This window comes from Anabas testudineus, chromosome 1, assembly GCF_900324465.2.
Source record: "Anabas testudineus chromosome 1, fAnaTes1.2, whole genome shotgun sequence".
Classification (NCBI taxonomy): Eukaryota; Metazoa; Chordata; class Actinopteri; order Anabantiformes; family Anabantidae; genus Anabas; species Anabas testudineus.
Window position 1 is genome coordinate 18,135,792 of NC_046610.1, and position 144,179 is coordinate 18,279,970.

General features: G+C 40.8%; 3 protein-coding genes across 7 annotated transcripts; 2 read left to right on the forward strand and 1 right to left on the reverse strand.

The window, feature by feature from the left end:
• Positions 1 to 5,381: 5,381 nt before the first annotated feature.
• Positions 5,382 to 81,474, reverse strand: add3a (adducin 3 (gamma) a). 5 transcript variants are annotated; one of them, XM_026359174.1, is made up of 16 exons: positions 81,385 to 81,474; positions 68,622 to 68,659; positions 31,278 to 31,522; positions 21,889 to 22,027; positions 21,093 to 21,244; positions 20,826 to 20,906; positions 17,425 to 17,574; positions 16,905 to 17,048; positions 16,152 to 16,250; positions 15,448 to 15,624; positions 14,070 to 14,327; positions 13,336 to 13,440; positions 13,083 to 13,169; positions 11,395 to 11,518; positions 9,602 to 9,694; positions 5,382 to 8,317 (listed from the first exon to the last, which is right to left on the reverse strand). In XM_026359174.1, the coding sequence occupies exons 3-16, from the start codon at positions 31,470 to 31,472 to the stop codon at positions 8,067 to 8,069; spliced, it is 2,055 nt and encodes a 684-aa protein (XP_026214959.1). In that variant the 5' UTR covers positions 31,473 to 31,522; positions 68,622 to 68,659; positions 81,385 to 81,474; the 3' UTR covers positions 5,382 to 8,066. The 5 variants fall into 5 exon arrangements, with proteins under 5 accessions (XP_026214959.1, XP_026214957.1, XP_026214958.1 ...); XM_026359172.1 differs by lacking the exon at positions 81,385 to 81,474 and adding an exon at positions 75,349 to 75,476; XM_026359173.1 differs by lacking the exons at positions 68,622 to 68,659; positions 81,385 to 81,474 and adding an exon at positions 59,234 to 59,362.
• A 3,649-nt stretch (positions 81,475 to 85,123) lies between these two features.
• On the forward strand, positions 85,124 to 94,370 carry cusr (Copper-only SOD repeat protein). The gene is made up of 10 exons (XM_026360856.1): positions 85,124 to 85,364; positions 86,833 to 88,909; positions 89,271 to 89,370; positions 90,466 to 90,543; positions 90,816 to 90,920; positions 91,095 to 91,227; positions 91,398 to 91,512; positions 91,755 to 91,879; positions 92,813 to 92,893; positions 93,941 to 94,370. Exons 1-10 carry the CDS (start codon positions 85,325 to 85,327, stop codon positions 94,030 to 94,032), a joined length of 2,946 nt encoding a protein of 981 aa, XP_026216641.1. The 5' UTR covers positions 85,124 to 85,324; the 3' UTR covers positions 94,033 to 94,370.
• A 535-nt stretch (positions 94,371 to 94,905) lies between these two features.
• Positions 94,906 to 103,651, forward strand: xpnpep1 (X-prolyl aminopeptidase (aminopeptidase P) 1, soluble). Its single transcript, XM_026360800.1, has 20 exons — positions 94,906 to 95,031; positions 96,249 to 96,373; positions 96,656 to 96,719; positions 97,339 to 97,443; positions 97,612 to 97,704; positions 97,840 to 97,983; positions 98,266 to 98,361; positions 98,980 to 99,061; positions 99,508 to 99,718; positions 100,048 to 100,137; positions 100,238 to 100,288; positions 100,540 to 100,598; positions 100,931 to 101,008; positions 101,092 to 101,163; positions 101,335 to 101,395; positions 101,601 to 101,670; positions 102,028 to 102,201; positions 102,760 to 102,836; positions 103,096 to 103,194; positions 103,378 to 103,651. Exons 2-20 carry the CDS (start codon positions 96,257 to 96,259, stop codon positions 103,495 to 103,497), a joined length of 1,863 nt encoding a protein of 620 aa, XP_026216585.1. The 5' UTR covers positions 94,906 to 95,031; positions 96,249 to 96,256; the 3' UTR covers positions 103,498 to 103,651.
• Positions 103,652 to 144,179: the final 40,528 nt, after the last annotated feature.

Consider the following 144,179-nt stretch of genomic DNA (forward strand, 5'->3'; position numbering starts at 1 on the left):
CACATGATCCTGCAGTATCCCTCAGCCCTACTGTTCTACTTTTTATCCTCTTTTAGTTCATTGTTTTGGTTTTTCTGGTCCACTACATCATTTCATCAACCTGGTTTACAGTGGCAGCTGTTTAGAAGGAGCTCAGATAAGCACTCTCTAACTTCCCAGAACCAGATGACAAAATTAACACTTTCCAGTGAACGTTTGCAGTGACTGATGGCAAAAAAAGGAAACTCTTTACTAATGTAATTGACATAACAATCAAAAAAGGCAAAATGTCAATGGTGTTTGGACTTTAATTTCATAAAGATATGCATTAAGGATATTGTAAAAAATATTTGAAACACAAATTGCACTAATAAATGTTTTTATACTGTTAGTGTTACTTCATTGTCTCACCAGTACATGAAACAACACCCCACTATAACCACAAACAGTCTCTCATCACCTGACTCTACACTTTGACTCAGCTTTATTTACTTTACAATACCATAATGAATAAAATCATTGTTTATGAGTATAACAGCCCACAACTGTTACTAATCAATCTGTTAACGGCAGGCAACTCTATTCAGCAGAATAACATTGAAAAACTCACAGCAGACCAACAAAGTTGGATATTCCCCTCAAACTAAAAGAAGCCTGCATTTTGAGCTGCATAAATGACGAATCTTGCTCAAACAAGCTTGCTAAGCTTGACGCAAGCACTGCACTTGACAGGGATTTTATTCAACTTCCCAAAAGTCAGAAGTTTTTTCATAGTAGATAAGATGGACCCGTGCTTATATGGGAAAGAAGGCTCTGCCTCCATTCTCACTCATTAATCAGTGTCACTTAGGGTAATCTAAGCCTCACATTAGTGTTCCATTGTAAAGATAGTGGCTGACACACAAAAAAAGGAGGATCAGCCCACATGACACAACTCACAGTAGCCTGGTTGTACCTTATTGACCGCCTTTATGGCAGGCGTCTAAGTTACTCTCCTTCTCCTCCCCCAAGCCCCTTTGTTTCAGTGGGCTGTGGCAGATAGGCAGATAGAGAAAGGAAGGAAGAATGGGAGGATGGGAAAGCAGGGAGAAAAATACAGTGTCTCCCTTTTGGCATTGTCAGCAAACATGTACATCAATCTCTTTTAGGATGCCCTTATGACCCTGGTATTTAATGCGCTTGTGACATATATGTACACAACACACACCAAGCAGACACCACATGAGTGCATTTCTTTACCAGGAGGAGTTAGAAGATGATGATGTTCCTGATGGTCAGGAAAAAAGGGATGTTTAACTCAAATCAGTCTAAAACACGTCAGCAACAGAAGACAAAATCCAGTTAATCTCAGTAAACACTGCGGGCTGCAGTGATGACGGACGTGTCCACCTCAAACTTTCAGCTTCTCTTATTTTCTCCCCTTACGTTACATGTTTCTTCAGAAGTTTAAGACATTTCCAGGGTGTGTCTACATCTAGTTCAAGTGACTTACTGTTACTCTGTGCATCAAGCTGTACTGTAGCCACTGCATGCTGTTTTCCATGCATTGAAGCATTTGAACTACCTAGAGCTATACAGATACATTTACAATTCCATGTGATAATTTTATGTTATGTGAAATAAACCTAAGTGATACTAATGAGAAAGATGACACGTGGCTCAAAGATGCAACTTAAAAGTACCTCTGCTACTATTTGGTGTCTTCAGTGCTGTTCGTCTTACAAGTGTGGGTCAATACTAAAGGACTCGCCAGGATTCTGCAGAACGATGGGAATGGACAAGTTTCCCATTTCTGCCATATTTTACAGATACACAGATTTGTTCTCCAACCATTGTCCACTATTGTTGACGCCTTTGCTGTGTTACCCTGTTGTTGAATGTTGATTGTTAAAAAATGACACTGGACTGCTGGTTGGGTTTATGGGTGAACAATGATAAAACTCAGCAGATTTACTTGTTTCCCCAAATAACATCTATTATCTCAGGTCCATCAGCATTCAGTGACTTAATGCTGCTGTGGTGATATGTGAGATTCTGTCTGCCTCACAGAACAAAATGAGTGTTATACATCTTCGAGGATTTGACAGAACAGTTGATCAATAACAGTGACTCCACAAAGTAATCGCTTGCAATGCACACACACACACACACACATACACACACACACGCCGTAATGAGGATATGGTGACAAGTGATGTACAGCATGTACAGTATGGTGATTATGACACTGTTAAACTTTTTAATAGTGAAAAGTATAATGGTGACTTCAGACACAAACTTAAAACAGAACAATAATTATTCTCTAACTTCAACCTAAATTATTGTTTAGGTTGAAGTTTAATTTAAAGATTATGTTACACTACAAAAAATACTCTGTACTTTGGTAATTTAGTGCTGTGATGTGGTTACATGGTTAAACAAAGAGAATATCAGTAGTAATATGAAGAAATCTATTTATTTATTTAAATCAATAGTTAGAAGCTCCAGATGACACCAATCTATTATCAGTAATATTGACACTTTGCTTAGTGTAAAAACTGGAAACAGTGTCCTCTGTGTCCTCTAGTGTACACATTGTATTGTGTGTTTTATGTCTTTACTTTCTTCTCTGCTCATCATGTGCTTTCACACAGGAGCTATCGTGGACGAACAAAATGTACCACCAGCTTGTTATGCCTGTGTGTGCCTGTGTGTGGGTGGTCCCATGGGGTATGCATTTGGGCTCAGAACTAACTGACACCTTATGTTGTTTATCAGTCCCTAATTCATCCCAGTGGCATCTGCACTGCAGTCTCTCTTAGCTGTGAAGCCCACAGTGGTGGGGTGTCTAGCCGGGTCTGCTGGGGTGGGGTAGGAGTGCTTGTGTGTTGCGAGGGGTGTGGGGGTTGCCCTGAAAAAAAAAAAAAAGAAGGCCTATCATGGTTTCTACACTCTCTTAGCAGAGCATCCATCTGCATGCAAGTGTGTTCATTGTTTTGACAATCACAGCGTGGTGCTGTCTGGGGAAAAGAAACTCCTCCTCACCCCCTTAATTGAGCTGAACATGCAATTGGGCAGATCTTTGTGTAATGTACGATTTTTGTGTATCTATGTTGGTTTGTGTCTACGCAAAAAATGTAGTAATCTGATTAAATAGACTGAAAAGGAATTGGAAGCATAACTACCCTTCATAACATGCCCATAACAAATACAACAATAAATCTACCTGGAGGTTTTAATGTTGAGGTGGTCAGAGGTCAGCATGGGAAAACTTTAAACCTCACCATGACTGACAGATGTTAGAGCACACAGTGCTCCATTTGTTGTGTGTGGGGCTAAATAGCTGCTAACACATCAGAGTGCCTGTGCTGACCCGTGCCACTGACAATACTGTGGCTGATTTGTGTATTTCCCACTTTCCTTGTGTCCTTCTTGTGTGCTATATGTGGATAAATAATTTAAAGAGATTAAGCTTTATTGATCCTTCCTTTCCACTTCCACAAGGGGATCAATAGTTTTATATCCTCTATTGTTATTTGTCCTTCCATATACCAGTTTAAGAATAAACAACAAACAAATCAAATAACTTCAGAATCAGCATTTCAACTCATCTGTAGCTAACGAACATCCCAGCGACTTGTTGTGGAGCCGGTAAGAGCTTTCATCGCTCCACAGTCACGAGAAGCACGAAATGCACTGAGTCACAGGATTGCTCATACTCTTTTATTGTTCATATCAGGAACACTGCCAAATAAAGTGCTGTGCGGATATCACATTCACTGACGACAGGATTACAGGGTAGTAAATGCTATAAATGCTTTATACAGGAACTACTACACCTAGCAATGTGTAAAAGACAGAGACAGATAAAGACAGAGGAAGTGGTGGGAAAAAAAAAGAGTTCAGTTTCTCTCATTTCATTAATTCCAGATCCTACTGATGTGTCTCTTAACAAGCTTCAGGGAAGACGAAGAAGAACCAGTCAGACAGAACTAGATAATTCTGTGTTAATCTGCTTGAAATACTACATAGATGTCAGAATACTGTAGCTCACTGGAATTAGATAAAAAATAACTTTATGTAACCTTTCTACAACCATTTAGGTATGAATTCAATTGTCAAGCTCTATTATCTGGTGCCTAGTGTCTTAAAAAATACACTTTTGACCATAAAGCTGAAGTTGAATTGTTTTTGTTTTACCCAGCAGAGAAACTCAGCACCGTGTAGAAACAGCTGAGAAAATTCATTTTGTTTAAATGTAGCTTCGAGGTCACTGCGAAAGGCCAGGAAGGTGTCAAATAAGAATAAAAACTCTATGTTCTATGTAAATATTCAGTCAAATGAGAGACATCTTACAGGGAAGTAGCACACACTATCATGATGGAGAATTTGCATATTTAGTTTTTCATGCGAGTGTGTGCAGTGTGTATTCAGTCAAGGCACATTGGCTGCTCATATGCACACAAAGTCCCCCAGTTGTCGAGATTCTCCTCTGGACAATCCGCGCTCGCTGTGCAAGGCAGACGCCATGTTTTGTCAAGCTGTGACTGGTTACCAACAACATGAGACAGATGCACGTGTTGTGGCGACAAACAGTCCAGCTGATTTGGATATCTGGACGCTCTCACTCTCTACTCGGTGTATGTAGAGAGAGTGAAACATGCAACATGTGAAACACAACCATTGTTTACATCAGTGGTTTCCAACAGTTTTTTGCTTACTGTGAGGATTTGCATGTTTGTTTTTGACCTCTTAAAGGGGAAATACACTGGTTAAAGTCTTTTTAAGGATTGTGGGAAAAAAATGTTGTATAGAGCTTTTATCTTGTGGCCAATTCCCTCAAGTGATGTCACAAAGACATACAGCATTTATAGAGGCTGATACGGGTCATTTCTGGTTTATGTGTATTCCGAATGTATATGTGGTCCATACAAACATCTTCTCTCTTTGTTTTCTATAGAAATAAAATAGCCCAGTCATAGCCATAGGTACAATTTGCATAATTTGTCAGTGTGCTCACTCTTCACCTGACATGACAATGTTGTCAAGTGTGTCAATGTTTCCTATGCCTGTTATTGTCACATTGCATATGAATGTACTTTATCATTGCCATAAGTGTGTCATCACTTCCTGATTGAAGTATTCACACGTACAACATATTCATTCTCATTTACCATCATAAATCAATATAAAAAAGGCACACAGTAGTACTGGATTTTAGCATAGGTCCTTCTACACGTAGCTTTTCTCCCATACTGTGGAAGTAACATGAAAAATGCAGCATTAAGCCTGTGAATATGTACACACTGTACATATTGATGCTGGATTCATGATGACGGTATGAAGTGAAATGACTGTGTATGGATTACGCTGAACTTAAGATTATGGCGCCAAAACATGAAAAATGAGCTTCTCTTTCTTAAAATACAGTTTTATTTGTGAATTTACACTGATTAGCAATACATCTAAAAGCAACTCCATTAGATAACCATTTATATAGGATTTTCACAGGTCACAAAGTAGCTTGGCTCATCCTGGCATGCCAAAGCAAAACTTTTTTTTTTTTTTTTTAAACAGAAAAAAAGTGGATAGAGAGGCATTAGTAAAGCAAGGTGCAAACAAAAAAACAGAAGAGGAGAAAATAGAAAGGATGCAATGCACATTCAATTCATTTGGGAGCAATTTCTGCTCTTAATATTGTTATATTGAAAAAAAAAAAAAGCCTAGTGCTCTTTGCAAACTAAAAAAAAAAAATAAAAAAAGTGTACTGCAATACAAATGGGGGATGAAAGAAAGAAGAGGTTTCCAGGAGGAGAGATGGTATGAAAGAAAGAAAAAAACCAGTTTTGTGTGATAAAAACATGGTGAGTTAGTGCCAAGTTGTCTTTACCCTCTGCTCCGTCTCTACTGCACACACATACACACTTCCATTTCCACCATCTCTCAGTTGCGTGACCTCAGTTGTTGCTTGGAGCCAAAAGCTATCGTTTAACAGCTAAAGATGTGTCCCTAAACCCTCCCTCCCTCCAAATCCAATACTTCACATTGCTAGCTGGGATATTGGTACATCTGGTTAAACTGCAGGGGGGCAGGGGTATGTAGCAACCCATCACACTTTGGCTTTGCAGAGTTCAACTGCGGGTCACTTACTAGAGAAATTACAAGAGGGCAAACCTTTAGAAACTGAAATGACGACCGAGTTCAAAGAGAGAGAGAGAGAGAGGAAACCGTCCAGTTCCATGACGATATAAATGGCAAATCAAAGCATAGAGGTGCAGCTGATGTGAGCGCAGCTACTGGTTAGACAACGTTTTTGGGAGCCTGAGGGGTGTGGCTGCAGTCATCGGGGGGATTTAACAGAAGTCTTGATAGCATCCTTGACGCCCGAGCGGGCAGGCGAGAATCGCAACCCTTGTCTCATTATTAACAAAACAAGAAATTACAATATGGCTTTAAAACACACACACACACACACATACATACACACACACATACACAGCCGTCACTGCTCCACACTCCACGGCCCATGATTCTCAACTCAGCTGGCGACAGCAGATAGCTTAACAAAGTATTTCAGCACTACACTTGTGTTTTGTTGGGTTTTTTTTTTTGCTTGTTTTGTTTGTTTTTTGTGTGTGTGTGTTTTTGTTGACTTGAGAAACCAAGCTCTTTTCATGTGTGATACCAACGAAAGCGATTTCATCACCAATGAAAACTTTTCTTTCCATCTTCACACGACTCACTTTCCGGGTCCTGAACTTGCTCCATGCCTTGCTTGCTACTTGCACAACTTTTACCAAATACTTCACAATCTCCTTCACTGGTGAAACCACCTGCAACTGAAATTTGTTATATACCACAAGAAAAGTGCAGCACATAAAAATAAAAAATATATCGTTAAAAATCTATAGCCATCAAATCCAGTTTTCATATATTTGTTATAAAGTAAATTTGTGTACTCTGAAGATTAGAATATAATTTGAGAAACCAGGCATCACTACAGAACACAGTCAGCCATATAAATTCAGTTCTCGCAAGAAGAGAAAACATGCGTAACATCTGTGTTCTCTGTAGAAGCTTACAAATGAGTACAAAACAGAGGTGACTAATCCCAAATGTGTGCTCAATAAAAAACTCTAATTTCATGAGATGATAAACTAGACGCAACAGTGACGCTTTCCTAAAATGAGATGTTTTTTTTTTCATTCTTTCATTTAGGTTTGGCAAAAAACAAAGAAAAAAATTAAAAACAAAAACAGTGAGATGAAGAGGAGAAGATACGAAAATGCTACATAATAATTCAGAGTGGGTCAGTATCAACTTAACTGCGACTTCCAGTCTTCATCCTCGCTGTCTAGTTCGCTGCAGTAACCCTTTAATTCATCTGCAGCTCAGCCACACAAAGCTGAAATGAAGGTTTGCATCAGAAGCCTGCATTTAAAAAAAAAAAAAAAGAAGCTTGAAGAGTATGAGAGAGTGAGGTGGAGAGCAAACCTCTCTCTCGGTAAATAATATCAACTAGTTTTCTGAGACCAATTTTCCAGTGTGATTTCAAATTTCATGTGGCCTCTCTGTTCCCTACGCAGAGTCACCTAAAAAGAACGGGGAGCAAAAAAACCAAAAGACAAAGGAAGGTTCTGTTTGACTTGTGCCGTTTTACATCATTTCAGAAAATGATTTCGATGCAGCAAGTGTGCGATGGGGTTACGAGTTCTGGTTCAGATGACACTCGGAGCCCTGATGGAGAACTGATCTGGTGTGGAGACACTCAACACCTGCCTTTAGTCGCCCTACATCTGCTGCAGTTTTAATTTGCGGACTCACATAACCACCCTCCAAAACATTCATGTCTTTTTTTTTTGCAGGATATACTTTTTTCCTCTTTTGTTACCAACCAATTCATGGAATTTCTGGAACACTCTTCTTCTTCTACCTTTTTCACATAAAACTTTTTGTTAAAAAAAAAAAATTAAAACAAAAAAACAAACATTGAAAACAGAGGCAAAATAAAAACATGGACATTAAACAGAAGAGGTGGCTGCCGCCCCTCTTTCTTCTTCTACACAGACAGTCTTCCTGCCTGCCACCCCCCGGACGCCTGCTCGTTCTCAGGCCTCTGTCTTCTCTTTCTTTTTGTTCTTCTTCAGGAACGACGGGGTGCGGAACTTCTTCTTCTTTTTAGTGTTGGGGGACTTGGAGGGTGAGCTCTCTGGGGACAGCGCCTCCTCGATCTTTTCGCCAGAGCGCACTGTGATCTCCATGCTCTCCACGCTGGTGGTCAGCTGGCTGACGCGCTTGGACAGCTCCTCGTCCACGTCGCCGTGGTTCTCTTTGCCGTTCATCAGGCCCGTGTGGTTCTCTGAGGGAGGAAGGGATGGAGGCAGGGAGGAGAAGTGAGGGACAAATCTAATTCTGCAATGCGCATCTTTTTAATAGAGAACACCCACAACTTAGGAGCAACCATTTGACTTATCGTTCTCATTGATAGTTAGAATTACAGAGTGCTGATTTGTTACTTATGTGGAGTGAATCATTAGCAAAACGACCATTTCCAGGTTTTCCTGCTATTTTGTCCTCCCCCTGAACGTCTCTCTGTCTCCTAAATAAAATATAAATATAAAACGCCAGCCTCTGCCGTCCCTGCTCTGCCACACAAACTAACTGCATTTGAACTGAGTGTTGAACTTCCGCTCACACAGACTCTCTCTCTGTCCCCGTGCTCTACATATTTCATAATATCTCTGCGTAAAACCCCGGTGACCCAATAGCCCAGAGAGCCTGTCCTCCTTTAAGGAGCTTTGAACAGTGCACTACGCCCACTCCGTTAATAACTGTTCACATAACGGGCCTGCTGGTGTCACATCCTTTTCTCCGGGGTTGCAAATGCAGGTTAAGGAATGCAGGGCGCCAGTATCCCGTTACTGTGCTAAAGCAAGAACACAGTGACGACTTGCTGGGCCAACACAAACACACTCACACAGAGCAACATTCAGAAGAAGCCTGCACAACAACTGACTGGATTTCAACACGCCAACTCACTGACCTCACAGAGGTGGTGTCAGAAAAAAAAAAGCCACTGTCCTGTGGTGGGTAAAATGCTGTTGCTCACTGTGTTTGTTCAGGAGGGAAGGTGGCAGGAAGTCAATTCCACAGTGTCATTATTTACAACTTGTAAAGAGGCCTCTATGAGCTCTCTCTGTATAGGAGGTACACCAAAATATGTGTACACATGTGAACAGACAGTTTAGCAGTAACTCGCTGGTTCAGCTACATTCATATTGGCAGTGACTCAAACAGCTGCATTTTTCAACTATTCTTATTCTTTCATTAAACTGCTAACAAGGATGTGAATGTTTTGTCGAGGACAGGTTTAAAAAAGAACAAACATCTGGCTATCACTAAATGTTAATACATAAGGTGTCAGTTATTCATAAATACTGATTATTGAGGTGGACGTTCATTATTATTGCAGATGCAACGCTCATTGTTCAAAGCTGCAGCACAAATCATTAGTTTTGGCATAGCATTCTGAGCTTTTAGTTAATTCACTCCAGATAAGCACTCTCATGCACACACATCTTATCTTAAAGACACATAAAAAAGCAAAGTGTGAAAAGTGCTGCCGTCTCACAGTCAGTGATACCTTCTTTAGCTGGAGTGCTTTGTGGGGACTGGGTGAGAGACAGAGACTGAGAGAGAGTGGAGCCGTCGTCGGAGGTTAGCTCGTGCTCTCCATCTGCAGGGAGGATGGAGTGGGGTGGGGGTGAGGGACGAGAGGATTGCAGGGTGGTGTAGGAGATTGAAGTAGTGGGATGACAGCAGGATGAGAGGCAGGTGGGGGTGGGGTGAGGGATTTGCGATGAAGGGTCAGATGGGGGTGAGGGAGAGGGGAGAGATTAGTGGTAACACACACATGTTAGAATCGGGCCATGCACAGCTGCATTTTCACATCATTTCCAAAATCCTTGTCTGCTGATCGTCAGGCTGCCCAAGTGGCATCCCACACTTGTAGTGTTTCATTTGTGATTCTCATGGCAGCACTACCTATACTCGCTATGAAATGATGAAATAAGGATGATTTAACCTTTCCCCATATGAGGAGTTTTAATGTCCATGAGCACATTTAGGTTTCTTGATCTTGTACTTAGCTTTGTTATCTGTAGCCTGATAAAAACATCTTCTTTTAAAACAACTTGTCTAAGAACAGTAAATATCATAGTTCCAGCTCAGCATTAGTAGCTTCATTAGTTTTGAACACAGATTAGCGTGAAGAAATGACATTCTCTTATCTCTTCAGCACATTCAGGGTTACACATTCAGTCGGCTGAGGCGTCACAGACATTTACAACTCCTTCACTCGCAGCAGTGACAGTGTTCACATGTTCTCTATGTGTGGTATGCAGATTTTTAAAAAAGCTTATGTGGAGAATCTTCTGCGAGAGCTGCGTCTTTTTGAAAGCAGCTCAAACACATAAATGTGCACCTTAACATCGTATGCGCTTTGACTGGCATCAGTTTAGACATTAAAAAAAATAGAGAAAGTGGACTGGACTCTAATCACAGGTCAGAGCTACAAGAGTGTGTGTGTGTGTGTGTGTGTGTGTGTGCATTTGTGTATGTGTGTGTGCAGAGTTCAGGCTTGAATCAGGCCGTTCCAGACGGTCTCCAGCTTGCATCCAGATTGGTCACCGGGGATTCATGGGGCTATGGGGGCAACAGTGTCATAGTAACGGGCTCTGCTCATGTGGCAGGCGTGAAGACCTGCTGTCTGTTCAGTCTGCCATCTTAGTCACACTGGCCTCTCCCATCGCGCCCATAAGAACATTTGGACCTTTCCATAAACATGTACGGACACATAAGCGAATACACACATTTGTGTGGCCCAGCGGGTCAGGAGCTCTGCACAACCCCCATTTACTATCTGTTCACTATTGATTTTTTCCCCTGCCTCTCTGAAAGGCAGCGGGGCCGAGGGCTAATATGATTTACACTGACCATTCTGTGTGGGTGTGTGTGTGCAAACACAAGGTAATGCAAATAAAGGCATCAATAGTGTCCAGGGGGACAAGCCCTCCTGTTAAAAGCTATATGGCTGTGCACGTGTGTGATACCCAAGGCAGTGTGTTCGAATATTGGAGTGTCCGGTGGGACTGCTGCTACCAAAACAGGGCTACATATACACGTTGGGTGGATAAGTCCCCATAGGGACTTCAGACTGGATTGTTGGCTGACAAGTCTTTCACTGTGTGTGTGTGTGTGTGTGTGTGTGTGTGTGTGTGTGTGTGTAGTCCATATGTCTCTCAGTGTGACTGGGCTCTTGCCGTGTTTGCAAGTCGAGCGTCTGCAAGTCTGAACACCTACGAACATTGGTGAATTCATAGACTGGCGTGTGTGAGCCTGCGTGTTTGTTTAAGTGTGTGTATTTGTGTGTCGTACCACTGAGGCCCAGTTGCCGCCTCTCCACGTTTTTGCGATACTCCTCCAATTCCTTCTCTGACAGCTCACTGAAAGGGTTGGGAGGCAGCGGAGCCATCTGCTCCTCCTCTGTGGGCACGTATGGCTGGGCAGGACACAGAGAGAAGGGTGAGCATGGGAGCACATACACACACACACATTTTTGTATGGCAGTCAGTGTGAGGACACTCATTGACATAATGCATTACCTAACCCCCTACTGTTGCGTAGGCCATGCTAATCTAGTCTGTTTCAATTTTTTATTTATTTCATGTACTGCGTTACCCTAACCATCACAACCAAGGGCCTCAGCCTAAGCTTTACCCCTAACCCTAAAACCTAGCCTCAATCCCAAAATTGCTCTTTAAACACCCCTTTTATTGTGAGGTAAAAATGTCCTCACTTTAAAGGTTAAAAATTCATGCTGGTTAAAAATTCATTCACAATGAACCATGCCATACAAACACACACACAGCCGCTGTGTCTGAGTTGGACGTTCATTACCGAATGACTAAGCGTGCTCATATAAAGTTAAACTTAAAAAAAAAGAAGTGTCGACCACATCACACAGAACTCATCTAATCACCGACTCTAATCACTGAATTTCGTATCCAATTAGTCAGCGCACCCTGACAACTTTATAGCAGACTGGAGAAAATAATCACAGCAAATGCATGACACACAGCCTAATTACACACACAGCACGAGCACCATCATACCCACAAAACAAGTCACACACATGCAAGGGAAACACACATCTCCTAAAGACTGTCTGCCTAGGTTTGTGCCCCGAGGACTGTCATGCCCCAACACACGACTCACACATGGGAACAGATGAGTGCAAATAGATGTTTGAAGTAGAAACAACACTTCATAAATTCAGTACCAATCTTACAACACAGCTCTGATGAACACATGCAGTGTCAAACAAAACTCAAATGAAAAGACCACTGCAAACAGGAACAGTATGAAAAGCACTTATTTACCAGGACTTTTATCTGCACCAGATCCTTCAAAACAAGACACCAACCACAAAACAGTCAGTATCAAAACTTTTGAACTTGGGTCCTTCATGTGTTGGTTGTATCTGTTTCATCATTTGTCTGTCCTGTATCTGCACAACGTGCTCATTTACCTCCACCTAGTGGTCTACAGCTGCAATTATCTGGCTGAACACAGTGACGGTGAACACTGACACTAAGATTTCTTCTCATCAGCTTAACTGACATGTCGTTGGCTCTCTTCCTCGCTTTGTTGCACCGGGGAAATCTTAAAGCTGAATCGGGCACCATCAGTTCAGGGAGTTCAGTACAAATTGAGCAGATGTTTAATCAGCCGGCGTAGCTGAAAACACCTTTGAGTTATTGCTCAATAAACAAGTAATGAGGGAAATCCGTGTTTGATTGCTCTTCCTTCCCTTAGAGGAGTAGAGCAGGAACTGCTAACGTTGTGAAATCAAACTATAAAGGTAATGTCTTTAACTGCTGAAAACAAAATAAAACCAACTAATAAGCATTTGATGTTGTGGTTTTATTTTATTTAAATTTTGTGACTCTCCAGCTGCTCTCTAACCGGTTCCTCCTATATCACCAGTTATTCCTTAATAATGCAAAACCTTGTGCATTTCTCCTTTTACTGTTTGTGTCTGATCGAGTGCAGCACATCCTCACCCGTCGTGGTTCGTCCACAGGGATTCCTGCAAGGTGCTGAGAGCGTGGCCCTGACGTCATCACGTCAAACCGGTTCTGCTCTCTGATCTGTAATAGGACAAAACACACACAGCGTCACCAGGTGGCAGTAGCTAATTATCTTCTGGTGTAAGCGTTTGTTAATCACCACTAATTGTACAGTGGAGGTGACACAGAGAACTTGTTTACATGTAACAATCATTTACACTGACTGTGAGAAACATGTCAGACTCACTTTGTTCCTCTTCTCCAGCACCTCTGTGGGGTCTGTGTTGAGAGGGACGAACTGATTGGGGTCCTCGATCCGGATCGGGGTTCCTGTCTCCTCTGCCTTCATCCACTTTAAAACAAAGAAGGTGAGGACAAGTTAGATCAAATCTGTTTGCACACTTTAAAAAAGAAGACTGAGACACAAAACCTTAACTAATGAGGTCAGTTTTCACCAACTCCTCGTCTCTGTCGTCATTAGATGCGTGTTATTGGTCACTTGGTGTCCCTTCAATATTATTTTGTCATCATGTGTCTGTTTTTGAACTGTGTGGTTGCTTTACACCCTTGTGGTCATTACCAGAGTTCTTTGACTTTTAAACAAGTAATATGAACAGTCACTTCACACAGAGACTCAGGTACGGGGCCCGCTGGTCTGTGTTGTGCCTCGAGCCTGCATCTGAATGGTAAATTTGGTTATCCTTTGATCAGCCAGTAGATGGCGATCTAGTATCAAGTTTAAAACGAGCAGCTGACTCCAGTCTAAACATGTCAGTGCTGATGGAGAATAAACTGAATGACAAGTCAGATCATGACACATGCTGTGTCACTGTTTACATTTATGATAGTCATCTTAAGTCACATTTACATATGTGCAGTCTGTTAGGAAGCAACACTGAAATCTGTTGTGCCACTTGTCAGTTTTTTAAATATGCAAAGCTGATCTTAAATTCCCACTTTGTGTTCACACACACTGCTCACCGTGGTCGTCCGGCTGCTGTAGCGCTCCTCTCCGCCCTCCACGCTGACCTTGGTGTAGCTGTTGGGCGAGTTGAGCCAGCGCGTCTTCTCCCTCTGCTGTCGCTGCTGCAGGAACTTGAATGGCAGCCGTGTGGCCACACCGTCTCCATCCTCCTCGAATGTAAATGCCGTGACAGTGGCAGGAATCTCCACGTCGCTCTTGTGCCTTGGCTTCTCGCGGACAATGGGGTGCCTGTAGGCGTAACCCGTCCTGTAGCCCTGCAGCAGGAAATAAGATCACACTTAGTTTGCTTTCTTTAATGTGAAATGATTTGGTTTGTTTAGGTTTACAATGACGAGCACACAAACCGTGTTGTCTCACACGAAGCTTATTTATAAATCTGTTCTTGCTGCAGCATGTTTAAGTATCTAATGCTTTTCATTAAAAGGTCTTAGATAACAGCTTAGACCGTGGTTATAATTGTACATATGTGAAAGCTGCTAATCCAGTTTTTTTTTGTTTTTTTGTTTTTACCCCCACAGAGACTGAGTTTGAAGAAGAAATGAGCATTTATTCCTGTAATGTTGGCTGAGCTGCTGGTTTCACAGTTAGTCAAATGGAAAGGAAAAATAGAAACAGAGCTGTGACCGCAGGGATTCTGGCAGCACAGAGGACAGAGTCAGAGTTGTTTCCTGTCTGACCCGCTCTCTCTCTCTCGCCCCTCTGCTCTTTATCCCCGTCTCTCCTTCTCTCTTCACCCTCCCTCTGTCGCTGTCCTCTCACATGCTTTGATTATTTTTCAGACATTTTTCCACACACAGCCTGACAGTCAAGTTCCGGCCTTTTGTGTGTTTCTTCTTCTTCTTTTTTTTTTTCCTATTCAACTCATCCTATCCAGAAACAGCAAACTGCCTTGGCATGCTCCCTTTCCTGCAACATCAACATTTATATTCAGACATTTCTGCTCATTTATAGCCGGAAGCTTGATGCATTTTTATCCTGGTTGTTAAAGGAAACAGCGTGAAACTACATTTTCGCCCTGCTCATTCTTGTCACCATGGCTCGTCTTGTGCGTAAACCGAGAGCTTAACTGATGCAAATGCTGTGTTGAAAAGGCGTGAGAGAAAGAGCGATGGTCGGAAAGTAGAGGAGTCTCAATACGCGGAGAGGAAGTGGTGCATCAAGGAGGAAAGAGCAGAAGAATAGAGATGAACCTGGCAGAAACAGGAGGAAAGCCCTACAGAGATTGACACAGCTGCTTTTTCCGATGATGCAAAATGATTATTTATTAATTATCACTACTTGACCCAACTCTCAATGCGTGTTGCAATGTGTGTTTTCTCTGTCAATATATTTGTGTCAAATGTGCAAATCTCCCTTCAACGTATGTGGACTCACCAGATTATCCAGCATCCTCATCAGAGATTCAAACTCCAGCTCCCCAATTTTCCACTTATGCTGTCCACCCATGTTCACATCGCCCGCAGTGGCCACATCGAAAACGCGGGTTTTGTATTTCTCCTGGTCCAGCACAATCAGGTTGTCCACGCCACCAGCGCACGAGATGGCGTTCACCTAAATCCACACAGCGAGGACAGAGACACAAGATTTGTGGCATTAGATGATCCACGTAAAATCAGAACACGCAACTAATTTCTTATCAATTATCAATATACAAGAAAGATGCCAAAACCAAAATGAGACACTCCTCAATCTAAAGCTCCCACATCACCAAGGAATATACAGTACAGGGCATTCAACCAACATGGTTGGGGGATTTGTTTATTAAAAAAAAATAAGCTGGGCTTTGCAGGATGGATTAATGTTTTCTTTTGCTTGACTAGGGAGAGTCAATAAGGAGATTTTGTATGCCTGTTACACAGGGGACACAGCAACATCACTAAAATCCACCATATTTACAAGTGAACACAAAGACGGGCAAGGATTCAACTGCAAAACATCAGTGACAGCTGCAAGCTACACGTGAGTGTTACTGCCTTTATCAACCATGTTCATGTGAATTGATTGTAAACGGGATGCTACTTCACTATGTGTGTGTGTGTGTGTGTGTGTGTGTGTGTGTGTGTGTGTGTGTGTTCTACCTGAATTTCGCAGGCATACTGGGCATTATAGATGTAGTGAAAGGCCTCTTCGATGGTCTCCCCGAGAGCGACCACGCCGTGATTCCTCAGCACCAAAACCTGCAACACACACACACAGAAATAGTGTTTAGTGGTTCAGTTTCTATGTAACTGTAAAAGTATACGACAGGTCCTTTATTTAATAAGTAATACAAAACATTTCTGATTGCTTATGTCAACAAGGGTTGGGCGGCTGTATGATGACAGCAGGACCTGGCGAGCGGCTAGTGGAGGAAAATCCCAGATTTCTTTTGGCAATTTCAATTCTGTTAAATTGTGAGTTATTATTTTAAGCCAATTGCAAGACAATCACAGGGTGAAACATGTGCAGGGACACAAATGAGGAGGTGCACGAGGCAACCTGAGCAAAGCACAAATTTCAACAGGATGTTCTGGTTTGATTGTCTTGCTACTGTTTACTATTTGAAAAAACACCACACCCTGATAATAGGTCATTTTCTTTTTCTTCGCTGCAAGGGCAAGATATAAAAACATCCTTTGCTTGATTATAAAAAAAAAAAAACTGCTTCATGTGAGACTCCAGTTGAAATATTTCTTAAATGTTAACCTCTGTTGATATTTATTATATTATTATTAATTTACCCTGCTGTACAGGGTCTGGATCAAAGACAGTATGTAGTATAACGTATTACCCAAAATGTGAAAAGAAAGAGACCTTGCTCAGTGCTTAGTTTTCTTATTTCCCTCTCCTACCTTTGCTGTGGGGCCCAGGGCCTTCTGCAGCTCTCTGCGCTCCTCCTGATCATCCAAGCTGCCCTGGTAGCTGTAGTAGGCAATGTCACCCAGGATCAGTGCCTCTTGAGAAATGGGCAGAATGCCGCACTTCATAGACGACACCTGAAGCAGAAGAAAGCAGCAAAGACATATGAGGTAAAAAGCTTTGACAGATAGATCACAGTCGTTCCATTGTTTATCTGCAGCTGATCTTTCTCTCAGCTACTTTTCATGTGATGAATAAAATGAAACTCTGTACTTCTGTGATGTCTCCTTATTGTTGCTGCACTGCAGAACGCACATTACAATATCTACAATATCTATTTCTAGAAAATTACTCGGATTTAGTTGTGGTGTCAAGGTCTGTTTCAGTGATATAATTACAACCTTAGCTGAGAGAACTCATCTCAACATGTAGTATCTGACTATATTACCTGATAAAGGCTGCTTGCAGGACAGGTTTAACTGTTTAACTGCACTGTCTGTGAAGTAAACTTACAGCGGCAGTGGCAGGAGTGTGCACATGTATGACACAGCGGATGTCTGGACGCATGGAGTAGATGGCAGCGTGGGGGCTGAAACCTACAGCGTCGATCCTTAGGTTGGTGGAGCCCTGTTCGATCACGTCCCCAATGATGTTGACCTTCACCTGAGGACGACAGCAGAGGAATGTGGATGCTCTGGATGTGGAGCGGGTGGATGTGAAACTAGGAGTGAAAGTGACTGTGTTTACATGCACTTAGGTAACCAGTTTACTCACATCAAGCAAGCAATCTGGGAATAAAGAAATGTATGTATGCAACATTAGACATTTGGAAACTTGTAAAGACAATCTCAAACATAGTCTGTACAAACTTGAAAACACCATCATTTTGATGGCTATCCTGAGGGAGGAGGAGAGCGGAGGGAAACATATCTGCCCTGCAGAGATCAGTGTAATCAAATCTACTCAGGCACTAAAACACATCAGAGACTGACACAAAACCAGATCCATCCTTTACATTCAACCATAGTCATGATCCTCCAACAATGACTACGGAGATAAAGACACAGGTCAAAATCAATGAGCGTGATGACAGGAATCAAATTATCAACGATTGCCCCTCTCTGTCCGCTCCAGGAAATAAACTGGAGCCATACCCAGAAACATAATACAGTTGGGGAATGGACATGATGTCCATTGTTATGACAACTTCATTACCAGCTAGTTAGCAGTTATTAGATTACATGACTGCGGAGAAGAGCGATGGAGGGTAAACAAACACAGAGACCTGGGGGGAAGAGAGTCAGATAACTGGAGAAAAAAGGCAGAATAAAGGCAGAGACAGGAAGTCCATACGTCAGTTCATACATTCAAACTAAAAACTTCGCCCGTGGACCTTGTGTAAAATTGCCCTCATAATAACCACATGTTGTGCTGTAATACTAACCAGAGCCTAAAAGCTCAAGTCCAACTGTGTGAAACAGCATCCATCATATATTGTGACACTAATGGTTCAGCTAGAGCATACTAAATATGTTGTGGGCTTCTTTTTTACCTGCCGAATTTCTGCTGTACTTTACTCCCTGGGAGAAATTGTGCTCCAGGAGTTACATATTACACAGAGGATATTATAGAAATGGCTGTGCGCAACCAATCTCCCTCACCTGCCCCCTTACCGCAAAACTATTGCAACAGGAAATCACACAATGTAAAACATGGAGAAAAGGCATTTCCAAAATGAAAAGGCTGTCTACTGTGGGGCATATTCAGACCTAGAACCTCCACAAGTCTGAGGACCAGCTTTCTACATGTTGGTTTAATTCATTTTTAACTCTACACAGGATTATTATGATGAGCAAATAAATCAGGTTTCTTATTAAATCAGGTTTTTAATTAAATCAGTTTTTTAATTAAATCAGGTTTCTTATTAATTTAGGTTTCTTATCAGCTTATTAAAACACCCGGCTGGAGCTCATAGGTTGCTCGTGATCTTTGGGCCAACTCAAATTGAAAATCCTTGGACATGTCCTGAGAGGAGCTCCGGCTTTTAACAGCCATTTGCATGTTTGGATTTCTGCCTCTCTATTGATCTTTAACCCAACAGATGAAAGTGAATGGCACCAGCCGAGCGTAACTAACCACCGACACCTTTGTGTACACACACTCTCACAGTCGCCGCCAGCTGTCAGATGATTGAACATTGATCGGGTTACATTACGAGTCTAGTACAGTGTCAGCTTGCCCTGTCATGTCCTTGTGTCCAGCAGCCTGTCACACAGCCCTACAGCTGAGAGAGCCACCTGATGAATGTAACGCTTGTAATGATAAAAAGATGCTAAAGGACGTCACGGAAAGCAGAATCACAGAAGTGTGATCGCGTTGGATGATGAGTAGGTGATGAAAATGTGACTCGCTATAGTCCATGTGACTTCTGAACTTCTGACACAAAGTCAATCTCAGTGATTACTCAGATTAGAGCCATGAAATCTAAACTAAACTGCACTCCAGCCTCTCTCTGGTGCTTCAGCCTCTATCCAGCTGACCTCAGCATGGCCTCCAACACGTTATTCTGGATGACTTCCTCTTAATAAATCTGTTCACCTTTGTAAACAGTCAAACTCAACCATCTAACTATGGAAATCACTGGTCTAAAACAGGCTGGGAGAGAAGAAGAGGAGAAGGAGGTTAGAAAGGAACAGCAGCAACAGGCTGGTCTCAAAACACAAATCTGTAAGAGGCTACAGACTACATCAGTCATTTCCATCTCCCGACAGCTGCAGCATTGTGGTCATCAGTGTCACACAGACAACCACAGAAGAGAAGATGTGGTCTAGACGCACAAACTAAAAATACTCTGTTTTAAATTATGTTATATTATGTTTCTAAACCTGAGTCTACATTTACCCTACTGTCTTTTATTATGTCCCTACAGTAAGTAGCTGCTAGCAGAACGTTTCATTGTGAGTTACAAACCTTTTACTATGCTTGACTATGTTTTATTCTAGCTCAGGAAGATTTCCACCAACATGTGGATCATGTTTTTGGTTTTTCAAGTGGTACAAGGTGAATCATTGTTACAGTCACTATAACTCCTTGAGGATTTCACTATACTAAACTATATTAAGGCCAAGACCTTACAAAATCATACAGAAGACCCAGGGCGTGGCACTTACAAAATTCATAAAGAACGTAAATCTGTCTTTAACAGAGATACAATCAATTAGGACTGCTACTAAGGCGAATAAGAAACAAACAAATAAAAGCCCAGAGAAGAATAAGGGAGTATTAAGCCTAAGTCAACAATGAATTTAGTCATTGCAAGGCTTAACTTCAGCAGCAGAGTGAGCTGAACAGTGAAATCTGCCATGTGTGACTACACCCAGCTGTAAACCCACACCTACAGCTGCATCACACAGGTGTTTGTGTGTGTGTTAGCACAGGTGTTTGAGATAAAGTAGGAGAAACTCCAACTAAGCAGAGAGAACAGAGGTCACAAAAAACAGAAGCTGTTAGTCAAGCGCCATCCAAATAAAGAAATATGAGCATGGAAATTTTCTAAAACACTAATGGCGGCTGAAAAACTTTTTTTTTTTATTTTGGACATGTTTCTTTTTCTTGTGAGCACTAGAAAGTATTTCATGCTGAGTGCATCTTTTCACAAAACTTTTTTTTAACTTGATTAAATTGAAAGACGGATTGACATTTATAGCCTTAGTGAGAAATCCCTGCTGTGGGAATATATATATATATATATATATATATATATATATATATATATATATATATATATACATACAGTTTCTTTGTGCTTGGAACATAACAAAAATTTGATTTATCTGTCTATAAATTAAATTAAATTAAATTAAATTTCCTTCATTTGCAAAGTGAATTTGCTTTACTGTGTTAATCTTTCTTACCAGATTTGATGCAGACGCCTCAGCAAATGACAACCCTCTGGGAATAATAAGGATGTGGTCTTGCTCTTTACTGACTCGGCCCTATGAAAAATAAAAAGTGAATTAAGAAGCTGAACAGATTCAGGGATAATGGCAACTGATGTGTTTACAGGCAGCTTATGAAGTGCCATTATTTGAACAAATCAGGTAGGAAGACACAGTGATTAGCTAAAAGACCTTCTCATCATCATCAGTTCTCATTAAACTCTTCTTTCTGTGGCGACTTACTGTGATGTAGGAGTTGGCAAAGTGTGCCCAGCTGAACAGGTCCACCAGTCTGTAAAGACTGGCCAGTTTACAGCGCGTCAGCTTCTCACCCTTCACCATCGTGGTGGATTCTACTCCGTACATGTCGTTGATGGGAGTCACCATCCCCAGACCTAAACACCAGAAGGAACAGAGGTAAACAAAGGGAATAAGGAGAAAACACAATTTAAAAATGATATTTGCAGATAAAGTAGTAGTAGTAGTAATTATATTCTCTTGTTTGAATTCATGTCTACAAAAACAAAATCACTTGATCCGCTTTTATCCTCCAGTCTAAACAACTCTCTATAACCTCTAATCTAATGGTGTATCTAACACATCTGCTTCAATCTCAGACACAGTACAAATGTATGAGTTTGTGGATATTATCCCGACGCTTCCTTGAACTTGGTATGAGTATATTTTAAGACATCTACAACTAGACTAGGCTGTTATTTGGCCATTTCATTCCTTCCCTATGATTGGAAGCAGACTTCACATATGGACTCCTGAACAGAACTCACAAAGGATCAAAACCCAGAAAAATATGCAGAGCTCTTCCGGTGTCTAGGGTTGGGTCATTTTAGGGTATTTTTGCCCTTAAGCACATAAAGCTTTGTTTAAATACAGAGCTCCTCTTCTTCAGTCTTCAAATACTGATGCTGTGTTTTTTGGTACAGTTTAAAGTGGTTGCACATGAAGGCGGGAGCAGCATGTCCTGCTAAATGCTAGAGTCTGGTTTCCCGGACCTGTGGGCCACAGCACTGTGAGTACTCACTGAGAGGGGACGTGTTGAAACCAGCCACTGAACTGGCCATGAAGAAGTCAGCGATCTGTCTGAGGGCCAGCAGGCCGGTGGGATTGTTCCCCTTCCGCTGCTGCTCCTGAATCAGACACTCCAACTCCTCCTTGAAGGCCTGAAAGAGAGAATGGGTGACAAATCAGGAGAGAGTTAAGAGAGGAAATCATCTGACACTGAAATGAGGCGTTGAACTAAAACACACACAAATGTAACCAACATGATTTACATAAATCTGGGGAGATGAGAAGCTAATTTGTCAATAGGAGAAGATTTTGACAACTTAACTGTGGGTATTATGCAGCTTAAAAAGCTGAATTAAAAAAATATATATTTCAAAGATAGAGCTTCAGGTGAAAGAGGTGGAGATGATGGTAGGCAGAGAGAGAGAGAGAGCAGTGGATAAAAGGTAACAGATAAAGTTAAATTGTGAATGAACATTTAGAGACGATTGAGGTGAGCTGTGTTAAACACAGATTAGACATGATCATCGAGTGTATTTAAATTATCCTCAAAGTGGAGGAGGCTGGATCGCGACAGACCGGCAATGCAACAAGGTGAGCTAAGATTGGCTGTCTGGCTGGACAGCTCACACACTGTGTTATGGTTGGTGTCACTGGGAGAGAGTGTGTGTGGCTAATCCTTATGACCACACTGCAGTCACAGGCTGAATCCAAAGAAACAATACAGTAAATGCTAACAGACCAGATAAACACACAGCTGGCTGCGTGGCATATGGATTTAATAAGTACTATCCTTAAAACAAATGTGATATTTATTATGAAACAGCTCATAAATCAAATGTTCAAGCCCTCACACAACTTCACTGTATACACGTAGATCATAACAGATGACAGTCATGCAGTCAAACCCAGGCAGCAGCAGGTACAGCAGACGAGCTTTTACTGGTTGTATGGTTGTAAGGCCGCTGACCTCTCACTTACCTACCAGCTAAAGTAGCTGGTAGGGACCATCAGGGGATTTCCAAGACGTAGACATGCAACACAAACTTTATACTATTTACAATGCTTGTGCAGAAATAAGCTTAATCCAATTGTTTGGAAGTTTGAGACATGTCCATTTGAACTAAATTTAAATCCATTTTTAACCCACATACAGCTTAAAAACATTTTTTATTATGAATTGATACTTTATTAATTCCCCCTTGACAAAATACTTTTTGGACAGGGACCTGCATTTAGGTGCCAAGGGGTTCGGTTTCAGACACTGAACACCAACGACACAAACGACATTTGTTACATGTGCTTCATTAATGACTGGTGATAGATAATGTCATGATAAAAGAAAACTACAGTAAATAATGTACAAAAATGCCAAACTGCCTCCTCTTGTGTTTACCGGATGTGTAAAACATTTGCTTTAAGTCCTAAAGTTTGCAAGGCCAGTTTAATACCAGGCTCAGTCTGTTTATCAGTAACGCTGCAGTAATGGTTAATTTTGGTCCTACAGTGATTAAATGGTGATTCATTTAAGAGGAGAGAGTTTATGTAAAACCACATATCAAATATTTCTCAGATGGACACCTTGACATTTTTAAGAGAAGTCACTGAACTCAACTACAGCCTGGTCCTCAGTTGCCGTAACATTGGTTGTGTTTTCCTGAACATTATAAATATGCTTTCAGCACCTGGTTCACCTTTTAATCTTCCATCATGCAATGCAAACATTTAAGGAAGTACACCAGTATAAAGAGTCCTGAAATGCCACTGTTGTACGGCTCCTGCAGGTCGGTCTAATTTATATCTAACACACACTCTATTACACTGCTTTGTATTTCACATCTAACAGACAGACATCTAACTGTTTGTTTAAGTTTTGCCCTTTTGACCTGGGTTTGGCTCTAAATCAGCTGACAATGAGTCTAGTTTAACTTCCTGGTGAAAATTTAAAACCAGTTATGTAAATTTGTGGCAAATTCAACAAAGCGTGGCAGCGATACCAGGTCACGACCCCCGCGGAGGGGCAACATCCAATCTTCGTGCCTTTTTTTCATCTCAGCGGTTATGTAAGAGTCAACAAACTCCCAGCAGAGCTGTGTTTGTGCACAAAAACCTCTCTGACACTTAACTTCCCCTTGTCTCTGCACCCTTTAAGGTCACCCCAGTGACAGTCCGTTGCAGCAGTGTCATGTGAATGGAGTAAGGCCCCTTGGCTCTACGCCCATGTGTGGGGGTGTTTTGTTAAAACTGGAGCACCCCCACCCCACCCCAATGTCAGGAGGCATACAGTACATGCTGGTTCTGAACCCTGGCCAGACATTCCTCTGTCCCTAGCGGCGAGGTCGCTGTGGCAACGGGTCTGTTGCGGATGTCTGTCAGAGGTAGGTCAGGGAAGACTCTTTTGTTTTTTAGTTGTTGTTGTTGTTCTGGGTATTTGGGCTTAAGAGACCGCTGTGCCATCACACTGACATCGGAGCCATAATGCTAAAGGCAAAGTTTACAGGAACCAGATCGCAGACACTATACGCTCAGGCAGTTTCTGTGCGCCTCTGCTGGAAAGACTTTTTTGTTTTGAGTCTGCGCTGGAGGATTGAAGGAGCTCAACAATGTCAGACTATTAGAGGTTGTTTCCCTGTAAACAGCTGGCAGCTGCTGAAAATATAAGAGTCATGAGAGTGGTGAGAATAAACCAAAACAGTAAAGTGATGGGCTTTAAAACCAAAAACAATCAGCTGAGTGAGCACAAGTACAACACGAGAAGCCATGTTGTTCGTTGTTTTGAAAGTGTGGTCCAGTTACGCCTTTGCCACTCTGGACATGTAACGCATTAAAGAGCACATGGGTGTTCAAACACACACATCAAGAAAAAACATACACTAGCAGGCATCTGCTTCACAATGTGTGCGTGTGTTTCCAAGAAGATTATGACAGCAGGGATTTGATTCCCATCATCTAAACAGATTAATCCTGGGGCCTAAAGTGGATCGTATCATTATTACTTCACCATAACCCTCCACATCTGCAGCAGTAAAAATAACACCACGCACCAAGTGGCTGCGCTACGTCCACTCCAGTTCAAATACAGGAGGACAGGTGAAACGAAGAGATGGCATTACACCATTCCACCTGTGGAGCCAACACTAATGTCCAGCTTGTAACCTGCCAGATTAAAATCCTTCACAACCGGGCTAGACAAGTTTCTCCACTTACTGGAGGTAAAACGGGATCCAATGAGAAACACGATGAGGTGTTTCCGTGACTGCCACAAAATGGCAACGGCTGATCTGTCAGAAAGGAACTGCAGCGGTCTTGAGAGTATTAAGCCGACACGCAGGTTGGAGCTTGGCCAATGTGTCAGTAGAGAAATCAAAAGCCTGAGAGTGGAGAGAGGAGTAAAATATGGCCACTTAGGCAAAGTCACAAAAGGTTCATTTGTGAACGCAAACACTGGTTCATGTGAGGTACAACAACGTCAGAAAGTGTTTTAGGGATTCTAACTTTATTGGTTCGTCCAGGGGGACGCCTGGTGATGTGCATCTCCACGGTCTGGACTCCTGCTTTTCTCAAGGAAATGACATCAGGACAGATGCTTCCTTAAAGGGCACTTTATCAGCTGTTTCACTGTTTGGAAGACAGTGAACAAAAATATACTTTCCCATGCTTATTTCAGATCATCACGTTGTCCGAGGGACAACAGAAACCTCTCTTTGAACTTTTAATATCACGGGAGGTTTCTAGTCTTCCTAAAGCTTTTGTATTTCGACTTTCAGAGAAGTTTCCTGTTGTTGCGATTCCCTCGTCTCTGCTGCAGTTATTGTAGCAGATTCGGGTCAGATTTAAACTGTTGTACGTCATCCTGTGGGAAACGAAGACAGGACTTTATGGCTTGGAGCGGGACAGATGCCGCATGTCTGTTCTTGTGGCTTGATCGAAGCAATGCACGTTACTCTTGTTTTCAGCATAGCCTCATGTGTCACATGAAACTATTATGGTTTGACTCACTGCAGCAAAGTTTAATTAGGATAATTTAGAACAATCTGGTTACTGTTTAGGGTCACACATTAAACTTGAAAACAAGTTGATTGAATTAGAAAGACCTACATGAGGCTTTAGCAGCTCAATATTAAATGTTAGCCACATTCTGTCATGATCTACCTGGAAGAACACAACGACCTACAACGTTTGGTATCATTCTGATGAACTACACCGGCCAAATAAATGAAAACCAAAGGAATAACCACACCATGGTTTTAACATACTAAGCATAAAGACAGCTCAGACTTAAAAGACAAGCACACACACTCACACATTACCCTAAAAGACAAATATGCACCAGGACCAGGTGAGGCCTGTAATTTCAGCCACAGTTTCCCCAGTAATGTCAGCACAATGCTGTTCTTTCAAGCAGCCCGTGACTGTGCTAGAAAAGTACAAGAGTGCCTGTCTGCAAGCTTGCCAATGCTATTGATTTACCCCCATCTTATCACAGAGTGCGCGTCAGTGAAATTGGTCCCCGTCTCCAGATGCCTTCTCTCCCTACTCTGCATAAACTCACTGCCCTTTTTTTTTTTTTTTTTTTGAGCAATGCACTTGCTCACCCTAAAAGAAGTGCAACAAAAACGTATCTATACTGACCACATTCATAAAAAAACATTTTATATGTGGATTCATACTGTGTTCCTATTAGAGAGTGTCCATAATACTAGTACCAAATATACCTGTAAGTTTAAAGCATGATGGGTGACCCCGTAGAATTATTTTTAGGTACTAAATCTTGTACCCCACATGTAAGTGCCGATGGGCTTCCCACGACTTTTGACCTTTCCTTTACAGGTCATTTGAGCTGAGGTGGATTTAGTAACATTTCAGTTGTTACTCTCCAATGCTGAGAGCTTCACTGCTGGAGGTTTTTCTAAGTTCGGCACCCATGAGATGTATGTAAATGCCAAAGTGACACAGCTGCTGAAACATGGCTCTGAGGGGAAAGGCAGTGCTTTTAAAAAGAGTCACTGGAGAGAGCTGAACCACTAATGCTCTATCAAATGAAACCATCAGCACTTTAAGAAAAGGGAAAACATAACAGCAGCCGTGACATTTACCTCACATAAAGGGGGGTTCTCCACTGAACCTGCATGAAGCACCATAAATTATCCACTTGTGTTTTCTGGTAAGTGGGGGGAGGGTGGTGGAGTTGGAAAATATCTGCTTCCTATAAAAAAAAACACAGGACTAGTGCAAATGAGGCTAAGCAAATTTACCACTTGGCATGAGTAAATCATTTCAATGGTTGAGGATCAAACTGTGCCACAAGCTGGAGAAGGAAAAGGAGAAACGCAGGAGAAGAGAGGAAAACCTAATAGCAGGGAAGAGAGCGAGATGAGCGGAGACGCAGAAAATAGAAGCGGCATGTGGACGTTCAACTCGAACTTAATTTCATCTGATTTAATGACTGTTTGGGTCACAGGAACACGGAGAGAGGGGGGCTTAACCACAGCATTTAACACTAACAAATTATTGTCGTGACTTATCGACCATGACGCCGCGAGACTTGGTTCTGCAGCCAAAAGCTGCATCCAAGCTGTTTCTTCATCTTGCGCAGGAAATGCAACAGAAAACCACTTCAGACTACAATCCAGCTCTCAATCCAACTTAAGAACTCAACACAAGTTTTAATCCTCACAATTCATACAAAACACTCTTTTATTTTAGTAGAGATAGGGATCAAAAGGTCTATAAAGGTCTATTCCTTCTTAGCTCCTTGCTTGTCTGAATTTAAATCCCATTTGCTTTCAGCCTGATAATGTGATCAATATATAAGCGTCACTCCTATGAGTGCAAAGAACTATGCATAAAATGTATTTACATCTTACAATCTGACCATAACAGTGCATTCATGACTTTTCTCCCTCCCTTTGGACTCTCCCCAGTTGTTGCCTCACTTTGTCTGTATACTGAAAAGGGTCCAAAGTTCAGCTTTAGCCTTTGACTCCTAAAGGTAATAACAACTGCATGAATGAAGTTGGTGGATGAAGTCAGCGCAGTTGATTCCCACCTGATCTAAATCGGTCCGACTTTAAGTACAACCTGTCAACTGTGCACTAGAAACATATAATCTTGAGACGCCACTAGTCCCATAACACTTGAATCGTAACAAACAGGGAGAGAAGAGAATAAAGGGAGAGGAAAGGCACATGTGTAGACACCCGGCTGGTGACGCACCTGCTGTTGCTGAGTGTGAGGGAACAGCAGACTAAGAAAAACAGAAAGAAATGGAGATGATAGGGTGAGAGACACGTGTCCAGATCCAACTGGTGACACACAGTTGTTATTGTTGTTGTTCATGTACAGTATATGAGTAAACCAACACTGAGGGGCCAACTGTACTGACGCGAGGGCTGCAAACGCTCTGCAGCCCACAGGGAGCCACCTGTTACTGATATCTGAGGGCTGGTTGGCACATGTTCAAAACCGCATCAAGGGGGAATAATACGCTGCATGACCGCAAGTCTAACACAGGCAAAGCAAAAGGCAGGCGACTCACAGTGTGATGTAGTGGTAAATGACGGCAGTGGGGGGAACATGTGATGGTGAAATAACAGTTATTACAGGCAACAACAAACAGTGTTTACAAGTTGACATCAAAGGTATTTAGCTTACAGAAAATACACCTCAAGCAGCTTTAATAGATTTCTGACTACTGTGTAAAGCACAACAATGACATATTATCACACTATAAAAGTTGTGTGGATAGAGTTAGCAACATGTCCAACAGAGGAGGAACACATTGAAATATATTTTAAGTCTTAATGCTGTTCATCTGAAGAATGTCACAATGACAATGACAATATTATCTTTAAATATGTGTAGAGCAGTAGAGCATTTAGCTGCTAACTGTGTGGTGCCGGACAGGAAAAATAGGTTTTCCTGTAGTAGTGGTCCTTTGTGAGTCTCTCAGCTCCACCTTCAGAGTAGCATTTAGCATCTAATTATATTCTTCAAATGAACCAAAAAAAGAAATTGTAATCGTGTTATACACAAAGCATGACAGCTTTGCTCGAGTCCATGTTGCATAAATGTGTCTTTTCCAGAGGATCTGAGGAAAATAACCTGACGGCTGATCTCATAAACAAAATGAGAACAAAACTTCACAACACTTTGTCCCCAGCTCTCCCGTTAAATATAGACACTGAGGTGGAGCTGCTTCACCTTTGTCACCTCTTGTGGTAATAGTGGAATCAACAGTGTACCGCTCATGTCAGTGTGGTGCCTTTTATACACATCGGCAAGGTGGCGTGTTATTGCAGTAATTCAGTCTTGAATGTGCAGTGTAGAAGAGACTACTGATTCTCCAACTCTCAGCCTCCCTGGAATAGATAGTTGATGTTTAACATCTTGAACATTTACAAAGTGATTGTGTCTCAAACCGGCACAGACGCAACTACAGCCACTGATGGAATAATGCAGCGTGAACAGTGGACCCCCACTCTGACCTTTAATAAAGCACGACAGCCAAACTGCACCATAGTCTTTCTTCAAACAGGCCTCTTCAAGCTGTATCTGCCCAATGGCTGCAGGTAAGAACAAACTGGAGTCAGCTGTGCCAGACACTCCACCAATATACCAGTGATGATCAGGCACAGTCACTACTCTGCAATCAACTGTTTAGTGCAGGCCCACTCAATGTACTCACCCATAACTGTAGTAATCTCTCTCACACACATAGACTTAGATGGACACAACATATCAAGTAGGAACTTGCATCAGCAGCACCATGTTGCTGTCCTCCCAGACATCTGGCACAAAACCCAGCATGCCAAGAAAACCACACCGGGCATGTGCAGAATGTGAATCGCATTTAAAGCTAAAAACAGAACGGTCCAAACCACTGAGCAGCCACTGCCCAATATCAGTCACACACACTTCCAGGCATGTCTTACTCTACTTGTGAGGAAAACTCATTCACAACATCTGTTGCCTCAGCTACATCTGACTTCACCATAGATCTGTCCCTGCAGACTTTAAGTGTATTTGTTATATGTATAAACTAAAACAACTTCCTTCCCACTGGAAACAATGAGGAACACTTCAGTCAGAGAACAGCCTTGAGTCAATATTGTAGAGTAAATATTCATAACACCATGTAAGCCGAACTCAAAGGCACAGGGCTGTTGTAAACTTTTTACATAAGATGACACAACTGTTCAAAGGGCACAATACAAAAAGGAATCCAGGGCAACACCGTGTCGCTTTGACAAGGACTATTGTTACTAGTGCCTGACAGGGTTGCAAATGCATTTAGGGTCAAAAAGGAGACAAACTGATCCAGAAGAATGGAAAATATTCAGTAAATCTGTGGCCTGTGGCGTTTCTCTGTGAGCTCTGCACGCTGCTGCAGCCTGTGAGCTCTTTGAGCTGCTCTCTGTTATAACAATCTGTGCACTGCATTCTGGACCTAGCACAAGTTATGGCCAACTACAAACCAATGGCAGACAAATAGTGATTTGTCTTTACATAAAGCAAATACCTACAAACCCACATTTAGAGCATGCCTTCCCTTTACCTGCTGCACTGCAGTCAAGTGTGTCTAGAAGAACAATATTTATCCAGAATTCAAACCTCCGAGGAAACAAAATCAAACAAAACATTAGTCGTATTGCTCAAATTTCCCCCATGCTCAAATAGTTGTTTACTTCAGCAAAACCTGACCCAGCGAGAGAGCCGCTGGCCTGAAGGGCACTTGGAGAGCTCCCGCATTAAGCCTGAGCGAGGGTGTGGTAGCTGGTGGTTATATTAGGGTTTTAGCGGGAGGCTGACTACAGGGATTGTGTGGCCAGTGTCACAACATCAACACAAGTCTAAACACAGAAGTGCATGTTGTGGCTTTTTTAGAAATCGCTTGATTGGGGAATAATAACCGACAGAAAGAGAAAATAGGAACTTATTGCCCAACTATTAGTGAGTGGGGAACACCCTGGACAGGTTGCCAGAAACAGAGACGTTTACTCTTGTGGTGAACAGGAAGGCCTGAACCATTCGTGCAGCAAGTAGTCACTGTGCAACCTGTAACTTTCTCTCCCACAAAGCTCACCTGCGAACAACACGCTCTGTGGAGCACCTTCCCCAGTCTGTCCCATCACTCTCTGAGGACTGCTTAAGCTATATGCAATGTGTATGGATATTTACCCATCAACACCCTGAACTATACGTGTACTAAACATACAACAGGAAACTGTGTATGTGTCCTGTTTTGCCCTCCATCTGTAAAGTGCTTCTCGGTGATGTCCACTATCAACATTAGAAGAAAACCAAAATGTGCCACATCGTTTTACTGGTTTTCAGCTTTTTGTATGAGATTTGATAGACAACTGTTCTCTTGACAGGACAAACTCTTTGCTTCTTGTGACTTACGGGACTCTGTAGTATCTGGGTGACACGTTTCTTCTGCTCCAGAACGTTGAAGTCCTGCCGGAGGTCGGGCGACATGTTTCGGGCCCTGATGTACTCCGGATCATTGACATTGACCCGGTCAAAGTAACGCTCCTTGGTCCCTCCACCGGGTAGGGGAGGGGTGGTCACCACCGCCTGATGGCTGTCCACACTCATGCCTGCTTCACCTCACTCACTTGCTCTATGGCTGCCGCAGTGACTGTCACCTGTGAGGAGGAAAATCAGAGAGGTGGATTGCTTTAAAAGGTAGGTGGAAAAGGTTTGACATTTAAAGCTATGATGCAGTGATTGTTGTCATTCTTTTAACAGCATTAACTTTCAAACTAATGTCAATTCAATTTACTGACAAATATGATTATTCATCGTCGGTCATCAGCAGATGTCAAACAGCGTGACATCCAACAGGAAATGGGCAATGACGGGACAGGCTTTGGTCTTTAGTAGACACTCATATGAACACAGCTGCACGTAGACCTTAGCCAGGTCATGGTGACACATGACCCTACAGAGTGTATGACGACATAAGCAGGTTTGTTTGAACTTGCAGGCCTTGAATGGCGAGGCGGTTTACTCCCACTGTTCATTCTAAGGTCAGCTGGCACGACAACAAAACCTTTTTCAAGCTACAGGAATTGTTAGAGTAAAATCAACAAGTGCACCAGCCCCTCAGAGTCTTGTTGTCACGCCAAGGAACATATTCAATATAAGCAAAAGGAAAATTATCAGAAAACATTGTTCAAAGTGACTTAATAGAAACTACATTTTAGAAGAACCTGACAATAAATCACAGTGCAATACAAGCTTTTAGGACGTAAGCTGGCTGGAGCATGATACTCGAAATCAGTCCACCCAGGGTGTCAGATATTGACGCTGTGTCAAAACTGTCGTGGTCAAAACCTGTGGTGTCTCATAGGCAGTCGTTGGTGTTAATATGTGCCGCACAGGGTTTGATCTGACCTCGTGCAGAAACCTTTAGAGGAGAATATCTCTGCAGTCACAGGAGGCTTTTACAGAACCTAGATAAGTCATGAAGCATATCTCTACTAGAGAATATGAATTTTATTAACAAGATTAACAGGCAAACAGACACATGAACTCAAATGAATAACCTCCTTTAAGGCAAGACATCACAAGGAAGAGGCAGAGAGGCCAAAGACGGTACATATAAAACTTTCCTTACGGCATATAGCAGCTGATAAGCTGGTGGTGTGTGAGGGTGGGGCCTATAGGCTCCCTACCAGATGGTGCGTTGGCTTGAGGAGCAGAAGAAAGGCAGCAAAAAAAAAAAGAGTTTAAGAAAGGGACCTGGTGCTTTTTATCTTCAAAGTCCCAGTGGTCACCTGGGACATCGTCAAAATGTGTTTTCTGCTACAACTGTAGCTTGTAGTCTTTCCTGCTGTAACGTTGGTATAGAGTGAAATGGGTAGGAGGGATGATTTAGTCTGACACATGCCGCTAAGCTAATGCCACTTAAAAAGATGGTAGTGATTAGCGGAGAGACACACGGTTCATTGTACAGGAGGAGACACACTCAGAACAAACAGAGAGTTAAAGGAAACTCTTCAGCTTGGATGAACTCTATATGACATGACATGTATCACATGAAAATTATCCACCTGCTACTTCAAAAAGCTCCATCTTTAAAAAAACTGCAGGTAGAGCTTTGTGATGTAGATCCAACAGAGCCACAAACATAAGTCGCTTTCCTAGATTGGCGTAGTTGGTAGTAGAAAACAACAAGAGACTGTCCGCATCAGATGTACTCTACTACTGGAAACATCATCCAGAACCTAAATATTAACCTAATTATTCTTATTTGTAGATGTTTGTATTCCTCCTTTGGTGCCAGTTGCATGATACGAACATCATCAACTTGCTCACTCAGTCACTGTAAATTCTTCTGATAACGTGCTCCGCTATTCACAAACGGGCTCAATCGGACATGACATGAACTTTGTAACCTGGAGTCAGCAAAATGGATGCATTTACTGTGCAGCTTAAAAAAGTTACTTACAATATTTTGTTTGCGTCGCTTTGAACATTTTTAAGTACCAATCTTTAAATCCGACAAATCTGTTGGGAACACAGGAAACCTCTCATTCTCCACCTGAAACCCACAACTAAAGCTGTGATTTCTACTATGGAAACAAATAAAAGCTGCACAAAAACAAAAAAATCCTCCTTAATTGAAGGCAGCTGGGCAGCGCGCACTTATGTAACCTGATATTGAATTCATCCTCCTGCTGGTTTGCACTCTTCTGCTTACTAGTATTATACAGTACAGGCTGAGAGGATCCCAAATGTGACAGAAAAGTGACACGAAGCAGTGTAAATCTCAGGTTCAGGTTGAATGGACAACTAAAAGAGGGCCGTGTCACTACCAGTCTTATTTGTTCTTCAGTCGGAGCTCATGCTGCGCCTGTTTTTTGCTGAATCAGAGGAATTCTACTGGGACGAATGCAACAGCTGTAGCCTCACCAAAACAAAATGACACTCTCCCCTGTGCTCTCCATGCTCTTCTTCTACACACACACACACACACACACTGCAGTCCCCAGCATGAGTTTTCCCTTCCTACCCCCATTCCTCTGTCTCTGTCAATAGATCGCTGTCCCCAGATCTGAACCCTCTCTGTATGGTCACATACGGAGGAATTGACGGCTGGGAGCATGAGTGTGTGTACCTGTGTGTGCATGTAAGAGAGAGTGACCAACTAATCTGAGTAAGAATGAAATCTGATCCTCTGCATTACAGCATCACTGTTTATCATTTAAATTTCATGCTTCATGGCAGAGGCATCTAAACACTTCCTGAATGTGACACATTCAAGTCCCATAACAACAGCAGAGGTTAGATTTGAGTTCAGTGACCGACTGGAAATTTGAGACCCAGCTGCCCTTTAAAGTTATGGCACAGTGGTGTATTGTCATTGATTTAAGCTCCAATAATACGCGGCAGATAGACAATGCAGGATGTGTTTACTGAAGGGCACTAGACTGTGATCGCAGCCTGAGGCAAGGTGACTACAGCCTCTCACCCCATGACCTTTAGTGGTGAGAACCCCCCCCACACACACACACACACACACATTCAGTAGCTCTGCAGACACAAGCTGTCTTAATCTGAGGGGGAGTTGTCCATGACTTTATTATCCACAAACAGTTTTTTAAGAAGTACCATTAACATGCTCACTGATATAAACTAGACTGCCTAATGTGTCGTTGGTTACTCGGAGCTGCTGACGAATGGTGTGAGTCAGGGACCTGTAAGCTACGTCTCGTTTGGCCTTAACCTAAGCAACAATAGGTTACTACTGCATGATGATCAAGCATGATGCACAATTCAGCAGTCTTTTAGCTGAGAGGTTAGGCAAACCACAAGTTCCTAAAACTTTCACTGTTGACCTAAGAATTCATTTGGAATTAATCAATTTGTGGTTTGGTCAAAAGTGTGTGTATAATAACAAAAAAATGTTTATTTTAGGGGTAATGTTTGGCATTTGTGCTTTAAAAGTCGCATTGATGTCTACCAGTATTTTTTATATGTGTTGGATAGAATTAGTTTCCCACCTTCTTCTCTGTTATGGGAGCTACAGCCCTAAAGACAAAGCGCTCACTCATAATATCATAGTAGTCCTCTGACATTTGGCTGACAGCGAGCTACTCTGGAAAACCACATCTCTACCCATGTATCTCTCCCTCTTTTCTTCAATCTTTATATTCTGTGCTAACAAAACAAGATGCACGTGAACTTTACAAATAAAAAAAACGAATCACGATCATTTTCAAAATTCTCAATAACACAAAGTAGGCACCAACATACACACTCACCCACCCGCTCATGCACTCACGCACACCTCTTATCTATATCTCGCCTGGGGGAAGCTTCAAAGGGTAGCTGCTTGTGCCTTTACGAGTACCACCCCTAAAAATAGACAAGCACCCTTTTGGGTTGTGTTACAATTCCAACTGCAACAATACCAGGAAAGAATCTGTACTTTGGCTAATAATAGCCACACACACACTGTAAATGGCAGAGTGAGCGTGCACGCACAATTCTGTACACTGTGACCTGCAATGTAAACCCAGTAAAAACGACTCAGGCGCACACAAACAGAGGAGTAGGTGTGTTCCCTGTCTAAACACGCCTGCATGACAGATCTAGCAGTGAAACTGGAGCCAAATGCTTAGCAGCTTTCAGGTCCTCAACCGGCTTTACTACGAGACGAGGAAAACTTTTCCTCTGTATCCACCAACGTGCCAAAATTCAGTGTTTCGTATGTAATTGACACATGACAGCATCTGGTTGTAGTTTTTGGTGTTTGTACATTGTGCAACCTTGCATGGGTGCAGTAGTAACTAGCTCTTGTGCGCACTGCAACACACACACACACACACACACACACACACACTCACAAAAATCTTGTTTGGATGGGTTTTGCAGGGATTCCTTCTAATTAAAGACTGAAGGCGAAGTCTCACGCTGCAGTCATCCTAAAACACTGAGTTGTGCCTTCTTCACATACAGCCTCCGCTGTCGGACACATTAGAGATAAAAGCCTGGGCTAATCTTCTCTTGTGCTCACACTCGCTGATCTGTTACTGCCAAGTGTGTTTATAGTGCAGGAGTGTTTCTCTGCATGTGTGTGTGTGTGTGCCCACACAGTCCTAGTAACACGGAATTCCCCTGAAACTACAGATTGGTGAAAGGAAGTCTTACAGGTGATGGAAACACAAAAAACTGAGAACAAGCCAGTTTATTAACAACAGTACATTAATAATACAACTGCAGGGAACTGGGGGTCCTACAAAATATATATAATAAACTGTAATATATATATAGATATAGATATATTGCAGTTTTGTAGGTTCTCAAAGATAAAAATTCCAACATGTGATAAAAGTAGAAACCAGTGCATAAACAAATGAGCCAAGCCCAACCAACCTTGAATTTCCTCTTTGGTCAGTGAATGGGAGAGAACAAGCAGCAGAAGTAGTCAGCTGAGGCACCACACATGTCTCTACGTCGCTCAAAGCTCCAACACTGAGTCCCACAGAGAGAAGCCAGGAGAGACGAGAGAGGCAGAGAGAAAGAGCGGGATAAGAGCGACAGAAAGTGAGGCGGCGATCAGAAAACCAGTCGCTCCACTTGTCTGTCCAGATTTTCCATATAGATGCTTTTCGGTCAAGCTCCCGGCAGATTCTCCCAGATTCCTGCGGGCTCTGCTCCTGTGCTGCCTCGGCGTTTATCAGAGACAGAGAAGTATCAACAGCTGTGAGTAAGAGGATATATGTGTGTGTGTGTGTGTGTGTGTGTGTGTGTGTGCCCTCTGCAAATGAGGGAATGTGTTTGTGTAGAAAAGAAGCTAAAGGGACCACGTGATGCAGCTTAATCCCCCACCCACTGGCTAGAAGCACATACACACAGATTCACGCACACAAACACAAACACACACACACTGGCTGCTGGACCAATCAGAGCTCAGGCTCACACAGACTAATCACTCCTCCTCCCTGCCTGCTCTCCCTCTCTCTCTCTCTCTCTCTCCCTCTCGATCTCTCTCTCTCTCTGTGTCTAGTCGTTTTTTCCTTTCTGTCTTTTTTCTTTGATCCATTCACTTTCTGGTCTTTCTCCCACATTCCACAGTCCTCTCTCTGTCTCTCTCTCTCTCTCTCTCTTTATGTCTCACATTCACACCCTCTGCTATTTCACCCCCCACCCCCCACCCCTCTGACTGATTGTACTAAAGGTCAGCATTTATGAGTTTCATTGGCAGCGAGGTAAATGCTGCCACACAGCCCGCCGCAGAGTAAACTGCGCGGCCTTTGCTGCCGCTTTACTCTCACAAATTCGGTGTCATCTGGCTCTGTGGCGAACTGAAACAAGTCAGGCGATGCTGTCAAAACAAGATTAAAAAAAAGGAAACATCGCTATGATAGTGGGTCATGTCCCAGGTCGGAGGTCAGGTTCAGTCAAGTAACAGCTGTTTGTCATTCCGTGTTTTGCCTGAAGCTAAAGCCACATTTTAAAGCCGGCTCCATTTTCCCGTTCATTTCCCTGTTGATATTTGTTCTGTTGACAGTATCTCAGCAAAGCTGCTACGACTGACCAACTTATCTTGCTCTGCTACATTCCCCAAAACGATGCTGCAGAAGTGTCTTCATTCACTCTCCAGCACTGTCTAATGTGTCAGTGAACTTATAAAGTCCTCTCATACACTTTAGTCACATTCAGTTTTCTCTGGACGGGCCGTAATGAGTCAGATCTCTTATGTTAAAGCGCTGGAGCGGATTTCAATTTCCATAACTTCCTCAAACTGATGTTCACACCCACTTTGCACCGCGATTGGCCGGCTGTGCAGAGGCGAGCCATGGTTTGAACTTCTCATAAAAAAATCATGTGCAACACCGTCTTGCAGGAGAAACTGCCTGAATATGTTCACAGATCTAAACAATAAGCCGCCTCGTATATCATATATCAAGCTTTTCATTTAAATGTGATCATTAGAATTATGAAGGACTTTTTCTTCCTAATGCCCTCAGACATCACAATGTACAAACAAGTCATTTTCCAGCATAATCTGTCTCTACATAATAAGTGGAGTGGAGAAAAAATAGATCTGTAGACAAAAAACTGTCCAGAGAAACAACACTGAAACTTTTTCTCCTGTAATACTTGGATGTGGTCCAATTCACCACCATACACGAGGAAAAACAAACAATCCAGGCAGCCAACAAGATGTCAGCAACCTGTCAGCCAAGTCATAAACGTCGCAGTTTGATTTTCACTGCGTAATGCTTCACCTCCACTATGCAAATTTACTTTTTGTTCTCACTCTGCCACATTGAAGACACACAGATATCGTACACATTCATGAGAGTTTGGGACAGTCGACAAGAGTTTAATTGAAATTATTTCACAGTTTTCAAGTTGATTTCTATGTAAACTATTCAGAATATTGGTCCTTGCTTAGGTAATTAAACTGAAGTCATTGTTGCATCAAGAAGTTAAAGGCTTTTAAATCTCTGTTCAAGGAATGTATGTGTCTGCTAATAGCAAAAGCTTCTTTTAATAGTATAATAGTAATAGTGTTATAAGTGCATTGTTTTCTTATATTGTTGTACTGTAGCTGTCTCCTTTAACTTTGATATTAAGTCTCAGACATGTTTTTTAGAAACTGTCAACTCACAGAAACTGAATCTGAATCTAAACCAAAACCATCTGATGAAGCTGAAAAGCTTCTAAAATTAAAATGTACACAAACCCCTGGATTAGTTTGTGATATCTTGATCGGAGTTTCCATCCTGACATCTGTTCAAAGAGCATGCGTTAAACAAAGTGCAGTACATGTTCAGGCAAGAAGTAAAAAAAGGATAAGTCATGAAAATGAATGAAATATGTTGGTGAAAGAACGAGTCGAGCCCATTGCCCCACATATGGATCCCTGTTAGTCTTTAGGTATGTGCACTATGCTGTTCTGAGCCAAAAACTGAAAAGAGAGAGACCTGTGATTGACGGTTTGACACAGGAGGCCGTTAACACCTCAGGTGAACTTGTACGCTGCAAATGTCTGAACAAAATACAGTTTCATTTAAAACTACAGGTGTCAGATGAAGAAATAAAAACAGTTTTCATGTTTGTTCATAGCAATTTACCATCTTTTATATGGTTTTGTGTTTTTTTTTTCTGGGTACTTTTTAATTCTTGAATTCATAATAGTACATTTACTTTAACCAGATAGTGTATTTGTGCATTTGCATTGCAATCATCACTGAAAAGCTCCTCTTAGTAGAAACAGCTGACTGTTTACAGTAGAAACAGAAAATGCACATTATGCACACAAACAGTTCTCAGCTTACTGTATCTTTACAGAAGAGGAGGAGGAGCTCTCACCTAGTGATGCTGAAACTGATAGACAGTGCTAACATGGCAGCAAACACACACACACACACACACACACACACACACACACACACAGTTTTATGCATTCCACAGAATTGTTCTGGACGCCGCTGGCAATGTAGAACAGACTGATTCCTCCGAGTGGTATCACATGCATGTGGGGGAAATAATCAAAGTGTTTGGGCTGGGGGCCGTAGCTCAAACCGACAAACAAGAGCTATCATCCTGCAGTCGCCACATGACTACATGACTTACTGACTTCTCCCACAAACTGCGTCCAGTGCACGAAAAAGAACAATAATGCACTCATGGGAAATACAAGAAATGCTTACAGTGTAGAAAACAATTCTATAAAAAAACAGCTTGAAGGGACTACTTATTTCTCTCCATCAGTGGAGGAATACTGCAGAGTATAACTACACAGCAAGTTGAGATGGCATGCTGGCAGAGAGTCTCGGTGCAGATAAGCTGTTCAGTAAAATATGCGACATTACTCCAAATGTCACACTAGAATATATATTTTTAACATCCTGCCATTTTGCATCATAGACTTTGTTTTTGTCTCTTGTTTGTTGGTACAATACTGTGTCTTTCTGTTTTCTCTGCCCTCAGATCTCTTATCTGCAGTGCAGTGAATATGCCAGGTAGAAGTGATGCATCACTCAGCATTTTATATCCTACTCCTATCGACACACACAAACAGACACATGCACACACACACACACACACACACACACACACACACACACACACACACACACACACACGGACACACATGCATTATACTGAATGCTGCCAACTCTAAACAGACTGCAAACACAGATCACTGCATGAAGACACCGTGTTGTACGTCACTCAGTGCCTGCTTCTCATGCACTGTTAAATTAAACAGAAGCATGCAAATGACAAATCATTCCTCTCCATCTGGATTGTTTTTTTTACAACCACTGTAAAACACAACATCTGGAGTATAAAGCGCGGACACCATCTGAAATGACAAAAGCCTAATTTCTTCAGTTTGGAATGAAGTGTTAAAGATGAAATAAAAGCCTGAAAACTTGTTTTATTTTTTAGTTAACTGTATCTTGTGTCCAAGCTGCTATGACTCACTGGTTGATAACAGTCTCGCTTCTTAATGACAGGCAGTCATGACCCTGTGGAAACCCAAACTACTGTTATTCTTTCAGGTTGACTCTTTACAGACAAAAAGACAAAGCCGTGCTTGATACTGTACGGTCTCCACGTAATTGTTATCGAGACTGGTGATTAATGAGCCGTTTGCACACCACCGCGCTCTTAAGTAATCCCATATTTCTGTTGAAGTCTTCCCCTCCTTGACCCCTTGTGTTTGAGCTGTAGAGAAAAAAAACACAGTAAAGAGGAAGACCTGAGCGAGCGTGTGCTGGGCTGAACGCACCCTCGTATCCATTTACTGCCAAACCCTTACTATCAGCGTTTTCCACCAAACGGCGAGCAACAAGAGAGGAGCAAAGGGACACGTTCACTGATACTAACTGTTCAGGAATGTACACACAGTCTGAGCGCTGTCCCAAGAACAGACAAAACAAGCGACTGGTGTGGAGATGCCCACGACGGAAAACTCACAGATGTGGTAAATCTTTAGAAAATTAAATTCATTTAGTAAAAAGATAGAAGTTTGTTTCAATTACTTTTACTCAAACACCACTTGCCAACAATAGTTGAGTTCATCTCTGGAGGACAGTGCGACACCACATGATGACCTCCGAAATAGCTCTCGGCTAACAACGTGCCAGTTCATATGTGACATCACAAATCAGCCTGCAGGGAACAAGCACACAGCAACGATTATGTCTGTCAAGGGGGATTTCTACTCCACCTCTATTCTCTCACACATGTTAATGGGTTTTCTGAAACAAATGTTTACATAGAAATCTAGCTTTAATAATAATTTAAACCCACTAATTACACAAGACATGTTTCTTTTCACTTTGCATTCCTGCATTACGTTTGACCTGGCAACACCGTATGTTCCTAGATGATGTTTGAACAAAAGGTGAGACAGCTTCTTTATCGGAGTAGTCTCAAAGACCCTTTCGACGCTGCCTGGTCATTTATGACACATGCTATTCTTCATGACTGACATCATGCTAAATATCATGCCTCTGCTGCTGGGATCCTGGCAGCTGTCTAAAAGAGCACTGGTCTGGCGGCTTTTGTTTGGTTTGAAGTTTGCTTACTAAGCTCTCATAATGAAAGGTCAGCTTAATGGAAACATACTGGGGTCTCTGTTAAGGAGGAGATACTGTAAAGTTATATTTTCAATCAAGTCAAAATGGAGTTATGGTGTAAGAGGTAGACTGGGTTGTGCAAGGTATCTTAAAAAGTAAATGATTTACTAATCTTTGGAAACATAACATTGGCCTCAAGTAATACTCTGAGGAATTTCTGACCAGGATATCTCCGTTGCATCACACATAAAAAAATCTCAAGAACTTCCTTCTTCCACTCGTGCTATTTATATGTAGTCACTGATTACATATAAATAGCATGACTGACGTGAAACTCCATTTTATTTAGAGACCATTGCCAAAATGCAAGTGATGGACACTGCCCCTCTGGTGTAATAGTACTTGCTGATACATGCACAAACTTAATGCTGTAGACACAGTGAAACTTTAGCAAAATCACATGTTAAGGTGCAGGTTCGACAACTGTTCAGTGCCTGAGGAGTTCTGTCATTTCCCTTCGTATGATACAGTATATCATGGCATTCAGCAGACCTTCATTACCTAGACCGGTGTTATTTATCATGAAGGATAACACAGAAACAGAGATAGGGCAAATAACCAGGTTTGCAGGTTCTTTGTGTTGTTGTCATCATCCTTCATGGCCATCATGGTTGTATGTGTTGCAGTGTAGTAAACTTAGGCCCTTATTGTTTCCTAACCCTGAAAGGTATCATGTCCCATCCTAGTCAAGTGCAAACACACTTAGACGCTAAAGCTGTCACTCTGCTGTTTAAACCAGTTCTTAAAGACCTCTCTAGGTTTGCGCTTGTGTAGGAGTGATCCTAAGTAGGCACTAATCCATGTTTGACGGGTAAAGAGGCAGCTAATGTTTAACACACTGAGACAGGTTGACTTCCTGGAGCGCTCACTGGAAACAATGCTGTCACTCTCTGAGCAACTCTGTTACTGTGCATGTCAAAGAAACACAGACTATTACAGGGATGTACTGAGGCGTGACCAGGGAAGACTGCCTCAAGGTTCAGTTAGAGAGATAACAGACTTCTGTACACAGAGGAAGGGAACGGAAGGAAAGACAGCGAGCAAACAAGAGTGCTTTGCATGTGTATGTTTGTTTGTGCATTATTGAAACTTACTCTTTTATCTCCTTGGTTGGTGAAAATGAAAAAAGTACAGCGACTCCAACAAACATTCAGCAGACATCAAAATACTTTGTAGCTTGACATCCTACAGGCAATTTCTCCAAATCGCAGCTGTGAAAGGCAGGATATTGTCCACTTTTATGTTTGCCACAGAGAGCTCCTGTGGATGCAGCATGAAAGATGCAAAAGGCCTTTAAACCAGAGGAATGTCAAATCAATTGATAGAGTTCAGCAGTGTGTGTTGAATTAGTGTGACATGTCTTTTCTTCCTCATATAATAATCCTTAAAGCATAAATTAGGTCAGTCAGGTAAACACATCAATTCGAGTGGAATGCATCGATGCATCACAGTGCTTATACTCATCCCAAATTACAGCAGCTCCCACAACTCTCAAACTAGAGTTTGGGACAGTTTAGACACAGACCTAATATTGTAAAACTGAAATGGCCAAACACTACTAGAACTTTTAATGCATGAGCATCTCACAACAAAACATCTTGTAACTTTCCAAACTTAATACAAAACTGATACGAGACAACAGCTTATGTTTTTTTTATACTGAGTTTTGTCTGATGTAAGGAACCTTGTGCAGACAAATAATATAAAAATAAAATAAACACATTTCTGATTACAATCAGCACTAGACGTGTAGACTAGGTGTAGTTCATCTGTGTTTCAGAAACAATCAAAGGGGATGCACCTTGCACTTACAATGATACGTGGTAAAGTGATCCTGACATTTATGTTAGAAGAATTTAGGACAAAAGGATAACACGCTAATTAACCCAAGTGAAACATATGATTAAATTCTGATGCACACACATCTACACAAACTGATAACCACTAATCACTCTGTCATTACAGCTGGTAATCACAGCGTCACAGACACAGTTCACCAGGATCCTGTTGCTTCAACCACGCAAACAAAAACAATCCATGTCTGAGCGTTGCAGCTGCTAACTACTACTGCATGTCCTCGGCCCACAGTTGGACAGAGATTAAACAGCAGAGTAGCCGCTGCTCCGTGGCTACATAGCACAAGATAGTTTTACAAGAGAGCTGTGTCCTGAATTAGCTTTGGAGTGACTTTCCCCTTGCTGACATCGATGCCTGATTGAAGGAGGCGAAGGAACATCACGTGGCTTTTTTAGGCTGACTCAAATGTTTTCTTTTTCAATTACACCTTAATGGTTACTACAAACAAAAACACTTGAGGAGTTTTTATAGTGCCTATTTAAGATTCAAATCACAAGCTAAGGCTCAGTAAGTTGAGACAAGCCTCACTGGATTTCTAACAGCTGAGTTATGTTCTGATGTCTCAGCACAATGTCTCTGTTATTGTTTATAAATTCTTATAAATTCCTTGATTTATTTTTGCTACAGCTAACTACATACAACGTACCATTCCCCTTGTGCTATTTTTTTTTTTTTTTTTTGTGTGTAACAGAAGTAACCACCACACCACAGTGCAATATGAGGAACAAACCTGTCAACCATCTAAAATCTGCATAGGATAGCTCCATTTAAAAGGGTCTCCAAATTTATTTATCTCAGTTTCATTAAGCACAATTTTAAAAACTGAGAATTAAAAACAACCAGAGACATGCGGCAGCAATGTTCAAGCATCTCTAGCACACAGTGAAGCAATATTTCTGAATATGCTCTTGTTTGCGGTGAATAGTCCCTTTTTATGAAGACAACATTGCAGATCAGTATTTCTTTCTTGTCTTTAATAACTGTGTGCATTTATGATTTGGGGGAGAATATGATTCTTCCAGATACCTATGTGAAATGAAGCAGAGCTGGTACTGTAAGAGGAAGCGGCATTGGTTTCCACACGGAAAAGATCTCTCACCACTGACTTGACTCTCAGCTATAATAAATGTACATCAACTTTTGGGCCGTGTTCCACATTTTCCCACTATCCCAGATTAGCAGCTGAGCAATGTCGATTGTTTCAAGCTGGGTGATAAGATATTCTGTGACCACAGGACACACTGAAAGAGAACATGAGAGACAGTCAACTTTGAGGGTTCACTATCAGTTCATGAACTGTCTTTTACCTTATAGAGACATCTGTATCACAAGTCCATTCATATAAATCTAATTCCACCCTTTGATATAATCTGATTAAATTATCTGAAATCAGATTATCATGAAATAAGGCATTGTGCATGTTGTTAAATGCACTTCTAGTATTGTTGCTGACCAAATGGATCCTATGACTGGTCTGTGCTCAAGCTATGTGTCAAAACACTGAGTGGGTGTCGGCCAGAGAGCTGGTGTGTGTGTGTGTGTGTGTCTGTTCGGGGACTATCTGTTACACAATCCGAGGAAGCAGAAAGATTGAAAATGTCGGGGTCTGTGTCTGGATGAGGTCATTCCATATGAAGATGAAATGCAGCCCCAACGCACCAGCACACACACACACACACACAGCCTCACACACACACACACACACAGTCACACACTGTCATGAGTTTCTATAGCAACTCCAAACAAACAGTCTGTGTATTTGGTGACCCGACCCCAGCGTAAAAAAGGGAGAAACCAACATAGCAAGACGAAAAACAGACAAAAAAGTAAGATAGAGAGTGGAGTGGAGACGAATGTGGCAAATGAAGGACCTTGCATGGGACTCTGCAGCAGCATGTGCTTCACTTTATGCTTTGGCTTATTGTTAAAGAGACATTAAAAAAAAAAAAGATCATGCACTCTGCCCTGTACTGAAATGAACTATCCCCTTCATCAGGCACTCATAAGTTAGGTAACAAACCCTAAAAGCTCTGCAGCTTAGATTCTCATGTTAAGTCACTTTGATATATTAGATTTCACAAGAAGACAGAGGAATTGTGAAAGAATCTCATCCCACCAGTATCCTATGAGCCTCTTATGTTAAGTCAAAGCCTCAACACAGAGAGAACCACCCCCTCCCACCCAAAAGGCCTTTTCATTCACCTTAAAGCCCCAGAAAAGAGAACAAATCAACAATAGACATGCAGCTTTGTATCAAAGTGAAGGCCGGCTTTTGAGGTTTAACAGCTTCCAAGGTCAGTCAAGGTTGAAGACGCCTACATCCGCACATTAAAAAGACACTGGCATTTAGATGTTTTGTTGGTGGCAGAAGCCCCTGACCACTCTGACATTTAGCATTTTCCTCTGTGTTTTGTCCAAGTCCAACCTGCACAGAGTGCACTGTGCATGCAGAGCATCAGTGAACTCAACAAACTGATATTTTATGAATGATAAAGAATATTAGAGCTGCTGTAGCTCTAATAGCCTCTGGTCTTCACTGTACCCGAATGAAGACCAGAGGCTTTTGTTCCAGAAAGTGGAAGTCTTAACGTTACAGAAGCAAGGTTCTGATGAGACGGGGACTAGTTCAATCCCTGGACCAGCAGGATTACATCTGGGTGGGACTGGGATGACTGACAAAAACAGCACTTGCCCTCTAGCCTTCATTAGCTCTGCAGTGATGGCCTTGAACAAAGCCATTAACCCCAAATGCTCCTGTGGATACAGTTCAGACTGGTTATATTGGGCAGTTTCCAGATGTGAATGTGAGCTGATCTTGCTGCAAAAAAAATGAGGCATCTTCTTAGTGAATCTCCCCTGAATACATGTGGGATAAAAAACAACTCTGTGGTTTCTAATAGGTTAGTTACGGTACTTACCACAAATTCCATTGGTGACATGGAATTAAACTAAATAGTAAGTATTATCTTTTGCTATGGAAAACAGTTTTATTGTGACATTTGTTTTTGCACCGTGTTGGGTGAAATAAGCACTTTTGATGTTCTTTCTTATTCACGATCAAACAAAAAATGGGATTTAGATTCAAGATGCAAAAAGACTACCACAAGCCTATTCTGGTAAAACCTTATCTTAAGCCAAAAAAATTAAAAAAAAAAAAAAAACTAAACTAAACAAAAAAGATAAATAGATGATTTGCAAATGTTGTAGCTCCAAACAAACAGCTGGGTCCGGTCTGTAAGTAGTCTGTCAGTGGACTGCTAATGGGACAATTTTATATCAGAAATGTCCATGAGCCGCTCTCTGGACCAGACTTTGTGGACTACAGCATGGACTCATGGATCAAATGAACTAAGCCAGTTGAGTTGAAATGAGTTCTTGTTTTATATGAAGGGAAATCACAGCATGTCTCTACCACAACAGGAAAGGAAACACGCAGAGTTCTTCTCAGTGACTCACTGTCTCTGTGTGTTGACCCCTTCTAGCACATCTGACTGCTCAATAACACGCTGTCAGAACTCAGAGAAAGAGTGCCTGTGTGTATGTGTGTGGAAGTTCCTCTATGTTTCCGGCGTCAGACATTGATGGCTGTGACACAAAATTCATACAAAGCAGCCATCATGGAAAGGAAAGTGGCATTAACTGATGCTCATGGCTCAAGGTCAGGCAGCTTGCTGTGGCCCTTGCCTTGTCCATACTTCACTGTGCATTGCTGTTGCGGCTTTGAGGAGAAAAAGCCCATTTAGCTGGTGCTTATTGTAGCTGCCAAAACTACAAGGGTGGGAAGGTGAAGGATCATGTCAGTATTTTAAGAGTCATTGACATTTGTGTTGTGTATGGTTTCCCAGGACTGTAGGTTCATCTAGATATGGCGTACTCATTTCTTAAAATGGTTTCAGATCAATGTAGTTGTTTCATTTAAACACTGGCTGTATGCATTCTGGTTTAATTGATATCTGGCTTATTAAAGCTGCGTCCCTATGTTATCTGGCAACATATAGTGTCTTGGTTCTTTGACCCAACACTGGGGTCAGAGTTCACTTGTTTCGCTCACTTGAGGTCTATGTAATCACTTCTAGCCATCTCTATGTCCTTATCACTGTTATTTTCTCAGCACCTAAATGTGAACTCTGCAGTGTTTCGACAGCTTTCTTTCCATCACTTACTTTGACACATACACTCGTGTGTATGAAGGAAGGACAAGCTTCCTGTTAGTACGTGGGATCTAACAGGGGGACAGTGACATGTAGCCAGAAGTCACAACTTTCTGCTGAAATCAGAAAGTTGTGTTATTATATGTGTCAAATGAAGGACACTGAATGCTCAAGTCACGTTTGGGCTTAAAGACATTCTGATATTTTAGGCCATATAATATGTAATTACATTTTTCAATGTATAAATGTCCTCACATCATTCGTTACCAGCTGGATATGAATGCGTGTCTTCTGTCATTGTTTGTATGAGTAGGTCCAGCTGTTTCCTCACACAACATTTACAACAGGCCAGCCTGCACACAAACTACGCTCCTTCTGATTCAGGAAGAGCTTGAAGGATGTCCACAGAGAAGTGGAGTGGCGGTGTACTATTGTGGCAACGTATTGTTCCTGACAACCAGTGTGCCACATGATTCACAGTCACAACGGAGACTAAGAACAAGTGATGCAATCAGGAAGGAAAACTTTGAAGCACGGGTGAACCAAGTTACAGTCGCCGCAGACGAGTGGCGAAGTCATTTTCTGTGAAGTTTTTCCCAATGTGCTAGACGCTGACTTTAAAGAAATGAGAAAACCTTTGATGCTGCTTTAAAGGATTTCTTTTGACTTGGAGGAGCTTGATTTGAAGGACAAATTCAACTACTGATGATCACCCCTTGCCTGTCAGCTCCCCCCTTCTTTTCGCAAACTTGAATTTTCTGGCTCCAGTTAGATTATAACATGTAACAAACAGTAAAAACAAATCCAGGATTAAAAACATCCGTGCACAAATGCAGCCTTGTGGTCTGTGGGTTTTCAGGCACCAACCCACGAAGCATCTCATTTTCAGGCTCTCTTTTCCTCAGTTCTAGCCATCTCTTTGGTTTGACTTTATGGAAGCTAAGCAAAACACAAAAAAGGGGGTTCTCACTTTCAAGCTGAAGGATGTGGTCGTGCTCAGTCGTGTACAAAAGCTGACAAAATATTAATAGTGTTTGGTTGTGAGATTTATTCCTGCACTTTTATCTATTTGGCATTTTGAGCTACAGGGAACTTATCAAAAGGACCTAGTGACAGATATCTTTGAGTCATTTTAGAGGGGGACCTTTAAAAAGGCAGAGTAAGAGATAAATGTGCAAAGGAAAGATTTTACAGCTGACAGCGGATCATACAACACAAGGGATTATCTTTTCAACCTTCAGGCTTAGAGGTTTGATGATTTTCTCGCAGGGATAAAGATCACTAAAATGTTTTTGTCAAGAAAAACCCCTGCAGGTTAATGGAACTACGGCTTGTCAGTGGGCATCAGCATCATCGACTCAAATTGGCTCACTTGTCCAAGACGTTCACATTTTTAAAACAGACATAAATTGGAAGTTATTTTGTGTGACAAAAGCATTTAATTGAGACAAAAGCCACCTAGGATAACCTTCAAAGCAAACCATTTACACCTTGTGGAGTACTGAATACAGAAGTATGATAAGGTTACGTTTGTGTATCGCCAAATGAAAATTAGCTTGGAGTTACTGAGCTTTGATAATTCAGAAATCACAACAATCACTACCTACAAGGAGTACTGTACTTCAAATTTACTTTTTTAATGTCATGTGACTGTTTCCCATAGCAACAGTCTTTATACCTCCTTCAAATGGACACATTGTAAGATGGTGTAAAAAACAGCTTCTTCTTGGCTGGAGCCCACTGCTGCCCTCATCTATCTCCAGGAGCGACTCCGGACGTTGGCATGCAAATACAAGATAAACTTTAGAGTGGGAATTTGTTTACATTTTTTAAAGCTCCTCAAGAAATCAAAACATAACCTCAGCCAACTTCTGGACATTTGTCTACTTCACACCGTTGAATGCAGGAATGCAGTTGACCCAAGGTACTGATGTCATGTCAGCTTTATCGACACGCCACATAATGCTTTAAATTGGCATCAGAGACATGTAATCTGACACTTGAATCTATGTCAAAGGCCACGGTCTTCTGGGAGGGAACATTTAGGCAGGACAGAGATGCAGGTTCTCGTTTTACGCCTCAATTAGCCACCGATTTGTCGGTGAGGCAGGTAAATGCCAAAATCACCCCCAGGGTCTACATTGCAATGCCGGTTTCAATTAGAAATGATCAAGTACAGGGAAGAAAGAATGAGGAAAAAGAGAAATGGAGATGGAGAGTGACCTCACTGAAGATCTGTTGCTGCAATCGCTGTCTCCTGGTCCACAATGAGGGGAGTATCAGCTGTGAGAAATACATTTTTCAGCTGTGCAAGGCAATACCACGGCTATGTAGTGAGAAATTCCATAACTCCCTTCTTTCTCTTTGTCCGTCTATTCGTCCTCCCAGGTGGAAAGCACCATCCTCATTCCTCATTTCCTCCCTCATGCGTTATCCTTAACATTTCCTCGTCCATTATCATATTAGATAAAAAGACACAAAGATAAAGTGATGGATATGAGTTTTCCTAGTAGATTTTCTCAACACTTAAGCTACTACAGTAGAAGATTAGATGGTAGACGGAAAACAGTCGATGGACAGGAAAAAAATAGTTTAAAATTGAGACTGTGACTAGTTTACAAGGTGCCTGATGAAACATGCAGACTGGTCATTGTTTCTCGTGTTTCCTACTCGCATATATACAGCCGTATATGACTGGATCACGTCCCCTGGGGTAACACTCTGCACCAAGATCCCTTTCAAGTCCTTCCTTCTGTTTAACCAATCAGAAAAAAAAACACCCACCATCACAGCAGGCCTATGAAGGATCTTTCCACATTTAAAATGAAGGCAAGTAAGATTTATGACTAGTTGGTGGGCGATGTAAAGCATGACGGAGCAACTAGCTCGTCGCAGAAAAGGAGACGCCATCCGAGGGCGATGACAGTGTTGGATGGCTTTAACAGAGACCACTACTGTAGGTCGGAACGACCGATCCAGGAGCAGTAGAGGTTTATTATATAGAGGTCTGGTTGGGTGTCTGTTTTGTATTGTTACCAGTTCTTGATAAAGAACAGCTCCTGGTGTGTACACGTGAAACTTATACATCACGTTGGATAAAACTGTTTGCCAAATGACTAGCTGTAAATTATTTCACCTCTTTATTTACCTTCTCCAACCAAATTGGAGAAGCTACAAAGCCGTTTTGAAACAATTTCCTCATTTTGCCAAATATGCTAAAATGATGGAATCTGTTTTACTCCAGGATTCCTCTTCTAACTAGTGTTAATTTTATTAACAACAACAGCGACAAAAAAAAAAAAAAAAAAAAGGAATATTCATTGCTTAAAATTGACAATATTTTCTTTTTTTAACCCTATTTCACTAAAGACTACGGCGTCCAAACTTTTAGTTGGGTGACTCATCATTTGGATGACGAAACAGTACAAACTGTACTGTTTGCTTTTCTCCAGCCACTAAAAAAACAGCAATCAACACTTAACATTAGGGGTCTGTTTATATAAACTTGACTGGACAGTTGAGGAAAAAAAATAGCTATTATATTCCCGCATTCCTCCCTTTCTCCACTTGTCTCTCGCCTCCAGCCTGTGTGAATCCACCCGTCTCTAATCCTCTTCCTGTACGGCTCACTGAAACCTCAACGTTCATTTGTCCGACTCTTTGTTTAGTGTCCAGTAAAGGGTGCCTGCCTCTCCCCCTCCTCTCCCTCATACTCTTCATTCGTCCCTTTATTACCCTCCTTCAGCCACTTCCGCTCTTTCTCCATCCCTCCATCCTCTGCTTCACTCCCTTCTCCACTCTTCCCTCATCTGTCTTTCATCGCTGTCGTCCACCATCCAGGTCCTCCTTCTCTCTCGTGCTCTGTCTACTATCTTTTCTTGTTCAAATCACAGCGTACCGTCCTGGCAGCTCTCCACCCTCGCAGCCTGGGCGGAAAAATAAACAAGCATCCACATGTTCCCAAGGAATTTTAATGACTTCCATAACTCTGGTTTCTCTACCTGCCAGTGGACTCCGGACGAGCCAATTTAGCAGCACTGCTGACGAGCGTTGTGAGCCTGAGCCAAGAATTATCCTTTGAAGCACTGAGAGGCCAGAGATTTCTTAAGCAAGGACCCATATAGACAAAGGTAAAACTTCATTTAAAAAGAGCTGAATGTATGAATCCACAAATGCTCGTACAGTGCTCGGACAGTAGCAGCACACCAAATCAACAGCATCAACAAATCAGCATCTACGACAGGTTTATCTCTATCACACATGCAAAACACGCACAACTCACACAGCATACTCGTCAATAATGACGAGAGGAAGATAACATGGATGGACAATCTTGTTGGCATAACACAAATAAGACAGTATCTTGTTGAGGTATGATCAGTTTAACCACACTGCAGAGGATAAATGCACTGAACTGTGAAGCTGTGGCTGTAGATAGGAGAAGGGCCAAAGTATGACCGTCTCTGACCTTATCCGAGCTGTGTCACTGCACTAAACTGGCCTGACATTTACGGTCAGTCATTTCACAAACTAGACTCCCAATGTTCAACTTTTAGTTACTCATGTGGTTTGGAGACTTGCCTCACTCCCATGTTAATTCTTCCTTGGAGTTAACTATTTTCCTAAAGTTCAAGGTTCAACACATAATGCCTGTGGTAGTCTTCTTTACTGAGGCTAAAGGGTTCAATCTGCTTGAAAGAAGCAAGTTCATATGAGATCATGTTCAAGTACATCTGAACATGTACAGTAAGTAAGTGTTAATAGCTGATCAGGAAGACTGTTGCCATGCCTAGTTCAGGAGAGGGACTGTCTGGTGGGAAAACTGTTTTTGATTGTATTTTAATGGGCCTGTAAACCACAGACCTGACCTGAGAGGAAACTAGGGGTTAATGGAGGCCACTGTTGAGACCCAAGGCAGGGCAATAAATCTGTGAAATTACCCCTGTCAGACTAATTGAGACCTAAGGTGAACCAGTTCTTGCATGAAAAACAGTTGTAACTATCTGATCTGATCACAGATCCACTAACGTTTACATCATGTTCATCTGACTCCTGAAAAAGCACCTTTTAACTCTCTCAGTAGTCATTTTTCAAACACTGGGGGCTGCGCTACATCTGTGCATTTTCTTCTGCCTGGCCTTCGCTTCACCTTCATGAGCTTCACATTACAAAATCAGACAATGTGTTTTATTACACATGTGTCAGTGGTGGGGAACGAACGGCCCACTGGCAGCGCCACTGTTTACAGTTCTGATCTCCTCACTCGTGTTTTTCTTTCCCTCTAAACTCGGGACCAGCTGCAGGGGAAATGACAATACGCGGGGAAAACACAGATTAATAACATCTCCTCCCACCTATCCACACTCCCAACTCATTTCTCCCTTCATGGACCCCAAACTGTTCTTTTTTTTCCTTAAACACAGCTTGTCCGATCTCCCACCACATTCTGCACGTCTTCCTGTTTCATCAGAGCCTAACACTCTTGACCCATGAAACTGATGCGCTACTCCATCTTCCACAAACTGAGGAAGCTCATATGCTGTACACTAGGTTTCTCCCTTTCTTTCCCTCTTTGGACCGCGATCCCAATCCTGCACTGGGAATCTGGTCTGTGTTCTCCTACTTCAAGGATACAATGATTAGTAGGCTTTGGGGTGTGGGACCACAGAAGTCCACCAGAATTTTGTAACGGTGTTTTAGTGTTTCTGTTTCTTTGTTTTACTTGTGTGCATTTATGGAGCTCTGAAAGTTATTATAGTTATTGTATCAGAATATCTTTTCCAGTAAATATGATCACAAAGGTGAACATGAGTGAAAACTTTGGTATTAAGAACTAGACGTTTTCTAGTTACAACCTAACCTGTGCAAAAATGGAAGACACAGGACAAAACGTGGGTCATTCATACAGAACTAAAACAAAAAACAGAAAAGGGATAAAAGTTGGATCAGAAACATGGATGTTCTCTGACAAAAGCTCACTCTGGAGGGTCTTTTAAATGAAAGCCGATTTGAATTTGAATTTGAAACCTAAGGCAGCGTGGGCTGTAGACTGTACTCTGTGGTGTAGTTGTACACATGAGTACGTGCAGCACAAATAACTTGCTTGAATTCATTAACTGATCATTTCAAAAGCACAGAAACTTGTATTTTTTCTTTGTACCACAGAAAAACAGATCTGAGAGGCAACACTGTGGCTGCAGTAAACACAGTTTCTGCTTTAGTAACTAGGTTTTAACCAAACATCAAACTACAGCTGGTTCCAGCACTGAGATCTTCAACTCCACTCTGATGCAATTCCCTTGACAGGAGGTGTGGGACGTCCCACCTCACTGAGCTCTGTTAACATTTTCTGGATGGGAGAAATCCCATCCTGCCTCCATAAATTACTTCCAGGTTTTAGTTAGGGAGGAGGGAAGGAGGAAAGAAACAAAAAAAAAAGAAGAAAGGAAGAGATTTAAAGGGGAAATTGGGAGGCTGTGTGCTCGGCCCTCTCACCAGAGTCAATATTTACCAGGACAGAAAAGCTTCCCACTGTAAGATGAAGTCATTGTTTTGGGGCTTTAAAAACAAGGCTTTGTGGGATTTTGTAGTAAATCCACAGCTATACTGTGTTCGCTCATATGTGTTTGTGCTGGTTGGTTGGTATCATTCGGCCAGGACAAGTACAACACTGTCGTCTGTGTTGTTTGCTGCATTCGTCGTTTATCAATTCCTCTTCCTGCCTCTCATCACGTTACAAAGAGCTGCAAATTCCTGCAGACAAATATCACATGTGGTTAAATCCACAAATCACAAATGAAACCTACCTTTTTCATTTGTTGTTAGGAGAATTCTCTACTATTTTATAAGAGGGGGTTGCAAAATTAGCACTGATTACCTGCAATTGCAAAAGTCAATGGGGCATTAACCATTACAATAAAAAGTGCTCATAAAACACCTTTTAAACTGTTTATTTCCTATTCTCCCCCTCCGTGTTCCCCAAAACACAAGAATGGCTTTGGTTTGAAAGTCTATGGAGTTTTCTTATTTTACTGGCATTACTGACTAACACCAATACAGGTCAGACGTTTTATACTAACAAGAACCATGAACTCCCCCTCTACAAGCAGCTGATCTGGTGTAGCACACATGATAATCCCTGTGACTCTGAACTAGTCTGTTATCAATGCCAAGACAGAGAGACAATCTTTCACTGACAAAGGGGAGCTTGAATAGAAACTGGACTTATCAGATGCAAACAACATGGTACAGTCTTAAAAATGTTCTGGCATCTCAGGTCAAAGTTGGACGTGTCACAAGTCTCACAACAAAAAAGCAGCAAACAAGTGTTCGGTGAAGGAAAGAGCCCAGACGAAATTTCTGCATAGATTAATTAATTCATTCATTCATTTTATTTCTGCAGACACCTTTTGTGCAAAATAACCTTTTTTTTTTATTCTGCAGTTGTATGATATTATATGTTTTATTATGTAAAATAATAAATTCCATTATTTTACAAAGCAACGCATAGCGGCCTGTTCATTTTGTGCAGTGATGCCTCGGCCTCAGGACTCCAGTCACTCAGCTGCACCAGTATCTTTAACTTTCCTAGTCAATTGCTGCGTGACAGTCCTGTGTGCACGCACAGCCCTGCAGACTCATGCCCTCTTTGACAGGGCATTTACAGCCACCGAGTGTCACAAAAAGTGCACAGCATTTTGATTTTCAGCATTTCTTCAGGTTCGAGGTAACATGATTACTTTTATTTGCACTTTGAACAGAAAATGTACAAAAACGTTAATCTAGAGTAAACTTCTAGTTGTACATTAACAGTTTATTGAGCACCGCAGTAAGTCTAGCATGCACACAGATTCTCTCAACTAGTATCCACAACTGTGAAATCCAATTTTAGTAACATGAGAGAAACATGTCAGCAGATACAGCAACGTGGTGAGGACAGGTTCAGCAAAGCTTTCCCATGAACTCTGACCTGGTCTTCGCCATCTATAAAAAGCACTGGTTTCACCCTCCAAACCTCAACTAGCTGTGGTCAATGCCGGCTGGGAGCTTGGGGCTAGACAGGTCTAACCATGGCTGGGTAAAGAGCAGAGCCAGAACCCAGACTTCTCATGGCATTTAGCCATGTAGCCGATCTTATCATCTGCACAGTTGTACAGTTATTATAGCGAGTTTCTTCTTCTAGCACAGATTCTGTCTTGCCACCGTTTCAGACATGAAAAAAAGAAAGAAGAAAAAAAACTAACAAATAAACAAAAACAAATAAACAACAATCCAACCACAGAGCATCAATTCTTTTTTTTTTGGAGGCTCTTCCAGGAATCGGATTAGGTAACATGACTGTAACATGATTAAACCATCTGTGTGAGAGAACAACAATGAGTCCATCAGCCTATGTCAACAAGCCTCAGATTTGAGTTTAAGTCAAAAGGAAATTGGGGATCAGTTTGCTTTGGCCACGGATATATCAAAGGATATTGAAGGACCTCAGTGGTAGCTAAACAAAATTACACTGACTGCAAAACAAATAAACAAAAAAACAACAACAACAAAATGTTGCTGGTTCAAAGATGTTGTTGCACACACACACACACACCACCCACACACACACACACACACACACACACACGCTTTACTTTTTTGCAAACTGATCACAGTGAGTTTGTGCACCTGCATTAAAGCTGAAATGTGCACAGTCTTTCTGTCAAAGCTCATATTTAAGCCCCTTTGTGGGACCAAACCCAAATACATTTGGTTTAAGTTAAAGCTGGACCGCAGTGTTCAATCAGACCCAAATCATAATCATCAAAAAGGACCAAAAAAAAAGGTTCAGAGCTTTCATTAGCCAGAAACTGTCAGCAATGATTTCTTCACCCTGTGGGCCGGCAAATAACGACTCCAAAGACTTTATTGAATGTGCATTTTTACACAAACAATGCAGTGCAAATTTAAAAGTTACAAATATATACAGGGCGCACGTACTGTATACACACACATAAAGGACACATACACACACACACAGACTGTGGTTTTGGATAACGTCTTGAAAGCTAAATTAAATGCAGCTGACTCAAACAGCTGGAAACCATGCTACATGACATAATCTGAGGCACGCTTGCCAAGCTGTTTAACACGCACACACACACACATACAGGGAGAGAGAGAGCTCTCCATTACATAAACCAGTGATTTACAACACAAGTTATGAAGAAGAGTAACACCCATTTCTTGGACCATAAGACACCCCTTCCTTTTTTAATAACTCACTCACTCACTCACTCACTCACTCACACAGCATCATTCCTGCTAAAGGGCAAAACTAAAGACAGGAACTGGAGAGGTGCTTGGGTTACTGAGGTGGATTGAGACACCAAGACAATACCTCACCGTCGCAGCACTCAGTGTGGGGTGGAACTCAGCTATTTTAGTTAGTTTAAAACGTTATTCAACCACATGTCCAAGGTTTAAGTGCAATAACTCACATGAACCACTTAGAAATGTATCTATATTAGCCACAAAGATAAATCTCAAACACTTGACCCCAGAGCAGGCATGTGGTGTTGAATTCAGACACATACACAAATGCTTCAGGATGAAAAATCAGGGCCAGCGCGACTGCAAATCACTGAGCCTGAAGCAGCAATATTTTCTTCAGGAGCCCGGCACACAAAGTCCTTCCTCAAACAATGGGAACGGCCAAAAGATGAAGACCAAGCAAAGCCTGTAACGGGGATCCTGTTTTATTACTCTGTGAAAGAACTCTGGACAAATATTTGATTAGACATTTCAGGATTTATTTGAGGACCAAGTCCATCACTATGGCAGCGAGTGCCATGGGAGCAGCATGTGCCCACATCATAACATAGACAGAGCCGAATCTTAAGGCAGAATATTCAACATTGTAGTAAAAGTGTAGACCAATAACATGTAATGCTACACTTGAAACAACCGTTTACATTGTGTTTCATCAAGACTTTTCAAGCATGACGTGTAGAAAGTGTCCACACGACGCAGCATTAGGTGTCAACAAGTAATACTCCAAGATAGCTATATGTCTGCAATATACTTTTCAGCAGTAGGAAATATTAAACTATCCTCTGGTAATATTAATATATTATGTAATATAATATCAATACAGTATGTAATATACTTAAAAGTCTATAAAAATAGGCAACTATGTGTTAAACTAAGTAATAAAAGAAAATAGATATGAGGAGGTTACTTTGAGGAAGAAGCACCATGGGCGCAAGTGTCTGTGTCACCGATCTGGCAGACGAGATGAAAGTGACAGCAAATCAGGACTAGTTGAGAATCTATTTCAGCTGCACTTGCCGGGGAGAATAGTTTAATGACGTTGAGTAAGACAACTCAAACAGTGCTGTTTCTCTTTGACTATTAAACTGACACTGTGAAACTTTGTAAGCTAATTACAACTCGGTGCACATCTTTAATTTATTGCACTGCAGGATAAAGCGGTGATCTAATAGCGGAAAGATTCGGTGGAAATCTGACTGATTGGTGGAATCTTGATTCCAAAACAACTGGAGCACAATCAAGAGTCATCGTGGTCTCACATCTCCTTCATATTTCACTACCTAATCCAACAGAGAGTTACAGTCTGCTGTCAGATGCACTGCACAACAGATGGAAAATGTGGCAGAAATCTGTTATGCTGGAAGTAATCAGAGCAGATTTCTGTGTTTGATCTTGTATTGATGATGATAATGATGATGAAAAAGCTAACTTGATGTGCCAAATAACATTGAGGCGTGGAATGCAAAGGCTTGATTGAACAAATCACCTCGAGCCATAAAAAAAAAATCACCATAATACCGAGTAAGCAGCAATTGTGGGCAGCAAATTCAGAGATAGCAAACAAATAAGAGCATGAGGACAGACGTTTACAGTCAGTAAGTCAACCATGAAAGGGGGCCTTTCATAGAAACACCCAGAAAACAACAGCCAAAAATAGAAACAAGCAGTTTGTAACGGCTCCTTATCACGGCGTAGTCAATAGTAAACAGACACCCATGAAAAGAACTTCACTGTATCGCTCCTCCTTTCCCTCCGGGGGTAAAGAGCGGGATAGGATCCACTGGTCAAGGGGAAATATAGAAACACTGAACTTTAAACTCATTTTATACTCTTTTTCTAACAAGTAGAGAGCTAAACATGGGTCATGGTACTTTCTTATCATCTCGGGCCAGATGCAGAAGACCCAGCCCCCGATGCAAACTACAAGCACACAGGCTTACCCCCTGCTACCTACCCGCTGAGCATGCTGACACTTGAGAGGGCGGCACCTCTCTTCTGCACACAGAAAAGCCATCTGAGGCCTATTCACAGCTCCCAGCTCTATTCTTCTCCATAGTAAAAGAACTCCTCATCTAAAAAGGAGGGAAGAGGGCCTCTGTTTTTTTCATTTAACACGATGCAGCCAAAGCTTTAAAAAAACGCTTAAAAGTTTTTCACGCAGCCTGAACTTTAGTGCACAAGATACCAGCAAAGATTAAAACACAATCAGTGCTTGGAAACGTGTGTAAGTTTATCAGCGATTGATGAGCTTTTGCTTGGTACGCTCAGCGCCGGGAAATGTCACAAATGCACAGAAGCAACATGAGCAGATAGAGCTGTGAGACAGCAGCCCTGATGCTGGAGAACACTGTAGCCATTATGTCAACACAGAACACAGAGGATCAAACCATGCAAGCAAGCATTGCAAACAAACTGCAGTACAAACCTGCTGTACAGCCAACTGGAGTTAAACTGCTGCCTCTGAATCCTCCTCTTCACCAGACGGCCGTGATTCACCTGCACTGCAGCGAGTCCTCAGCCTCTACTGCCTCACTCTGTCTCTCTATAACACGCCTCTCCCATTGTGGCTGAATGCAGTCGAAAACTCTTGCTGCCCTCTTTCCCTCACGCTCCTCCTACAGTGTCTCCCGTTTTAAATTTTCTTTGGTGCTCTCTTCTCTCACCAAAGCAGGAGCTGCTGTGTTTTATCTGGTTCTGTGCAGAGAAAAACACTGATAGAAAACTACTTATCTGCTGCAGGAGCTGCAGAGGACTCGTCAGCATGCAGAGAGCAAGGGGAACTGTGAATTCACAGGGTGGTGATGGTGACGGGAGGGGACTGAAGAGGGGAGGGTGGTTTAAATTCATGAGTACTGACAGACAGACACACACACACACACACACACACACACACACACACACACACAGTGAGGCGACGGGGTCTTTTTCTTTTTCTCTCAGTGATATTTTGTGAAAAAGACCTTCAAAGATTTGTTTCCATTAATTTTGAAACTGCGAAAAAAGAAAAAAAAAAGCGATTCATGCCGTCTGTGTCTATTTTCTATTTTCCATTCGTTCCCTCTTCACATTTCTTCTTAGCTACACTAACCTTATCCACCTGTTTTTCAGGCCAAACTTTTAATTTAAATCTCTCCTCTCCTCACTTCTATTGTTGCTAAGTCCTTGACAAGGCACAAAAATGCCTCAGTTTCTTTCAGCTAAGTCTAAGTCTTACTTTCCCTCCACTCAAGAGTCCCTCCCTCCACTTTCCTCCTCCAAAAGACATCCAGCAGTTTTCCTCCTCACGTGTGAGTTTCCCTCCACCGAAACAAAAAGGTAGAGTGGTGCTGGTTTTGGTTATTTATTTGGTTTAGCTCACCTATACAATGAATTCATTCTTGTAAAGGATAAAGTAAAACAATAAATTGATTACAAATGACTTGATCCATACGTGTTACTTGTTAATTGACTAATCAGTGTAGTCATTCTTTTTAAAACTCTAGACATTCCCTAGTTTAAGACTTTTACATGGTAGCAGACAAAGTGTGTCCTCCAAAATGTCAAACCATTCCCCAGCTCAAAAACATACATAGAAGGCAAAATGTTGAAGAGCACTCATTGGTGGACATTGTGAGGACACAGATACTAAATATGTCTCGGTCAATGTGGTTTGGGCGATTTGTTAACTGACATGACATAAACAAAGACCGGAGGACCGAGATTAAATTAGCATGTGAAAAGCTCACGCAAAGTTCAAATGAAGGGCCATCCTCCTCCTCTTCTTCTCCTTCCTCCCATGTCTCCCAACAATATTTTCTGCATTAAGCGTGTGTGCTTTCACTTAAGTGAAACAAAGCCCGTGCTGCACATTAAAGGCTTTTATGGACATCATTTCATTAGTGGGTTTTTAACAGTAAGAGGGCTGGAAGACTTTCCAAGAGGTCTCGGATTTCTAAGAACTCTGTTAGGAAGAATTACAACGGGCACTGATGGTCATTTAACTTCCCTTGAGTGTAATTTAAAGTAAGTCAGTACGACAAACAAATCTCAAATGAAATTGTAATTGCCGCTTCCTTGAAAATCATTCCATTTCAAGGATAGGAACTTGACTTTACTGCTGACTAGCAAAGAAACAAGGCAGACAATAATTATAGGAAACAAGAATACATCACGGTGTCCAAAAGCAAGTCAACGCACTGCGTCTGAATCAATTCAGAATCAATTATTCAAGCTGGGAGACGGGGATTATGGGATGGGAGACGCAGTCCAGCCTAGCTACTGTATACCCAGCTGTCAATCTCAGAGTGGAAGGGATTCCCTGCTTACTCTGCTTGTCTGTGTGGTGAGTGTGGTTTTATTTTTTGCCAAACTACATCTAGGACATGAGGATCAATTCCTCATTAGGGCTGAATCTCCCACTCTGGAAACTTTCTAGCTGCGGTGGATTCAAGCTGCAGTGGAATAAACAGAATCCTCAGTGCTGTCGGAATAATGTGCAGCTGAGCGCCAGTGGCTCCCGTTTGCAGAAAAATCCCAAACCTGCAAACATCTCACTGACCTTCAGATAAAAACACCTCACACATTTATTCAATAAACAGCACATTACGCACATGAACTCCAGCATTCAGTCTGTGCATACTTGCCCCAGAAAAATCCTCGCCCCTGCTCTCCCACAGCATAGTTAGAGCTCGATGCCTGGTATAACATATTAAGTGAAATGTGCAAGGTACCAGCAGTCTCCACGGGTTAAAAAGGGATGCACGTCTTTATTATTTATGAGCAGGAGTGCCAGTCGCAACTTTCTACAATTTCAGGAGAGGGAAGTGGAAGAGGGAGTGGTGCACATTGCAGATGGTGTGTGCTTAGTGAAAGTTATTACGCACTCATGCATGTAGATAATGAAGTTGTACAAATATAACACAATTATCTCGTTATACAGAAGAAAGCTGTAAATCTACGCAGATTAATCCTCTGTGTATATCGTACATATCCCTGCATAATATTATGTGTTAGAAATCAACAAGTAGGTGTTTGCCTGTCAGGTTTAATTAATAGACACTGACATAAGATGGTGATTTACTGAATCTGCAGCTTGTTGTCGAAGTGTGTTCTCATGTACCTGTGATGCCATATTTATGATCCTGATCGTGTTCATTACGGTTGCTGAATATCACAGCACCTGCTGAACCTCTGACTCTCTGACACATTCAGAAAATTCCTTCCTTTCATACAATAACTTACAATATGTTGTGTTCCTTGATCAAGAACAAGAAGGTACACAGCCAGGGGACAGTACAAAAAGCCATAACCAGTCTTATTTTCTCTGGATGTGTTCTTTTGAAACCGAAATAAATGTGACAAAATATCTAATTAACTGCATTTTCTCTGCCTAGTAAATGAATCCTATTCTGTGCCCTGCAACCATTAGAGGATAACGAAGCAGCATAACTGCTGATGCAAGCCACTGAAAAACCCAGAAGAAGTGCTGGGATCCACCTGCAGGAGCCTGCAGAGGGCTGCTGGCTATTGTTCAGCAAAGAAAGCAAAGTATGCATGTGGCACAGAGTGACACTGATGCAGTATCTTGTACATGTCAAGCAGTAATGGTGATTTTGTACAGATCTAGCAGAAGGAATTTGTGGCAGCCGCAGAAAAAGTATTGAATGATAATTTGGAGTTGTATGCAGATATATTTAATACCCTGCAAGGTTTACAGAGTTTCATATTTCATAGCATTAGATGTCGACAAACCTATAATATATAATATTTTATGAATAATTTATGAGCATGCTGCACGTCAGTGTCGTAATTTGTAATAACAAAACCTGACAAAATGGCCCCAAGCACTCGGCTTTATTAATCACCCAGATGTATTTTTTCCTTGTTTATTCACTGAATTCGGACGACTCGTGTCCTGAGGCGACTTCTCCTCAGTATTGGGTTGTGGTGGCTCTGGGGATGCTGGGTGGGGGCTTTCCTAAATTCTGCATGTGCACTGTAATACCATGTGACAGAGATAAACATGGTGCTTCAGCTAATGGGTCTATGTCTGACACAAGGTCAGGAGGTGCTCATTAACGTCAAGAAGCACACTGCGGCCAGGACTCGGGAGATGTTTACAGGGTTAAATTTAATTTAATAATACAGCTTTTTAAAAGAGTTTTAACACTGACTTTACATCAGCTGAACACTTCTTGCATATTTCCAAAGAAAACATGTTGGTGGCTTCATAACAATGATGTGAGGTTTAGTAAGAACATAAGATTTTTCTAACTACAACAGGCCATAAAAATAGGAAAATTCAGTCTAATCTCCCAGAGCGGTCCATGGAGAGCAGTTAAAACATGAAGTAAATCTCACACAATTGTTGGGCTGTGAAGGGCCCTCGCTGACAGGAGGCTGGGGCTTTAAGTCTCCTTGACTCCAGTGGAGACAGCGAGCGAGAGATCCAGACAAACACAGCTCGCTGCCAAGCATCGTTACTCACTCCGCTCCACAGCACATTTCCACTGCGGCCTGCCAGATTCAAAAACGATCATATTAGATAAAAACTATCTCCTTAAAAAATCTCTCCAGCAGAGAAAATAAAATTCATTTGGGATGACCCATTGGAAATGAAAGAGTTCGGATGTTTTCAGATGTTTTTTTTGTACATTCAGAGTAAATACTCTTTGAATCACTGAGTGGCTCCATTGTGAATATCGAGTTTTAATGGGCTCTGTCACTATCAAGTAAAATGTGTGGTTTTGGATGAACCAAGTCAGTCAAATAAACCAGAATGATGACAGCTATAATGACACAGCAGTAATAAAGTTGTCTGAGAAGAACTGGGTCCTGGAGAAGACAACAAATTATTTGTTTGTTTTTCCCTGCATGAGTTCCAGCTGTGAGACATTCATCATTTAGGAAGAGTGCGACCATTTAAGAGTCAAATGAAAACTGCTTTTAAAGAGAGATCAATCATGTGGTCATGAATCATGGGGTGCTTGTAATTTTATGGTATTCTGTGGCATCATCATTTGTAAAGTCCCTGTATGTTTTAAAAAGAGCTCTGTCTATTTTGGAAAAGGCAATGTAAAAAAATCTAATGGTAACAAATGGCTATAAAAGGTGTGTGAATAATTCAGAACAAAGTTTGGACCAGTATTTTAGGGTGGATTTGTCCTTTAAGACTGCCCTGACCACTGTCAGGTCATGTCAGACAGAGTGCTGAGATCTAACACTCCCTCTTCTCATCCCCGCTCTCTTCTAGTGTCATGAGGAGGCTCTAATGAATCGGCCTCTTGAGCCAGGCAGAACTGTGCACAGGCTTTGACATTGCCAAAGTGTGTGTGTGTGTGTGTGTGTGTGTGTTGTGGCCAGTTTCCCAGCCTCCCAGAACACAAAGCTGTCGTTTGTGGCCTCTGACAACTATAAAAGCCCCACAGGCCACCAGAGCTGAAAGCGAATGTGTGACGATGTTCAGCATTTGTGTCATACTCTATAGAAGTGTATGTTTATGAGGAAAGAAATCAGCAAATGTGCAGTCTATTCACGTTTCTTCATATTTATATGCATTTTTATATGTCAAGCTGTGGTCACATACACCCATTTCACAGGGATGCGGGGAACGACTGCAAGACCAGACAAACAAACTAAACCACGAAATGATGGCACGCAAACAGACGGCCATAAGCCTACAGATACATGACTGCTTTAACAACTACAAAAATATAGCAACTAATCATTTCAAATATATCAGTAAAATACAAACCAAATGCAAATACATGCACAAGCAGACGTACATGCACACAAACCAAACTCCTCTGGCTGCTGCTTGATGACTCACAGCAGAGGCAGATGTTATTTATCAGGGGAACACCCTTTCTAATTAAAACAGTTGCTAACAACAAATCAGTGTGTGTCTGTCTTTGGAAAGACCTGTTTTGATTAATATCAATACATATGGTCACCGCAAATCTGTGTGTGTGTGTGTGTGTGTGTGTGTGTGTGTGTGTGAGGCCTACAGAAAAAGCTGTCAATTGTTTCTCATATTGACTGAACTGTATAAAACAAACTGAAATTTAAATCGTTAATGAATTTGACTGAAGCAAGATTAACAAGAATAAACTTGTAATATGCTGAGTCCCTGTTATGCTGAAGGGCTGGGTTGAACATCGTTATGCTATTATCTCCCTGAAAGGCAAAGAACTGTACAATTTTTTAATCACTTCTACCTTCTATAAAACCTCGATGTCTTCGGGTGGATTCCTGTACTTGTCTTATGTTACTGGATCACTGCTGCTAAAACTACCTACACACTTTTCAACCAAAAGACTTGTGTATAGGGATTAAAGTGCTGCACACTGCTAATGAAATAAAGGAAAGAAACATTCAAATTGCACTGACCCTAAATGAGCACTATTGTGAACATGTGTGTGAATTGTTCTACAGAGGCAATAATGTGGGCGGCTGCCGTGTGTGGTTTGAACTAACAGAGAGAACGATAAGAGCAGCTGTGATGCCATCCAGATGACCTGAGAGCAGACGGCAGCCAGTCAGAGTCCGTGCCAAGTTAAACCAGGGTCTTAAGTCACAGAGCTGATTAACTGCACCAAACATGGGACAGTTACAGTTTGTAGGGTTCGACTGTGAAGCGGCAAGTTTTAGTCTCCAGATCAGGGCAGTAATGGACTCAGGACTCAAGTTCTCTGCTGCCTCCATCAGTAGACCCGACTACTCAGAGGACAGTAATGTTCAGCCACCAGACCAGAGGAAAGTTTCAACTTTAGCTTTTTTAGTCACTAAATAGTTTAGCAGTCATGTGGTTTTATACATCACTGTTCTCTTGCTTTGTTTTTTGCCAGGTTCTCCTTCTCTTCTCTAACACCATGAAACTCCTTAGAGTTTTCTTACGTGTTGCCTGACCATGAGGACACCTACACAACTTAATGGAAAATGTTCAGTCTCTTACTTTCAACATCTCTCATGAACAGGAGTCACATTAAACTGACTTACCAGAAGAGTCAGCGAGAGAGAAAGTAAAAGAGAAAGAGAAAGAGAAAACGTAATATTTTCTATATTACCTAATATGTGCAATGTGAAAGGGGTTAATCATGCTGACAATTATATTAGTTCGCCTCACATTTACACACCTTAAGGTCAAAGCTTTTGTTTAATGGCCGACTCTCATTAGGGATTTTTGCAGCTACAGCAGCTGTTTTCTGTAAAAAGGTGCTAATAAAACCACAGTACACTACCTGCTCAACACCTACAATAGGGCACATACTCGGGTACGGGTCCATTTCTAGTCATAGCTAGTTGTGCCAACACGATAGGCCTCTTTCAAAAGTCATATCTGTCACTCAGCTTTGTCTTGTCATCGTTCAGTTTAAAGTGTTCACACATTCACTGCAGTGAGTGGGAGGGATGTCAGGTGCCCAAGTTGAGATTTAGCCTGTGTATTTCCACATTTCAATACTGCAAATGTGCTCCAGTTATTACAGATATCTTACACTTAGATAAAAAAGCCAAATATCTATCAGCCCAACACTGAATGACTGATAGCTGGTTAACAGGGTGGATCATTTAGCAGCTGAAGAGCCAATCATGTCCCTCAGGAGTTCAGGCAAAACACTGAGCTAAAGTAAGATTGAATGTTAGAGACATTTGTCAGGGTGAGTTAATTCTAACCCCACATTAACACTAATGTTGTCTATGTCTAGTAGGGAAGATTTGAAGAATGAGGAAAGGCAGAAGGATTGGCTGGATTCTAATAATATAAACTGTCAACATGTCACAAAAGCCAAGATACCTAATTCAGTTGTTTGGTGTGCATTACTTCTATCTGTGCAGGACAAACTCAATTGTATAAAGCACTAGGAAACCCATTAAGGGATTACACTGACAGCTGTTAATCCACTATCTATTGTGGAGTCATTTATAAATGGAAGAACAGGAGCACAGCCAGAACACTAAGACTATAAATGGCAAACATGTCAAATGTGTCGGCCCCAATGGGAATCCTGTGTGTGACCGAGTCCTTGATGACTGCTGCAGTGAATCAACTGTGACAACTTTAAAGTGAAGATTAAGTTTGAAAAACTGAAGGCGCCCAAACAAAATCGTTACCGTTTGTTACTCGAAATTTGTCTCACACATTCACAGACTTTCAATGAAGCATCGTGCACGTTTGAGCTCAGATCAGCTGTTAAAATTATAGAAAATGCTCAGAAATCTTTGACTCTTTCAGCGTCACCTCTACACGGCTGCTACTGCATTCTAGTGCTTTGTACTGATGAAACGTACTCTACTGTACTGATACATCTCGGTGTATTGGAAAGATATGCAAAGTACTGTAACAAAATCCCGAACATACTGTGTGTGATAACATTCAACATACTGATCTAAATATACCCCTTAAAACAGCTTTATCTACTAGCATGTGTTGCGGCAGTAATCACCGACAGTCTTGAACACATCTGAAGCTCTTGACAGCTAAATCTGTGGACAGTTCAAACAGCCTCACGCAGGGTTAAAATATCCAGATATGATGACGACTGTCGCCTAACTCTGACTGCAGCTGTATTCTGAGTGGTATTTGACACGTCAGCGAGCAGAGCAGCATTGTTTTCCCCCCTGACCTCGCAAGCCCCAGACCTGGGAGATCTCTCAAACTGGGACTGAGAGACTAACTGCATGTGACAGACAAAGAGGGAGAGTGGGAAGGTAAGATAAGACTGGGACATGGGACAGGACGGGCAAAGAGACACACACAGAGGATTGGGAGCAGCGGTGTTTCTTCAATGGATTTTTGTGTTTTTTATAAAACAATTGATATATAATCAATGGCTCAAGTTGTAAACACACAAATAAAACAGAAAAACATAACTGTCCAATCAGTGTTTTGGTCTGAATAATAGTATCTTATTTTAGTATAGTATTAAGTTTTCATGGGTTTTTCTCATCAACTATTCGATTATTTTTTTAAACTGTTTAGTACGTGACTGTAACTGCGGTAAATGTCCAAATAGCCAAAAATCTTTAATATGGTGTTACCAAAAAAAAACCCATCTCAGACTGTCACACTATATTTGCCTTAATAAATGACTGAAATTATTTATTATTATTAATTCATTCATTCATTCATTATCAGGTATCAGGCTAAAGACGATCAAACCCAGATGGGCATTAAAAAGAGAAACAAGAAAGACATAAAAAACAGAGAGAATAGGGAAGCAAAACACATTATAACGCTGTTAAATACACAGTTGTCCTCTGACATCTTGGCTTGAACAGGTTTCAAGTTAATTTGTATAAAACAGGGAAAGCACCATTCCCCAAAATAGGGAAACAAAGCAGAGTCTGTGAAGCCGCGTGCAGCAAAAGCTATTTCATTTTGAAATCCTGAAGGGCTGGCCATGAATTAAGCAGGTGTTCGCTCCCGTAAAAATCCTGGGATAGTGGAGGAAATACATTATTTGATAAAAGTCAGTGACCCAGTGAGTGTGTGTAGTGATTCATAACTGAATGTACACAGAAAGAGAAATGCCCCCATCACGGTTTGTAAGCTCATCACAGGCCAAAGCTGTGTCATTTATTATAACTATTACTCCTTACATTTTACCTTCTGTGTCCTTTAGAGAAACAAAAAGGAGGGCAGAGACGTTTGGGCAACAGACCAAACTCTCCACTTTCCATTTGAGACTTTTTCCCCCCATTTTATTCCCATCAACTGTAGGTGTTACAGTGTAAAATAATACTCATAACAGAGCCGTGCTGTTGATGCACTCCACAGGTGTTTTAAAAGCTTGAGTGGGAGCTGAAATGGGACACATTGACGTAAATGTCCTTACCTCTCAGGGGACTGCTTGAGTTAATGATGTCTCGCCAACTAGGACAGAAACAGACATAAACACATTTTTAATTTCTACACCACAGGTAGACACTAGAACAATGGTGGGGAGACATCTGTAGTAATTAAGGAGACACATTCATCGACTTAATTATAATTTACTCATTGTTAATATTTGAATCTGTAATATCAGGGTCCAAAAGCACAAATGAAAAGTGATAATGTCCTACAGAATAAAACCTTTTCATTACTTCTACAAACCTGTATGCTCAACATACCTTCAGATGAAAAAGCCAAATCAGAAAGGAGTGATACATTTCAGCATTTAAACACCTGTTATATTTCTTTTTTATCTGATTCATTGAATTTATGTTACTTTTACAACCCACTGTTTTGATGTTGTTTTATACATTGGAAACAAATGATACCCTAACCGCCCTATTTTGAGTTAGAGCAGACCTTGTGACTAAATTCCTTCCTCTTCCATGAATCATTTCAGATACTGTAGACCCTGTAGGGGACAAACACACACGTTGTTCAAGAGTTTCATTTATTTTCATTATGGTCTCTATTACAGGGACCTCTACATGTGGCTCAGTTATTAAACTAATCATGTGCATTTGTGCTGGTGAATTCCTGCGTCGACCCTCAGCAGTTTCCAGAGTAAGCTGTGTCTGCAAACTGGACCGGCAGCTACACTGTGCAGCAGGCGGGGAGTCGGTTTGCCATTGATAGCCATCTATGTTATCTGCACAAACACCAACTATGTCAACAACAGGAAGCACAGCTCACCATAGGAGAAAACAGGGGCTATTGATAGCATGTGAAATGTGTTATTGCTGGTGGTGGTACGCCTGAATGCCATTATAATGATAACTGGTTACTGGGATTTTTGGGATTGACCTAAAATAACACAACTATTCCAAAACATTGTCCAAATGATGGACCTGTGGAAAGGACATTAAAAGTAGGGGGTTGCTCATTCAGAACTAAAACATGCTCTCAAATAATGTTTGAAATGTAAAGCGTTAATAGTAACCACACTCGAAGGTGGAGTGAAAGGCGAGCATCCTTTAGGAGCGAAGGGACACAATATCGTAAACATGAAGGGATAATGCTGAACATTTTCCTCATGTTCCTCATCTATGTGTCAGCGCAGAGCTGGACTACATATCACTGCTGAGATCTCAGCTCCCTTATCTGTGCATCACATGATCTATTCAGACCTGCAGTATACAAGACACGATCAAGTTCACACCTGGCATCAGCTTCAAAGTCTCAATTTCAGATGTGTCTCAATTGAACACTTGGAAGGAATGAACTGTCATCACGAGGTTCGATGTCTGGTTCCCTGGCTCCTGCTGTCATATTCCCTGCTCCCTGCCATATTTGTAAAAAGACACTGAATCCTAAAAGTGACTCCACCAACTCCCCAACCCTCTAACTAACCAGGGTCTTATCACTCTTTAAAGTTGCCTTACAATCCCACATCAGCCGAAGCCACAGGTAAGGCCAGGACTTTACCTGCAGCCAGGACATAAAGATTGGGTGCACCACAACAACTGGAACTACAAGACTGAACTGTGTTTCAAGTCATTGACCGAGCCAGTCGCTGCACTTGACATACTAATCATTTTACTTAAGTCAAAATGCAGAGAGACAAGGAAAACAACACACTTACATAACAGCCTTTTCTGCTGACCACTGTGGTGGCCTCAGTGATTTAGTGGATGCGAGTGTCCAGCCACACAGCATAGTCCCTTCGGCCGCATTATGTAAGATTCAGATAATTTGAAAGAGTTGTTTTAACTAATTATTGCTTTAGCCGTGTTAGGAGAGGTGAAGCCACTTCTAGTTGCCAGAATGTACCTCAGAGATTCAAGATTTGCCCTGAAGTGTCCCCTGAAGTACGACTTTATTTTTAAACAAGATGGTGACAAGATGAGAGTCGACGTTGCTTGCTGTCTTGTTAGTTTTGCCACAGTTACACAACGATCCCACCATCTCATTAATCTGATTCTGTCAGATGGGTTTAGGGAGATGCAGTTTAATTTGATCTGTAGGAAGAACAGTAAGTAAATAAGTGTAAAAATGTTTATTTTCACCATTAAAACTAATGACAGACAAGACAGGGCGGCACTCATTCTGCAGAAAACATCAGCAGACCATGTTTTGTAAAAATGCTAGTGTGAAAATCAACACACTTATCAAATGTAAATACACATGAACACGACATCACCCCTTCATGATGGGTTAATAATGCCAACGGCATGCTATCTGTTAACATAAGAGTGAACTTGTGTGAGTGAAACATGCACGTTTATATGGACTGAACTATTATCCAATTTCAGTGAGTGAGTATTCACTCTTCATTAAATCTTCTTGAGTTGAGACTTGCTGGCTGATATTTTTAATATTCTAAATTAAACTGGATGCCGCCTGGCCGAGGAGCAGCAGGCAGAAAGACTGCAGATTTATTTATTTATTTTTAACTTTGTCTGTGATGCAGTTCACTATAAAAGCTCCATAATCTGACTACATTACTCACATGTTCCCATTCCAATAACTAAGCAATGCTGAAAATGACTAGAAAGGTGTGTTCAGAATGAATTTGACTATACTACAGTGGAGACTGGAGGTTTTGGATTTACCCAATTCTGCGTTCCGGCTGCCAAATCATCAGATTACCTGCACAGCTGATGGAAACCCCAGGTGTGAGGTGAATACGCAAGATGTTATCCTGCAGTAATTTCACCTCAGGGAAAAGCGGTCAGGAGACAGCCAGGTCACCATTACTAAAGCAGGATAAACACAGCTGCTCAGGTCTAGAGCACCGTGCACATCACACACACACCTGCATTCACACAACAGCAAGTGCAAATATGTAGGCACCAATATCTAATTGAAGAGGCACTGTAATCCAGTTTAATGCAACAATTTAAACAACATTCATTGAGCAAGTGTGACACAGCACAACTTGGGCTGCTGAATTCAACTGTATTACAGTGTATTTATTATAAGTTGTGCCTGTTCCTGCAGCTCCTCAAATGAATAAAATGGGAAATTAGATGTTGTGGAATCTGTGGCCTCAGAGATCCAGTTCAATCATCACTGTGATGTCTGTACAAAATACAAATGTTTACAAAATGTTTAATAGGTACCATAAATAGAACCTACTACCTACTCTGCAATAGTTCCTTCTCTTTAACCCACTTTAAACTCACAACTCTAAAACTTCCTTGTGTCTTATTGTCTTTCTTCCTGTGCTTTGTCCTAATAATACAGTTACAATTACAGGCTTAAACCCACCTGTTCTTTATATTTAATCCCCAACACAAAAATTACCAGCGTTCACTTCACACTTCATGCCATTTTACAAGGGAACCACACCCATAAATACACACAGAAAGCCATTTCAAGCACTGCAGACCACATCCAGATAACTTTCCACTGTACATCAGTTGGCTATTTTCACACACAGCTTAGGAGAGATTGTTATGCTGATGAAAATTAGCAATGACATATTCACATAAACCCACTAAAGATAAATATTGAAAACACTGAATCCTTTAATGACTAGAATCATCAGCACAGAGCTGTAGTTTCTTTAACTTTTTAATGGTAGGGATATCCTGTTGGTCTTTCAGAGACACACACATACACCGACACACTAACAACTCCAGACCCACCCAGATCTCAGCCCAGCAGGAACCTCTCCATGCCAGACCAACTACACAATAATCCAATTTGGACTGTTCAAAGAAAAACATAACCACACAGGCCATAGAGAAGCGCGGGGCTCATGCAGAAAGACGATACTGTAACTGAGCTCGACCCCTGCAGCAGCTAATGTTATGTTGGACTACACCTTAACGTAAGTAAGTCTGAACAATTAGCACTAATGTGAAACTGTAAATGCACTAGAAGATGTTTGTGACATAAAGCAATTTATTTATTTATAAAATGATTTTATTGATCATTTGCCATCTAATAATTTACATTAAAACGCAAGAGGTGGTCCAGTACCTCTGAGTAAAATGTTAATTGTTGTCTATTGCTCTGGTGAGATGACAGTCTCCTGCTGCTCTTTCTCTCACACTGATCTTTGTGCAGTCCTGGCAGTCTGCCACTTTCTACAAAGCCTTTCTGAAGAGATCACCCAGACAGCTGTAGTAACAGGAAGAGAGCCTCGCTGAAGAATGAGTTCAGGCAAAGTACATATCACAACTTGCCAGAATAAAGTCCCATTAAACACTCCGCTTTGTTTTCATTTGTTTTTATTAATAATAACAACTCAAAAATGTGATACACTAATCCAAAACACCGCTCTTCTGGGGAGGTCAGAAGTGAGGCTCAGGCGTACAGCCGCGCCTCCGGAGCTGATACAGATTCAGTTGATCATTGTAAAAATCATTTATAATCGTGTAAAGCCACTAAAACAACATGTGTCAGGTGAAGAGCGTCTGCCAAGTTCACATTCAACTTTTTGTCAAAAGGAAAATGCCAGCTGCTTTTGCTCAGTCATATTACTTAATGCAAGGCGTAATTTTAGTAGCCTAACTTTAAACTGCTTTTCGTTTTGGTCAATCCAAATAACCAAGTACGTCCATTGCTGGTTTTGATTGACTTAATGTGTCTTTAAACATCTGCCACTGGCATCCAACCCACAAACTGGCAAATCTGAGGCAGGTCGGTACCGGGAAACTTTGAGCTTCCAGCTGCAGGAATCATAAATGTGATTGTATAAAAAGAACAGAGCAAATAAAACTAAGAAATTAACTTTGGTACTAACATTTATCACTCTGTTGTAGTGAATTAGTTTAGACCAGCCTGAGATCCTACTGCAGTTATGCTACATTTCTAGGTTTGCCAATAAAAACAAGTTACCACAGCAGAAGAACAGTGTATGTCTGAATACAGTTAGCTACTAGAATCACTTAACAGACTTCTGAAGGTCCTTTTGGGAATATTTTGGACCCACAGACATGTTTGTTTCACATTGACTGACATATATTTCCTGGAGACTTACTTAACTTAAAACTAACCGCAAACAAAGTAATCACTCTAAAATTCAATAATTCACATGGTTCGTCTCCAGCGTGGGGGCTGTTCAGTCCCAGAATGGTGAGCACACAAACACGCACACACCTAATTGTCATTTTTTCCCCTTATTGTCACGACTCAGAGGCCATGAAACAGAATTTTCCAAACGTCAGAGTAACAGTGACGTCATCTTCAGGATGCATCACTGCAGTCTTTACCCACAAGATGAATGACATCATTTATCTGAGCTGCAAGCAATTGTTCTTAAAACACCAAATTGTATGAACTACACAGAAACCAGTTATGTGGGGATATCACATGGCCTTGTGCTATGGCCTGTATTTGTCTAACTTCCGTCTCTAAGAGTATCAGTGACCATCCTATAAGAACAGTACAAAAGATGCGACCTATTCAGCGATTTCCTTTGCTGAGGTAAAGGAAATACAGCCTCCTCACACGCTTCCCATCCTGCAACAAGAGAACAAGACATGTGACAGGTCACCACGCACATCTGATAGGGTATCTCTCCCTGGCTCAGACCAGATACATCCTCAGTGGAAACTCTGTGAGCCTGTGTATGTGTGTGAGTGTGAGCAGTCATCCATTGGTGGGGCTAAGTGACAAGGCAGTATCTGTCATGAGTCTGTCATTATGTCGCTTTTAGCATAAACAGATCACAAATTCTAAAATTTTCATAAAACACTGAAGAAACAACTGTCTGCAGATTACTTCTATCAGTAGGCTTTGTTTCAAAATAAAAGCCCTCAAACAAAAATGTTCAACAATATATCCAACTAATTCAAATATAACATAGCTGTAGTGAATAAGAAGTCAGTAATTTCTATTATAAAGGTGTTGTATATATTTACATTAATATTCTGAATCCATATTTACTCACTTCTACCAGAATCAATCCATCCAAGTGAACATTTGTGCCAGAAGAAATTAAATCTGTTCCTGAGATATTTCAGGAAATAGATGTTTGCCAAATGCCAAATTTGAAGACATTTCCTGAAAGTGTTCCCAGTGGCGACTGTCTGTGACGAGTCTGTTGGGGCCCTAGGCAAGAAGATGACATGGAGGCCCTCCAACTGGCGTTCCTCACCACACTTTGTTATAAATAATCTGATACCAACAAAACAATTGACTGTAACCTGGTTACTTGAGTAAACACGCTAACTGATATTGTGAAGTTAAAAACATTTCATTTGAGAATATACCACTTAGGAATGGGCATTTACGGCTAAATTGAAATTCAATATTTGCTGGGAACTGCAGTAGTCAAAAAATCTTCGATACCCCACCAATATTCACACATTTTCTCTGCCTATTCTGATTTTACCTGTAAGACTTATCTGTTATCTACACGGGTGGAAAGTACATCCACCAGGTTTTCAGCTGCATGCTGTGCTGGCATTGCTTTAGAATACTGTATTTTCCAGTTGTTTATATAATGGCAGGTGACATTAGCGCTGTCCATGCATCCCTGGTCAAACACTATTTTAAAAAGACTGTGCAGATCAAATGCTTTATCATCATATCATGTATCCTGTCATGCCGTGACCGTTTGTATTTGACTCTGTTGCATACTGGCCTAAGGGAAAACCATAAGGGAAAACAGTGGCTTTTTGTTTTAAATACAAAATCATATTGAATGTTTGAAACTCATTGCCCATCCCTCTTACCAATATATCCCGATTGGCCTCGACCCTAAGCAGTTGACTCTGGGCATTCCTCAAATATTGTCTTCAAGGAAATGATACCAATGATAATAACATGCAGGACAATCCACCTCCGCGCTTCTGTAACAGAATGGTTGTGTTGTCATCTGAATGCACGAGATGTAATGCAACGTTGCTCGTTAAGTAACTGAAACTTGTAACAGACAAGGAACACTGGGTGTGACAGGACACAATCTGCTATTTCACAATCAGCTTGTTTACTTCTGCCCAGCGTCAGCAGAAAATAAGGACGGAGCTGGAGAGGATGAGTGACAGCCAGAGGGAGGTGAGACAGATGGAGGGTCTCGGTGGTGCACCTATGCTGCAGCACTATGAGCAGGCACATAAATGTTTGAAGAATTTCATCGGTTTAAGTGTCAGAGAACACGTTTAGAGTTGTTATAATCTCAATGCTGTTTCAGGCACTTCCATCCTTTTGCAATAAAATCTATTTTGAAGTTTTAAATCCTAGCGTCAAGTGTGCGAAGAGCGCTTTTTTAGTGTACATACAAATGGGCAGGAAGTCAACTCAAACAAATCAACAAAGAGAACTCTCTTGGCTGCACATCAAATTGTTATCACTCTAAACACACAAACACTTACATTTATGTACTGTGCAAGCAAACAAACACGCCACTGTCACATACGCAGGCTGTTCAGCGATGCCGAGGTGACTACTGAGCAGGATGCAGCATGCGTCACTAATGACATGTGTCGGGCCCCCAGCATAGGAGAAGCTCAGCGGCATCAACAACAACTCAGTGTGAAGACACAGTGCTCGTTCAGATACAGTAGAGCTCTGTCTTGCAGAAACATTGACCTGAATACAAGTCTGAGGTGAGGTCACAGCTGTGGATATCACTTCAAATCACATAGGACATTAAAAGATGGCTCAGAGGTTAAACACAGTGTAGAGTTTTGCAATATTTACAATATGGATCAGATCAATTAAAAAGTATAGCACATATACTCCTTAAAAGTCATATTATATGGTTATGAAAAATGTGACCTGACAAAAAAGGTCCTAAAGGTTGATGTTAACATGTGTTTGCTATTTGGCTGGTAAAGAAATTTCCAGGTTTCAGTCTAACAAATTAGCTTCTATCATGCCAGATTTTCCATATATATGGATATATATACACACAAGACACAAGAGATCTCTGGGACACAGAGGAGAACAAGCGCCACAGTAATGACTGTGTGGGATGTCACATTTCATAAGACAAAAACAACAGCAACCACTCAGATTATATGTCATGTAAATGTCAGCACAGTTCTGTCGGCATTCAGTTTCATGTCACGTCTTACTACACCACACGTCCAAATAAAACTCACTAAGTTAGTTAGAAACCATGACTAAGGACAACAAACCATTGCCAAAACAAAGCATTAAGACCACACTGCAGTGCTGACACAGCGTTTCAGTTCAGCAGCGTCGTGAATGAGAGTCATGCCTTAGTACACAAGTTGTTGACCCAGTTAGAGACGGACGCAGCACAGCACATACATACACTAACACCAGGATTCAGCAGACAGCTAAGTTCAGCGCTGCCAAGTGTGATTTGTCATTAGGTGTGTGACGATAATATAACAGTGACTGTGTGTCTGGTCTGTATCTGTGTTTGTGTGTTTGTGTAGACAAAGAGGAACCAAGGCAAGGGTGTGTCATCTTAAAAAGCGGTAAATGCAGGTGTAGGACCAGAGAGGCAATAAAGCGTGTCCCACTGGCACAGAAGGTCAGGTACAGAGTGATATGTCGTTTTCTTTTCTTACAGTGATGAAACAAAGAAGTGAAAGTCACCATCAGAGCTTGATGCCAAGATTCAGAGCTGGAACTGTGCACACTTGTGAGAACGTATTGAAGAGTTTGATCGGGAAAGCAGATTTTGATGTGGAGCAATTTTCGAGCACACTCAGAAATTGTGCCAGTGTATTCTATCCAGATCTCTAAACTGCAACAGGACCAACACTCACAGAGAAGAGATCCATAGAAGCTACTCACGTGGACACACACACACACACACACTAGCTATAAATTAATCTCACATGAACCATGAACACACTGTGAACAATGGATTCCCTTTGGCTAAAAAATACAAACCCCAGGGGCAAAACTGTGAAGGCTTGAATTTTTACCGTAAATATGCAGAATGATAGGGAGCTTAATGAGTAGATTTGGTGGCCTGGAAGATTTCTAATCCAATCTCCATATGAATAAAAACCCCTCAGGGGAAAAGTGAAGGGGAAGTGCTCCCTCCTTGCACAACAAACAGTGGCTGCATACTCACATTCGTTATTGGCAAATAGCAATAATGAGTCAGTGCCATTCTGTGCTCACAATGGTAGTGTTTTACTGGTCAAATCAACTATTAAGACTCATTTATCAATAATCGTAACCAGATAGCTGTATTTCACGACATGACAGAACTGTTGATTTTCAGCTCACATATGCTCAGCGTCACAAACTCAACGACTGGCTAATGATGGTGTATTCAGATAAGACACAATATACTCAGTCTCAGAGTGATTAAAGGTCTGATTGTCTGGTGGCCTCGGCATTCCTGCGTCTGCTCCGTCTGAACTTTCATGATCTCAAATGCATGACACTCGGAGAGACAGTTTAATAAGGTGATGACCACAGGGATCAAAAGAGCTGCTGTCTGCCTCAAAAGCTCATTTAGCCCAAAACTTGGCATCTCCCCTTCTCCCATGGTCAGAGGCTGACCCCGTTGCCATGGTTACCTCACTAATATCTATGCAAAAGTCTTTTCCCTGCATGAGAAGACCTACTGCTGACCAGGCCCCCCCTCACACACACACACACACACACACACACACACACACACACACACAGAGAAAAGCCTGTGTAAACAGAAACCTAATGCAAAATAGACACGCGTGCACCTATCAGCACGCAGTGCAAACACGTTCGAGTGATGCCGCATAGATGCATGTACAGACAAACACGTTGTTGGATGGAAGTCAGCTGTGCTCCATGACAGGCCGGAGGCTTTCAGGAATTCATCCGCTCACAAGTGTATAATAAAGTTATTCTAACCCCACCCCGCTGGGACCTCTGTCTCTGGCAACCAAGCAACTCTGGAATCTAAACACTTAGCCCACAGATGTATCACATCAAACAGCATCGTCACCCACAATAGCATGAAACAAGAGCCCCGTCCAGCTCCGCCTGACTCCTACAGTCAGAGCGATCACAGCATTATAATCAACACACTGACGCCGCAGCTCAGTTGGAGCTGCAGTTTGTTTGCCACAAACTGGCGGCTATAGCTACCGATCTGTTGTGCTTAAAATTAATATCATTTCTAATTTCATGTTAACACGTGGATGACAAGACAAGCCTTTAAAACTTGAATTTACTTTTGAGGACCAATTTGGGGAATATGCTAAGTGAGTTTCTCATGTCATGTAAATGATAACGTGACTGATGTGTATCTTCTCATTTAACAATCAACAGGAAGGTGAACATCTCCAACCGTCCTTTTAATTCACTCTGTTCTATAGTTGTGTAATAATATGGTAAATCAAATGTTACCCTTTTATTATGCTCTGCTTGGGAGTAACCTGCACGTACACACAGGCTCAAACCCTCAGCCAGAGAGGATCACCCCGTCCAACTGAGCAGGTCTCAACCCCGTCTGACCAAACCCAGAGCTGCAGGCTGAAACGAGCCAAATGAATGACAGATGAAGTCAAAGCCCGGAGAGAGACGAGAAAATCCACGCAAACCAAATGAAGCCTGCTTACGCGCAAACACACACATCCTGTAAAAAAAAAAAAAAAAAAAAAAGGAAAAGCACTGGAGTCCAAGTCTCGATCAATTTGCCGAGTGCAAGGAGAGTGGAGCCACATGTTTTTGATAAGTCCTCTAGCAGATCATGGTGAGGTAATGATGAAGTCATCTCTGTCCTCTGGACAGGTTCAAATTCGCTGGGCCGTGTGCATTTTAAATTGCTTCAGGCTCCCACACACACACACACACACATGCTATGCAGGAAAAAGAATTGCGCAAAGACGTTTTACTTCAGTTTTCTGATTGTAATTAATAAGCTGCAACATCTGAGCACAGCGGCTCGTCTTTTTTTGCTCACACGTGTAACTCAAAGAGCTCGTTTACTAAGCACAAAAGACTTCACCAAATATTTCCCCCAAACATTCCCAAGCAACCAACTTTTACTACGGACACGCCTCATTACCGGCCCCTGCAGACGGTACCCTCACAACCAGTCCCTGCCACTCTGTTATTAGCATCACTTCATCTATCAGGCCGTCAGGCCTTTCCTCTGCTATGGTGGACACCACTGAAGCATGGATCCTGAGTGTGTCACAGTTAATCTCAATCTTGCCTCACATTATTATAAAACCATTTATTTAGGGAGTGAAAATAAACCAGAGCGCTGGGACAGAAAGACTGCTGCACAAGTGTAAAAACAAAAACACTCCCCCTCCAGACTGTTTTATCTACATGTTATTCTGTGTATACTGTAAAGGTTAACACTGTGGTCCTATTGCTATTTCACATGGCTGTGGAAAACACTAAAGACTGGCCTTAGATATATTGTGCTAGAGAACAGACATCTGTATTGTACAGATAACAAGGAAGAGTTTGGTGCTTTCATTGCTATCAGACAGATAAAACACTTGTAGTCTAGTCTGCAGGAGCTGATTATGAGAATACAGCCAATAGTTTTGATAGGAATGATTTCAGCTCTAGCATTGAGTTCACTGGAAGTGATATTTCTCTACTTCGCTCGGCAGGACAGACTACAGGAGCCTGTGGCCCTCCCTGTCTCACCTCCCTAGAGTCACAAGCAACTGCAATATTCATGAGGACCGCAGGAAACACTTTAAGTAAAACAAGAGAGAAACTGGAGTTTAGATCAAAGAGGAGCAATGGCGGAGGAAAAATAAATGTGGAGTGTGCGTTTTCAGTATACTCACTGTCGTTTACTCTGTCAGGTGTAAAACACTGTAGAAGAAAACAAAGTAAGGAGGGGAAACATAAAGAGGAATGAAAAAGCAGGTATGTCAGAGTACAGGCCCTCATGTGTGTCTAGGAGCTTTTAAGTTGAGACGAGCAAGCTTTGGTGTGGAAATGGAAATCCTCAGAGTCATAACAGGTTGAGAAATATCCGAGAGCCAGAGGTGCTGAGGAGGTGCTCACGGGTAACAGAATAGAGAGAGAGGTGGGGGGGGGGTATGTCTGCAAAACATCTGATCTGCACAACTTTAAGAAACGAGCAGAGAAGTCAGGATGAAAGAAATGCTGGAAAATGTGGAATCTGAGAGGAAGGAAGATTCTAACTGTAGTTACTAGGAATCACTCTGAAGGGATTTGATATGATATGATGACATACAAAGATCCATAAGATCTCTGACTTTGGCGTCTCATAGTGGTCGTATCACAGAATACGGCTAAGAGAGTTTGACAGGGGTACTGAAACTGAACAGACCTAAGCAGCAATTCAATTGTGAATAATAAAAGGGATGTCTCATTGTTCAAGTAATACTATGTGAAATAAAGTTATATACACATAAACAATACAGTACATTTAAAGAGACTCCTTATTTCCAGCCATTTTACATATCACTGTAGTACATGAGATGGAAGTTTGAAGTGTGTTTTTCCACTTCAGCGCACAACAACTGTGACATCCCCATTAACCACAGAAGATTCTGTCCGTGAACTCATCAGGTAATTACAGCAGTGCAAAATACAAAAGAGCTGTTTTCCCACAATGAAAGGCAAACATGGCTATAAAGACTAAAGTCTTAAAAACTGAATGAGTGAAATCAAACCCTCAGCTGTAGTGTTTCTGGCTTCAGGTAAACACAGACACCTGCTTCTGTCTGCGTGTCCCACACACGTCTTCACAGCTGGTTATAAAAGTTTAATAAAGCCTTGGAGATTATTTCTGGTCGCTGTGGCAGATCGTTGATTGGTAACATGCAAGAAGGCGATAACAGGACATTATTTACCTGCTGTTACGGACTCTGATCCACGTTTGAAAACCTGACTTCACTGATGTTCAGGCAGCGAGGCGGTGCAGTCCGGCTCCCTGCGGACTGTGCACGCTGCACACATGTTGTGCACATCTAGTACACCGGCTGCAGCGGAAGCACGGGCGCACAATATGGCAGGAAGTGAAGCCCTCGTCACTGACGCCGGCGCACTTTTTCGCAAATCCCTTGCTTGTGACGGTGCACAAGTCGTTGAGGCGGACAGCTGACATCTCTTATTTATGTTTGTCCTAATCATAGACTGTATAGAAAGCAGATCTTTATAAGTCTTCATACAGTCTTTATTCACACATAAAGAGTATTATATAATCCTAAGGTCTGATTCGATATGTGTCCCAATTCAGGCTTTAAAAACATTAACATGTGTACAGTGACGTATGTGGGACGATTTGAAGCCGGTACCCTTCACACTCTGCGTATTATTCACAGGGTAAGACTCGTAAATATGTATGACATTAGATATCCAAAGCCTTTTAGGTTGATGTACTTACTGTATAATTCTAGATATGATGCATTGTTGCCACTCTCTGAATGTTGCCTTTGTTACCCATGTATTATCTCATAATGTTAGGTCATGTGTAATAATGGTCTGTAAAAACAGATTAAACCCAGTGTGACATGCATTCAAACAGCAAACATGACTTGTAAATATGTGCTGCACTGCCTCCATCTAGTGGCCTTGACAGTGCTCATGAAAAATGAATCATACCAGTGCAGATTTAGGGCCAAAGGGAAATTATTATTTATTTTATTAATTATTTTTATTTTATTTTTGTGGACAGCAGCTGCATTCAAGGCACTACTATTAACCTGCAGGTTGTGCACAACTACCCTCTTGAACCACAGCAAAAAGGGCTAGAAACATTACAAAAACACTAACTTGAGGAAGAACTGCTGGCCAAGGTTGAAAGTCGTCCATTTTTTGATAGTCTATTATCTTTGCAGCCAAGTGTCTCTCTTAGAAATAGCTGACTGTGTTGTTGGGGCTACATGGGGCACATTTGGTGAGAATGTGTACAATGACACTGTATAGGAATAATCTGAAGAAATGCAGGAGCTTTTGGTTATTGGGTGTTTACTTTACCACTAGATTAACATGCTTGGAAAATATTTTAAAAATTGTCAGGAATAGCACACTACTGGATCTGTCTGAAGGGGGATATAGGGATAGGGATAGTCACCCGGTTAGGGTTATTCATACACACTGGGCAAAAGGTGTGGTCAGGCCTTGTGTTTTGGGTGAACTGAAGTGGACCTAGTGACAAAGGATAGATGACAAGGCTGAGGTGATGTGACACAAAGTACCTATAAGAACCTGGTACAGGTATTGTGGCCAAATGGGAGAGAAATACCAGTGACATATTAAGCTTTCCAGTGATGGGTCAGAGTAAGTCACAGAAGATTGTACTTAAAGAGATTTATCAGAACTTACATAGGGCATACCATATTGGGGCATATTGATGCCAGTTCAGTACACAGAACAGGTCCAGCCTCGTCGTCTGTTAATATAATGATTCATTAGGAGCAATTCAAAGCCTTGGATCTGGAACATACATTTTAAAAGAGGGTAATAAGGTTACATTTAAACAGAGGTGGGAGGAGTGAACAGTGTCAAGTGAACCTGCATGTGAGGTGAAGTACCACTACAAAGTCTTCACTGAAGTTGAAGAATCAAGTACATGTACAAAAGTACAAGGACTCCACTGACAAAACAATATATATTTGAAGCAGCTTTGAATTTGCTGCTGTTATTATCATAAATAAGTCTAGTCCAAATTTGTTTCACAAACATTTGAAGTATTAAATAGAAAATAAATAAATAATGACGCTATAGAGACTTGTTGTGGAACAAAAAAAAGCAGCTTATAAAGGTGGAGCTGATTTGACGAGCTGGTTAGTCCATAATATTACATTACATACAATAATTTACATGTGTAAAAAGTAATTAGTAATTAAAGTTGTAAAATTACTTTAGTAGCATAAGAGTAACCAACATAAAATGGATAAACTCCCACATGTAAGTATTCCAACTAATGAAAAGGTGGAGAAAGTGTCAAAAAACAAATAAAAAGGTAAAAGGCACTAAATAAAAAAAAAAACAAATATAAATGTGAATATAAAACTTTCCAAAGGCAAATGGTAACTCGTGGTCTGGAACATAAGTAATGAAGGACTGGCAGACTCGGGGGGGAATAAACAAAAAGACAGGTTTTTGTACACATTACACAACAGAGTATATACAGTAAACTTTACCGACATAACACATGAGCAACTAAACTTTGACCTAAACTTTAGCCTATGACCCAGAATTTGTAATTTGAAAGTGAAGTTCTCTCTATAATGCTGTCACATAAATGCCCTGAAGGAAACCAACAAAAGGTTTTCACAAATTTTACCTTACGATTGCAGAAAGTACATACTGACGCCAAACTATCCACGTACACAAACACCAGCTCAGTCTGTTCTGTATGTGTGCACTTGAGGGAAGCTCTTACAAGAACAACTCTAGCAAAGGTTTCACTTGTACATTGAGGTCAATAAGCAAATAAAACACATTAGGCTGTTTAAGTTAAACCCAATTTTACACAGTAATTGTTTCCTGTTATGGGGGTACTTGTCACATTTGTGAGTTAGTTTCAGTTTCAGAAGAATACTGTTTTATTTCTTGTTGAAAACCCTGCCACCAATGAAAAGCCTGAAGTAGGTATTTAATATGTTAGTGTTAAACGTTACCTGTCAAAGTGATTTCATCAAATTGGTGGTGGGACAATCATGCTTTCCTAAGAGCTTTCTGTTAAATCCTGTGGTGTAGAACACCTCATTAACAAAACTGTCTGGTACAAATGTGCTCTGTTTCTGTTTGCCACACACATTTAGCACTCACATCCTATTTTCTGTATGTCTGTGTGCATAAACAAATGGTAAGCTTGTGTGTACTTGCAAAGACAGAGTCACGGCCATGTCACGATTCTATCTCCTTTCGCAATCAGTGATCCAAACAAGCTGAGTGAAGGACCTGACCCACTTCACCGGTCCTCCAGTATGTGTAAATAGCTGTGGTTTACCCCAGACAGCTCACAGTGATGGGCCATTGGGCTGCTATTCTTAGAACAATTTACTATTTTCTCTTCTTCTTTTTTCCTCCAACCCTGTCACAAGGACACCTGAGGCACGTTCTGTGAGAAGAAAGAGACAGAGGCAGAAAAGAGGGTCTATAGAGGCAAAGAAAGGAGTGGATCTTGTAACCACAGCATGCCACAATGAGGTGAAAAACTAGATTGTCTGTGTTTCATTTGGGAATAACTGGTATAATAATAAAGTTGAAGGTGAAAATTAAGCATCTGATTTTAAAATTACATTATCATACATATTTATAACCAATTTTTGCAACTGGTCTTAGAAGTATTAGCAGTCCTAAAGTGTAATCTTACTGTATCTTACAAAGCATAAAGCTAATGACAAATAAAGAGAATCAGTTCAGTTTCTATGCAACCAACTGAGAAAGTTTACTTCTACCACTATAATCAACAAGCTCTTTCTGCTTGGCCATATTTTGCCTTGAGCCATGCACGACCACAGCAGAAATGGGCCACCTCCAGCCGCCCAGGCTGCAAAATGTCCCTCCCTCCACTACCTCCACACATGAGACACTGTCTGCTTTTTGTCCAATCACAGGCTGAAACAGACAGACTGAAAAACAGAAGCACAAGGGAGGCAGCACACTTCTGAAACTGATCACACATGAATCGTTGTTGAAGAGCACACAGAGACACACACACTCCATCATTTTGCTGTTAAGCTTATGCCTCGTCAGTCAGGATTTACATACATGACTGTATAGGGGTTGTAAGTCGGGATACAACTTTTCTTTGCTGTGCTCTTGTACACATCTGCCAACATGTGCCTTTTGACAACTGCTCTGCTGTTTTCTTTAATTGGTGAGTATTTTGCATTGACCTTGCTTAATGATCTGCACATGGATGGTTTATAAATTCTGCAGTCCAATGTTAATGAGCCATTTTTCAACCATTGTTAATATTTGCAGGACAGATATCAGATTCAGATTTAGTTTCTTTGCACTGGTTAATGTTGTGTTTATTAGTTACATCAGTTGCTCTTTGCTCTGTAGACTCTCAGTTACTCAATAGTTTGTGGCTAAAGACTGTGTTTGGTTAAAACTTATTTTCTTCTTTTAAACTGTTCAACATGTTTTAAATTAGATTAGATTAAATTAGATTTACAGACATTATACCTACTTCCTGAGGTTTCTACCATTTTTTTTATGTTAAAGAGTTTATCCTTATTCAATTTGAGGTTCTAAGGACAGAGGGTGTCGTTGTTGTACGTTTTGTAAAGCCCACTGACGCAAATTAGTCATTGATTGCATTGGATAATTGTTCGGATGAATGAATTGTGTAGTTACTCTCTCAATTTGTATGCAGATATGTGTAATGTATTTTTGTAATTTGTGCTCAGGTTTCTCTTGCAAAAGAGGTCCTGTATTCCACAAGATTTGTATTAATTAAATTAACTAACTGACTAAGTAACTAACTGTCTAATGTGATTTAAATCACAATGAATCCAGAAGGAGGATTATTTTTAACTGAACTATAGTCATATCGTGAAAGTCCAATGCCCACAGTCTACAGTAGCTTCTACCTATAACATTGATTGGATGATAGAAACTAGAAGGTGAGTACAGATTAATTTAAATGGTATTTCCACCTTATGGAAATTGATTACCAAGTAGCACAAAGAAGATTTTGTGCTTTTCCATAACTGAACTCCTGTCTTGTCTAACAATGTTAAAACAAGCTTAATTAGTTTGTACGTTATATCCCAGTCTCTCAATAGAAATTGCATTGATATTAAATGATTAATTTTGCATCCATGGTAAATAAGGAACATAGTGACAGTCATGTGACAAAATGCGAAAGCGTTGGCTGCATGCTGAAGGCCCAAAATGTATGTTTCATATCACTTTCAGTCATTCACTATCAGTAACTATTTTTACATGCATCTGCTGAAGGAGAAAAGTTTGCCCACGCATTGTATAAATGCACCAATGCGCATGGTGTTTGTGATGTTTCAACTACTCATGATCAACAGGCATGTTGTATGAATTTCATTTAAGTCATGTAAATAAATAAGATTGGAAAATCTAATTTGTTCTCACATTATTTTATAAGATAAAGATAGGATTTCACTTTTAAACCAATAACATAAGTAAATAACAAGTTTCCTTCGTTTTAGCTATCTGACATGCATTACTGTCCATCACTGTCACTGTGCACAGATATATGTATTTAAGTCTTTTTAATCCAGTATCAGTTGGATGCTTTTTCAGGGGTGTTGTGCAGGAACATGTAAATACTACCACCATCTGCTCCTTGTCATCTGTTTCAGATTCCATTTCCTGTGTTGAATTTCTGGCACCTTTCAACATGGGAGGAGTTACAGGACAGGTGCAGTTTAACACCATCTCCCAGGAAGCCACTGTTAACATCTCTGGTGCTGGATCCTGTGGCTCACTAAACTTTTCCCTCAGCAACTTCCCTGTCATGTATGGCCATTTTGCACAACCGTGTTCAGAAGCAAATATTGGCTCCAGCATCTTCACCTTTACAGCTGATTCAATATCAACTGTCAATGTGTCACACCTCTTCAAACTAAGATCAAGCCTGGATGACTTCTCGTTGACTTTGCAGACATGTAAGGGCACTTCAGTGTGCACAGTTGTAAGTCAAGGTCAAACGTTCTTGACCCGTCAAGCCCGGTTCACTGGACCCATTGCAGGTAATGTCTACATCCGCCTTAATACAAGACAGACCAACCCTAGGCTTCTTGCAGACCTAGTTAAAATTGGTGAGGTCAATGCCTCACAAACCAATGTCAGTCTCTTTGGATCTATGAGCAACGCTACAAGTTGTGACATTGTTCTTAACAACTTAAATCCCTCCACATTGACCAATCTGGGTGCGGTAATGGTCGGAACACCTTTACAACCTGCAAAGTCTTATCTGAACCTCCCTAATTTCAACATTAACAATGGCTTTCTTCTCTTGCGCATGGGCATTAGTTTGGGTTGTGCTCGGATATATGATGTTCCAGAGAAACAGGTTGCCGCTGTTGTGAACATGAGAGGGATTAAAGGATATTTCAGCTTTCGTCAAGCTTCCCCATTTGATGTCACGGAGGTGAGGGTGAACCTATCTAACTTAGAGAGCAGGGTTGGCCCATACCATGTCCACAATTTTCCTGTCCCCTCAGTCAGGCAGTCCTTATCAAACTTGTGCTCAAATGATAACGTGGGTGGCCACTGGAACCCATTTAGTATCAATACAAGCGACCCATCATATCCAAAAGTTCCCGGTTCAACACATGACAAGTATGAGATTGGTGACCTCAGTGCCAAGCATATGTCCCTGGCAGGTCAAAATAATTCCAACATGGTGTTCACAGACTTCAACCTTCCTCTGTTTGGACAGAACAGCATTGTAGGTCGCTCGGTTGTTATTCACCAAACAGATGGTAACAGGTTTGTTTGCGCCAGCATCAGCTATCCCGGTGAAGTGGTTGTAGCCAGAGCAACATTTCGGAACCCTGTGGTTGGTGAGATCTGGTTCATCCAACTGAAGAACAACCCTCTGTCTGATGTATCCATCTTCATGGATCTGTCATTTGGAAATCCCACAATGACACCAACCAGAAACCACAACTGGCATGTTCACATGTACCCCATTAGCTCAGAAAGGGACAATGACGAAAGCCAATGCAACACAACAGGAGGGCACTGGAACCCCTTTAAAGTCAACACAGCAGACAGCAGCTATGGCCTCCACTGTGGCCCATCCAGTCCCTTATCCTGTGAAGTGGGAGACCTCTGCAGCAAATCGAACACGATCAATCTTGGCACCAGAGTAGGTGGAGTGGAGGCAAAAAACTTCTTCACTGATGTCACTTCCTGGCTGCCTGGTTCAGGCATCATTGGTCGTTCTGTGGTAATCCATCAAGCAGAAAGAGGAGGGCCAAGATTTGCTTGTGCAAATGTCACAATGGTGCGAGTCCCCAAAGCTAGTTTGAGTTCTTGGTTTGGTCTTGAAAAGTCCAGTGGCCAGGTGCAGTTCTCCCAGGCTGTCCCACAAGGCCCCACAACAATAAATGTATCCCTGATTAATCTGAACTCCTTAGCTGGAGGCTATCATGTTCACATAATGCCCATCAAACCTGGCAGTGTAGAGCCCTGTTCAAATGCAAACATCAGAGGTCACTTCAATCCTCTAGCCTGGAACATATCAAACTCCCCCGCACCAGGAACTGGGACTGTGGACCAGTACGAAATTGGAGACATCAGTGGGAAGTTTGGGATGCTGACTGGCCTCGACCAATTAAATGCTGTGTACGTGGACCCCGATATGCCTTTAACAGGACCATACAGTGTAGTGGGAAGGACTTTAGTGGTTCACTACTTCAATGGATCAAGGTGAGAACTGTGCTTATACTTATACTGAAATTAATGGAGTGGGTCAAACTGAAACAGAAAAAAAAAATATTACATATAAAGAATAACCACAAGTTCCTTTGTTTCAGAGAAGAAGTGGTGAGCCTTAAATACCATTCTATAGCCACTGACACCTTGGAAATTTTTGCTTTACTATTTGTTGCAAAAGAAAAAGAGAAGTTCTATAAGCATAATATAGATCTAATAATATAGTGATATTCATTCACTGAGAAAGACTCAAAAAAATATTAAGAAGCATAACATCCATATAGTTAACCCTGCAGATGTTGTTATGTCTGCTAATTGTGTATTTTTTATTTCTTCATGACTGTTTTCTCTGCAGAATGAAGTGCGCTGACATATCTGCTGAGAGAGATACAGATGGACAGTGGACAGTGGCCAAAGCTGTTTTCCGTGGTACAGTAAATGGGACAGTCCTACTGGTAAGAATCAACAACATCAAAAATATTTTTCCACTGGAAGCCATATAAAGTATACAAAGTTTGAAAAATGCAGTTATTTTATTAATGTGTATATTTTTTGTCCATTACACATCGCAATTGATTTCTCAGTTTCTCAAACTCAGCTGCTCAACTTTCATTTCGCCATGTCAGATTGCTAAACTTTGCCACAGTGAAAATGTCAAAATATTTTATAGAAGTGAGGAAACTCAAGGTTGTCAGACACTGGCCTCTTGCCTTTTCACTATAACTGGCACAGCTACAGAATAAAACCATGTACAAAATGTCACCTTCAATAAGAACCTCAGTATTTATCTTGTTGACAGACAAAATGTTTTCCCCATTTGACAATATTTGTAATTTGCATGCATTTTTCTATAAAAGGTGCTGCACAATTAATTGAAGAGAACATCACCCACTCCAATTTCTCCAGAATCTAGGTTATGAGATCGCAACAAACTCTGGAAAATCATAATCAGGTGGTTTTCTTTGATGGCCACAGAGCTCATACAAAATTTTCTTTCTTGCTAACTTGATAGGAGCCAAGCTGCCAAAAAAACGTGACTGAGTATTTCTGCTGCCCTGCACAGACAGCGAATTCATTATGCTTGTGGTGCCTTGCAACAGGGAGCTATGGGAAGCAACGGCAAGATCATTAGTTTAACTTAGCATCCATCTGCTATGGCTAGTGAAACCTACAGGCCCACTGAACTAGGAAGCTCACCAAAAGAACAGCTGTCTCTGTCAGCTCCCCTCCAGAGACCCCATACTGAGCTCTGCACTACATGTATGGATAGGAGCTTGTAATATTTCCACACAAGCCATATTATCAAGATGAAAATGCTGGAATAAATGTGTTTCCACAATCTTATACTCTCCCATGTTTGAAAGAAGATCAAGCAGAAAGTCATAGAGTAAGAGCAAGAATAGTAAATGTGTTTCAAATCTTCAAATCTTCAAATCTCCGATACTGTTAATTTATAATACTGTAAATGATTTAATGATTTAATATTTACTAATGCAGTACATATTGTCCAATCATTTACGAATCTCCATTTGGATTTTGCTTGATCCCAGCGCCAGCAGACGTTTCCTGATGGCAGTAGCAGTGATGTCACGCTGGAGGTGACTCTTCAATCACCAACAATGCAAAATGTAGGTACAAGGTTTTATAGTGTACACGTGATGTGTACAAAGGAAACTTCACTTATTTAAATTGTGCTTTTTCTCAGAGAGATGGCAAAAACCTCAACATTTACAAACATTAATAGCAGCAATGCAAGTTAAGTTTCCTTGCCTTGTCTTTTGACATCATCAGGATTTAGGAGGCATTATAAAGGTGTGTCTTAAGGTGTTTTGCTGTATACACATTGCAAAAAAAACAGCGTGTGCACATGTTCACACTTTTACGTTACCCTTCCCTGCAGACAACTGTGGCATCCTTGTTCATCACAAACAACGGTGTTGGTGTCAACAACAGCCATTGCAACAACGTGGGAGAGACATACAATCCCTTTAATATGACATCAATGGTGCGACCAAACACTTTTCTTACAGTAGTAGTGTTAATTCACATCAGTGTATTTGTTATTCTAAATTATTTATAGTCAGAAAATGTCATAAATGCATAATTATCTGAATTATGTTGGCAAATTTGCTTTGTGGTGGATGTAAGATACACTTCCTTCTTTCTGTTCTCCCCTCAGAGCTCCAGCTGTTCTTTAGAAAGCCCACTGAGCTGTGTGGTGGGGGAGATATCCGCAAGACAAGGCCCTGTTAGTCTCACTGAAAGTCTACTCTACTCTGACAGCATCATCCAGCTGTCTGGAGATAACACAGGTAAAACATCAGCATCTAGTGAAATAATAAAAATGTATGTTTCACAAGACCAATAATAAAACTTTTTTACTAGCAGTGCTACTTAATTAGGTCTATGATGAAAACAAATGTGTTGCTTTTGTTGAATGTAATACAAAATTTATGTGGTTCATGTTTTTATGTGTTTGTAGTTGTCCACAGAGCTCTAGTGCTGAAGAATGGAGACATTATCATTGCATGTGCAGACATCCTCCCAGAATCCCCTTCAGCAGAGCAGACCTTTCCCAGTGTGACTAACTTCAGCAGGTGACTGTAATAAAAAGTTAAAGTAAAAAGTTAGGTTTTATAGGATATATAATACTTTGTTCATAATATAATATAATATAATATAATATAATATAATATAATATAATATAATATAATATAATATAATATAATATAATATAATATAATATAATATAATATAATATAATATAATATAATATAATATAATATAATATAATATAATATAATATAATATAAAATAAAACAAAATTTGTTCTTTTCAGATATGACTTCCGTAGGAGGGTTGCAGATGTGCTGAAGTTGGAAACAGCAAGAATCACAATCCTGCCCAAGTCTCCCCTCACAGCAGCTGGTGGAAGGTGTCAGCAAGTCAACTTCATGGTATCTGGTAAGGCAGAAAAACTACTTTATCCAAAGCAACTTGCAAGTGGAGAACATTCTCACAACAGGAGCAATGACTGATCCTAAGATTGATTATGTTCTTCAAGAAACAAACCAAGAAAGTATATGTAGCTGAGGAACTGCAACTGGATAATGCTTGTATTATGGCCAGGACTATTGTTCACAGAAAAGCTTTTGTATGTGTTATAATCGGAAGTCTATCACGTCTTATCTGGGCTGGGATAAGACCCAACCCAGATAGGCTATTTTCATCAGGACAATGAACAACTATGGGCTTTGAAAACCTGAAATTGCTATGTAACCTAACGCTGAAGCTGAGTGTCTGTGTGTCTCATTTCCACCCCCTTCCACCTTCCCAGGGGTGAACAGAGAAGTATCTGTACAGAGGTTTCACACAGTATAGCACAGGACAGGCATTTATGTCTCTAGAATTCTCCCACAATGTGAAGAGTTTACTATTGCAGTGACTACTGAGAAGGTCTCACTTACTCTGAACATGCGTATACCTGGAATATATGCAGTGTCAGTGTGTGTGTGTCATGAAATAGAGATTTATGTACTTGACAGAATAAATAAACTAAAATAAGTCAAGCACTGCATATTTCTAATGGCAATTACAGACTAACTTCCAAAAAGGTATTTGTGTTAAACAATGCTAAAGCAATCACATATACTGTACATTGCTGAAATGAAAACAATCTGTATGTATAGTACAGTTGTAGTAGTAGTAGCAGTAGTAGAGAAATTGTTATTTCTAACACATCTGAAATGTGCTGCAACATATCTAGTGTTTCATTAGACTAAATTATGGAAGAGAGTCCATACCTGCCAACAAACTTGCCTACACTAATTGTCTAGTATAGGAAATCTATTTATTCATAGCATGTGAATTAAACATTGTGTTGTCTGTATCTTAAAGGGAATGTCAGCACAGAACTACTGAACTCCGTTAAAACCAATGAGAAGATGGGCGTGTTCAGAGAGTCTGACTTGTGCACAAGTAAGTATATGCTCTTTAAACTGTATGTTCTGTAGGTGCATAATGAGAATGTTTGTTGTTAATGTGGACCCTTAGTGAAGGCCCCTGGCCTGCATAAGCTTATCTGGTAAAACAATAGAAGAGGAGGGTGTGAAAAGATGTAATAGTCACACCTCTGTTAGGTTAGGTGTGGCCCACCTGGTGGATGTGTGAATTGGGCTTGATCCTTCTGGGGATTGACGAAAGTGCAGCATGATGAACAGAAGTCGTTTTAAGGAAACAATATTTACAACTTCTTCAAGGATAGCTGAATAAGTCAACACAATTTAACTGAACTTCGGTTTAAAATTACCATTACACGAAAATGTGTTACAAAACGCCCAGTCACATTTGAATGATTCTGTGAATCTCTACAGGTAAGTGTAAAAGAAAAAAAAAACAAGGCAGTACTTTCTGCTATGAAACACTCTGCAAGTGTCTGGTGAGACTGCAGACTGGGTATTGTTATTGGTTATCATCATTTCATGATTCATAAAACTCACCAAAGCCCTGTTATAATAATCTCTGTTGTCTAAAAAAAGACTATAGTGAGTCCTCAGTCCTCTTTGTTTTGCTGTTGTTTCACACATGTCTGAGCGCTTCGCCACCCATTGACCCAAACACTGACTTTTCTATTGAGGCTTTATGTTTAACCAACAAATGCTTTGGGCCCATGGGACATTTTTGTTTTTTAATGGATGTGATACAAATTATGTAAATTAGGTAAATGTTAATTTTCAGTTTTGTTTGATTCAGTACTACATGGTTCACAGAATGTTCACACATTTTTAACACATTCAAAGTGTAGAACTAAATCAGTGATCCCTGTATAATGATTTGCTTAATCCACCATGTTTACAAAGATGGTGCAAATAGAAAAGATTTGAAACACTTTAAATCAATAGCTTCAAGAGAGGTGCATACTGTAAAACCTGCTTTGCAGTTGCATAAGCATACTCTGAGTCATAGCCTTAATAATACTCCTTGATTGAATAAACTGTTGACATATATGTGATTTGATGCCCTCAGGAAGTGCAGGTCTGCCTCAGGTGACTGGAGGTTTTCTCTCTGGCTTGACATTTGCTGCCGCCTGCCTGCTTCCATTTACAACTTATTTATAGCTCAGTGGAGATGCAAGTATTGTCATTGTAAAATTGTAAATATGTTTATGAAATGTAAAACACCAAGTGGTACAGTGGTTAAATAATTATTAACTCTTTGTATTTGATCTTGTCATGCGTGTGCCAATTGTGTAGGCAACAAGCTATTCATTAACTTTTCAGTGTACTGTAGCTTTTAGTAGGAACCTTATTTTTCAAGCACAGATTTTATTCATATTTTCTTAATTTGGACTGTTACAAGTGTGGGTGGTGTTAATGCTTTACCTCCCCAGATCTCTTGATTTCTATCTTTATGTATGCACCATAAATGATGTATGTATTTTTTTTTTTAATAAATATCTGGGGATTTGTGAATACAATAATGTGTGTGACTTGTGTGTGAATGTGATTTATTATGGAACTCTGCAGAACTAAAAAAAGGCCTGTTAAAGGTTATCAAGTTGGTAAACCATCACTGATTAGATCAATAAAAAGAACAATTGGTTAAACTGCCTATTGAAAATGAAATTGAAAAAATATAGCTTTGCACAGTCAGATCAGGTAATGCTAATCATCTGCAAACTGGGTAAAAACAAAATAAATTTGATGCAAACAAATTAATACATACTCATTAGCCTTTAAATACATTAAACATTCAGATTTTTATGATGCAGCTTACAGTAGGTTTCAGCTCCTGCATGATTGTTATAATGTAGTCAAACTTACACTTGAATTGACAGGCTTATTTGTGATTGGGTTGTGTTATTATTCTTCATTAACACAGTAGGTTTCAGGTTTATAATATTGTCTTTCTCATTGATAACACATGTGGCCCCCTTTAGGCTCCATACTGGTCTGGGTCCCTCTGCGCTTAGCGGAAGAAGCTGCAGTCACGTGACCACAAACGTCAACAACGACATGGCAGCCTCCTGTTGTGTAAAGTAACACAAGGTCCAAGCTGGCAAAGGATCGCTGCGTTTTTCTAACCCAGGAGTCACATTTTCCGGGCGAAACCACTGGGTGTGTATTCACTGTTTCACTGGCTCCGTGTGCGGACACTTTAACATTAGCTAGCGCCGTGAGGCTAAAGCTAACGTCGCGTCTCCAGGTAGCAGCGAGAGGGACACAGGGTTGGGTGGGGTGGGGGGGTCTCGGCTGTTTTCAGATGAGAGGGAGGGGGTCGTCATCCCACGCCTATTGTCTGTTTTCAAAGCTGAAGAAACGCCTAACCTCGCCAGAGTTATAAAATGGGGAAACTATCTAGCAGTTAGCCACTTTACTAAAATCCCACCAGCGTGCGAACACACCCACTAATAAATTCAACACCATCGCGATGATTGAACTAGTAAATACGTTTCTTGGTTGGCCCGTTAAAAAACTGTGATTTGTGTATAAAAAGGCGCCCATCTACTCAAACCCAGGCTACGTTGTTATATAGTTTATAGTCAGAATATCAGCAGCCACAGTGTAATGTTGTTGTAGCTACTTAGCCGGCTAATAGCTAATTGAATTTAACTGAAGCCAACATGTAAACAACAATCGCGTGCGGATCGTTTGTCCAATAGGAGAGCTCACCGATGAAAAAAGCTGCAAGGTGATTGGTCGGTAAATGGGAGGTGTTTCACCAAGGCGTGCAGCCATACGGTGGCTGTGCACGGTGCTCGTTCAGTGCTCCGTCTCACCTGTGTTTAGGAAGGTGTTGCACTGCAAATACGTCACCCACCCGCTCCCTCCAGGCAATGAGACTTTTCTTTTAATATTTAAACCACGCTGCTATGAAAGTGGCTTAATCAGCATTGTACAGCAGGTTAAAGAGCCAGGTGAGACTTTGAGCTCCACCTTATAGTCAAACACTGTCTTGGTTCAGTCACCTGAAGTCAGCATGGCTTCCCAAAAGTCAGGTAACCTGGGGATATTTACTTAGGATATCTACTTGGATATTTTGTTTTTGACAGACACATCATGGTGCTTTTTCGATAAATGTTTGGGTTATCTTTATTTCTTCATGTTAAGCTTAAGTTTTCATTTATTGCATTTTAACTACAGCTTGACATTTTATTGTGTTTTTGAAAATATTACATCGACTTACAAGTGAGATACAAAGTACAAGGGAAGGAAGTTTACGCATAAGGAGGTCTTGCCTAATGACCCCTATTGGAGGTAGGCCACAGCTGGGATTCGAACCCCAGTCTCCCACATGCAGGGCAGTGACCTCACCACTACACTTTTCCATGCAGATGCAGCCATGTCTCCAAAGCTCACAGGAGAGATACTCAGGCAGCTCCGCCAGGCGATGAGGAATTGTAAATACTTCTCTGAGCCTATTCAAGCCTACATCATCCCTTCTGGAGATGCCCATCAGGTATGTGAAACCATGCATACAACCTACCTGTACTGCCTTCATACCTTTATACATATTTTGATAAGTAAAGTAACTCTTAAATGTTAACAAAGACATGTATGTACAGGCTCACAGTCCTATCAGATTTACTTCTATGTAACTTACCATTGCTTCTTCCTTTTACCACTTGGTGCACAAAGCTTAATGTGAAAAGAATGCAAATGAGAGACTGACTGATGGCTGACTTCACACTGATCGTTCCTGCTCTGTCTGTATCTCTCTCTTTGTCTTTGTGTCTTTCAGAGTGAATACATTGCACCGTGCGACTGCAGACGTGAATATATCTCTGGATTTAATGGCTCTGCAGGTATGCTTTTTGCTTCTTCTTTTTTTTCTGCTGCTGATAAGTTTCTGTTTGAGTGGCAATGAGTCACGTCTGTATCCAAGCATCTTTTTAAAGTGAAAAAGTCACCGTGAGTTCAAACCCTTAGTTGAGCAGCCTGGATGCCAAGTTTTAATTGCCACTGTGGAAAAGCAGATGACAGTGTAATAAACAAACTTGCATACACAGCCAACGTTTATTTTGTTGACGTGTTCAGGGTAAAAACACAGCTTGTGATACACTCGTGAAGGTGACTGTCAGGGACAATGGTCTCCTATTGTAATGAACCACTGCAGAAAATCCAGTTTGTCTCCCTGACATCAGCACAGTGAAAAAGAGGTCTCCCTCCCTCTTGAACCTTTTTGTTCACTGGTGTAATTGTGTAGACATGTAGTATACACGATATGTTGTTTCTTTAGCCCAGCCTCTGTCCGTCTGACCAACACAGTAATAGCATAACAGATAAACAGTAATAGACTGGTGTGTCACCATCCAACATTCAGTTTTGTTTGATATTTTCAAATTCCTCCATTGCATAAGCTAACTCCCATAAAGCATCTGTAATTGGAAATATCAGATTTGCTTTGTGTGTTGTGTCGTGTAGGTACAGCCATCGTCACAGAGCAGCACGCTGCCATGTGGACTGATGGGCGTTATTTCCTCCAGGCTAATCAGCAAATGGACAACAACTGGACACTGATGAAGATGGGTAATGTTGTGCTTGGTTCCTCTGTTGTACATGACAACAAAAGCTGCCTATGTAATGCATATAAGCTGTAATACTTGTTAAAAGTTGGGTTGTGTTTGTACTTACACTATGGTGTATGTCAGGTTTACAGTGCGGTTTAGTGCAGCATATCTTTTTAATCACATATAGGGCTGAAGGAGACACCCTCTCAGGAGGACTGGCTGATCAGTGTCCTGCCAGAGAACTCCAAAGTGGGAGTAGATCCTTGGATCATCGCTGCAGGTAGGCACTCACGTCTTTCCCTGTAAACTACACTGGTGCTGTAGTAATCGAAGTGGTGTTTTGATGTACCTCATACGTGTTGTATTAAACTGTTCAGACCCAATTTTTACACATTCATCTGATGGTATGTTTCAGATCAGTGGAAGAACATGTCCAAGGCACTGATCAGCGCAGGCCATTGTCTGGTAGCTGTGCAGCATAACCTGATCGATGTGGTTTGGCCTGACCGCCCAGAAAGACCTAGCACACAGCTTCGAACCTTGGGATTAGAGTACACTGGTCAGTGTCCCACAGCCTAAACATCGTTAAATACTCTTATAAAATAATTTTAAAAACACCAAAGGTCTATTTTTGTAGAGGTATTAATTATCTTGCTTTTATTATTAAAGAGAGGAAGTACTGCTCTTAATTTGTATTGTCTAAAGTTTTTGGTTTGACCTTTTTAATCTTTGCCTCCAGTCTCGACAGTATAATAAAAGAATCAGACAACTGTGAGTAGATGAACGACATATGAAGAGAGGGAACTGAGTTTGATTTCATGATGATGCTGTCTACCTGTAGGCACATCCTGGCAAGACAAGGTCACCATGCTGCGAGCTAAAATGACGGAGAGGAAGATCGGCTGGTTTGTTGCCACGGCGCTGGACGAGATTGCATGTATGGATCATCAGAAATACGGAATAGTTTACATACCTCTGTCAACGACATAAATTAAGACAACAATGAGTTTTATCTGCTTTACCAAACATATGTAGAATATGGACATTCCTGACTTGAGCACTTCAGTGTTAGTAAAGATATTAACATCAAGCACATATCGCAGGAACAACTTACAGTAGTTCAGTTAATCAACTCTGTTACAACTTTGCTGTTTTCCAGTTGGTGACACAATTGGATTTTTAGTTCAAGTTTAACTCGATAACCAAGGTGTCATAGTTTATATTCTAACGAGTGTTATAACCACACAGGAGACCTGAACCCTGTGTGTTCCAGCACTACTCCTGCTACATAAGTTTGATTCATTTCATAAGTTTGAATGGATGCACTGGTGTCCCACTAGATGCCTCTTTGAGCACCTCGTTCACTGTGCCTGATGACCTCTTGTGCCTGATTGTTTGGTCTTGCAGATTGTATTAATTAGGTTAATGCTGATTTTGATATTCTTCAGGTGGCATTTAGACCAGAGATTTTTAATGGGTATTCGATTGAACGGGAAACTACAGTCCTCTAATGACGTTCATTTTTAACACCTATGCTTTCGCTTCTTTGTCTCAGGGCTCTTTAACCTCCGTGGTGCAGACATCGAGTACAACCCAGTTTTCTTTGCATATGCCATAGTGGGAATGAACACAATAAGGTAATGGAATCGAACACGGTGCATTAACAAATTGGTTTGATTGGTTTTTAGACTTTCTGTGATTAGAAATTGTGAAATCAGCATTTCTTAAACTCATAAAATACAATCAGTACTCTGTACTGGCAGGTTATTTAGCATGTACAGTACAAAGGTCCATCATATATAATTACACAAAGTCCAATAAATAGCTAAATAAAATACAAGGTTACAAAAAAAGTCAGAGAATTGCAAAAATGTCTGCTTGACTAGTCCCTTTACCAGCCTTCATGTTTATTTATTATAATTGGTAATGACAAATAACTGAAGCACTGCAGAGCGTGTTGGAGAGCAGCAGATGGTACACAAGCGTAGTGATAGCTTACATTGCAGACAGCAGCCATTAATGGGGGTTTATATGTTTTATATTCAGTATATGTCTTTACTGAATGACTCTTTCTTCTCGGTAGACTATTTGTGGACCTAAAGCGTCTTTCTCACCCCGTTTTGAGAGACCATCTGCAGCTGGATGCACCCATCAAGCCTGAGTTGAGCATCCAGACCTTCCCTTATGAGTCGGTCTACACTGAGCTCCAGGCCATCTGCGCCGCGCTCGGCCCCAAAGACAAAGTGTGGATTTGTGACAAGGCCAGTTGTGCTCTCACACAGGTCATCCCCAAGGTGAGAGAGCTAACGCACGGAACAGTAACACTAGATTACGTCTAAGTCGTGTTTTCCTGGTTCATACATTTGACTGTGCTCTCAGATACTATCAGCTGTGGCCTTGTACTTCTGCTGTGTCACATTTTTAGATTTTTTCCTATAACTGGTTCAAATTATATCTATTCTTACTAAAAACCTGTATTGTAGGTTTACTTATGGGAGAATATTGAGTGAAAATTGGCCTTAACATGCATTAGCATTCATGCATTTCACAGCTACATTTACAGTATATTAAGGCAACAGAGGTGACTTTCTAAACTGTAAAGTTTCCTTGTGATCTGTTTCAGGCCCACAGGACTCCAATTCCTTACACTCCACTCTGCCTCGCTAAAGCTGTGAAGAACGCCACTGAGATTCAAGGCATGAAAATGGCCCACGTAAGAACCTTTGAGCCTAATATTTGTAGAGCATATCTTCTGGTCAGTTTATGACAACGATTTAAAATATCTGATTTACCTCCCGCACTTTCATCAACAGATCAAGGATGCAGTTGCCCTTTGTGAACTCTTTGCATGGTTGGAAAAGGAGGTATTCTCTTTGATTCAGAAAAGAAAAGAATATAGAAACACTGTTTTCACAAGCTCTTTGATAACTACTGTTCATAATGGTAATGTCTTTAAGTTACTGACTGATTCATTAGTTCACATCTTCCAGGAAAAAATGTCTTATACCAACAGAGGTTTTCGAGTTCGGGTGGTTATTATGTAACTTATCTGGCACTTGAACTATAGACTGTGCCAGTGTTTGCTTGACTGAGTGCGGTGGTTATTGTTTTATAGATTCCAAAAAGCACCGTGACTGAGATCTCTGCTGCTGATAAGGCTGAAGAATTACGCAGGTGGGTTTTTTGTGTTTATTTAAAAACATTTTATTTAATATATAAAAAAAAAAACACAATTTGGTTTGTTGAGCTCACACAGTTGAAGTAGGTGTCAGCTTTCATCCCTCATTTAATAGACACTGTGTTGTGACAGTGATAATACTGGAGTTATATCCCCCTCTACTGGACATAGAAGCAACATAATATGTTTTCTTAAGGCCTTAAAATGAATAAAGTTTGTAATTTGAGTGCAGCCTTTTTAGTAGTTTTAGAGTCGCCTGCGTTGTGTTTGATTTTAACATTTATCCTTCAGATGGTAATTTTCTTACGGCTGTCGTGTCTTTTCTCAGTCAACAGAAGGATTTTGTCGGCCTGAGTTTCCCAACAATCTCCAGCGTTGGTCCAAATGGAGCAATCATACATTACCGGTCAGACCAGGTTGAATGTGTGTCACTGTATTTGTAGATTTTTTATTTTCTTTAACTCACCATTATTTTTCTTTTTCACTTAGCCCACTACCTGAAACCAACAGAACCCTCACTTTGAATGAAGTCTACCTAATTGACTCCGGAGCTCAATATGTGTAAGCATGATGAAGGCGATGATGATAATTATTATAACTGTAACCAAGCGTATTTAGTAATTTTTAGTTGTTTAGACAATTGTCACCATTCTGTTAATACCAAGAACACAGATGGTACAGGGGTAGTTGTGTTTTTGTGCCTACAGTTACACGTCCATTCTCTCTCTGCAGTGATGGAACTACAGACGTCACACGCACCGTGCACTTTGGGACACCTACGGCTTTTGAGAAGGTTGGTGTAGTCGCATTGTCACAATAGTCACACGTTTAGTAAAATCTTAATTGATTCATTTCTACTGTGTTGTGACAGTGCCAACTGTTATATTATTATTGAAATGTTTTCTTACTTTAACCATGTTAAAACCAAACCATCACCAGTTAATCAATATATTTCATTTTTAAATAATTAACTGTTTTTGTTTGATTTGTTTTTCTAGGAATGCTTTACCTATGTACTGAAAGGACACATAGCTGTCAGTGCTGCTGTTTTCCCCAATGGAACAAAAGGTGCTGCTCACTACTCTGACATGAGTGTCACACTTTATATAGCATACTAGAATTAAACATTAAATTTTTACATAGAAATGTTCAGAAGTGTATCTAATTCTTATATAGAAGATTTCTTGATGCTCTCTGTCCCTCACTGAATATAGATTATCATCCTCTTCCTCATTGTCTTGGTAAATCAGTTGTAAAATTATCAATTTGAATAATGTATTTCTTTCTCTTATTACATAGAGAACTAAAGTTACTTATTTATCATGCTTCTATAAATTTCATTGTCATGTCCTGGACAGCACAGGACCATTACTGAGACACATACACAGCATGGTCTGTAGCTCTAAAGCTCTACGTTCTCCCCAGGCCACCTGTTGGATTCATTTGCCCGTGCAGCTCTGTGGGAGTCGGGCCTGGACTACCTTCACGGTACGGGCCACGGCGTGGGCTGCTTCCTCAATGTCCACGAGGGGCCCTGCGGCATCAGCTACAAGACCTTCGCAGATGAACCTCTTGAAGCCGGCATGATCGTCAGTGATGGTATGTGTAAAGTCAGTCAGTTTATTACTCACTATGCTTGCATCTGTATCTTTGTAAAAAGCAAAAACATCTGGCCAGACGTGTACAGTCTCCCATAGTGCCCAGTGACTGATCTAAAGTTACAGTAATTACAGGTCTGATGCAAATGTCATGTTGGTGAAGACAGACGTAACCAAATGCCCCCAGTGTCCTGAGAGAAGGTTTACATTTACAAACTTATCACTAGTGTCAGAACCTGCCTTCAGGCTGCAGTGCACTGCAGGAATGAGCAACAGACTGCATCAATTTCATATTTTCTTTAATGCCAAAAACCCATACAGTAAAACAGCTGTGGTAGAAATAAAAAATACATTTTTAGCTTTTAGAATTTCATCTGTTTTACTGGATATAGAGCTTTGAAGTTGGTGAGTGAAAATTGAGATCTCCAAGACAAAAAGCTATAGCAGAAGTAAAAGACACCCTAACCCAGAAGCACTTCAGGTCCCCCCAGGCTTTCTGTGTTATTGTGCCATTTCTGTGATTGATATTATTTAAAATCCTAATCTAATCTTTTTCTAGAACCTGGGTACTATGAAGATGGATCGTTTGGAATTCGTCTTGAAAACGTGGTCCTTGTTATACCAACAAAGCCCAAAGTAGGTCTTTAAACCAAAACCAAACCAGAAGGAAGTTAAATTGTACAGAGGAGAGCTGTAGGGTGCTGTTTGAACACTAATGTACAGCATTTCACGTTGCTCTGCTACTTAAATAGCATCTATGGAGTCGAATACTTTGTAAATATGTTTTGCTCACTGTCCACCTGTACTAGTAAGTAGCCAAAATACTTCAGTTATAAATAAGTTAGGAGCATTTTACTGCAAAAAAACATTGATGTTCTTTTTCCTGTGTGTGCAGTACAACTACAGAAACAGAGGGAGTCTGACGTTTGAGCCTCTCACTCTGGTTCCTATACAAGTCAAGATGATGAACACAGAGCTGCTCACTAAGAAAGAGGTAAAGAAAATCCAGTGTGGTTATGTATCAATTTCAAAAATACAACACATCAAATGTAGCCTACTTTACATACTGTAGCTTAAATCAACCCCTAATAAAATAGCAAAGCTATGTATTTTCTATTAAGTTGTAATATTTTTAAACCGCTTGTTGTGGTTTGACCCTCACTTCTCTGTCTTGCAGCGTGACTGGGTGAATGACTACCACAGGAAGTGCCGGGAGGTGGTTGGTGCAGAGCTGGAAAGACAGGGCAGGAAGGAGGCACTGGAGTGGCTCATCAGAGAGACGCAGCCAATTGTCTGATGACTGACTCTTTTGCAATCTGATCATGTCACGTGCTGACTGATCTGCAGTGATGACCGTTTGTATTTCACCTTACTCTTTGTCTCACACACTTCTTTTGTAAAGCACGTCATACCAGCAGTTTTATTAAAGATCATTAAAAAATCAACTATGATCATTTGTTCAGTTCTTTGGGCTTCTAATTGCACTACTACTAATCCAGCTAATAAGCAGTGAATTTGGCATAGATAGCTAAAAAATAAGTGGCCCTCAAAGACCAACATTAGACACCCCTGGGCTAGACACTGTGGCCACATGAGGCCTGGCATTGTCCTGCACTATTAGGAACCCAAGGCCTGCTGCACCAGAGTAAGGTCTGACAGTGACTCTGAGGATTTCATGCTGGTTCGTCATGGGCAGGGTATTACTGTCTATGTCTTTGTACCCTCCAAGAAAATTCCTCAACAGACCAAAACTGATCACCACCATCATGCTTGCTGCAGTCTCTTTCACTCCTGTCACATGTGCTCAGTGTGAACCGACTCTCATCTGTGAAGAAAACAGGTCACCAGTCACCAGCAGTAGCCTAATGGAGATCATCTTGTAGGTCTCTCTAAGTTCTCCTCCTGTTACTCCTTGCTGCAGTTGCTGCCCCCCTACAGCCCCGTCCAGCTCTCCTGCTGCAATGGTTACTCTCCTGGTATTGCCTCCACTCTTGAGACTGAGCTGGGAGACCCACCAAACCTTTTGGAACTGGATGTATTAATGTGCCATCTTGGAGTAACTGGACTACCTGTGCAACCTGACTGGGCTGCAGGTACTGCCTCATGTTAACAGAACTGACAGGGATACTAGCAAAACACAATCACTTCTGCTCCCTCAGTGGACAGATTGATATCCCTGATGAGAAATGCTCAATTCTTTTAAACAGTGTACTTGACTGTTTCTTTTTAAAAGAACTTCCTCTGTGGTAACACATTTACAGTTGAGTTGAGTTTTTAAAGTTGATTTTAAATCTCAGTTTTTCTGCTTCTAATCGCCGCCAGCTGTTAGTAGAACAAGACATCCCTAGATGTTTTAATTTTAATGCAACAACGTTTCAGACCCTCCTAGCTTGGTAAACCGACATTCTTCAACCTTGATGCCTCCAGTTTATAACACAGAGCCTGCAGTTCACTCACAGACAAGTTAAGTTTCAAGACAAGTGTCTCAAACCGACCCTCTCCCTCCCCTTCTTAGTCGCCCATACAGAACAATGCACCATCCTCTAAAGCTGCATGTAAAATATGGGAGGGTCCAGGATGACACCACTGTTTGGATCACTGGCGTACTCTTGAAACGACACAGGAGAAGTTTGCTCCTCTGCTCCCTCGGTTGCTTTATTCCTTCTCTCCTCCTCTTCCTCCTTCAGGCCTACAGGCAACGGGTTACTGTAGATGTAGTAGATGCTGGGTTTGTCCTTTGCAGCCTCCTGTTTCCTAAAGAAGGTCAGAGGGTTGATGAAGCTGGTCGATCTCTTCACTGCTTTGACTGCCACAGGGTCCACCGGCTCACCCTGGGTTACCGCACTCTCATACATGTGGGCTCTCTTTGACTGCCTGATGAAGGAAATGGCACTAATCGACTTCTGACTTAAGGATGGTTTTACACACACTGACCACATTATACACTTAGTTAACAATATTAGCAGGTCATACACAACTGTGTAGATGGAGCATTTTAAAGTATCAGAGCATATTCTCACCTGTTGCGGTTGTAGCAGACAGTGATGCAGTACAGGCCGGTGATAGTGAGGATGCACAAAGCCAAAGTGATGATGACAATGTTAAACACTCTTAACTCTGGGAAGAAAAAAACAATATTGAAAACCAGGAAGCCTCTTTCTCCTTTGCAGTGAAACCAAAGTAACTTAAGCGATTATCACACACACCAAACGCTGTGTTCACGTCCTCGTCATGCAGCTCCAAAGCTGCCGTCCCATTCAGATGGAGGCTGTCGGCCGTCATGGCTTGCTGCTGTTGGGCTCCACTCGTCGTACTGCCATTGGCTTCCAAAAACATGAACTAAAGGCTGAGCCTCAAGCCTTCCCTCACTGGTTTCAATAGAAACTCTGGTCATGTGACTCAAACAGCTTGACTCAGTCGCTGTGGAGACACCCCCTAGTTTATCACCCCTCAGTTCAAGTTGGACACCCCCCTTCTTCCCTCTTTCTGCTAGTTCCCTTGTTTACTGCTCATTATTCAGTTCAGCTATTGGGAGGATGTTGAGGGGGGGGGGATGTTGGGGCTTTTATACTGTGTTCTGAGTGGTGACCCCAAAACCAGAGTGTTTGCAGGCTTTCAACTCGCACAGACCACCACAGAAAAATGTCTGAAGGGAAACAAAGAGGAATTTAAAGGGAGATTTAATGTTGTCCTAGAAAATAAACTGTTTCCTTATCAGTTTATTCTTAAAAGCAATGCAAAGATTGTCCTGTTGGGTGTTTGTGATGCTTTGTTGCCATCAGTACTCACAATGAGTGATAATCCAGTCTCAGACTGTTTAGCATGAAGATGTAATAGTGATATAATGAATAACGATTACTGCCTGTGTCTGCCACATGTTTCTATCTGTTGTCTTTAGGTTCCTCGCTGTTTGTTTTGCACATTTTGAAGACAGGAGTACAGTAAACCAATCCAGGACCATGTTCACAGGCTGATGGCTACAAAGAGCAGCCAGAGCCGTAGCCAGCAAAAAGACAACAAAGACAGCATTCTCCTTTCTCCTTATGCTTCAGTTCACCCCGCAGCACCACGGGAGATATGCAATTAGCTGAACATCTAATTAATGCGGGTTTTGTTTCTGGGCTTCTGTGTAAAGTGAACTTGGAAAGACTGTTACCTCCTTGTGTGTCTCAAAACTTTAGGTCTTTAAATCTTTGTAATAGAAACAGAGCTGGATCACTGCATGTTCTGCTGTTATGATACTCTGTAGCTGAGTTTTCAGGCTCAGGCCGTCATCAGAGCAAAGATGATGTTTTCCTGCGATAAGATGTTTTGTTAATGGCCTGGGGCTAAAAAACAGATTAGAACAAAGTATAGTTCATTGTAGCAGATGTCTGCTAACCATGGTGACCTTTACTTCACTCTCCTGTTGCATCTGCTCAAGTTAAGAGTGAAAAATGACTGTTTGAACTAATGGCACAGGGTGTTGGTAATGAAAACATGCTTTCATATACTTAATGACCCCAGCTTTCATCTTTATTGTAATAAGCAGCACTCTGATGTAAGGCTGCATGATGTGGACGTCCTGCAACAGTTCCTGTCCTCTCATGCTTCTAGAGGTTGTCCATTTGAACTGGCTCTCTTGTGATTTTTAGATGAACTAAAGAGTTTCTCAGAAACATGACAAGAGTTTGACCTTAACAATGTCTCACTGCTGATTATACAAGTTCTTAAACCCGTGACTTAACCAAATGAAAAATGCCAGTGTCACATTTTAATGTGACACTGGCACTGACACTGTAACAGCTCAGTACAAGTACAATATTCAAAACTGTTAATTAGAGAACAAAAGGGAAATTCTTTTTCCTGTCAAGGTGGTATCTGTCATGTATAACAATTCCTCCACTAGGTGTCACACTTCACCTGCATATCTATACTTCATTGGTCGTCAGCAGGCGTAAGTGAAGCAGAACTCTGTAGCATTTCTCACTCTAGCAGTTTGGGATTGAGTGACAGCGATGGCTTTTATATTCCAAGTCAGTATACAGTACAGAAAAACAAATAAAGAGGGAGAGAGATTGACTGATTAGGAAATAGGCTGTGACATTAAAGCTAAAATATCTGTTTATTAGCCTCCTAAACATCTTTAAAGCCTCTTTAATTTTCACAACCATCGCGGTACGGCAGAGCTGAGTTATTTTGATTTAAGGGGCATGTGGGTGGCATTAAGTTGGAATGGTTTATTTGAGCAGACCAGTGTGCATAAACTAACTCTGTCAGTGGCAGGCATCATGGGAAGGAGACCGGGAATGTGGAAAAACTGAGTGTCCCTCAGTTTTACCCAGAAACCTAAATATTATCACTGTTGAACATTTTAACTTTGTCGAGGCCGCAGTGAGAGAAACCACCAGATCGATATTTAGAGCATTTCTTTCTTTTTAATGAAGATGTGAACAAAAATGTGAATCATTAAAAGTACTTCATCATTTTTGTTAGTGGGGAAGTTATCATGATGCTCCTGTACTTACACAGATGTTGGTGGCTTCACATATCAAGCTCTATGTTTTCAAGCATGTGTAATAAAGTTCATTATAGGAAAGAATACATTTTTGAAGGTGGTAGGGCCTGATATGGAAAAATAGAATAGTTTGATGATGACGTAATTTTGATTTAGTGCTGGTTTTTAATTATAATACACAATAATCAACAAATAAGAAACTGACGTAAGAGTGATACAATTACTGAATGTACCATAACAAGGCTAAATTGATTCAAATCATTAAATGTAAGTACTCAGTGTTGCTAAATAAATAAAAATAAATCAAATCACGCTCATTTTAATATTATATACATTCCAAACAAGAAACACTGACAGCTGCTGCAAATTGGCTCATTCAATAATAATGCTTTTAAACTTGCGCAAGGAGACGGATTCCTGAAGCTGCATTTACATCAGTTGTGTTATTATACGGTACTATCTCACACAAATACAGTGGTTGCTGCTGGAGGGGGGGGGGGCAGGAATTAAGTATTTATAGTGTTTATCTAACATGAATTTTCATGATGTGCTGCCAGGTTAAACAAGAAGAGGAACCGTGAGCACCGTGAATAAAATATTCAGTGTCAGTGTTAATGCATCTTCTCACATTCACAGCCAACACCTCACTTATCAGTGCAACACACTGTTAATATGCTACCTCATGACTTTTACTTGTCTCCCCCATGTAAGGCCGGCAGCAGCTTCTTATCGTGTTTGTCATGTTTATATTTTAGGCATCTTTCCATTCACAACAGCTTACAGTGACGTTGTGTTGTTGTGCTTTGTTATGACTCATGCTTATTTGACTCACTGTACACGACATAATCAGGATAAGTCACTGTTTCTCCTGTCGTTTCCTCATCCTTTCGCCGATCCTGTTTTTGTTTTTTATCTCTGGGGTAACATTTTATGCTGAGGGGCTTCTCATTTGAAACCTTTATTTCACATGTTCTTTGACTCATGAAATGCAATCAATCATCTCTCCCTTGATCTTCCTTAAATGTGCTCCCTCTGACTGGCCGGTGAATTCCTGACCATCCCTCATCGCCCTGCCTCACCCCTACTCACCCATCTTCACCCTCTAGCCCACTCTGCTCCTCTGCCTCCCCTTCCCTGTGTTTATACAGAGGCTGGTGGGGAATTGGTGGGGAAGTGCTGCGGCGTGATCCATTTGTTCTGATGTGGTTCAGCGGGAAGGTCCTGCCTTGATTTATTACACTTGTCAGTTAAACGTCTGGAGGTACATTTTAACAAACAAAAGCTGGGCCCCCGTGTGCTGGTTCTGGATTCGTCTCTCTGATTTTGATCAGTTTTTGTGGTGGTGATCGTGCCACTGAGCACTGAGTGACTTCTGTACATGGTGAGAGAGATTGTTGATGGAGGTTGAATATGTATATTACAGCACTTAGAAGTTATTTGAACGATATACTACACGTGGGAAAACGCAGGATTATTATTAAAAGGGACCATATACAGTAGTTTCAAATACTCACATCACATAAGAGAAAACATTTGAAAACACTTTGAAGATTGAAGTATAATATAAAAAATATAATAAAGGGTTTGAGTGAAAAATAAAATCCGACATTGTAATAAAAGCATTAAATATAAACTTGTAGATATGAACAACACTCCAATAAAATAAAATAAAATTAATCAATTAGTCAAACAACTTGAAAACTAATCTGCAAGTAATGAGAATGTTTGCAGCACTTTGCTAAGACAACATACATACAGACAAGTAAACGTCTCATCTCATTTGTAACAGCAGAGATTCTTCTTAAGATGTTTATTCTCAGACCTCATCAACACAATCACAAACCTGTGACTGCAGGTACATGAAACACTTCAATTAAACATAAAAGAATTTAAAGTGGACGTTTCAGTCATGCAGGTCTGTTGATTCATTTCAATACAGCTTCCAAACAACCCCATTTCCTTGTTCTGTGAAAGGTCTTAGAGGCTGAATTTGAAGTAACATTACTTGTTATGATGGATGTTGGAAAGATCTGAACTCTTGGGAGCATGAAGATAAAGTATATTTTGGCAATGACGGTGATGGGGAACAACCTGTGTTGGAGTTACAGCGTCGGAGACGGGAGACACCAAGGAGCCATTAGAAGTCACATGTTGCATTTGTATGTGGGATTTAATGATCCCCGCTGTCATCGCTGTTCTGTCCAATTAGACTCAAACACAGGATATTGCGTTCCTCGGTGGACAGCAGTGAAACTCTACCAAGCAGCATCAGAAAGAGGCTTGGACATGGTGCACGACCCATAAACTTAGCTCAGCTAATGCGCTGCTTCCCTGAACCTGTCTGACCCCCACAGTGCTCTACACAGGAAATGTGCCTGGAGCCGGATCAGGTTCAGTTTATTTACAAATTGCTGCTAACAAACACAGTACTCTGGGAAAAAGGGGACACTGAGGCGTACACAGACAAATACTGGGCACTAGCTGCTTATGCTTGCACATCGTGTGTACTACATGATTATCTTTTGGAGCTGTGAATACTCCCAGAATTTGCTCAGATTTGCAGCAGAGATGGACAGTGCTCTCCAGAGCAGCTCTTAAAACTGTTTTAATGTACTGTAAAGAACAGGCTCCAAAGCTTTGATTTAAGATTAAACATACCTGCACATGTCTCCCAAAGTGCTTCACTGTTTCTTTTTTGAAGTAACAAAACTCTGCAAATGAGAGCACCTGGGTATGTGATAACCACACACCCTGAGGAGTTCCTTGGGGAGTTCCTATCTTCTTAAACTACCACCTGCATTTCACATCACTCAAACAAAGTGCTAAAGCTGAACAAAATTTCCATAACTCAATGGGGATGGTTCATCCCCCATACCTTGGTGCTCAGTTTCAGCCCAGCTCTGTGCACTGTTGGCTGCACAGAGTCTGCCTCCTGAAGATATCCAGGCCTAATCTGTTTGCCAGTAGTAAATAGACTGTGGTAAATGGTCCTTGGGAACGGCAGTACACTTGCTGTGGGTTTTAACCATGTCCAGACAAAATTTGAGTCTGGGGTTACTGAGTCTGGGATGATCATCAAAGGATTGTTGAAAGAAGTTGGAGGTCCAAGATATTAATGAAGTTCAGTCTCTAAACAAGACAGGAGATTTGTCCCAATTAGTTGTTTTTGGCGTAAATTAATTCAGATAATTTACACCAGGAAGAAGAGAAGGTCAGCTAAAGTTAGTGAAGCACTGTTGCTGGGAGCGTTGGCCAGAGGATCTGAAAACAAATTATGTAAGTCTTGATTGAAATATGTGAAAATGATGGGAATCTCAAAAGTGTTGTGTGCAAAATGTGAAATATCAGAACCCCTCTAACTGACCCCTCCAAAGTTTTGCTCAATGCACATGCAAGAATTCTTCAAAGTCCCCAAAGGAGGATACCTTGCCTGCACAAGTTAAGGTTATACTGCTCTCAAAATATCTACGTTTTTAAAGCATGCTGAACAGTCTGAAAAGAAAAACAACGTTAGTAAGTATATTATGAGAAAGACTGCTGTGTGAACTTCTGCACTACACACATTTTATTGTTTGGCACAATAGTAAATACTACAGTTAAGGTTAACATAATATTCCACGCAGTAGGTTTTATATTTGTGTTTTTGCACAAGTATAAAACCTACTGCGTGTACTGTAATCATCTGTTTTTTATCTAATATTTGGTGCAAAATGCCATAAAACTATTCAAAGTGTGGTTGTGTGCTGCAGGTCTTCCTAAGAAGGCTGAAGGATTCTTAATAGCTGCCTGCTTACCTACCTAGGGCTTAGTTTATTTGCTTAATATTTGTATAATGCTGTAGCAATTACAGTTTTTCTCGATTGCTAAGGCACATTTCTTGAAAGCTGCTCTCCTTTTCTCTAAACTGTGAACACAAAACCAAAGTTTCAAGCTACATTCACAAAACCTCAGACTGTTCTTGCAAAACCAAACTTTCACTACAACTATGTTGTCAAATCGTGCCCTGAGTCAATCAAAATTAAAAACACTACTGAACAGTCACTAAACACTACATGTAGAAAAATATAAAACACAATGCTCAGGACATGAAGCTGGAGAAATATAAGTTTATTGTTTACTGTAGGCTAAATGCATGTTTCAAAACTAAAGAAATCTTGTGCATTTACCACTTGTGTACAGTAAACCTATGTAAAAATAAAATACAAAAATATGCAAATAAGTGCATTACTCAGCCACAGCATCATGTCTCCGTACTGGGACCAGGCCACAGGACTTCATCCACATCACAGGCCACATTTTGTCTGGCCAGGCAACGGGGGAAGAAACCCCTGGCATGCCATATCCAGGCTTGGCATGCCTCCACAGCTATGTCACCACAGGCAAGTTCCATGGCTTTCAGGAGATTTACCCTGGTGTAAGGTTGGCGTTCATATACCTTCCACCGCCATGAGGAGAAGAATTCCTCAATGGGGTTTAGGAAAGGGGAGTACGGTGAAAGCCAAAGATTGATAAAACCTTGGTTCATATTGAACCACTCTCTAACCTGGGGGGCTCTGTGAAAACTCACATTGTCCCAAACAACAACATAGATGGGATGATAGATATTACTGTTCTTTGTCTTTGCTGATCACCTTGACCACCTCGACCTCCTCTCACACGAACTCTTCCTCTCAGATTTCTATCCATTGTAAGGTCTGATAAACCAGTGCTCTCTGAACTGGCTTACTGTATATGTTCCCTCACATCATTAGCCACAAGTGTGATCAGTTTTGAGTTGTTGTGTTCAGGTGGTGACACCTGTGCTTTAATTGTGTTTGACTTTTGTCAAACACAATGTGCTGCATAATGTGCTGCATAATGGTGAGCACAGGTGCATCACAATGAAAATGTGCTTATGGTTTTGCCAAAAGAGTGATTGATTCAATCAGTGGGTTCAGGCAACTGAGCATTTGGTTCAGACAATAGGGTGTAGTGTTTTAGCTATTGAGAAAAACTTTAAGTTTCATCACATTATGTCACTTATGTAATTTGACCATATTCAAAAAGCAGCGAGAGCTTGGCTTTAAAGGATCCTTTAAAGCCAAACCACCTATAATCCTTCTTCTCCAGTGAGGAAAAAGGAAACAACATTACAATACAAATCCTCAGAGGTGAGGGGCTGGCTGCTAATCAGACTCGTTTTAGTCAACTGATAAATTTCATTTTTGTCAAATAAATGGAGACAGTGCAATCTTATGAATGGGGAACTACATGCCTGACTTATTACTTTTCAAAATATTGGCAAGGCTGCGATCCAAAAGTGGTCACAGTTTGATCAGTACAACTCGACAAGCAGAGTGTTTGTGTGGTACCTGAGATCCCACAAGTGTGAATCAGGTAAACCTACATTTTAGAAACCACAGTGAGACTATGCTAAATATGAGCATCTACCACGTAGTAACTTTTTGATGTGTGTAGATGTGTGTAGTAGTGAACGTGGCACACAATGACTCTGATGTGTATGTGTGTGTGTGTCTTTGTTGACCCTGCAGAGGCCCAATGAGTCAATTTTGTTATCTGAACAAAGCCCATCAGACAACTATTTATCTTGGTATGTGTGTCAAAGCAGGCTGGGGAGTCTTAGTTAAACAGTTTCTTCAAAACAAATCCCTTCTGCCAAAGCTGCTGTTGGCAGGGAGTCTGAACTGGAGTGGCTGCAGAGGTGAACCGAGGCCAAAGAGCCACTCTCTGGAGAGGAGAGAGAGAGGAGAGGAGAGAGAGAGGAGAGGAGAGGAGAGGAGAGGAGAGGAGGAGGAGAGGAGAGGAGAGGAGAGGAGAGGAGAGGAGAGGAGAGGAGAGGAGAGGAGAGGAGAGGAGAGGAGAGGAGAGGAGAGGAGCAGAGGAGAGAAGAAAAGAGAAGAGAAGAGAAGCGAATGTAATATTTAACTACTGGAGATGTGCTAATGTCAGTAAGAGTTAATTATTATTTATTCAATACAGAAAAAAGTAGGTATGACCAAAACAACGACTGTTTGTGCTGTTTACATCTGGATTTATCTTTTTCGTTTTTGTCTCCTCTCAGCGATACACTTATATTGCTTTTGACAGCAGCATATTTATCAAGTCTACCAAGGCAGGGAAAAGCATCTGCCCCCTACAGGGATCATCTACCTCCAATTTTGCAGTATTAACCTCTGGACGTGATAACACTGCTACTAGCCACAATCAATCAAGTCAAGCTATGTTATACATTTTGAACAGCTGCCAGATGAGATAAGGAACCTTTGGAAAAGCAGTGCTGGAAAGCGTACACCCATGGTGTCACTCGATGAAGTAACAATCTAAATAACATTAGTGTAGATCGTATTTAGATTAACGAAACATTTATCAAGACCCTGAAGAAAGATACATGTGCTGTGCACTTTCTGAAGTAATATGTCATTAGTTGAGTTTTACTGTTGACTTTTCAGCAACCTGTTTAATGTCCAAGATTGAAAAAGTGAGCTCATGAAGTTAATAAATACAATTTGGCCCCACAGATTGAGACAAATGAGGAAAAGTTGGTGCCACACATTTTCTTACTTTGTATAATGCATGATATAGTTATTGTCTTCCATAGATGTTGCTTTTCACTCAATATAGTTCGCCTGCAGTAATGCATATTTGGTGGTGTAGTGGTTCGAATCCAAAGGTCGGCCGGGTGTTTTTCTTTGTGGAGTCTGCATGTTCTCCATGTGTGTGGGTTCTCTCCAGGAACTCTAGTGTCCAAAGTCATGCAGTATGCATTGATTAGTGACTTTAAATTGCCCATAGGCTTCAATGTTCGTCTGTCTCTATGTTTCAGCTCTGTGATAGACTGTCCAGGGTGTACCCTGCCTCTTACCCAATGACAGCTGGGATTGGCATTAAGACCCTCAAGAGGAAAGAGATTAGGGTTAATAGAAGAATGGATAATGTATATTTTGTGCAAACATACTTTAAATGTCTATGTCTATGTTACGTGTTAAAATTAATAGAATATAACCTTTACTGGAGAATTGGAGTATAACAAAAACCACCTTTGCTGAGTTTGACTGCATTCTGTGCATTATACAAATGAAGTCATTAATCGACACTTGCAGCAAACCTTCCCACTTCCTAAGGTCTTCCATTGTCTGCTAGACACTGGCTCCGGCACAACACTCAAACTACAATGAAGTAAGTAGAAATAGGAATGACATCAATGTCAGGACATTGTCTTTACTCAGATTGGCAGGTCTGTCAAGTTTCAACTCTCAGCACTCAGCAGAGGTCAGTGACACTTGACCCACCTAAGCTCAATTCAGACTCTAACCTATTGAGCAAATGTGGATTTTGTGGCTCCACTTACTGACAAAAGTGGAGGTGAATAGGAAACCTGCATTTAAAACATCTCTCAGTAAACCTGTCAGTGTCATCATGACGGAGGACAAAACCTCTATTATCTATTTATTTATGATCCATGTGCACTAAACAAGCACATGGGTCAAGAAAGTGACGACAACAACAAAAAAAAAAAAAAACTGAGGTGAGAAAAATTGATGACAGATGGCTGACAGGGCTTCACGGTCAATTTGCATGTGCAAATGCACCAAGTATATTATGTGAAAAGGTAAGAAAGTAAAAACAATCATTTGGGCAACAGCATCGTGTTTTTCAATCTACGAATGGTCCAGCAAACAGCAGGACAGACTCCGACACACTGGGCGTACTGTCTGAACTCTACAGTCAGGTTAAAGAAAGCTAAGGGAAAATGACACCTTAAAGTCGATTGGATCATTCAATCAAAGAGATTCAGGATCAGGACCTCCAGCCCAGTCAGACCTAAAGGTTCAAACTGCTGAACAAACTCAAAGAAGCCATCACGATCAGATTTAATGGCACAGAGGAATGAAAAGGTTCATGAATGTCAGGGAGGAATGTACTGGATCATCGAAGGGAGGACGTTACTGCTCAGATGCCCTTCGTGCACACTCATCTCTGTCAAAAATAGCCTCTTCTTAGATAAATAAAAGGTTGAATAAAAAAAAAAAGTTTGCAGTAAGAGGTGAAACACATTAATTATAGTAGTGGCGATACCTCCAACATAATCACCCATTTAAAGTGTGTCTACTGACAGCACATCCGTAACTAAAGCACTGAGAGTGTTTATGCAGAAGATATGCAGCTCCATGCAGTCATTCAGCATAACTCAGCCTTGAATCTTGAACCATTCTGCAACCAGAATACATCTTCGTCCAATTCTATCAGCTACTTCAAATAAAATGTCTTGCTAAGAGTTTTATATGTGTAGTTCACGTGCACATGCAAATCATCCTACTGTTTCAGTTATTGGGGAAAGTGATTGATTGTTTTTTTCTAACACTACGCTAGCCTAATCATCTGAAAACAGTTTCTCATACTTCCAGTGCAGCCACAGAATATCACTTAAGTTAGCTTTTAAGGCTAATGTTAAACTTAATGAACACACAGTAAATCAGCGAAAAAAGAATTACTGTATTGTTGTCATAACAAACAAATGGATCTGTGTATGGTTCCTTTCCAAGCTGAAGCAACTTTTTAGTTATGAGATTCTTACTGAGCCTTTCCCACTGACCGTCAAAAGCATAAAATACTGTTCAAGAGATTGCTGCCTGGACTTTTTAGTCTTTTGCCAGCGGCCTGTCAGTCCATTTTTAGATTTGTACAAAGGAGTTTCTTACTGAAACTTGGCATCAAACTCCTTTGACTTAAGACTAAATTCAATATCCAAGCATTTTTACACAAGGACAAATTCCTGCTGACTCACTGACAGGCTCTGAAACATCCAAGTTGGAAATGAAACATAGACCTGTCAACGAAGAAATGTGGAACTAGTCGTGACCATTAACCTGCAATGCTATATTTTAATGGAAGCAAGTGGACAGTCTGTTTGGTTCGCCTCATATTGTTTATGTGGCTCAGTCACTTATTCTATTCATTGGTTTGGGAGAAGAAGGAGTACATGTCTATTTTTAAGTGCTCATAAAGTGGACCTGCATCCTCTCTCATCCAGCTAAGAATACCTTAAGAACATACCTTTTGGCAGCCGTACCAAAAAAGTTAAATACTTGAACTGGTCAGATGGCTTTTCTCAGCACTGTCGGCTTCACTTGGTCTTGTGTTTGAACTTGGTATAGTATAAATAATATAAATAATATAATATAATATATCTAAGCTCAAGCTTAATGTAATGTACATTGTTTGTTTTTTTCAAATGTACAGTATTTTGTATCTGTAATTTTAAAGTGTGCTGCGTTTTCTGTGTTAAACATGTAAACCCATTTATCAAACTGTTCTCATATTGAAGGAGTGAGTGATATATACATAAGAAAACATGGAGCTCCTGTCTGACACACAATTTGTCAATGGGTGTAAACAACAGAACATTATCTTAGAGAAGAACGAGGCCTTGTAGTCCACTGGGAGCTGACTTTCCACCGTCATCCTCTGGACAGGATTCAAACTGACCAATTATCAGATTATTGACGAATGGAAGTGATTCACTATGACATGTTTGGAAGTACAAGAGCAACCTAAAATGAGCCAAGAGTTTAAATGGTATAAAATACAATCAAAGATCTGATTCTGGTCATCTCGTCTGTGTCGTATTATGGGCTCAGTGAGCCACATTCTTCTCATCAGTCAGGAAACTAGCTGATTCTTCATGTCACATGTGAAATCCTCCTGATTTATGTTGGCATTGGCAAACACTAGTTTATCTCTGTTGGTATTCTCACCATGTTGCCCACATCCACAAGGCAAATCTGGGAACCAGATAGCTGATCAGGGAATGGGCTATGCGACGAATAAAGATGACCCAGGACACATGTATACATAGATCTCTGGGAAAAAGATGTTGCTAGACACTCCAGAGGAATCATGCATGTGTGGGACACAGGAGCTGTGCCCATAATTAGATACAGACCTCTTGTAAGGAGATGGTTATAGGAATGTAGTCCACCCCCCAAGTCAACTTGTTTTCACAGGGTGGACACGGGAAAGAGGGAAAGATCCTGCTGAAGCACCAACCACATTTAATCTCATCATTCATTTAATGCTTTATAAATTTGGGAATTTTCTAAAGGCCTCATCCCAGGGGAGTCAAAGTATCTTAGTTTTTGGCCAACACCAAACTGACAATGCTCTGCTGCTGACAGTAAATAAAATACAAGTGAAATATAGACAAGATATGACTATGACAAAACCTGAAGGTGTAGATCTGTAGAGTTAATTATAACAGTTCACACTGAAATGAATGGAAAGCAGTTGTCCATAATGCAGTGGTATGCATTGAAAGTGGCATCAATAGTATAAACAATAAACAATCTGCAGTAAATAAGTTCAACACGCAAAATCACCAGTAGTGACTTTAAGAGTTTGGCCTCAACACCTCATAAACAATACTCGTCTATGTCTATCTCTGCTCCCATTTCCAGGTGAGGCCTCAGTGCTGCATTCACTGAATTCATCAGCAAGCATCAAAAACGTGGGCAACACAATACCATTGAAATGTCTCCGCACTAAATTGATTGTCATGAATTATGCCTCTACTATGCTGGACCACACAATGCACAGGCCCATTAAACTAATTTGGAGATTTTTCACATAGTTCCTCTTTCTATATGATGCCCGTCTTTTCCCTCACGGTACGGCACTTTCAATGCTGCTGCCAACCCAAACACTGTAATCACATACTCTGTGGTTCATGGTACAGTGAGCATACTCGTCCAAGCGTGGGGAGCAAGGGGGGAGCTGGGAGAGCAGGGGGCATTAGCTTCTGTTCCCCAGAGATCAGACCCACCAGCAGCTCTATTCTTCCAAGGCCTCCACCAGCTGTACATGCCTGCTGTGATGGTGCTTCTTCACGCAGGAGGTGAATTCATTTATTAACTTTACTGTTTCATTAATTCAAAATTGGGACAAATTCATTTTTTAACCTGTGGAATCGTGCACCATCTCAGTTGAATACTGTATGTGTTGTGATATATGTGATAAATTGGAGCTTATTACTGTTTTAATGTGTTTTGCTTCTGTGTTGTCACCATATCTGAGTGTTTTTGTTTGCACAGTAACACACTGGGTTTTCTCTATATCCTGAAAGCTGATGATAAACCACTTGTAGTATTTAGTATTTAGTAGTCTCAAGTGTCTCATTTTACTGCAGTTAAAGCTATAATATGCCTCCTCTGGGAATCAAACTACAGTAGCTGTAGCATAAAACTCAAAATCCATCTACCCAGTGCGTCACAATATGACAGAGGGTCCCGCCGGTGGTAAGTTTTTTAAAGAGGTACTTTTGTTCTCATAATACATACATCCATGGTTCACCCTCAGCTGTGACTGCTCAGTAGCAAGTGGCATGGTGGCTAAATAGATATGTACAGTGGCAGGAAGTTTTCAGCATTAATTATTCATGAAATACAATTTGACCTTCATCCAAGTCAAGAGTATAACATATATAATGTGTCTAATATAATAATACACAATTGGAATTATTTACTGGTTGACCCACCCCTGCCACAGGGGTAGACACTTTGTTTATTAGGGTTACTATTTTGTGTGTTTATTTTTGGTGACATTTTTGTTGCTGTTAGTTCATTTTTCATATTTTTAACAATGTCTTTCAATGTTATAAACATACAGTAAATATTTTAATTTTGGAGGAAATCCTTCATCTCTGTTGTTCTTTTACTTTCCTGTGTATCATTTTAAGAATGTGTGGGAGTTTAGGTGGTTTTTAACCCTCTTCGAGGGGTTTCGAAGGATGAGCATCGCCCGGAATATCTCCTCTCTACTGCCAGAGCTGTGAGTCTGTGACACAGGAGCTACATTAAGACCAGTCATGGAGCAGGTGTCTGCTAAAACACGTTTAAAAATATTTACATTCTGTAACTTTAACTTATTATTATTATTGTACTGTATGTGCCTTTAATGCGCATAATATAGCTTTAGTGGTTTCATATTTTTAGAATAAAATATTGGGAAAAAATCTTTAAATTAGTAAAATGAAGTTGCTACACACACGTCTAGAGAAAACGGATTTCTGACACGTAATCTATAAACTTTCCATGTGGAAGCTGCTATTGATGTTTACTTCAGGGGGAAAAGTTGGCATGGAAAATGTTTTGCAGATTTTCATGTTTTCACATACACACATAATTAAACGTAAATAATAATTTACAGTATATTAATACTGTATTTGCATTCTTAGCCTGATGTGTTCATTAGTCCAACAGAAGCAGAGGCCACAGTTCAAGCTCACTTATACAGTATCCGACATGGGAACACCGGCATTCACTTGATGGTTGAATTGTTCCAATACTCAGTTATATTTTGCTTCCGTTAGACCCAGGTGCAGATTGTCACACTGTAACATTTGCCCGATGATGACGAATTATACTGTTAGCTGATATAAGTGAGGATGTCATATCTACCTCTGTTGATTTATAGATATTTCTCTCTAAGAAAAAGAAATCCTGGAAACTAAATATCAACGTGTATTGTCACATCTGTACACAATCATTCACACAGGTATAATTTATTATTCTTACCATTAAGGACCTTTAACAAGGTGACTAAGCGTTTATTAGTGACAGTCTTATCAGAAACACATGTTTCACGGCACATTTATAACTAATGCACTTATCATGAGCCAGTGAAATCCCCATTTCTACATTAGTGTCATTGTTATCATTCCATTTTTCTAAGTGGTTCATCAGATGATAAATTACTTCAGCCTGAGTACATATTTGTCTTCATGGAGAATTTAGTACCAATCTGAATCATCACTGTGATGATGAGGGTTAATAAATCAGTGTTTGCAGATCACTGGTATTGCTTTCATACTGTTGTATAAAAACAAATCTCAAAAATGATTATTTTATGTTAATACTATAATGTGGGTTTTAGTATTTTGATTTTTTTAAATACCACATGCATTGAAAGCTTCTACAATATTTTATGTACGGTTCTGTGGTACCAGCAGTGGTGGACAATGCACACAGATACTCTTTTTAAGAGAACTTAGTGGTGCTTGAATGGATAAATTCACAGAATACAGAAGATATTACATAAATGTTCTTAAAATCACCCGAAAGTACTCTTCATGCAGTCTGTCAGTGTTCTTGCACAATATTGTTATATAACAATATAGTCAGTCCAGCCCAGCCCAGAGCAGAGCAGGTTCATACTGAGCACATGTGACAATCATGACAGATTCACATCACCACATTATTCTGACTGTAATATCATCGAGAGTGATGCGCTGGTGGCGGGTGGGGGTCTATCTGACACAAAGGATCCAGGTATGGGAGGAGATTCTCAGGACACCATCTGCTACATCATGGAGTGCATGCACACACAGGGGTCATGTAAACTCACACCATGAGTAGCTGTGACGAACCTGAAATTTGGATAAGCCTGAGATTTCAAATTTTGACTTTGATTTTTTGTGTGAATTTGAATACAGCCGTCCAGGGGTTGATGATTTTGGTTCCCATTAATTATTGTTACGTAATTTTTTCAGAAAAATTTCTCCAGTGAAATAGAAAAAACTGTGCTGGAGTACAGATCTTGCCTCTAAGATGCAAAAATATATAAATGAACTTAAAATACAAAGTATGCAGGGACAATCCTTAAGCAAATTAACTATTAATGCATGGGAAAAACAATTACGTATATAACCAAGTGTAAGATTTCCTATTGTACCTTTTGATAATCTGGCCCACAGCCAGATTGAAGTTCTGCACATAATAGTAAACAGTGAACATAACACACAAAGGAAACTGGTGGAAGTCAAAGACTGAAGAGCGTTTAACATCTTTGCCAAGATGTTAAACAACATGGAAATGCTTTATGACTGTAATTGTTTATATGGGAAATACGCAGTGGTGTGTAAGCACGCCTGTTTTATTAAAGAATGGTGACTCTGTATTAAACAGATCTATGTGTGGTTAATATCATCAGAAATGTGCAGGCTCAGTTGTGGTGGTTTGGTTTGGCCATAACTAATCTCCTTTCATACTTCACTGAAACAACAAGTGCAGGTCCAAACGATGACCATCTTCATTGAGAGGATTTGTTTTCAAAGCTAAGGCCAAACATGGGGTTGTGAAGGCTGAATTCCACCATGAGTTCATAGCTGGATTGCCAAACATCAGATCTTAAAATGAAGGTCATGCATGAATCCATGTCCATGTGAGGATCTCTGAAATGTGTCTCAGCTACACAATTGGCTGTGAGGTAGAAGGAAGGGATGACAAAACATGATTAATTCGGGACAAGTGAGCGATTGCATGGATCCTCATCTCTCCTGAATACAATGAGACTTGCAAGAGCAGGTTTGAGTGAACATAAACCAGAAGTGACCCCGTGCCTTTGAAGGCCTCACTCCCAACACATCTTTCAGACACAAACGCAGCGCTCAAAGCACACTCGCAGTGGGAAAAGACTCACAACAGCTCTCTGAGAGTCCGGTCACGGTGGACCTCAGAAGTGAAAAGTGTTTCCCCAAACATTTTTTTTCACTGTTGAGCTGTCTGACGTGATCGGTTTGGCAATGTGGACAACACAGGCTGTCTCACCACACCTCCCCTGTGGCTAAAGTGTTGAACCTGGGGAGAGTTTACTATTTCTACTCAATTAGACGTTAACCGATTCCCTGAAGGGCCCGTCTTTAGCTCCACACCCAAATCCAAGGCAAAGTGGCACATTAAGTATTTCCTCGTCAGAGTAATTGAGGATAAAATTGAGGGATGGATTGGTAAATGCGCTACATGTTGCCTGCACAGTGCATCACAACACAAAAAATAATCTCCAGTGTTAAGTGGGGAACACCTTGAAGTGTAATTTCCCAGTCACCATAAGGCCTTTAACATCTCGTATTCGTCGCTGGAAGAAAGCAACACATCCATTAACTGTCATGGTATTTGGTCATAAGGTATTGATTTCACTGCGTTCTGCTGTGTTTCGTGTTTAAACTCAAAATCATGATGACAGAAAAATGGAAACCAGCTGAGCTCCCTGCACAGTTGGCACTTTAAAGTTTTCATAAACCTTTTGGCTCTGCTAATAAATGGAGTGCAATGATTATTGTAGAGGTGCAATCGTGATCTGTGGTCCTCCGAGAAAATAATTAATGGAGCGCAGGCCTTTAAAGAAAGCTGAAAATAAAGCTGATATTGTGCAGGTCAAGCTACAACCTGCTGTTTAAGTTACTGTATAAATAGTTGGGCAATTTAAAATGCAACTCATCCATGAGTTCTTGGAGACAGTTAAACAAGCAGCCGGATCTGGTACCGGGGTCAATCTTGAAACTCGACCTACGTTGGCTCAAGAGTATTAAAACTCTGTCTTAAACGGCATCGAAATTATCTTAAAACTGTATAATTTATACCAGTCAATCTGCCTAACCACATACCAACGACGCCTCGACGTTTGACATGTTCTTGATCTATTAATTTACTTTGCATTCACGTCTTATATAATTAGGCAATGATGATGCTTTGACCTAAACCTACTTCGACTGTTTATCCTCTAGCTATTAAACTATTTCAACTATTAATACTTAAAAAAAACAAAAACAAACAAAAACAGTCCATGCATATCCATTATTTCTGGCTAAATTTACTCTGCTCATTTGATATTTAGATTTCTCGCCCTCTCAGTGACTCAGTCACTCACATGGTGTTATATCTGATTGTGAGGGTGGAGGTTTGTGCCGTCAGCCTTGTTTAGCTTACTGCTCACTATAAATTTACTAAACATCAATATTACACCAATGTATAGACAGTTTGTTTTCCCCCTTCCTTGATGTTAATATGTTGATAAAGATATTTTAAAAAATGTTTTTCAAATGAGCTTTTCCACATGAACCTCTTACAGCTGCAGAATAACAAACACAGACTTGAGGCTGGCATTGAAAAAAATGAGCAACGACGAGTTCGCCAATGTGACCGTTTGATCCAGGCTGTAACATAAGCTGTGTGTTCCCCTCGCAGAACCACCGTAACAAATTTGACAGTAAACTGAATGAAATGTAAGGTGATGGAGGTGTGTAGACAGTTAATGTCCGCACTAAGATGTAGGCATGCAGTTGGACATGCAGCCTGTGGGACAGGAGTATGAGGGTGTGAGGGTAGATCAGTTTCCATTTACCTAATATCTGTCTGTAGGTCATTAGCATGGCAAAACAGTCATACCAGCGCAGGCAGACAAAGGGCGCATTGAAAGAGTGGAGGACCGTATGGGGAATTTAAGTGGCCCCTGTAGATGCCTGTAAAGGGGTCAGAGTGGAGCTTTAGATGGGACGCTCTGTAGCTCTCCATGTCTCTTGTTATCCTCTACACGTATCTCTCTCCAGTTTTCCTGATTTGGGCTCCTGAAATCCATTTCAATGTAACTCACACACAAAACACGTTTTGTCTTGTGTTTAATTTATGTCACAGGGTAACACATTATAAAATCTAATCTGTGCTGAGATGAAATCAATTGGTTGGGACATTGAAAAAACCCACAGGGATTCTCTCACTGCTATGCTTCAATTTCCTGCAGCGTTAACTACACTAGATAAACTAGACCCAGTGTTTGTCCTACCTACCTCATTCTACAAAAAAACAGCCACACACTCACTCAGACACACACACACACACCCAAACGTAGATCCACATGCACGCACGCATACAAATCCAATCATGCCAACGGGTCACTTACATCAGTACATACACACACAAACTTAGACCCTCGTGCATTCAAACGCAAACACACGCAGACGTGTGCATGACTGCAGCAATGAAATAAAACATCCAGCAAATCGCAGCAGTCCAGAAATATTCGTTTGATTGAGTTGATAAACATTATTACTTTCTGAATAAGAACCCAGTGGACCCCTCTCTGGACGGCGGTTGCTCCTCAGCACCAGTTGTTTTCCATCTCATTCTGTCAGGATGCAATGTACATTTACAGACATGATATTCCAACTCCTAGTGTGCACTGATTAAATTTAGGGGCTGCTCAGTTTTATTTTGCTTCTCCTCTGAAATAGCAGTACTTCAGTGAGCGTGACATAACCCAGAGACCTCCACTTCAAAACTCAGGATACAGTGTCATGATGTTTCTGCCCTTTTGATAAATGACTGTCTGGAACAGGTTCTCTCTCTCTCTCTGCAGTTTGTCCTTTTGATTACCACCCAAACGCTCAGCAGCTGGCTATCAATAACTCTGGTTTACAGGAATACAGGAATTATTCTTCGTAGGTTCATTATGGACTATAACCAGTATGTGCATACTTTCTATCTCAACAGCCGTTCTGCCCCTAAAGAGAGCTCTGGCAGAAACCTGTGTGCACAAATAACGTTCTAATAAACAGGCTAGAATGAAGAAGCTAGTGGAAAAACATTTGCTGAGTCGGAGCATTTGAGTCAAAGTATTCCTTTTTCTCCTTAAAAAGAAATACTTTCATGTTTTTTTGCATATCCATACGTCCTCAACACTATTTGTGTCTGTACAGTAGCTGTCTCTCATTGAGGGATATACTTACTGTATATTCTCTTTCTCAAATGAAGCACAGTATCTCAATTGAAAAAGGATTCTGTGAACAGATTTAGCCTTTCTCTTGAAATGCTGATAGCAGCACACAGCTGAACGGTGATGATGCTCCTCAACAACCACATCATCAGCGTGCATTTTTAGTTTTCAGCAATATCAGAGAAGTGACAGCCCACTCTGTACTACAGTACTTCTTTTGTAGTTAAATGCTCCAGCAGGCAAACAGATGCTGCTCACAGACTACAGTCTACTTGGCAAAAGTGCAGCTGGTAATTTAGGTTCAGAAATATAAACTGTTTTTATACGAACGGTTCGATTCCATTCAGAGTGGATCCATCTGCACTTATTGCAAATTTCTGTTCGTTCTCATGTCTTCAACCCCAACAGGCTTTTGTTTTATAATCATAAATCAATCCATTGTCTACGGAGAACACAGAGTCAACAACTGTGTCCTGTAAAGCAAACCATCTCTTAATGTCTTTATCTGGATAATGTTCTTATTCTTACAATGTAGAACTACAAGGCCAGTTTGCTTCATTTAAGATATGGAAACCCGCCACCACGACAAGCAGCCCGGTGCTACAAGTTGCACAGTTGATTAGATCTGCACCTGCTTTGCAACAAAACAAAAAACAAAAAAACGAAGCATTCAGACTGCAATGAATCAAACATAATCAAACGTGCAGGGTTGAGGGCCAAAAACGACAAACACCCGAGCACAAGTGTTACAGACGGAGGCAGCCTTCACCACAACACAGCACAGACAACGCAGCAGACGAGATCTGATCTGAACCCGAAATCAGACCAAACACACGAGGACCAGCTGAGGTGGACCTCCCCATCTGCCCAGTATAAATAGACAAGTCTGAACATTAGAGTGGGCTTTAACGCCATGAATTATTTGGTTTACGGCCACGGCTCCAGCTAATGTAAAACTCACAGACGGGGAATCTTATGTTGGTGTATGGTTGACGTGTATCTATCCCACAGATCTTTCATCAGGTTTTTCTCTGTATCAATGAACAGGAACTGTGCTAAGTGCTTCAGGAAGTGCATTTTAAGCCCAAGATAATGATTACAAATGATGACTAATGTGTATTAATTTTATGCTGACATTTTGTGTTTGTGTGTGTGTGTTATTTTATTTGTTTTATAGGCTAGTTTTTTACTTTAAAAATACTGTATGTTGACATTAAAGCAATGCGCCCTATTCTCTAAAGAGACGTATAATTTCATAATTATGTAATAAGGTGTGGTCAAAAGCTAAATATTTGACTTTGAGAGTTTTACAGTTCCTTAAAATATTCAGCCACTAAAACCTTTGGGGAAACTCAAGCTTTAAATGAATTACATAGTAACATAAAGCTTAGTTTAAAGCTATTTTTTCAAACTTAAATCACTTCAATCTACTGCAGACCTGAGTACATTTTTATTTTCCTGCAGGATACTCTGAGAAGAGCCACACTTTTTGAGATCGATCATAAATCAGCCATAAATTGTGATAAATGGAACAGTTGCATTTTAAAGAGAAACAGGTTCTTCCAGCTCAATCACTTCCATATGAGATACTGTGCGTAAGGCGCAAGTGCACACACGATACTGTATGTGCAACTACTACACATATACGTTTCAGCCAAAGCATGACCATAACTGCACACACACACACACACACACACACATATCCATGAGCAAGCCACACACGTGGCACACAGCAACGCTGGGTGGTGTGACTCAAATCTGGCTGAAGTTCAGATTGAATCAGTGGTGTTTGAATTTTCTCAGATAATGGCTCATTAATCACAGGATAAACACTTTTCATCAAACTCTCCAGGTCTCTGTTTGAATTAAACGTAGCTGCTTACAGTCTGAATCTCACTAAACATCTGCTGATTTTCTGACATCCACAGTATTTCTTTGAAATATCTAATTATGTTAGTTGTTTCATAGAAATATCAAAAAAAAGGCAGTGATATCTGTCCAAGAAATTGTTTTGATTGACTGATTTATATCTAAATGAAACATTTTCTGAGATTTTTAGACTGTTTTGGAGTATTTATCTGCTGTGTTTAAATTACCTTCAGCTTTATGTCCACACTGCAGCCTGCAGCTTGGGGAAAGACACTTGGCCCAGAATTTTATTAAATCATATTCTGGCAGGCTTCATGATCAACCAAAAAATGAATGTATCCTCGGAGAATAATAAGAAACTTGCCTTTTTAAAAAGAATTGATAGATTAGTTTTATTATAAAATACAGATATACACATTTACATGCTGGAGTGTGTCAGGTTTTTGGCTGGTTATAAAGAAACCTGATCCTGAACTTTAGTCTGGTGCTGAATGCAGCAAGACCCCCCTTGGAGTTTCTACGAGGACTTAATATTGTTTCAATAAAAGTTTATTGTTATCTGTATAAGAGATTTAGGCAGCACATGGACGTTATATAGAATATTATTAGAGAAACATAGAGTAAATACCTGGAATCAACACATAATAAACACATGCAGGACCACATGACACTCTGTGTATATTAAAGCACATTGTCTGGCATGTCTTTATTACAACATAATCTCACTAGACCATCCTACATATTCCCAGGAGCTCATCTTCTGTCTAGCTGCAGCACTTCAGTCATTACGTCATCATCCAGAGCAGCTTTGTTTCATTTGCTGCTCTAAAACACACTTGAGGTTGATTAATTTGAGCTCCAGTGGGAAAAATAAGACATCATGATTGGCTCAGACATGGTTGTAAAAGACAGCTCGCGGGAGAACTTTCCATTAGCAGGCTAAACTTGACCTCTGAACTTTTAGGAACTAAAATATCCCCAGTGGCCCCAGCTATCTGGTGGCTAAAGCTCATTCAGTAAAAGCTGTTATGACCAAATGGTGGAGGTCAGAGGTACAAGGAAATGTATTGACCGAGACTTAAACCATACATGGACTTTCCTCTGTATGTTGAGCAACTAGCCATTGGCTGCTTTTGGCTTTTAAAATGCCGTCACTATTATGATGGCCACCATCATTTTATGAGAGGATTGGTGTTAACAGACCAACCAGTGGAATGCATCAGCGGTTGGATTTTACGTATTTAAAGAAAATCATTACTCAGTATAATATAAGATCTGAGACCACACCCTCACAGCACTGTGTTAGTGTTAGTGTTTCTCACTATATGTCATTATTACATTATTACATTCTCTTTACTTCAAAATATCTTTGACACATTCACAGTGTAAAAAGGCAGATAGGAAAAACATTTTAGTATATCAATGTTAGTATATCAAAACGCTGTAAGCATCATTATAAAGAACAAAATGGAGCAAGTGGTCAAAATATGTGCACTGTACTTCACTTAGAGGCAAAACAAGAACAAGTTGTTCTTTGCACCATTTTTCCTAAACCAGTCTCTTTTCAGATCATATTACTGATCTCTGCTTTCTAACTTTATAAAGGGTGTATGAGCTGCAACTAATGGCTTTATTAAAGGGTAATGATCATTTGTTGGTCAGCCATAAGTCAATAATGTGAACATATTTTGGCCTGTGAGGTGTGTTGTTGAATAAACTAAAATCTGATCGAATCAATCTGAACAGGCTGTTGTGTGAGTGTCCACAGTTCATCTGTTGCTGGCGCTGCTGTCTGCTGACTTGTTAATGTGGACTTTATAGGACAATAAACAGCCTGAGACTCTGTTTCCACTGAGGAGCCTCTCTGTTCTCACAACATGAGAGAGAGGTGATGAAACATCCTACTAATGAGCTGACTGACACACATGGTTGGAGACCAAGTGAAAAAATTTAATTGAATAACTAAATGAGCTGCACTGAGACAAGTGTGTCTAAAAAAGCCAATATTTAGTCATGTTACATGTTGTTGTCTTAATATAAGATCTGCCTTAATATCTTAGATTAAGACATGTAACATGACTAAATATTCACTCTTTCACTCTTTCACTCTTTTACCCTTTTACTCACCCAGTATATTTAAGTTGAACCAATAGGTTTTATTTTACAGTGTGGAGATGAGCCAGAAACTTTCAGGAACATTACTGGAAGTGACTGGATCTGTTTCAATGTACATTAATTAATGTAGAGAAACAGATTACTGATAATTACCAATGTAATGTGAATCTTTTATTTGTTTTTTTGGATTTAATAAAGTAGAATTTGATTTAAAAACAGGAAATAATTTCACACAGTTAGAGGTAAATACTTCGTCCAAGTATTTCACTAAATGTGAAGCAGAATGACGACTCTAGGCTCAGATAAAATCTATGCTTGTGAAAAGGAAAAATGAATTTAGATTATTATTAAACATGCACGTTCTCACATTATAAATCCCCTTTTTCGTCTGGTACATGACAGTAACCAGTGCCAGTGTTCGTAGTAATCAGGGAAAACTGTTAATCTACTACTCTTATCTGTTATTTCCCAGACTTGCACATGTGGATGAATGGAGACACACACACGCGTGCATTTGTTGAGTACATATATCCCTGACACACATGTTGTCTGAGAGCCAGCCTCCATCACTCATCGCTTCATACGAACATACTCGAGCGTGACTTTCCTACATTAAAAAGGGAGTTAAGGAGACATGGACATTCTCCCCAGTGTTTTTCTTTTACACTTCATTTTTAATAATGTCTTCAAACTCACTTTTGACCTCTGAGGTACAAACTGAGTATTTTTTAAACATGTCTTTAAAGTTGGTGGACATTTAATTTTGGCACTTGATTTTGGATTTAGCTTTAAAAACTAAATTTAAAATGTCATTTTTATTAAAACTAAAAAAAAGGCCTTTTGGTTGCATTACGTATTTTATGACAAATATTTAAATGTGTTTTTTGTTGTTTTGTTGTTGTTAAAATAATTAATTTGTTTCTTCACTTTATGAACTCACAAGTTTTGGGTTTTTTTTATTAAGAGGTGTTTTTTAATATTTTGGCGACTCGATTTACATAAATAAAGTAGTCATTTACTCTATTTAGCTTTATTTTACTTTCAGAAAAATGCATAATCAACTAATAATTTTTGTCGTTGTTATTGTTGATGAAATTAACTCTGGAGTGAAGTTGTAAGACCAAGAAATTCTCATTTTTCCTACAGTAATCTGCACAAAACCATTTTGAAGAGTGGCCTCTGACCCCTATCGATGATACAGGAATGTACAAAGTGCTGCTTCTGAATAGCAGCAGTCATTGTGGCCTAAGTACTTGCTTCATTTTGCGTATCAGGTTTCCGCACTTGAAGAAAAAACAGCACAGCCTTGCTGTCCAAACCCTACTACAGTAGCTTTGTTTTTGCACAGGCAACTTAATAATGGATGTTGCTTTTCTATTATAATGCCCTTTAGCTGAGAAGGCAGTGTTAGTTTTGCTTGGCTACACTCAAATGATGAATTTCACTTTAGTAGTAGCTCCATCAGATTTGTTTGCTCTGTGACAATTAAAGACAATATTTCAAAAAAGGCAGAAATTCTTAACAAAAAAGAAAAAAAGGTCTTAAATGGGATCAAATTTATGCAAATAATCTTCTATAAGTGAAGGAATTTATTTAACCTGATAGTTCGTGGCTGGTTCTTTGGCATGTGGCTGATTCAGTGTTTGTGTCTCCAAGGGTAAACTGGACTCTGTGTGTGTGTTTGGCATTGACCTGAGTGTGAGGTTGATAAATGAGCACCATGTGAATGTTTAAAAAACGCTCATTGTAGCTGGTCACCGACACACACAATCACACATTGATCATCCAGATAACAGACCCATTAGGACCATTTTGATGGTACACTATGTCTTCTTTTCATTCGTGGTAAAGAGAGGAGCTTATTGTGCGCCATGTCCAAGCGAAACAGAAGAAAAAAGGAAAAACACATCATCTGGGAGCCGGGAGCTGATGGCCTGTAAGTGTAAACACACTGGGAATGAATACAGCAACTCGGTTCACATGAGATGCTGGAATAGACAGAATCCAAAATAACACTGAAATCAGTTTGGCTGATTACATTTACTCATGTATAACCAGATTTGTTGTCTTGTATCGTAGCCCTTGTAAATGTCTTTGCATAAACAAACAACGCGCTACGGGAAAGCTGGACTGTGTCTAATTGGCAGGACGTCCTGACGTCTCGTCTCTCACAGAGCTGACAAGCTGACAATGTCGTGCAGCCATGTGTGAGGTAAACACACAGAGCCTCCCTCTTCCCTCTGTTCTTGTTACTCCACCCTGGCACCCCCCGCCTTGCCTCCTCCATCTCCAGCTCATTGGGTCGACGCAGAGGAACATTGATCCCACTTGTTCTGGTTCACTAAGGCCTGGAATTCCCTGTTCGGATCAACAGGAAAGGAATCTTCTCTGTCCCCTGAGACAGCTAAAAGCTCGGCTGTTTTAAGAAGGGCCTCGTAAACCTGTCGGGCCCGACCGTGTCCTTTTACCTACCTAGCTTCAGTCTCACCTCTGAGCATTCCCGGACGCTCTTAAATGGCGGTTTACGGCTAACCTGTAAGCCCCAGGATCATCAGAGCTTTATGGGTGACCAATAAAAATGCTGCTGTGGTTCGGAAGCTTCCTAACTCATCCCCCCTCCTCAAACTCAACCATCAGCTCACTTTTCCTCTGTCCAAAGATTAGTGAGGAACCTAAAAAACTCACCACCCTTTCCCCCATTACTCCTCCATTTGCCTCCCGCATTCATCTCCTAGATTATCTGAGGCCATGTGAGACTTTACAGTGAGACGACTTCAGCTGTTCAGACCTCTCACGGGAAACAGTGATGATTAAGGGATAATCGGAAGTTTATTGAAGTTGTAAAAAGCGTTTCACTTGGTTTAATCACACCATGTTTCTTTAAAGGAAAAGTGCAACAACAACAAAAAAAAAAGCAGGAACCAGCTGTCGATTAGTTAATTTATCATAAGAAACACATGGAAATCTAGTCTCTATCTATAGGTTCCAATATTTCCCCTCCACACTTGCTGTTTCTCTGCTTTCTTAGTGTTTCTGTTAATCCAAGTTAACTTGCTCTTGGTTCTTGTGAAGTCTTTCCCAGTCTCAGACTTGTTTGACTTGTTATTTGTATTTCTTTCTCCCCCCGTTCTCTGTTTTTTCTCAACACATAAACACTCACTGGCAGCCTTTTTCCCACAAAGTAATATTTTATTTATGAATTAGTTAAACCATTTCCTTCAGGGATTAATACAGATTTTTAAATACTGTGTCTTGAATTAATATTTGTCCTTGGTGGGCAAACTTTACTGCTGCTGGCCTTTAATCAGTCAAAGTGTCCATCAAAGCAAACAAACCTAGTTTTTTTTACCTGTGTGCCCACAAATTGGAGGTGACAGTTTTAGACGGGGCAGTTAAAAGCTGTCAGGTTTACATCTGTGATTATGGTTTTTATGACAGAAGCTGGAGTTACAGCTAATGCGGGCAGGATTCATTATCTCATCCATGTTTGTATGGTTTTCATGTGTCCTGAAGAAGTGTGTTTGGAGCATGTTTGTCTGCAAATGGATTTTTATGATTAATGTTTTCGTCCCTGTGATTTATGTTTTCCTGTAACTCATATCACCACACTCTGTTTTCACTTTCCAGATGTTTTTTTTTGTTTTATGTTTCATTTGAATGTTTTAGGAAGTTCATTTTCAACCACACACGTATACACAAACGTGTCTACATCCCTCTTATGTTAGAAAATGCTGGGCATTGAAAAGAGCTGTGGTCATCGCATTGGGCTGTTGTTATTCTGCACTGCTGTAAACAAATGAGCAACAGGGAAACTAATAGCTCTGACAAAGACTTTAAAACTAAAATCATTCGTTTAGTAAACACCATCAGTTCAAATTCGAAACAGACTTATTATCATCAATGACAGATTTAAATACATTTAAAAACACCTTTTACCTTCATGCACTGAGAAATTAGAACTTTATAATATATAAGTAGAGTTCATGGCAGAGCTGCTGTATTGGATCGCATTAGATTGTACATCTGTACCTAATGAAGCGACGAGTGCGTAAATATATATATCAAAATCTCTAATTCTGACAGTATGTACACTGTCATTGTGTGAGGCCTGAAATGATTGAACAATCCCCAGCTGGTGCTGAAATAGGAAGTCGCTTCACCTGTTTTCTTTGCGTTAGAGATCAACTTAATTATCTACACTGTGAGCAAACCCTGTTCCGGGCTTTTAGCAGACCAGTGATTTAATGTTTTAATGAAGTTGTTGCACTCATGCACGTTCCCTTTACTCTCTGTACAGCTGTAAAAATATGTATTGGCCTCCGCTGAGGGCCTATTTATTTTAAATGATATACATTCTTCCCCAGAAACAGAGGTGTGCTTGAGTCTAGATGGAGGAGAGGGATAGAGAAGTGTCCTGCTGACAGGAGGCATGTATTCATTTATGCAACAACCTCGTGTCTTTACACACAAAACCAAGACTAAGTAAATTTAGTATCAGCAGAATAGGAAATATTGTCTCAGTGGGCCGGTCTCTCTCTGCTGATAGCTCATACTGACTGTCTGCAGGGAGACGCAAACATGTTCCTCATCTCGGTTCTTGCAGTCTGAACGAGGTGAATTATGTTCAGCTCCGCAGCAGCAGCAGCCAATAAATTGTTTCACATTTAAACAAAGCAAAGAAGAAAGACTTTCAATTCAGATAGCCAAGGTTTAATTCCCCAACCAAGGCAGGCCATGATTAAAACGGTGCACAACTCATAATAACAAACTGCTTGTACTGTGTGTTCAAACACATAAGCCCAGGTCCAAAGTAACCACGGTCCAGGTACTGATCATGAGCAGTTAAAATATAGTTTTACACAGCTATGACTCAAACCATGAACATCATCACTTGAATTTTCCTTCACAGTTTCCCCATCCAGCGTCAAATTGGCACATGCAACAAAGACAAAATGAGGATGTCAACTTGTGTGTGAGTGGCAATTAATAAATAACATTACAACAAACTCATTTAATCGTTAATTGATTCATTCAGTAAATCAACTCTCTTCTGTCTCCAGCTCATCCAAAACTCAACTGCTGGAAACCTTAATGATGCAAAAAGAAAGACTTCAGTGATGCTGGCTTCCTAACAGTGTAACAGTTACATGCTTTCCAAATATATTACAGAATTACCAAAGCCCAGACAAGCCTCTCATCCAGGTTTGGACATGTAGGGGAAAAAGACTTTGCTGTCTAACCTCCCACACAATGAAACTACATGTCTGAGGAGAAGCTATATTAGTATATTAGTATGTTTTTATTTGGTAATATGCATTATGTCTCCTTAAAGAAGTATGTGGCGCTTTTCTGTTTGTTAACTTAAAGTGTGCAGGTGAATTACATTTGTCCTTAAAAGTTGAAATGTATTTTTTTCCTACTCATTGTTCTTGTTGCATTCAAGGTCTTAGAAATGCTGATACACTAAATATAAATGTTACAACAAACATTACAACAACATCATGTCAATGCATTGAGAGAGGAAAACGCTGCTGTTCAAATCTGAAGTTATATTTAACACTGTGAAGTCTCATTTACATATTGTATTTGACTAAAGCTTGTAAAGCAAATTGTCCTAAATGTTCAGTTTATCTCAGAGGTGTAGAATTGGAAAAACATGTGTCTGTGACCACGGCAGCTCAGTTGTCAAAGCTACATACTTTAACGAGACGGTCATCTTTAAAGCAACATGTCATTTTCAGCACATCTATACATCTACTTCAGGACATCTGAATTGCTTTTCAACACAATACATAGTATAACAAATCAGTGGCTGTTCGGCTGATGAAATAACAGAATTTTAACCCTGCGCATGAATCACAGCTGCCTCTGATACTGCAGCACCTCAGTTGTCAGAACATAATCCAGTCATCCATTACCTAAGCCCATCATAAACACATGCCAAGCCCCTAATAACACTTTCTCCAAATGCTTGTGTGTGTCCCGGAGCCTGACCCTTCACTCTATCTAAGTGGACCATAACTCTAATCTAACAGTCATCTGGTCTGGTTCACAGCTCGTAGGGGGTCAGATGATGGAGCACTGTTAACTCTACCACTATCTACACCAATCAGAGCTGCTCACTAACACTTATCAGCTACACGGATTAGTGACAAGATGAAACGAGACAAGATGGAGTAAGATAAAGACAACTAGTACTGATAGAAGTTCAAACGTCCCAGAGAGAAATCATGTTGGTTGGACAACAGCAATTAGTGAGTAGATTTGAAATCTTTCTGATGTGTTTTCTGGGATCACTTCAACTCCAGAGACCATATTCCTTTTAGGGGGAAAGAGACATGAAAGGAAACACTGACAGGTGTTGCCTTTCCTCAAAGTGATTAAGGTGATCATTGTCTGTCAGCGATGTAACAACGATCAGAGACGGCCCTCTTATGGGCTCACTGATAGGATAAGACAGAGCTGTTGGCCTAAGATTTAGACTGAGTACATGACGGAGAGCTGACGGAGAAGAGTAATGTGTTTGAGAAGAGAGAATACATTGATATTCGAAGGCAAATTGGGAAAGAGGGAGTGAAACAAACAGGCCAAAGATCATGAGATATAAACTGGAAAACTGTGGAGGACCGTTTATTACACGAGGTGATGACATGAGATGGTTGTTTGGTCAAAGCGTCTATAAATCTCTCTCACAAGAAAGAATTGAATTGCATCAGTGAGTCAGTGTGCGTTCAAAGCAGACGCAGCAGTCCAACACCAAACAGATCAATCAGGCTCCATTCAAAATCAAAACAGACAGCCAAGTCTCCTAGTCTGTATATTTTTACAAATGTAAAAAAAGTAATACTTCATCTTTAGGAACTCAGCTCAGTGCTTTGTGGGAATACAGCCCTAAACTGAATCAGCAGTTCAGGCAATTCAAAGTTGTGTGTGAAAATTATGTTATCCTGCTTCTTTCAGCTAGCTTTTCTTCTGGGATGCATGTTTTTTACCCATTGGTATGAAACAGACACTGTCCTAAAACGCTGCAGCAGATGTGTTACAGAGCTCATTTCCTTAACAGAACCCACACTTTGTGGATTTTTACTGCAGCACAAAGCACGCTGCAGTCTTTTATGTTCAGCTTTAATGGGAAAACAAAACACAAAATGGCATTTGTGCACCTAAGACACAGTTGTTTGAGTGTTACCCCAAAGTCAAGACATGTTTTGCAGACGGACAGAGTGTGACTCTGGCATTTCTGAGGGGCACACCAGAGAAGTTGGTGATCTAGAAACGAGGAGACAGCAACCGCGAAGCTTTATCATTAGTAGTAGTGAATAGAGGTGGCCTTCGCTGGCCCTTGGGCCTTGAAGCAGCTCAAGAAGTTCTTAATGACATTCATCAAAAGCCTGAACATCACCAAAGGCTCATTCACAGTCTGGTGCTCAAAAGTTGACCATGGATTTAGAGACATGAACACTCTCCCTCTTAGCATTTTTTTTCCCTCAATGGCAGCTTCCAAGCTTTTGTGGGTCGGCCACTGGAACGAGATGGGTTTTGAATGATGGCTGTCCATTTGTGAAAAGTAAAAAATGTGTAGTGAAAGAGAGGGCAAAAGAGGACTCCTGTTTGCAATTTGCCTGGAGACTTCACAAAACTAACATCCTATAGAGCGGTTTCTAAAGACATCAGAGTTTTTGTCTCCGAAAGTCACAGGGTTAATTCTGTTCTGGAGGAACATGGGCTGCAGTTGGTCGTCCTGAGTGGTGAAGTGGTCCTTGTTGTCTGGGTGTGTTTGTGAGTCTGTGCATGTTCCTGGTGTGCTCATAAAGGGGTGTAGACATCAATCAACATGTGTATTGTTTTGTGTAAAAGAATGAGGAAATGAGATGCTTAATGACTAACAGTCTCAGTTTGTGAAATGAGATCTGATCCGTCGTGCTGAGTGTTATGTTCTTATAGCCTGAAATAATTAAAAAGCAGTCCATTCAATTCAGTTGTCATCCAGGCCTGGTTACATTTGGGCCGACGTTAAATGTCAAAAATCTGCACCAAAAGCAAAACAGTCAAAAATCACGTCTCTGTTGTTATAATTTTAATGTAGACAGACGAGTTGCAAGTTTTGAAAGCAGTGATATGTTGAAGGTCACTATTGATTGAATGATGGTAAATCCTGAGAGCAAAATATAGCATTTTGTAGCTAGGACATTAACTTGTCAACTACAGTGGTTCAACTAAAGCTGTGATGATATGCACATAATAATGTCAACTTCATGAGCGTTATCATACAGTAGCTGTTGCGCAAAAGCAAAAGGAACCTATTTTGCCTAATCTGCCCCCTGGTGAATAGACTTTTAGGACACTATATGCTTTCTAACGAATTTAATGTGTGTGTGTGTGTGTGTGTGTGTGTTTTCAAAATTTCCATAACTTTGGCTTATGAATTATTCTTGGTCGGCATTGAGTTTCTATTGAGTTTTCTAAGAGGATCACTGGCAGCAAAGTGGTAATCATGGATATCAAAAATCAACAGAGAGGGGAATTCTGCTTCTGGCCTTTATTAAGCTGTGAAAAACGAGAGTATAAAAGGCCGCTCGAGTACAGATCCTGTCTGCCAACAAACCCCTTAATCCTCAGACAGAAGCATGACAAGACGTCCAACTCTCCAAGTCTAGGTTCACACAGTGATTGAGACAGCTGTTTGGGCTTTAAATGCTGCGTTTAAGCGTGATCTTTCTTGGAAGAAAAAGGTATTCAGAGTTTATTTCCCAAACACTCGATATGTGTTTCTAAAAAACATTCCTGCAGTTTCTTACTCAGTGTTTTCAAAACAATATGTTTCCAAATGCTACAATTTCTCTACCAACACACGTTAATCATTTTAAAAAGTTTTAATCACTTAACAGTTGCTATCTGTTATTTTATTTTGGTTTTATTTCTATTATCACTCTTTTAGGACTCAAGAATGCAGCTTAAAACCTCTTTGGTTACAACAATATAGATTTGTTGAGGTTTCAAATGATGCTTAAACTAACTTGGACGAGTTAAAGATACAAGAGAATGTTTATGGTTAACGCTAATCAAAGACAAATGATTTTTGGCACAGCAAGAAGATTAAATAAATCATTTTGGACACGTACAAGTTCACACTGACTATACATTTCTATCGTAATATACTGGCTGCATCTCCAGTGCAGCTGGTGCGTAAATGGAATAATCCCAAAGCAGCATCTGAATGCTAATCACTGAGAAGCTTCACTGATTAAAGCAAACACTGGAGAAATTGAGAAACTTTATGCTGTAGGAACTTCCTTATTAACTTTAATTGACTCTGTATGAATAATCATATGGCTGCTAGAGAGCGATTTGTGAAAAACAAGAGTACATAGGCTATTTTGACATAATGAGGTGCCTTTTAAGGTTGAGAATACTATTTATTATCATTTTATTCATCTAGTACTTCTTTCAAATTTAAAAAATGGATGATTATATTCATTGTATTACAAATCCCAGAGTAGGGGCCTTTTGTAGGAAGAAAACGACAGCCTTTAAAACTCGATCACATATATGGTAGCAAGACTCTGATTTCTATGTCCCGTGATGATCAGATGAAAGAGGAAGTGAAGAGGAAGTGATGAAGGATCGGTGCTAAGTGGATTGACCCTGGCCATCCTGATTAAAGCCATAAAGTGAGCTCTGGTCAGAGGTTATTAAAGGATTATGGAGGGTTATAAAAGGTTATAAAGGATAGGTCTGGAGAAGATTAACCAAAACTACTGCTCAAATCAACATCAGGCCGCATTCCACAACACGCATCTACACACCAGACAGGCAAGGAGTCAGTTTACAGCACTTGTTTTTTCACGGCTTTGTTGCTTCAGCTAAAGTTTTGAGCTATGATTATAAACATGAGTCTTTAAGGAGGACATTCGTTCACAAGAGGAAACTATTCAATATGTGTAGTGACTTCACTTTATTGTGTTGTAAAATTACCACATTTGACCAATAAGCTACACTAAGAAACCCATAATGAACTGATTTTTTGCTCATTTAAAAACAAAACTGAAACCATGTGTCGAGGGACTGATTCAGACTGAGGACGTTTGTCATGTATTATCTACATCTCTGTGCCTGAAAAAACTAAATGCCCTCAAAATTGTCATCATTATCATTTCTTTAATCGTTCGCAGTAAATTCTCAAACCTAATGCAAAGAACAGTTCAATCCTAAACTGTCTGTCTGAGATGGTCTTGTCAGTTTTTGTGTTTTTACCCTCTGTTTTTGATGCTCCATATTATTATAATCCAAGTACTAGTTTGATTGGGGTGGTGTATATGCACACGTACATGTATTATATATCTACTAGAGGGATTTAATTGATAAGTGATCATTTTCTTTAGGTTCATCACCTTCAACTCTTCCACGTCGTTTTCTTCATTTTTTCATTTTTTTAGTTTACAGCCACTTTAAGAGATATGTAGTCCTTCAACGACATTATCAATTAGATAAATGGTGAAAGGGCCACAAGTTTGCCAGAAGCCCCCAAATCACTAAATCCTATACTTTTACCTCATGCTCCCGTACAGCAGACAGGCCCAGAAGAATGAACTGGGTGGTAATGAAAAACAGAGCACCAGAGCTTCCTGAGCTAATCATACGCAGCCACCAGTGAAGACAGCAGCACTATCGCGGTCTCTTTCCTCTCCCCGTTCCAACAAGCCCCTGCTGCATTCACTGTTCATCTTTCTAGAGCATTTACTACTGCTGTCACTGAGTTTCCCCCTATTTTCCATCAGTGAGTTCTGTATTTTTTTTTCCTCTTCCTCTCTCTCTGTGTCACACATGCACACACAGACAGAGACACACACTACATAAATTTTTAGCCATCCATCAGTAGTTAATCTCAGTTGTCTGCTTTAAGGTGTTTGGGGCCACGTGCTCATAATGAGAAATAGCTCCTGGGCAGAGTGAAAATCACAGATCACCGTGTTTCTGTGAGTGTGTGTGTGTGTGTGTTTGTCAGTTTCCTCACTTGCGACCACAGGTCTAACTTACATAAATATTTGGTCCCATAAAGGCTGTTAGCGCTGGCTTATGAATCATAAAGCTCGTTAAACAGTAGTGTAAATAAACAGTAAAGCGAGTCCTGGCGCCCAGCCGAGCTCCGTCTCCTTCCATAACTCAGTCTGGGCTCCTCCCGCTGCAGATGGATGTGTCCAGCGCTTCACCTGGGTGACAGGTCTCACTGTTTGACTAACTAACCTGTTCAGTTTGGCTGAGCCAGACAGAAAACTGTAAATGAGTTAATGGCTGCTGCTTAAATGTACAGTACACAGCTGATTGGGGGCTAATGGCCCGAAAGTATTTGGAAAAATCATTTTGACACTTGTTTTGTCAAAGATGATTTTTTCTACCATGTTTGTTGTTAGGAAGAGTCAAAGTTTATGATGCATGGATTTGGTCATAACATAGGCCAGATGGACAGAGTGAGTGGGTGTGTGTGCATGTGTGTGTAAGGCATTTATTAGAGGCCTAAAAGGACAGCATTGAAGTACTGTAGTGGTGATTGAAGATTTCAATTTAGTTGTTGGAGTCTCTAATTACTTTTTAGGTTATGGTTATACCTGAAATGCTATTGCAACTTCTACCTTTATTAAGTATACTTCTGTATTAGAGTTTTTTCAAACGTTTCAACACTAGGAGACTATAAAAACACATTATAGACTTCAGCAAAGTGTCTAGGAACTTTCTCTGTGTGCGTGCATGTTTCCTCGTGTGTGTTTTATGTGTAAGTGAGAAGATGTCCCTACAGAAGTGTCCACCTACTGGAGGTCCTGAAGTACATATGAGGCAGTGGACCTACATTTATCACAATGAACATCTGGACAGATTCAGCAGTGACTGTGACAGTGATAAACTGGAGGAGAGATCTAAACACAGGTTGATATATGGAGCATGATTTCTCATTCACTGACATACGCTACAGCACACTAACCACAAAGATCCACAAATAATGGGATTTAATTGTTATTTGTATTTTATAGTACTTGTTACAAAATACGTGTGATGTGGAAACGGTTATAAAGCACTTTTAAAAATATATATTTTCATAATAAATTAACTAATACAGTATGTGAGGTTGGATGCAAATTTTTGGAAATACTGAAGCACACTGGTAATGTGATCCCAGTCCCTTCTGAGTCCCACTTCACTCTCCCACATCTTCTTCTTCTCATGCTCTAATACACCTTATCTTAACAAAACAATCCTTTGTGTTCGTCTCTTCAGCTCTTCTTACTCTTCTTACTCTTACTCCAAGTTCTTCTCTATCCCACACAATCGCACAGGAGGTCGCAGGAAGATTTTGTTACAGCTGTTGTAAGGTCACTGCGAATTTGGCTCTTACACACCTTTATGTGTTTTTGCGAAAAAAAGCTGAATGAATGCAAATTAAAAGAGCACAACGTAGATATGCTGCACTGAAATAAAATAATCCCATGACTCTGTTCTATTCTTTCCATCTGTCGATTGCATGAGATTTCCTAAGGTCAGTAACAAGATGTTACTTTATTGATCCCTGAAGGCTAATCCTTTTTACTTGCTCCTATTCAGGGAGGTCAGACCACAGGGTGGGCTATGGACCACTAACCCCAGGGCTCCTCACAGACTCTTGATCAAGGACACCTCAGCAAATAATGGCTTGCACTGGGTAAAACCGAGTTGCCACTGTGTTTTCTAGCATGCAAGGATCAGCTGCAGCACAGCTTTAGCATTGTTTTTCTTGTTTGTTGTTATAATATTATTTATTTTAATTTTAATATAAAGATGATTGTTTTGAATTTACTAAAATAAAATGACCCACAGCGTGTGTAGGTTCTTAGTGCAGAGGTTACTTCATTAAACCCTGTCTTCTGTAGGAGCCATTTAAGTAGATTTAAAACTAAAAAACAAGAGAAGGAAAGTGAATATCGAAGAAGACGACTTATCAGATCTCTCTAGTCTGCTCCTCAGCTCTGTTTCAGACTATGGCTTGAGGATAGCCACTAGCATGACTTACCAAAGAAAGTGGCTTGTTGCAAACACCCTGAGCATCTGTTGATACAGTTCAACAAATGTTGCACTTCCTTTAGAGCACAAAACATTTTTTTCCAGGCAGAAATCCCACTTCAAGCCAAATGTAATTGTCAAATAACTTGGTTGTAAGTAGCTGCTATGTAAAGAGTGGGTTGCATACTGCTGACAGTTGATTCTATTGCCCAAGATGACTCACTGCTCTCGTGGGAAATCAACCACTGTCCTTCACAGACCACTGTATGTGAATGCTGTGAATCTAAAATGGTTTGTTTCACTGCAACAGTGGAAACATCATCAAATCTGTTTTTGATCAGTAAACAGCTGAAGCTGCAACTTGCTGTAATGGAAAATGCATTTTGATCATTTCCAATAGAACACACTCCGACTTTTACCCTGACGCCGTCAACGGGCGTCACACATAAAGCACTAAAGCGCTGCACTTAGGGATCCTAAAACAACACGAAGAAGTTTAACGCCCACAATGCAAACACACTTTTAGCTGGACCGTGTAATCCAGGCAGCTATTTTCTTTTTCTGTGGGCATCTGCGTAAGTGGCGTCTTCAGTGCTGCCGGCTCTTGTGTCAACCTCCAACGTTTGCTGCTTTGTTTGCTGCTGCACGGTTGATGTGGTGACCTCGCGAACCCCGCGGTGATTGTCTCACGTGGCTAAATGCCTCCTGATTGTGAGGAGAGCTGAGTGGTGATAATGTCCCCCAGATTCTCCCCCACTCCCACACGCTATGCATACATGCAACAGCACGTAGGCAGGCCTTTCAGTGGACACACAACAGGCACATACGCGGAGCTGCACACAGACAATGCTTGACTCTCCGTCCCAACAGTAAACAGTTTCAAAATGTTTTCAGATGGCGGAGGAAGTCAACGCGCAGTCGACACATTGACAAGCAGATGTTGAAACACGTCAAGTGCTTTATGGTGTGTTTACAGTATTTTGGAGGCTGGATGGAGCAATGCTCAAGTTACTGAGCTGAGCCTATGCTTTGTTTTGCTATCGCTGCCATCCACCACTAATATACCAGACTTTCAATTATGTGGCCCAGTAGTTTTTAATGCAGATGAGTTTGTGTATTCTTGTACGAGTGTCTAGCATGTGTTTGTCAAAGCCCACGACATAAAACAACACATGCCTACACATTCTCACACACACGCACCCCAGCTACTGTTGCACATCAGCCGTTCACCCTCCTCTCCTTTCACCCCTGTAAACTCAGCCTCCACTATAGTGACTTGAGCTGTCAACAGATGGCTGGTCCCACATGGTGAGTGTTGATTTAGTCAAAGACGTGAAAACAAACCTAGGTGTCTCCTCTCTTTTCCTCTCCTCACTTCTCTTCTCTTTCCTTCCTTCCCTTCTGAAGCTTCGCCACTTTCCTGTGGCAACAAATGTAAACCAGTGGTGACATCGATGGTATGAAAGAATCTGTAATTGCAGAAGAGCCTTGACAGACATATAATACTAGAGCTACACACTAACGCTATTTATGCTGTTACTAGAAATTAAAAAGGAAGAATAATGTTTTTGCACAGACTACAGGACACCTGTGCTCCTTTTCTAAATGCCCTGAAGAGGAGCACATACAAAGTATTTTAGGAAGGTTTGGGCTGCATAACATCAAAGGAGATGGGATGAGGAGCGGTGAAGAGTAATGAGCCACAAAACAATATTTCTCAGACACAGGAGGTGGACATGCTGCAGCAACATCTTCTCATGGCTAAGGGTATCTCAAATTTCTAGACGGTTGCGACTTACTGTCTTTCGACTTTTGGCACACACACACACACTGTTAGTACTGGACTGCTGTGTCTGTACCAGATCTTCCAGGTTACTTGTTTCATCCCCAAAAAACCAAACAGCACGTTATTAAAATTAGCAGGTATC

What these genes read in the sequence shown, in the direction of transcription:
- add3a (XM_026359174.1), bottom strand. Translation starts at nt 31,472, where the DNA reads ATGAGTGTGGACAGCCATCAGGCGGTGGTGACCACCCCTCCCCTACCC. An exon ending in AGGCGTCTGCATCAAATCTG is followed by an intron (nt 17,575 to 20,825) that starts GTAAGAAAGATT and finishes TGTCGTCCTCAG; the next exon opens with GTGAAGGTCAACATCATTGG. An exon ending in TGAGGATGCTGGATAATCTG is followed by an intron (nt 14,328 to 15,447) that starts GTGAGTCCACAT and finishes TTCCTGCTGCAG; the next exon opens with GGCTACAGGACGGGTTACGC.
- cusr (XM_026360856.1), top strand. Translation starts at nt 85,325, where the DNA reads ATGTGCCTTTTGACAACTGCTCTGCTGTTTTCTTTAATTG. An exon ending in AGTGTGACTAACTTCAGCAG is followed by an intron (nt 91,513 to 91,754) that starts GTGACTGTAATA and finishes TGTTCTTTTCAG; the next exon opens with ATATGACTTCCGTAGGAGGG. An exon ending in AGTCAACTTCATGGTATCTG is followed by an intron (nt 91,880 to 92,812) that starts GTAAGGCAGAAA and finishes TGTATCTTAAAG; the next exon opens with GGAATGTCAGCACAGAACTA.
- xpnpep1 (XM_026360800.1), top strand. Translation starts at nt 96,257, where the DNA reads ATGTCTCCAAAGCTCACAGGAGAGATACTCAGGCAGCTCCGCCAGGCG. An exon ending in GGCGCTGGACGAGATTGCAT is followed by an intron (nt 98,362 to 98,979) that starts GTATGGATCATC and finishes TCTTTGTCTCAG; the next exon opens with GGCTCTTTAACCTCCGTGGT. An exon ending in TTATACCAACAAAGCCCAAA is followed by an intron (nt 102,837 to 103,095) that starts GTAGGTCTTTAA and finishes CTGTGTGTGCAG; the next exon opens with TACAACTACAGAAACAGAGG.